This window comes from Dama dama, chromosome 33 (genome assembly GCF_033118175.1).
Source record: "Dama dama isolate Ldn47 chromosome 33, ASM3311817v1, whole genome shotgun sequence".
In the NCBI taxonomy this organism is placed as follows: domain Eukaryota; kingdom Metazoa; phylum Chordata; class Mammalia; order Artiodactyla; family Cervidae; genus Dama; species Dama dama.
In genome coordinates this window covers 66,356,246-66,500,424 of record NC_083713.1, presented here as the reverse complement: position 1 = coordinate 66,500,424, position 144,179 = coordinate 66,356,246, and the positions used below count along the sequence as shown (strand labels likewise).

The following is a 144,179-nucleotide window of genomic DNA, read 5'->3' as shown; positions in this document are numbered from 1 at the left end:
TACTTTTTTCATGTGGCTACTAGAAAATTTTAAGTCACATTTGTGGCTTGTGTTATACTTCTACTGGACAGAGCGGACAATTCGTCACATTATACTGCCATTATTTGTTTTATCTCTGTCTCACCCACCAGACTGGGAACTCAAGGAGAAGAGAAAAGAGAACCTTCCAGTGCCAGAGAGAGATTTATGATAAATACTCCAGAAATATTTGTTGAACGAAGCTGTGAAAAAAACTGCAGCTATTAAATGATTTTGAAATAGTTATAAATCTTTTGGAATTATATGCTATAAATTACTACTGAACTGACCACCAATCTGTTAGGTGTGGATTTTCAATACATATGGTTAGTTTCTATGTCCATATAAGTTCACAGGCACAGAGAAAATGAGTATTTCAAAACTATACCAAGCCTTATGCACATGAACTCAAACCTGCACACATTTATCTTTCAGGTGAGTTAGGCAGCCTACTACTTATAAAATGCTGCAAGTGACATAATTTGACTCTGCAGTCAACTCTTCTATCTATATTCCTACTATGCAATGGCTGATCCAAGGACCAGCAGCAGGAGCATCACCTGGGAGCTCCTGAGAAATGCAGCACTTCTATGCACCCTGATGTTCATTGCAGCACCATTTACAATAGTCAGAACACAGAAGCAACCTAGACACCCATCAACAGAGGAATGGGTAAAGATGTGTTACATATGTACAATGAAATGTTGTTGTTCAGTCAGAAAGTCATGTCCAACTCTTTGCAACCTCATGAACTGCCCCCAGGCTCCTCTGTCCATAGGGTTCAGGATTATTACTCAGGCATAAAAAGAAACAACATAATGCCATTTTCAGTGACATGGATGGACCTAGATGGACTTTGTCATACAAAGTGAAGTAATTCAGAAAGAGAAATACAAATATCGTATAACATTGCTTATATGTGGAATCTAGACAAACAGTACAGATGAACTTAACTGCAAAGCAGAAATAGAGTCATAGAGGTAGGAAACAAATTTATAGTCACCAAGTGGAGAAGAGGAGGTGGAATGAATCGGGAGGTCGGGATTGACATATATATACCACTATATATAAAACAGACAACTAATGAGAACCTACCGTATAGCACAGAGAGCTCTACTCAATGCTCTGTGTGACTTAAATAGGAAGGAGATCTTAAGAAGAGTAGATACATGTAAATGTATAACTGAACCACCCTGATGTACAGCAGAAGCTAATACAACATTGCAAAGCAACTATAACCCCAATAAGATTTTTTTTAAAAAAGAAAGAAATGTAGCACTTCTGGTTGCACCCCAAACTTACTGAACCAGAACAAGATTTCCAGTTAATAGTATGCACGTAAAATCTGAGAAGCCTAAGCTGTCTGTTTTTGTTTTTTAACTCTGGGAAGAAGGCCACCTGGGAACTTGGCTAGAATTCCTTTTCATTTTTCACACCTTGTTTGTTAAAAATAATTGAGCACTTACTTTGTGTAAGATGCTATCCTAGGCCCAGAGATCCAAGGGTGAACCAGGCACGTGGCTCATGGTTCTGTGGCTCATGTCTCCTGTTCCTGAGACCTCGCTCCTTGCATGGCAGCTGGATACACCAGGTACCAGAGCCCCAGCAAGCACTGCTGGGGGTGTGTTCTGGAGCGAGTGGGCAGGCACAGTACAAACGGCCCCATTTCTGCAGTGAACCTGCAGATAGCCACCTCATGGATCGTGCATCTCAGCATGTCCAGAGGAAAGGAAGCAGCCAACACTCTCCTTTTCAAGAAAGAAACTTTCCCTGAATCTGCCCATTTCCATAGAGACCCAAGAACCTGCAAAAGCTTCCATCAGCTTTTTGGTCCCCAGGCTCTCGTGCAAGCAAGCTTAATTCCCTTTTGTCTGAGTCTCTGGGATAGCATGAGTTTTCTTACTCTGGGGAAACGCAGGGTATTTTAGTCACAGGTGTATAGTCCCAGAGAGCAAAATCAACTCACACTGCATCTCAGCAGCAGTCCTCAGACACTCTGGTGGCCGATATGTGCTGAAACCTCAATGAACTCTCAGACATAATCAGGAAATCCAACTCCCAGATTTCTTTTCCTCTATTTCTACAATTACAATTGCATCCACTTTATCAGTCAAATTTCTTGAGCACCTTTGATGTTTATTGTAAAGAATGCAGAAATTGTCCTTCTTAATAAGAAAAATTGATGTCTAAACAAGTAACAGTTTAAAACTTAACACATGGCTTTCAATGAGTCACTGTTGCTGTTATTGTTCAGTAACTAAGCCATGTCCAACTCTTTGTGACCCCATGGACTGAGACTTCCCTGTCCTTCACTATCTCCTGGAATTTGCTCAAACTCATGTCCACTGAGTCGATGATGCCATCCAACCGTCTCATCCTCTGTTGCCCTGTTCTACTCCTGCCCTCAATCTTTTCCAGCATCAGGGACTTTTCCAATGAGTCAGTTCTTCACATCAGATGGCCAGAGTACTGGAACTTCAGCCTCAACATCAGTCCTTCCAATGAATATTCAGGGTTGATTTCCTTTAGGATGGACTGGTTTGATCTCCATGCTGTCCAAGGGACTTTCCAGTCTTCTCCAGCACCACACTTTGAAAGCTTCAATTCTCTGGCACTCAGTCTTCTTTATGGTCCAACACTCACATCCATACACGACTGCTGGAAAAACCACAGCTTTGACTATACAGACTTTTGTTGGCAAAGTGATGTCCCTGTTTTTCAATATGCTGTCTAAGTTGGTCACAGCTTTTCTTCCAAAGAGCAAGCATCTTTTAATTCCATGGCTGCAGTCATCATCTGCAGTGATATTGGAGCCCAAGAAAATAAAGTCAAGCAAAATTGATGTCTAAAGAAATAACAGCTTAAAACTTAGGCATAGCTCCCAGTGATTCATACATGGAAATTATTCGACAAATGCTTGGTCCACCAGGCTCTGTGTTCTGGACAGGCACCTGGCTCATCTCCCCTACCTCTTGCCTGCTCTCGGCACTTCAGCCAGACTGGAATGTTCTTCCCACCTTCCCCCTCCTCTGCCCCTCTTCTTACCTAGTGAACTCTGTTCATCCTTCAGTTCTCAGCTCAGGGATTGCTTTCTTGGGGAGCCTTCCAGGTGCCCAACTGCTTGTGTGACCTGGGTTTCTCCCCTGTGCTCTCTTTCTGACACTCTCTCCCCTCAGCCCTTAGCTGTGCGCCTCTTTCCTGACTGATTCAGACTTTATTCTATAGACTAGGGGAATAGGAAAGTTTTTGAGCAAAGGAGAGATAAGATTAAAGCCAGGGAAAGATAAATTCAGCAGCTGTGGGCAGAGTATATTAAACAAAGGAAGAGATTACAGGCACAGGAAGAGCCTGGAATGATTAGCTGTTAAATGCCACGCCTGGGGCTGTTTTTAAAGTATTATCTTGTTTGTTCTTCATCATATAGTTTCCCAGGTGGCTTCAGTGGTAGAGAATCCACCTGCCTATGCAGGAGACATAAGAGACCCGGGTTTGACCCCTGCCTCGCGAAGATCCCCTGGAGGAAGGCATGACAACCCACTCCAGTATTCTTGCCTAGAGAATCCCATGGACAGAAGAGCCTGGTGGGATTCAGTCCATGGGGTCACAAAGAGTCGGACACAACTGAGTGACTTAGCACATATATCTGTGAGGGAAGTTTTGCTTTCCCCATTTTTCAGTTAGAGACTGGGATGGAGAAGGGTTTATTAACTTGCTCAAGGCCCCACAGCTGAAATGCCCAGGCCTGCCTGGCTCCTATAAGCAACTTCTTTCACAGGAAGGGAAGAGAAAGGAAAGAACTGATCTGGCAAATATTGTAGAGGAAAAGCAACAGAATTTCCTGATGATTATGTGTGGGTATAGGCCTGGTGGTGGTTTAGTCACTAAATGGTGTCCAGTTCTTCGCGACCCCATGGACTGTCTGCCAGGCTCCTCTGTCTATGGGATTCTCCAGGCAAGAATACTGGAGTGGGTTGCCATTTCCTTCTCCAGAGGATCTTCCCAGCCCAGGGATCAAACTCATGTCTCCAGCACTGGCAGGAGGATTCTTTACCACTGTGCCATCTGGGAGCGGACTGGAGTGGGAGAAAGGAATTTATCCAAGGTGACTGATATTCTCACCGGGTCACCACCTCCTGGAAGCATATGAGACACATCTCTTCTGCATCCCCTCAACACTCTGGGTCTCCCTCCCTGCCCCTACCCCCACATCGGAGCACTCTTGCTAGAGTTGAGAGCTCCCAGTCTGTTTGCCTATCTTCCCCATCAAGACCATGTCAATGGGATTCACTGCTGAAGCCCTGCAGGAAAGCAAATGGCCTGAAAGTGCCCAGTGAAGACCTGCTACTTGAACACAAGGTGGCAAATGAACAGAGGACTGGACGATCAGGAGAGTGAGAGTGCCAAGGACACATTCACAGAGGGAAGTGCTTGGATCAAAGTGCCGAGGATCAGCCAGCCGGAGAGGGCAGGACAGCTCTCTGGAGTTCACCTGGAGTGATTGTCTGATATTGGGGTTAGCTTCATGAAAGTTAGTGAGAGAAGCCCCGCTGCATGATGGTCTCATTTCTATGTTAAAGTCCACGGGTAAACAGCAATCACCCACACTCAGCACATTAGTGCATTGCTCTGGTGTTCTTTGCAACCTAAGAGTTTCTGTAGCTAATGACCCTAATTGAAACTATTAGCATGTCAAAGGAAATTTTTTAGAAAAAAACAATAATTAGCTTTGAAAATTTTCATAATTTGTTAATGTTGTCAAGCTCAATAAACATGTTTTTTCCTGCTTACAAGTCTTCCAGGAAAATATCTGAAATCCTGACTAAGTGGAAATACAATGGGTGACCATTTTGAAATTTTCTTTTTTTTTTTTAGAAAGAGAGTCTACAAAGGTTTTAAGGGCATCCAACTCAAAAATTCATTATTAACTGTTTCCTCCCTCTTGGATAATTCTCAGCTTGCAAGAATATGCTAGAATCTCCATGTTTAATAACTTCCTCTTAATCTAGTCCTCCCTTCCAGAAATGGCACCAGCAAAACTTCTCAGAAAGAGTTTTTCATATACATTCTATCTCTGCTTTCTCATTGCCTACCTAGTCTCTATTTTGAATTAAATTTGTATTGTGTTATAAACATAAATTCATTGTGGGAAGTTATACAAATAAACTATGAGAAAATTAAAAGAATTCATGTGACGATGCACCTAGAGATTATCATACTAAGTCAGAAAGAGAAACAAAAATACCATATGATATCACTTATATGTGAAATCTAAAATTTACACAAATGAACCTATCTATGAAACAGAAACAGACTCACAGAAAGAAAGAACAGACTTGTGGTTTCTAGGTGGGGGAAGGGGTGAAGGAGGGTGTTTAGGACTAGCAGATGCAAACCATTATACCAAGAATGGATAAACAACAAGGTCCTACTGTAATGCACAGGGAACTATATTCAATTTCCCGTAATAGACCAACATGGAAAAGAATATGAAAAAGAATGTGTGTATATAAATATACTTAATCATTTTGCTATATACTAGAAATTAACACATTTCAACATATAATTAACATTATAAATCAACTATACTTCAACTTAAAAAAAAGGGGGGGATGGGAAAAACTATCCATGTGGGGAAAGCACACGGTAAACTGCATTGCCCAGCACCCCTTCCAGTTTGAGCATACACTCACATTCCATTACTGAGTGAGACACATCATTTCTACTCACTAATGTGAGTGGTAGTAATATGTTCTACTTACTGGCATGGGCCACAAAACCCCCCATGTACACTCCTCTAAGCTTTTTCCTCTCCCTATAAGAACTTATAACCAACTGGAATTTATTCCAGGGATGAAAGGTTGGTTTAACACTGGAAAATCAATTAATGTAATACACCTTATACAGGTAAAAACAAACATTACACAATCATCTCAAAAGACACAGAAAAACATTTGACGAACTCCAACACTTTTAGGGTAAAAACATACAACTAACTAAGAATGGAAGGGAATTTCCTCAACCTGATACAAGTATCTACGAAAATTCCAGGGTTAACTTCATGCTTCCTGGTGAAAGACTGGAAGCTTTACCCCTAAGATAAGAAACAAGACAAGGATGACCATTCTTGGCCACTTCTTCTTTTTTTTTTTTTTTAATTTTTTTATTAGTTGGAGGCTAATTACTTCACAACATTTCAGTGGGTTTTGTCATACATTGATATGAATCAGCCATGGATTTACACGTCTTCCCCATCCCAATCCCCGCTCCCACCTCCCTCTCCACCCGATTCCTCTCGAAACATCCCACCCTCGCCTTCTCCCACAGAGTTCAAAAGTCTGTTCTGTATTTCTGTGTCTCTTTTTCTGTTTTGCATATAGGGTTATCGTTACCATCTTTCTAAATTCCATATATATGTGTTAGTATGCTGTAATGTTCTTTGTCTTTCTGGCTTACTTCACTCTGTATAAGGGGCTCCAGTTTCATCCATCTCATTAGGACTGGTTCAAATGAATTCTTTTTAATGGCTGAGTAATATTCCATGGTGTATATGTACCACAGCTTCCTTATCCATTCATCTGCTGACGGGCATCTAGGTTGCTTCCATGTCCTGGCTATTATGAACAATGCTGCAATGAACATTGGGGTGCACGTGTCTCTTTCAGATCTGGTTTCCTCAGTGTGTATGCCCAGAAGTGGGATTGCTGGGTCATATGGCAGTTCTATTTCCAGTTTTTTAAGGAATCTCCACACTGTTTTCCATAGCGGCTGTACTAGTTTGCATTGCCACCAACAGTGTAAGAGGGTTCCCTTTTCTCCACACCCTCTCCAGCATTTATTGCTTGTAGACTTTTGGATAGCAGCCATCCTGACTGGCGTGTAATGGTACCTCATTGTGGTTTTGATTTGCATTTCTCTAATAATGAGTGATGTTGAGCATCTTTTCATGTGTTTGTTAGCCATCTGTATGTCTTCTTTGGAGAAATGTCTGTTTAGTTCTTTGGCCCATTTTTTGATTGGGTCATTTATTTTTCTGGAATTGAGCTTCAGGAGTTGCTTGTATATTTTTGAGATTAATCCTTTGTCTGTTTCTTCATTTGCTATTATTTTCTCCCAATCTGAGGGCTGTCTTTTCACCTTACTTATAGTTTCCTTTGTAGTGCAAAAGCTTTTAAGTTTCATTAGGTCCCATTTGTTTAGTTTTGCTTTTATTTCCAATATTCTGGGAGGTGGGTCATAGAGGATCTTGCTGTGATTTATGTCGGAGAGTGTTTTGCCTATGTTCTCCTCTAGGAGTTTTAAACTTCCAAACTCATTCTATGAGGCCACCATCACCCTAATTCCAAAACCAGACAAAGATGCCACAAAAAAAGAAAACTACAGGCCAATATCACTGATGAACATAGATGCAAAAATCCTTAACAAAATTCTAGCAAACAGAATCCAACAACATATTAAAAAAATCATACACCACGACCAAGTGGGCTTTATCCCAGGAATGCAAGGATTCTTCAATATCCGCAAATCAATCAATGTAATACACCACATTAACAAATTGAAAGATAAAAACCATATGATTATCTCAATAGATGCAGAGAAAGCCTTTGACAAAATTCAACACTCATTTATGATTAAAACTCTCCAAAAAGCAGGAATAGAAGGAACATACCTCAACATAATAAAAGCTATATATGACAAACCCACAGCAAGCATCACCCTCAATGGTGAAAAATTGAAAGCATTTCCCCTGAAATCAGGAACAAGACAAGGATGCCCACTCTCACCACTACTATTCAACATAGTGTTGGAAGTTTTGGCCACAGCAATCAGAGCAGAAAAAGAAGTAAAAGGAATCCAGATAGGAAAAGAAGAAGTGAAACTCTCACTGTTTGCAGATGACATGATCCTCTACATAGAAAACCCTAAAGACTCTACCAGAAAATTACTAGAGCTAATCAATGAATATAGTAAAGTTGCAGGATATAAAATTAACACACAGAAATCCCTTGCATTCCTATATACTAACAATGAAAAAACAGAAAGAGAAATTAAGGAAACAATACCATTCACCATTGCAACAAAAAGAATAAGATACTTAGGAGTATATCTACCTAAAGAAACAAAAGACCTATACATAGACAACTATAAAACACTGATGAAAGAAATCAAAGAGGACACAAACAGATGGAGAAACATACCGTGTTCATGGATTGGAAGAATCAATATTGTCAAAATGGCTATTCTACCCAAAGCAGTCTATAGATTCAATGCAATCCCTATCAAGCTACCAATGGTATTTTTCACAGAACTAGACCAAAGAATTTCACAATTTGTATGGAAATACAAAAAACCTCGAATAGCCAAAGTAATCTTGAGAAAGAAGAATGGAACTGGAGGAATCAACCTGCCTGACTTCAGACTCTACTACAAAGCCACAGTCATCAAGACAGTATGGTACTGGCACAAAGACAGAAATATAGATCAATGGAACAGAATAGAAAGCCCAGAGATAAATCCATGAACCTATGGACACCTTATCTTCGACAAAGGAGGCAAGGATATACAATGGAAAAAAGACAACCTCTTTAACAAGTGGTGCTGGGAAAACTGGTCAACCACTTGTAAAAGAATGAAACTAGAACACTTTCTAACACCATACATAAAAATAAACTCAAAATGGATTAAAGATCTAAATGTAATACCAGAAACTATAAAACTCTTGGCCACTTCTATTCAACCTTGTACTGAATGTTTTATCCAGGGCAATCAGTGATTCAAGATTCTATTTCAAAAAATACCACGGACTGGCTGACTTAAACAATAAATATTTATCTTGGGAAATCGAAGGTCAAGGTGCCAACAGACTCCATCTGGCGAGAACAGCTTCCTGGTACATAGACCACTCTTCTCATTGTGTTCTCACACAGAAAAAAAGCAAGGGAGCTCTCTACAGTCTCTTTTATAAGGGCACTAATTCCAGCCATGAAATTAAAAGATACTTGCTTCCTGGGAAAAAAAAAAAAAACTATGACAAACCTAGACAGTGTGTTAAAAAGCAGAAATATCACTTTGCTGACAAAGGTCTCCATAGTCAAAGCTGTGGTTTTTCCAGTAGTCACGTACAGATGTGAGAGTTGGACCATAAAGAAGGCTAAGCACCAAAGAATTGATGTTTTCACATTGTGGTTCTGGAGAAGACTCGTGAGAGTCCCTTGGACAGCAAGGAGATCAAACCAGTCAATCCTAAAGGAAATCAACCCTGAATATTCATTGGAAGTACTGATGCTAAAGCTAAAACTCCAGTACTTTGGCCAGCTGATGCAAAGAGCTGACTCATTGGAAAAGACCCTGCTGCCTGGAAAGACTGAGGGCAGGAGGAGAAGGGGGCAACAGAGGATGAGATGGTTTGATGGCATCATTGACTCAATGGACGTGAGTTTGAGCAAACTCCAGAAGATAGTGAAGGACAGGGAAGCCTGAGGTTGCAAAGAGTCGGACACTACTGAGAGACTGGACAACAATTCATTCATGAGGGCTCCGCCCCCATAACTTGATCACCTACCAAAGGCCCTACCTCCTGATATCATCACACTGGGGATTAGGATTTAAATGTACAAATTTTAGGGAGATACAAATATTCACAAATATTCAGTTTGTAAACAGCAATTAGTGCATAAAAGAAAGAAAAGGAAACCAGATTGTAAATAAGAAGTAAAACTGTCTCTAATCACAAATAACATGATTTTGTATATAGAAAATTCTAATGAAATCACCAGAAAACTACTGAGTGTGCTAAGTTGCTTCAGTTGTGTCCGACTCTGCAATGCTATGGACCATAGCCTGTCAGGCTCCTCTGTCCATGGGATTTTCCAGGCAAGCGTACTGGAGCAAGTTGCCATTACCTCCTCCAGGGGATCTTCCCAACCCAGGGACTGAACCAGCGTCTCTTAGGTCTTCTGCATTGGCAGGCAGGCTCTTTACCACTAGCACTACCTGGGAAGCCCCAAAAGACTACTAGAACTAATAAATAAATTGTTGGCAAAGTTACAGAATACAAGATAAATGACACAAAAATAAACTGCATTTCACACACTTGCAATAAACTATCCAAAAATAAATTATGAAAACAGTTCACAATAACATTAAAAAGAGTAAAACAGTCACCAAATTAATTAACAAAGACATACAAAATTTACATGCTGAAAACTACAAAACTTTATTGAAAGAACAGCTAAACAAATGGGTATGTATGCCATGTTTATGGACCAGAAGACTTAATACAAAACCCACTACAATATTGTAAAGTGTAAAATTAGCCTCCAATTAAAGTAAATAAATTTTTTAAAAGATGGTAATAATCCCCAAACTTATCTACTACAAATTCAAAACAAAATCTACTCAGAATGCTAGCTAACTTATTTGCAGAAATTAAAAGGCAATTTGAAACTCATATGGAATTGCAAGTGACCCAGAATAGCCGATACAAAGCAGAAAAAGGAAGACAAATGAGAGGACTCACACTTTTCAGTTTTGACAATTACTACAAAGCAATGTTAATCAAAAAGTGAAACTGATGTACTGCTGCTGCTGCTAAGTCACTTCAGTCGTGTCTGACTCTGTGCAACCCTGTAGACGGCAGCCCACCAGGCTCCGCCATTCCTGGGATTCTCCAGGCAAGAATAATGGAGTGGGTTGTCATTTCCTTCTCCAATGCATGAAAGTGAAAAGTGAAAGTGAAGTCACTCAGTCGTATCCGACTCTTCGAGACCCCATGGACTACAGCCTACCAGGCTCCTCCATCCATGGGATTTCCCAAGCAAGAGTACTGGAGTGGGTTGCCATCACCTTCTCCAACTGATGTACTAATTGGTATCTAAATCAATGCAATAGAAGTGAGAGGCCAGAAGTAAACCCAATTGGTTAACCAATTTTCCACAAGAGTGTCAACACCATCCAAGGGAGAAAGAATAGTCTTTTCAACAAATAGTATTGGGGACAACTGATTGGCCAAATGCGAAAGGATTAAACTAAAACTTGACCTCACACCATATTCTAAACTGAAAATAAAATAAATCAAAGACCAAAATGTAAAAACTAGAATTATACATTTTTTCAAAGAAAACATAGAACTAAATCTTCATGACTTGAGATTTGGCAAAGGATTCTTAGATACACCAAAAGGACAAGCAACAAGAGAAAAAACTTACAAATCAGACTTCATCAAAATTAAACAGCTCTCTGCTTCAAAGGACACTACCAAGAAAATAAAAACGACAACCCCCAGACTGGGAGAAAATACTTTCAAATCTTATATGTTAAAAAGGACTTGCATCTTGAATATATAGACAACTCTTACTCATAAAGAATTCAATAATTTAAAAAACTCACTTTACAAATAGGTAAAGGCTCTGAATAAGCATTTTTTCCTAGGAAGATACACAAATAACTAGTAAGAACTTGCAGAGATATTCAACACCATTTGTCATCAGGGAAATGTAAATTAAAACCACAGTAAGATACCTAGTCATTCCCACTAGGATGGCTATAATGAAAAAGTCATATAACAAGTGTTGATTTGAAAGTGGAGAAATTGGGATCTTCTTGAATATGAAGCTGGTGGGAATTTAAAATGATGCAGCCGCTTTGGTAAACAATCTGGAAATTCCTCCAACAATCCAATATAGTGACAGTATGACCCACCAATTCTACTTCTAGGTATATAACCAACAGAAATTAAAACATCCATCCACATAAAAATTTTTAATACATGAATGTCTATAGTGACATTATAATAAGCCAAGTTAGAAACAACCCAAACATCCATCAACTGATGAATCAATTAACAAAATGTGGTTTAGCCACACAATGGAATATTATTCAGCCATAAGAAGTAATAAAGTGCTGATGAATTCTACAACATGACAAACCGTGAAAATTCTATGCTAAGGGAAAGAAGTCAGTGACCAAAGACCACATATGCTATTATTTCATTCATATGAAATTTCCAGGATAGGGGAATCTACCATCAGAAAGCAAATCAATGGTTGTTTATGACTGGGAGGTTGGCGATTAGAGGGTTAGAAGGATAACAGTTAAAAGAGTATGAGGTTACCTTTTGAGGTAATGAAAATGCTCAAATTTTACTGTGGTGATGGTTGTACAAATCTATGGATACACTAAAAAGCACTGGATTGTACATTTTAAATAATGGTATAGTATATGAATTATATTTAGTGAAGCTGTTTAAAAATGTTTGAGCCATTGGCTATTGGGTTCGGCTTACCCTAACTAATACAACCAATAATCTCACAATCCATTTATATGCTTATTTTGACATATATCCTCTACACTTTGTTTTGCACGATATACTTAAAAAAAATTCTTTTTAATGTGCATTTTTCATTTAATTATATCTATGTCAATAAATATGCTTTTTCTCTTTTTATTTACTACTGAGCATTCCATTTCATTTTCTATTTTATTATAGTTTAAAATCTTGAGTTAACAGGCTTTCTTTTTCTGTCAGTTTTAATTTTTCCACAGCATATCAATTTTTTAACTTTTTCTTTTTTCATCTCTTTTTGTTGTTATGTTTTACATTCTGAAAGATTTCCTTAGCTTTAATACCAATGTCTCTAGCATATTCTAAATTTCCAACCTTCTATCTTTTTCTCTGAATGTTCCTTTTTATACTGCCTTATTCTTTTTCATGAACATAAAATCTTCTCCTATGCTTCTGAAGATATTAATTATAGGCTTTTAAAGTCTGTCTGGTCTCCACATTGTCTGCTTTCTCTGAGTTCTTTTCTTTTTTTCCCTCTGCTCATTTCACTCTCTGTGTTTCATCCTAGAGGTTTACTTTAAATACATGTTCTTTCACTGGCTTTCTGTTCTTGTTTAAACTGAAAGTGTTAGTCACTTGCAAATGAAGTCGCTCAGTTGTGTCCGACTCTTTGGGATCCCATGGACTGCAGCCTCCCAGGCTCCTCCATCCATGGGATTTTCCAGGCAAGAGTACTGGAGTGAGTTGCCATTTCCTTCTCCAGGGGAATCTTCCCAACTCAGGGATTGAACCTGGGTCTCCTGCATTGCAGGCAGATGCTTTACCTTCTAAACCACCAGGGAAGCCCCAATAGTCACTTAGTCACATCCAATTCTTTGCAACCCTTTGTACTGTAGCCCGCCAGGCTCCTCTGTCCATGGGATTTTTCAGGCAAGAATACTGGAGTGGGTTGCCATTTCTTCCTCCAGGGGATCTTCCCGACCCAGGGATTGAACCTGGGTCTCCTTCACTGCAGGTAGATTCTTTACCATCTGAGCTATGAAGGAAGCCCAGTTCTTGTTTAAAAGTGCAGCCCTAAAACATGATTGGAAACTGCAGGGGTGCAGTATGCTAACTGCTGAACACACTGTACGGTCAGGGAGAGGAGAGTGGGACTCCTCTATTGTGGTTTCTCGAATATTAGTGTCTGGAGTTCTCCTATCTCACCCTAGATGATGTCTCCAGGCAGAAGTCTGCATACATAAGAATGCAGGCCTGGAGGTATGACTGCCTGCATGCCGGTTGCTGGGAAAGGCAAGGGGCCAGGAGGGTCACCCCACTCGGCAAGCAGTTTCCCTTAATCCCTTGTTTATCCTCCTGCCTTACTTCTATCTTTCGCTGTGTGGCCATCTGCAAGCTCAGATCTTCTTCATTTCAGTCTCTTCCCAGGGAATCTTTCTCCCTCAACCACTCTGATCAGTTCTCCATCCTGATCTCTGAAATGAAGACTCTCCTGTCCAAGTCCTTGATAATCGCCATCTTGCAAAATCAAAAAGATGTTTTTTCCATTCTCATCTCACTCATCCTTTCAGAAGAATTCGGCACAGTTTAGTATTCCCTCTTTCTAAAAATTCCTTGTTTTCTATGACAAGAGAGCTCTCTGCCCCCTTGCCTTCTGCTGAATTCCCTTCTGTGATTCACTTCCCACAATGCCAAACAGACAGGCCACTCTCCTGCCTAAGCACAGTGAAGTATCTTATCCCAATTCAAAGCATCCAGTTTCCTTAACATGAACCCAAAGGCTCCATAGCAACTCTCCCTACCTGCCCCTCCAACTCATCTCTGACCACCCTCTGCCCACTCACTCTGCCCCAGCCAACCTGGCTTTCTTTCTATGTCTCAAACACACCCAACTTGCCCCCTGAGGAGTCTTTTTTTTTTTAATTAATTATTTATTTTAATTGGAGGCTAATTACTTTACAATATTGTAGTGGTTTTTGCCATACATCGACATGAATCAGCCACAGGCACACATGTGTTCCCCATCCAGAACCCCCCCCTCCCACCTCCATCCCCATCCCACCCGCCAAGGTCATCCCAGTGCACCAGCCCTGAGCACCCTGTCTCATGCATCAAACCTGGACCAGAGAGTGGCTTCACATATGATAATATACATGTTTCAACGCTACCCTCTCAAATCATCCCACCCTTGCCTTCTCCGACAGAGTCCAAAAGACTGTTCTTTACATCTGTGTCTCTTTTGCTGTCTTGAATATAGGGTCATTGTTACCATCTTTCTAAATTGAATATATATGCGTTAGTATACTGTATTGGTGTTTTTCTTTCTGACTTGCTTCACTCTGTATAATAGGCTCCAGTTTCACCCACCTCAGAACTGGTTCAAATGCCTTTTTTTAATGGCTGAGTATATATTCTATTGTGTATATGTACCACAGCTTTCTTATCCATTCGTCTGCTGCTGGGCATCTAGGTTGCTTCCATGTCCTGGCTATTATAAACAGTGCTGGGATGAACATTGGGGTACACGTGTCTTTTTAAATTCTGGTTTCCTCGGTGTGTATGCCCGGGAATTGCAGGGTCGTATGGCAGTTCTATTTCCAGTTTTTTAAGGAATCTCCACACTGTTCTCCATAGTGGCTGTACTAGTTTGCATTCCCACCAATAGCATAAGAGGGTTCCTTTGTCTCCTCACACTCTCCAGCATCTATTGCTTATAGACTTTTGGGTAGCAGCCATTCTGCCAGCGTGAGGTGGTACCTCATTGTGGTTTTGATTTGCATTTCTCTGATAATGAGTGATGTTGAGCATCTTTCCATGTGTTTGTTAGCCATCTGTATGTCTTCTTCGGAGAAATGTCTGTTTAATTCTTTTGCCCATTTTTTTATTGGGTCGTTTATTTTTCTGGAATTGAGCTGCAGGAGCTGCTTGTATATTTTTTAGATTAATTCTTCATCAGTTGCTTCATTTGCTATTATTTTCTCCCATTCTAAAGGCAGTCTTTTCACCTTGCATATAGTTTCCTTTGTTGTGCAAAAGCTTTCAAGTTTAATTAGGTCCCATTTGTTTATTTTTGCTTTTATTTCCATTACTCTGGGAGGTGGGTCATAGAGGATCCTGCTATAATTTATGTCAGAGAGTGTTTTGCCTATGTTTTCCTCTAGGAGTTTTATAGTTTCTGGTTTTATGTTTAAATCTTTACTCCATTTTGAGTTTCTTTTTTTATATGGTGTTAGAAAGTGTTCTAGTTTCATTCTTTTACAAGTGGTTGACCAGTTTTCCCAGAACCACTTGTTAAAGAGATTGTCTTTTCTCCACTGTACATTCTTGCCGCCTTTGCCAAAGAGAAGGTGTCCATAGGTACATGGATTTATCTCTGGGCTTTCTATTTTGTTCCATTGATCTATATTTCTGTCTTTGTGCCAGTACCACACTATCTTGATGACTGTACCTTTGTAGTATAGTCTGAAGTCAGGCAAGTTGATTCCTCCAGTTCCAGTCTTCTTTCTCAAGATTACTTTGGCTATTCGAGGTATTTTGTATTTCCATACAAATTGTGAAATTATTTATTCTAGTTCTCTGAAAAATATCGTTGGTAGCTTGATAGGCATTGCATTGAATCTATAGATTGCTTTGCATAGTGTACTCATTTTCATTATATTGACTCTTCCAATCACTGACCATGGTATATTTCTCCATCTATTTGTGTCCTCTTTGATTTCTTTCATCAGTGTTTTATAGGTTTCTATATATAAGTCTTTTGTTTCTTTAGGTAGATTTATTCCTAAGTATTTTATTCTTTTCATTGCAATGGTGAATGGAATTGCTTCCTTAATTTCCCTTTCTGTTTTCCCATTGTTAGTGTATGGGAATGTAAGGGATTTCTGTGTGTTAATTTTATATCCTGCAACTTTACTATATTTATTGATTAGCTCTAGTAATTTTCTGGTGAAATCTTTAGGGTTTTCTATGTAGAGGTTCATGTCATCTGCAAACAGTGAGAGCTTTACTTCTTCTTTTCCAATCTGGATTCCTTTTATTTCTTTTTCTTCTCTGATTGTTGTGGCTAAAACTTCCAAAACTATGTTGAATAGTAGTGGTGAGAGTGGGCACCCTTGTCTTGTTCCTGAGTTTAGGGGAAATGCTTTCAGTTTTTCACCACTGAGGATAATTTTTATTGTGGGTTTCTCATATATAGCTTTTATTATGTTGAGGTATGTTCCTTCTATTCCTGCTTTCTGGAGGGTTTTTTATCATAAATGGACGTTGAATTTTGTCAAAGGCTTTCTCTGCATCTATTGTGATAACCATATGATTTTTATCTTTCAATTTGTTGATGTGGTGTATCTCATTGACTGATTTGCAGATATTAAAGAATCCTTGCATCCCTGGGATAAAGCCCACTTGGTCATGATGTATGATCTTTTTAATATGTTGTTGGATTCTGTTTGCTAGGATTTTGTTAAGGACTTTTGCATCTATGTTCATCAGTGATATTGGCCTGTAATTTTCTTTCTTTTTTTTTTTTTTTTTTTTTTTTTTTGTGGCATCTTTGCCTGGTTTTCGTACTAGGGTGATGGTGGCCTCATAGAATGAGTTTGGAAGTTTACCTTCCTCTGCAATTTTCTGGAAGAGTTTGAGTAGGATAGGTGTTAGCTATTTTCTAAATTTTCGTTAGAATTCAGCTGTGAAGTCGTCTGGTCCTGGACTTTTATTCGCTGGAAGATTTCTGATTACAGTTTTGATTTCCGTGCTTCTGATGCATCTGCTAAGATTTTCTATTTCTTCCTGGTTCAGTTTTGGAAAGTTAGACTTTTCGAAGAATTTGTCCATTTCTTCCAAGTTGGCCATTTTATTGCCATATAGTTGTTGACAGTAGTCTCTTATGATCCTTTATAGTTCTCTGTTGTCTGTTGTGATTTTTCCATTTTCATTTCTAATTGTGTCAGTTTTATTCTTCTTTTTTTTCTTGATGAGTCTGGCTAATAGTTTGTCTATTTTATTTATCTTTTCAAAGAACTAGCTTTTAGCTTTATTGATTTTTGCTATGGCCTCCTTTGTTTCCTTTTCATTTATTTCTGCCCTAATTTTTATGATTTCTTTCCTTCTACTAACCCTGGGGTTCTTCATTTCTTCTTTTTCTAGTTGCTTTAGGTGTAGAGTTAGGTTATTTATTTGACTTTTCTCTGGTTTCTTGAGGTAAGCTTGTTAGCTATGAACCTTCCTCTTAGCACTGCTTTTACTGAATCCCATAGTGAACTGAACTGAACTGATAGGTTTTGGGTTGTTGTGTTTTCATTTTCATTTGTTTCTATGCATATTTTGATTTCTTCTGTGATTTGCTGGTTATTCAGAAGCGTGTTGTTTAGTCTCCATATGTTTGTATTTTTAATAGTTTTTTTCCTGTAGTTGACATCTAATCTTACTGCATTGTGATCAGAAAAGATTCTTGGAATGATTTCAAGTATTTTGAATTTACCAAGGCTAGATTTATGGCCCAGGATGTGATCTATCCTGGAGAAGCTTCCGTGTGCACTTGAGAAAAAGGTGAAATTCATTGTTTTTGGGTGAAATGTCCTATAGGTATCAATTAGGTCTAACTGGTCCATTGTATTATTTAAAGTTTGTGTTTCCTTGCTAATTTTCTGTTTAGTTGATCTATCCATAGGTTTGAGTGGGGTATTAAAGTCTCCCACTATTATTGTGTTACTATTAATTACCCCTTTCATACTTGTTAGCATTTGCTTTACATATTGTGGTGCTCCTATGTTGGGTACATATATATTTATAATTGTTATATCTTCTTCTTGGATTGACCCTTTGATCATCATGTAGTATCCTTCTTTGTCTCTTTTCACAGCCTTTATTTCAAGTCTACTTTATCTGATATGAGTATTGCTACTCCAGCTTTCTTTCAGTCTCCATTTGCACGAAATATCTTTTTCCAGCCCTTCACTTTCAGTCTGTATGTGTCCCTAGGTTTGAGGTGGGTCTCTTGTAGACAGCATATACAGGGGTCCTGTTTTTGTATCCATGTGGCCAGTCTTTGTCTTTTGGTTGGGGCATTCAACTCATTTACATTTAAGGTAATTATTGATAAGTATGATCCTGTTGCCATCTACTTTGTTGTTTTGGGTTCGAGTTTATACACCTTTTCTGTGTTTCCTGTCTAGAGAAGATTCTTTAGCATTTGTTGAAAAGCTGGTTTGGCGGTGCTGAATTCTCTCAGCTTTTAGTTGTCTGTAAAGCTTCTGATTTCTCCTTCATATCTGAGTGAGATCCTTGCTGGGTAGAGTAATCTGGATTGCAGGTTTTTCTCTTTCATCACTTTAAGTATGTCCTGCCATTCCCTTCTGGCCTCAAGAGTTTCAACTGAAAGATCAGCTGCTATCCTTATGGGAATCCCCTTGTGTGTTATTTATTGTTTTTCCCTTGCTGCTTTTAATATTTGTTCTTTGTTTTTGATTTTCATTAATTTGATTAAAATGTGTCTTGGGGTGTCTCACCTTGGGTTCATCCTGTTTGGGACTCTGTGGGTTTCTTGAACTTGGGTGCCTATTTCCTTCCCCATTTTAGGGAAGTTTTCAATTATTACCTCCTCAAGTATTTTCTCATGGCCCTTCTTTTCGTCTTCTTCTGGGACTCCTATGATTCGAATGTTGGGGCATTTTACATTGTCCCAGAGGTCCCTGAGGTTGTCCTCATTTCTTTTCTTTTTTCTTTTTTCCTCTCTGCTTCATTTATTTCCACCATTCTATCTTCCACCTCACTTAACTTCTGCCTCCATTATTCTACTGTTGGTTCCTTCCAGAGTGTTTTTTTATCTCATTTATTGCATTATTCATTATTGATTGACTCTTTTTTATCTCTTCTAGGTCCTTGTTAAACTTTTCTTGAATCTTCTCAGTCCTTGTCTCCAGACTATTTATCTGTAACTCCATTTTGTTTTCAACATTTTGGATCATTTTTACTATCATTATTCTGAGTTCTTTTTCAGGTAGACTCCCTATCTCCTCCTCTTTTGTGTGGTTTGGTGGGCACTTATCATGTTCCTTTACCTGCTGAATATTTCTCTGCCTTTTCATCTTGTTTAGATTGCTGTGTTTGGGGTGGCCTTTCTGTATGCTGGAAGTTTGTGGCTCCTTTTTATTGTGGAGGTTCCTCCCTGTGGTTGGGGTTGAACGAGTGGCTTGATCCCAGTTAGGGAAGCTTGTGTCGGTGTTCTCTTGGGTGGAACTGGATTTCTTCTTTCTGGAGTGCAATGAAGTGTCCAGTAGTGAGTTTTGAGATGTCTATGGGTTTGGTGTGACTTTGGGCAGCCTGTATATTAATGCTCAGTGCTATGTTCCTGTGTTGCTAGAGAATTAGCGTGGTATGTCTTGCTCTGGAACTTGTTGGTTCTTGGGTGGAGCTTGGTTTCAGTGTAGGTATGGAGGCTTTTGGACGAGCTCTTGTCAATTAATGTTCCCTGGAGTCAGGAGTTTTCTAGTGTTCTCAAGTTCTGGATTTAAGCCTCCTGCCTCTGGTTTTCAGTCTTATTCTTACAGCAGCCTCAAGACTTCTCCATCCATACTGCACTGGTAATAAAACATCTAGGTTAATGCAGAAAAGATTCTCCAAAGTGAGGGACACCCAGAGAGGTTAACAGCATTACGTGGAGAAGAGAAGAGGGAGGAGGGAGATAGAGGTGGCCAGCAGGAGAAGAGGGGGAATCAAAAAAGGAGAGTGCTATCTAGCCAGTAATCAATTCCCTATGTGTTCTTCACAGCCTGAAACACCCAGAGAGGTTCACAGAGTTACATAGAGAAGAGAAGAGGGAGGAAGGAGATAGAGGTGACCAGGAGGAGAAGAGGGGGAGTCAAAAGGAGAGAGACAGATCTAGCCAGTAATCAGTTCCCTAAGTGTTCTCCACAGCCCAGAATACCCAAAGAGATTCACAGTGTTGGGTAGAGAAGAGAAGGGGGAGGGAGGAGATATAGGAAACCTGGGGGAGAAAAAGGAGAGTCAAAAGGGGAAGAGGGCAATCAAGCCAGCAATCACAATCCTAAGTAAAAATGGGTACTGAAGATTGGATTCTTAAAGCTACAAAATTGATAACAAATACAAAAAAGCAAAGATTAAAAAGCTAGAGTAGAGGTTAGACTCTCAAAACTACAATATTAAAAAAAACAAATCACAAAAATTATAAAAAATATATATGAAATTTGCTTTAAAAATAGCATATTTGGGGGAAGGTAATAGTAGGTTATAAAAATGAAAATTAAAGGAGTAATAAAGGGTTTTAAATTTTTTTAATTAAAAAAATTTTTAATGATAACAGTAAAATATATCTAGCAATTTCTCTGGAGCTGTTGTGGGCAGTGTGGGGTCAGTTCAGTTTCAGATTGTTCCGTGTTACAGCTTATACTTCTTGAGGTCTATAGGTCCCTTCCAATGTAGTTGGTGCTAAATCCAGGTTTTCATCTGTTGTACTTGTCACTTCCCAAGTGGTTCCCTCTGTTTATTTTGGCTTCTTCTATTTGCAAGTCTCTTCTGTGCCTAATTTCCACCCTGAAACAAGGGGGCAGAGGTAGTCACTTATCTAGGCTCACTTGTTCAGCTGTGCTGTGGGGAGGAAGGAGCATTGCAAACAAATCTCACTGGTGTGTGGGGGGAGTGCTCGCAGTGTCTGGGCCACACTGGGTTTGCCCCCGCTCATGGCGTGTGTGCCTTCCAGGTCTACACTGCTCAGGTTCCAGGTTGTTCTGCAGGGGAACTGTCTAAAGCGAGCCGTGGGTTGCGTGCACTTTCCAGGTCTAAGCCACTCACGTTCAGGTTCTCGGGTACTCCCCAGAGGCGCAGAGTTGGTTGGGCCTGCGTTTTGTGCCCTTCTCAGGTCTGAGCAGCTCAGGCAACCAGGTGCTTGGTGAGCACGCTCTCCCCAGGTGGGGCGGTGTGTCTTATCACCTCCCCATTCCCAGCCGCTCGGTTCCCTGGGTGCACAGCGGGAGCGCTGTCTCAGGTGTGCTGTGTGTCTCCTCTGGGGAGCTGATCTCTGGCTGTGACCCTCCTGGCAGATGTCAACCGTCCAGGATCCCAGGAAAACTTGGTTAGCAGTTGAGAGCCTGCTCGCAGTTGGGTAGAGGATGCCATCTCTCGGGCCAAGTTTGCCCCTCGCTGACTCTGGCTGTTGCCCACCTGCCTCTCTTCCTCCGGTAGAGGATGGGCTGGTCCATAGCCGGCTAGCTCTCCTCTGGTATTCACTCAGTCCTTTGTTCTTTTTTTTTTTTTTTTAATTTTTTTATTAGTTGGAGGCTAATTACTTCACAACATTACAGTGGGTTTTGTCATACATTGATATGAATCAGCCATAGATTTACACGTATTCCCCATCCCGATCCCCCCTCCCACCTCCCTCTCCACCTGATTCCTCTGGGTCTTCCCAGTGCACCAGGCCCGAGCACTTGTCTCATGCATCCCACCTGGGCTGGTGATCTGTTTCACCATAGATAGTATACATGCTGTTCTTTCGAAACATCCCACCCTCACCTTCTCCCACAGAGTTCAAAAGTCTGTTCTGTATTTCTGTGTCTCTTTTTCTGTTTTGCATATAGGGTTATCGTTACCATTTTTCTAAATTCCATATATATGTGTTAGTATGCTATAATGTTCTTTATCTTTCTGGCTTACTTCACTCTGTATAAGGGGCTCCAGTTTCATCCATCTCATTAGGACTGATTCAAATGAATTCTTTTTAACGGCTGAGTAATATTCCATGGTGTATATGTACCACAGCTTCCTTATCCATTCATCTGCTGATGGGCATCTAGGTTGCTTCCATGTCCTGGCTATTATAAACAGTGCTGCGATGAACATTGGGGTGCACGTGTCTCTTTCAGATCTGGTTTCCTCAGTGTGTATGCCCAGAATTGGGATTGCTGGGTCATATGGCAGTTCTATTTCCAGTTTTTTAAGGAATCTCCACACTGTTTTCCATAGCGGCTGTACTAGTTTGCATTGCCACCAACAGTGTAAGAGGGTTCCCTTTTCTCCACACCCTCTCCAGCATTTATTGCTTGTAGACTTTTGGATAGCAGCCATCCTGACTGGCGTGTAATGGTACCTCATTGTGGTTTTGATTTGCATTTCTCTAATAATGAGTGATGTTGAGCATCTTTTCATGTGTTTGTTAGCCATCTGTATGTCTTCTTTGGAGAAATGTCTGTTTAGTTCTTTGGCCCATTTTTTGATTGGGTCATTTATTTTTCTGGAATTGAGCTTCAGGAGTTGCTTGTATATTTTTGAGATTAATCCTTTGTCTGTTTCTTCATTTGCTATTATTTTCTCCCAATCTGAGGGCTGTCTTTTCACCTTACTTATAGTTTCCTTTGTAGTGCAAAAGCTTTTAAGTTTCATTAGGTCCCATTTGTTTAGTTTTGCTTTTATTTCCAATATTCTGGGAGGTGGGTCATAGAGGATCTTGCTGTGATTTATGTCGGAGAGTGTTTTGCCTAAATATCACTGATGAACATAGATGCAAAAATCCTTAACAAAATTCTAGCAAACAGAATCCAACAACATATTAAAAAAATCATACACCACGACCAAGTGGGCTTTATCCCAGGAATGCAAGGATTCTTCAATATCCGCAAATCAATCAATGTAATACACCACATTAACAAATTGAAAGATAAAAACCATATGATTATCTCAATAGATGCAGAGAAAGCCTTTGACAAAATTCAACACTCATTTATGATTAAAACTCTCCAAAAAGCAGGAATAGAAGGAACATACCTCAACATAATAAAAGCTATATATGACAAACCCACAGCAAGCATCACCCTCAATGGTGAAAAATTGAAAGCATTTCCCCTGAAATCAGGAACAAGACAAGGATGCCCACTCTCACCACTACTATTCAACATAGTGTTGGAAGTTTTGGCCACAGCAATCAGAGAAGAAAAAGAAGTAAAAGGAATCCAGATAGGAAAAGAAGAAGTGAAACTCTCACTGTTTGCAGATGACATGATTCTCTACATAGAAAACCCTAAAGACTCTACCAGAAAATTACTAGAGCTAATCAATGAATATAGTAAAGTTGCAGGATATAAAATTAACACACAGAAATCCCTTGCATTCCTATATACTAACAATGAAAAAACAGAAAGAGAAATTAAGGAAACAATACCATTCACCATTGCAACAAAAAGAATAAGATACTTAGGAGTATATCTACCTAAAGAAACAAAAGACCTATACATAGACAACTATAAAACACTGATGAAAGAAATCAAAGAGGACACAAACAGATGGAGAAACATACCGTGTTCATGGATTGGAAGAATCAATATTGTCAAAATGGCTATTCTACCCAAAGCAGTCTATAGATTCAATGCAATCCCTATCAAGCTACCAATGGTATTTTTCACAGAACTAGACCAAATAATTTCACAATTTGTATGGAAATACAAAAAACCTCGAATAGCCAAAGTAATCTTGAGAAAGAAGAATGGAACTGGAGGAATCAACCTGCCTGACTTCAGACTCTACTACAAAGCCACAGTCATCAAGACAGTATGGTACTGGCACAAAGACAGAAATATAGATCAATGGAACAGAATAGAAAGCCCAGAGATAAATCCATGAACCTATGGACACCTTATCTTCGACAAAGGAGGCAAGGATATACAATGGAAAAAAGACAACCTCTTTAACAAGTGGTGCTGGGAAAACTGGTCAACCACTTGTAAAAGAATGAAACTAGAACACTTTCTAACACCATACACAAACATAAACTCAAAATGGATTAAAGATCTAAATGTAAGACCAGAAACTATAAAACTCCTAGAGCAGTCCTTTGTTCTGTGAGCAGGCTGGGCAGTGCCTTAGGTTAGAGATTTTTGCAGGAAAGTTCTCTCTCTCTCTCTTTCTTTCTCCTTCCTCTCTGGCTGTCCCACAGTTTAGGCTGCTATCTCACGTTAGCTCCCTCAGATTGCCCTCAGGGCATTCAGGCCCAGTCCTTACCCTAAGCAATGCAGACCACACCTCCCCGTTCAGCCCCCACTTGCTGGTGGTGGACGCAAGCGTCTGGGCTACTTCTCTGATGGGAGTTATGGGTAGGTGCATAATCTGTGGGTTTTATTTATTTATTTTTTCTTCTCAGTTATGTTGTCCTCTGAGATTCCAAAAATCCCCACAGACCCACCAGTGAGAGGGTTTCCTGGTGTTTGAAAACTTTTCCTCCTTCACTACTCCCTCCCCAGGATGAGTCTACATCCTTAACTCTTTTGTCTCTCTCTTTATCTTTTATATTTTGTCCTATCTCCTTTTGAAGACAATGGGCTGCCTTTCTGGGTGCCTGGCATCCTCTGCCAGCATTCAGAAGTTGTTTTGTGGAATTTGCTCAGTGTTCAAATGATCTTTTGATGAATTTGTGGGGGAGAAAGTGGTCTCCCCATCCTATTCCTCCACCATCTTAGAACTGCCCCCTCCCCCCCAGGGAGTCTTGCACTTCTGTTCTTTTCCGTTAAACACTCTTCTCCGTTAACACTCCAAAGTTAAAAATCTTTCCAAAGTTGGTTTCTTCTCCTTACCCAGTTTTCAACTCAAACATCACCTCTTCGGCCAACCCAATGGTGTGTCCCTACCACCATTACCTCTGCTACACTTACTGCACGAGTCAGTTCTATTGTCACCATGATATTTAAGCCTGTGTGATATTCAATGAGGACAGGGAGGGTGAGCAGGACAAATTAGGAGTGTGGGATTAACAGATACAAACTACTGTACATGAATAGGTAAACGACAAGGATTTACTGTATAGCATGAGGAATTAATTATACTCAATATCTTAAAATGGGCTTCGCAGGTGGTGCAGTGGTAAAGAATCTGCCTGCCAATACAGGAGACACAGGATACTTGGGTTAGATCCTTGGGTTGGGAAGATCCCCTAGAGGAGGAAATGGCAACCCACTCTTGCCTGGAAAGTCCCATGGACAGAGGAGGCTGGTGGGCTACAGTGCATGGGGGTCACAAAGAATCAGACACACTTGAGCATGCACACATGTAATATCTTATAAGAACATTTAATGGAATATAGCAAAAAAAAAAGTGAATCCTTATGCTATACACCTGAAACAAACAAAATATTTTAAACCAACACTACTTCAACAAAATAAAATTACGCGATATTACCTTGGTTACTGTTTATACCCTTTCTGTCTGAATCCCCTACAAGAATGAAAGCTTCACATGGACAGAAGTGTTATTTGTTTGGCCTGCAAGTACCATCAACGGGTGCCTGGTACCTGGTGGGTTCTTGGTAAGTGTCCACTTCGGGAACACATGAAGTGGTTACAGAGTCATGTGCTAAGCTCTCCATGGGAAGTCACTGCAGTACAGCACAAGAAGGGTCCATTTTCAGTTCAGACTGCCACCTCGATGGACGTCTTTCCAGTAGAACCAATTTAAACTGTATTGATACTATGCATAAAATAGATAACCTAATGAGAACCTACTGTATACCCTGGGGAACTCTATGCAGTGGCTCTGTGGTGACCTACTAGGGAAGGAAATCCAAAAAAAAGAGGGGATATGTGTACACATCTAGCTGATTCACTTTGTTGTACTGCAGAAAACTAACACGACATGGCAAAGCAATTTTACTCCAATAAAAACTGATGAAAACAAATAAAATGTTCCTTGACCACCACAGTCCCCAAAACCACGCACCACCTCACAGAGCATAGCACTTCTCCCCAGAAAGACAGAGGACACACCTCACAGAGCCATTGCTCATCAGTAGAAAAGCAGGCACCTAGCAAGCAATAAAAATCTTCCATTGAAATTAGTTAAGAAAAACTCAATTCCTTTAGACAGAACTTTGGACAAGTACACAAGTAAATATTAAGAATTTAGCACAAATCACTGCAGTATGTGGATAAGCAGAAAAACTATACAAAATAGCCTAAAAGGCTGCTTTCTTATTTCCACTGATTATGGGGTTCTAGCCACTTTCTTTATAGAGAAGCTCTATACAATCAGCAAAAACAAGACTGGGAGCTGACTGTAGCTCAGATCACGAACTCCTTATTGCCAAATGCAGACTTAAACTGAAGAAAGTAGGGAAAACCACTAGACCATTCAGGTATGACCTTAATCAAATCCCTGATGATTATACAATAGAAATGAGAAACAGATTCAAGGGATTAGATCTGATAAGAGTGCCTGATGAACTATGGACAGAGGTTCATGACATTGCACAGGATGCAGCGATCAGGACCATCCCCAAGAAAAAGAAATGCAAAAAGGCACAATGGTTCTCTGAGGAAACCTTACAAATAACTGTGAAAAGAAGAGAAGCGAAAGGCAAAGGATAAAAGGAAAGATATACCCATTTGAATGCAGAGTTCCAAAGAATAGCAAGGAGAGATAAGAAAGCCTTCCTCAGTGATCAATGCAAAGAAATAGAGGAAAGCAACAGAATGGGAAAGACTAGAGATCTCTTCAAGAAAATTAGAGATACCAAGGGAACATTTCATGCAAAGATGGGCACAATAAAGGACAGAAAATGTATGGACCTAACAAAAGCAGAAGATATTAAGAAGAGGTGGCAAGAATACACAGAAGAATTATACAAAAAAAGATCTTCCTGACCCAGATAATCAAGACAGTATGATCACTCACCTAGAGCCAGACATCCTGGAATGTGAAGTCAAGTAGGCCTTAGGAAGTGTGACTACGAACAAATCTAGTGGAGGTGATGGAATTCCAGTTGAGCTATTTCAAATCCTAAAAGATGATCCTGTGAAAGTGCTGCACTCAACATGCCAGCAAATCTGGAAAATTCAGCAGTGGCCACAGGAAAAGCTGGAAAAGGTCAGTTTTCAATCCAATCTCAAAGAAAAGTAATGCCAAAGAATGCTCAAACTACCACACAGTTGCACTTATCTCACACACTAGTAAAGAAATGCTAAAAATTCTTCAAGCCAGGCTTCAGCAATACGTGAACCGTGAACTTCCAGATGTTCAAGCTGGCTTTAGAAAAGACAGAGGAACCAGAGGTCAAATTGCCAACATCTGTTCGATCATCAAAAAAGCAAGAGAGTTCCAGAAAAACATCTACTTCTGATTTATTGACTACGCCAAAGCCTCTGACTGTGTGGATCACAGCAAACTGTGGAAAATTTTTCAAGAGATGGGAATACCAGACCAGCTGACCTGTCTCCTGAGACATCTGTATGCAGGTCAGGAAGCAACAGTTAGAACTGGACATGGAACAACAGACTGGTTCCGAATAGGGAAAAGAGTATGTCAAGGCTGTATATTGTCACCCTGCTTATTTAACTTATATGCAGAGTACATCATGAGAAACGCTGGGCTGGATGAAGCACAAACTGGAATCAATATTGCCCAAAGAAATATAAGTAACCTCAGATATGCAGATAACACCACCCTTATGGCAGAAAATGAAGAACTAAAGAGTCTCTTGATGAAAGTGAAAGAGGACAGTGAAAAAGTTGGCTTAAAACTCAACACTCAGAAAACTAAGATCATGGCATCCTGTCCCATCACTTCATGGCAAATAGTTGGGGAAACAGTGGAAACAGTGAGGGACTTTATTTTCTTGGGCTCCTAAATCACTGCCAATGGTTACTGAAGCCATGAAATTAAAAGATGCTTGGTCCTTGGAAGAAAAGTTATGACCAACCTAGACAGCATATTAAAAAGCAGAGACATTACTTTGCCAACAAAGGTCTGTCTAGTCAAAGCTATGGTTTTCCCAGTAGTCATGTATGGATGTGAGAGTTGGACTATAAAGAAAGCTGAGCACCAAAGAATTGATGCTTTTGAACTGTGGTGTTGAAGAAGACTCTTGAGAGTCCCTTGGACAGCAAGGAGATCCAACCAGCTCATCCTAAAGGAAATCAGTCCCAAATATTCATTGGAAGGACTGATGCTGAAGCTGACACTCCAATACTTTTCTGATGCGAAGAACTGACTCACTTGAAAAGACTCTGATGCTGGGAAAGATTGATGGTGGGAGGGGAAGGGGACGACAGAGGATGAGATGGTTGGATGGCATCACCAACTCAACGGATATGAGTTTGAGTAAACTCTGGGAGTTGGTGATGGACAGGGAGGCCTGGAGTGCTACATTCCATGGGGTTGCAAAGAGTCAGACATGACTAAGCGACTGAACTGAACTGAGCCACTTTCTCACTGTAAAAGAATCAAAAGTTGCCATCATAATTTGCTATAGAGCTGAATTTATATTTATACCAATATGCATGGCAAACTGCATGTAAGTCTCCCCCAAAATGGTGACAAATTAGTCACACTCAACCAATTCTGACTTAAAAGAATATTTCTCCATATTTCATACACAGAGCACACCAACATGGGGACACTCTTGTGCTCTCTTTAAACCATGACCACTTTTGACCCTACAATTCTACTTTAAGGAAGTTAACCAAAGGAACTAATTAAGAATGTAAATTAATTTGGGGCTATAAGGATAGTCATTACAATATCATTTATAATAGCAATCTAAATGTCCAACTGTATGAGATTGGTCACAACCATCTAAAAAATTATTCTGTGGAGAAATATTTGTTGGTATCAAATGAGTTCATTATGCTGAAAAAAGATTACAAAATAATATAATCCCATTGTATTTATATAATACATACATTAATATATATATACACATATCCATCTATATATGAATATGTATGCCAAACTGAAATTTTATAAGCAGTTTCTCTAGATGATAATAATATGGAAGATTTTTTTTAATGCATCTTGTTTTTCTTTATCCTAATCCAAATTTTCTGTTTTTCCTATAATGAACAGTTGCTACAGTTGCAATATGGGAAAAAAAGCCATAAAATTTTAATCAAAACTTTGTTGGTGATCATAATGGGTACAACCAAGAAGGAAATACACTTTACACTTTTCTTAATCAGTTTATCCTACTTGCAAGAGCCACATGTCATGCACACGTGGACGGCACAAGGCTTTAAGCCTAAAACAGACAGAGCCCAGCAGACATCTGTGATGTGGATCTCATTGACATAGCTGGAGAACTGTTTCTTCCTAAATCTGTCTAATCCCTGACCTCTATGAAGTTACCTTCAGGAAGGCTTCTCCCTTTAGCCTTTTCATCATGCTTTTATTCTTTTTCTCAGCCTCCTTGTTTTAGCTTGACCCATAACAAAGGGGGCTTCCCGCGTGGTGCTAGTGGTAAAGAACCCACCTGCCAACGCAGGAAACATAAGACACGTGGGTTCGATCCCTGGGCCAGGAAGAACCCCTGGAGATGGACACGGCAATCCACCCTGGTAGTTTTGCCTGGAGAATCCCATGGACAGAAGAGGCTGGCGGGCTACAGCTCATAGGGTCGCAAAAAGTCAGACATGACTTAAGTGACTTAGCACACATTAGCAAGTCATAACGAAATACCCTAGACTGAGGGGCTTAAACAGCAGAAGTTTATTTCTCATGGTTCGAGAGGCTGGACATCCAAGCAATGTGCGGGCTGACTCAGTTCCTGGTGAGACTGATCTTCCTGGCTTGAAAGGGCATCTTCTCTGTGTGCCTTCATTCTTTTCTGGGTGTATATACTTGGAGGGCAGAGATAGCTCTCTCTGTTTTTCTTCTTACAAGGCCACTTAATGCCATCATGACAACCCCACTCTCAAGGGCCCCATCTTTAAATACCAGCACAGTGGGAGATAGACTTTCAACATATGAATTTGGGGGCGAGGGTAGGGAGCACAAATACTCGGTCCATAACATTCCTCTTCTTCTGATTAAATACGAATATTTTCCGGGGCTCTGTCCTGATGCCTTGCACATTCTCCATCATTCACATATAGCAATGCTTTCCACCCCATCTTTTTCTAAAGTCTCAACGATGACTCAGGCTCCAACTCCAGACCCAAATCTTCCATGAGGCCCACACACAGCTCAAACTCAAATATCCTAAAATTGCTACCCATCTCTAGCCTCACTTTAGGATAAGGAAAAACAAAACATGTATGAAAAGGGGGAAACCACTCCATTCAGAATCTCAGGACCCAGAATTGAGACCCTAGTGTGACTGGCCTTGCATGAAGCTAGCAGTGGTTCTAGATGCCAATGTGTCCTGGGTCATGAAACCCACAGCCTTTGGCCTCTCTGACTTGGCAGACATCTCACCACACTGGCTGCCCAAACATCCAAAATACAGGACACATCTAGAAACAAGCGAGGCCATGGGAGACCTTCCTTCATCCTAAAATCACAAACGGCATATCATCTGCCTCCCTGAGGTTCTGTGAGCAGACTAAAGTAAAAGCAACCTTGGAACAAGTTAAAATTCTCCTTCTCACCATATCTGGCCTCATTCACATTAGCCCTGGAGATTTCTAGAACATATCTCAAATTCCCTTTGCAACTCCTCTTAGTAGCTTATGTTCTAGCCATTTCTCTCACAGATTAGGGCTCAGCTTCTAGTTATCTCTGTTGCTCAAATCTCTCCTGACTCCCACCCATCGTCCATGCAGCCGCAGAATGGTCTTTCCAACATGGAAATCCAGTGCATCTCACCCACTGGAAATCCTGGGATGACTTTTCCTTATCACCTGACATAGGGATCTTCTACAACCCGGCTCCTACCTGCCTGCCCACACCCAAATGCTTCATTCTCACTCACTCTTGCTGTACTTGCTGTTTTGAGCAAGCCGTGTTCTGTTGCCTCCACTCCCTTGCACGTGTGTTTGCTCACACTGTGCTTCCAAACCCCCAACTCCTCTCTTCCCTGAGAACTTCCCTGAGACCCCTCCCCTGCCCCACCCGTGGAGACTTCAGAGTTGCTTTCTCCTTGCTCCCGTTGTACCGCAGAGAGCCTGGGGGAGCCAGACCTCGCTGTGTCATATAGTAAATGTTGACCTCTCTCTCCACCATACAGTAAGCACCCAGAGAACAGTCATGACATCTTTTTGCCTTTCTTCTCACATGTGATTCTGTGTTTAGACATAATGTTCAATACATATGTTTGAGTGAGTTGGTGAATAAAATAATGAACAAACCAAAGAATGTCTGAGGGCAGGAGGAGAAGGGGGTAACAGAGGATGAAATGGTTGGATAGCCTCACCAACTCCTTGGACATGAGTCTGAGCAAACTCCAGGAGGCAGTGAAGGACAGGGAGTCCATGTGGTGGCAAAGAGCTGGACACAACTGAGTGACACAACAGCAACAAAGAATGACTAGATGGCACCAACGACAACCACCTCCAAGGTTAAAATATCCCTTCAGGACTTCCCTAGTAGGCCAGTGGTAAAACTTTGCCTTCCAGTGCAGGGGGTTTGGGTTCAATCCCTGGTCAGAAAGCTAAGATCCCACATGCTTCAAGGCCAAAAAAACAAAACAGAAAACAGAAGCAATATCGTAACAAATTCAATAAAGACTAAAAATTGTCCACATCAATAAACATTTTTTCAATTTAAAAAAATTAAAGTATCCTTCAAAAATGCTAAGGAATCCTTGTGGCCTTGGATACAGGACACTGGAATGGGGCAATTAAAAGACTAGAGAAGTTATTCATGTGACATGGATGTCAGGAGAGTAATCTGATGATGGAAAAACATAAGATGCTGATCTGAAGAGTTTTGCAAGCCTCTGTAATGTTGATTTGGTGATTTTGCTATAGTCATGAGAAGGAGACACTGTAGCTCAGACCCACTGTTTCTTAGCAAATACACTTCAATAGATAACCCAGGGAAAACAAATCCTACTGAAAGCAACATTCTGTTCATCAGAGGCTCTCAGATGTGACCTGCCTGGGCAGCTATTGGGCCTCTTCTGCCATTTTCTATTTCCTCTTTAATCAATCCCTGGATGCTAGTGTTTTCAATGTGCAGAGGTTTAAAAGGCGCTTTGATTAATGGACTTGATCAGTGTCCACTCTTGTTTAACTACTGTGTTCTCCTCCACGTTTCACATTTCACACCCACATAGCACCATTCCCCTTTTATTACAGGAACTAAAGAATGTGATGGCCTGCCAGACAGCACAGTAATTTATGAAAAATATATTTTTAAAAGGAGAGTGTATTAAAGCTTGAAAAGAACTCCGAGTCTGTTGCTATTTTAATTTTAAATAGGCTATGCAAATAATTAAATGTCAGCTCATATTGACACCATCAAATTTAGGAGTATAGATGGCACACAACCCCAGAGTCCTAGGGAATATTAAATCAGATTTACCAGGGCACTGAATCATGTCTTGGTTTTGACATGAAACAACAGTATTGACTGGGTTAAAAAAAAGAGCCAATTTCTGAAAACCTCTACCTGCTACAAATGCTTTCATATGTACCACAGTTTTTTTAAAAGGAGATAAAAAGAAAGAGAGATGAATTCCAAATATATTTAAGCTCTAAATCTCTCTTTGGTCTTTTATTTTTCTCAAACCTCTCCTTCCTCACACTAGCCAATTTCAGATATTGACTTGCAGGAGGGGATGGATGAGAACAGCCAATATTCAGTGTGAAAGTAATGGACACTGCTCACCCTGCTTTAGAACAGTTTAATTTGGATATTTACCTGCACTCTGCTCATGCTTTACACATCTGAGTCTCAATCAGTCACATCAATGGGCCCTGTGTACTGTGTACCATGTAGGGTGTCCCTGGTGAAGCTATTCTAGGTTCGCAAGAAGGTTGAAAGTCCCTCTAAAAAGGACACTGGAAAAACAGAAATGGTCAGTGAATAAATACTTATTGTGCAAAGAACTGTGTTATTTCAGAGATGTTCTATGATGAATATGACACTATTATACTCTTGAGAAAAGGAGATAACAGCAGAAAATGTGCCTTCTCCTTTTAAATTCTTATTAGTGATGAAAACAAATTCCTATTTCCAGAGTACCTAATAACTGGTCATCAGGAGATGGATTAGAATCAAACTGGCTGTCAGAAGGAAACCAGTTCCGCATCCAGAATTGTTTGGCCATTATTAACCAATCCTGTGATAACAAAAGCTTGGTACTGATATCATGACTGGTCCCTCCTCTACCTGTAACAGACCTCTCTAATCAACTATGGCATGTGGCCATCCCTTCCACGAGTATTCACTAAGCATTTCCTAATGTCAGCACTCTGACTGGCACGGCAGATATGCAGTGGACGAGGTAAACATGATCCCTGCCCTACAGGAGTTTTTTTCTTTTTTGGCTGCACTGCACGGCTTGTGGGATCTTAGTTCCCCAACCAGGGATCAAACCTGTGTCTCCTGCAGGGGAAGCGCAGAGTCCTAACCACTGGCAGTCCCTTGGAGCTTATATTCTAATGGGAGAAGAAGGCAACAGACAAAAAAGAGTATTTCAGATAATGCAAGGTGAGAGGAAGACAAGCAAGGAAAGCAGATGAGTGTGGGAGAAGATGGAGGAGGGGAGGCACTGGAGCTGGGGTGTTCAAGTCCTCTTGGTAGAGGTCACATCTCGGGAGAAACTTGACCAGTTTCTCCAGCCTGAGAGGTTCCTACTGCCTCCTCCTCAACGGGGCTCTCCTGGCAGCCATTACCAGCCAATTGACTGTGCTGTGGATGAACCCTGTACAAGGCATGCTGTGGAGTGTAGAAAAGTCCAACAGAAGAAGCATTCCGTGGAGCTGGGGGAACACATATAACAACATCCAACAGCATGAGGTTCCGAAATACACAGCAGAAGGGGGTTTTGGAAAACATGGATTCCAGATCCTTTTAACCTTTCAGAATCTCAGTCCCTTCACCAGAAGAATAAGAGGTTTGTACCAGACGGTCTAGAAAATTCTTTCTAGCTACTATGGTCACCTGTTGTTGTTGTGGCTGGTTGTGCAGTCGCTCAGTCATGTCCGGCTTTTCTGCGACCCCATAGACTACAGCCCACCAGGCTTCTCCGTCCATGGGATTTCCTGGGCAAGAATACTGCAGTGGGGTGCCATTTACTTCTCCAAGGGATTTTCCTGGCCCAGGGATCAAACTCATGTCTCCTACATTAGCGGTCAGATGCTTTACCATTGAGTCACCAGGGGCGCCTATGTTCAACAAATCTAACTAAAAAGCAACGCAGTATTTTAGACAATTGCAGAGAGAAGCTAGATTAAGGAGAGAAGTCTATCTATAAATGGGGTCATTTGAACAGTTAGAGGAAAACTGAAATGCAGGCACACTTCTTGGAGTCTTCTTGGTAATTTTAGAAAGAGCCACAATCAGCCCTGGGGTTTTGCAAACAGCTTCAACTGCCACAATGCAAAGCAGTGTTCTAGATGAAAATTAATTGGTGTGGTCTTCTCAGCCACACATATTCACGATCACCGTCAGCCCAGTCATCTGGTCATCTCAAACACAAGGCACTACACAAAGGCCAACCAACCAGCTGTGGAATGAAGAGGAAGCATTACCAGAGGTTCAGCCAAGGAAACCACCTTACACAGCTGCCTGTCAACCGGAGAGCCAGAACTCCCACAAGCGCCATACGAGAGACCTACAGGTTTGCATGGTAATGACCGAAGCCTCCCTGGCGGCTCAGATGGTAATCTGCTGGCAATGCAAGACACCCGGGTTCAATCCCTGGGTTGGGAAGACCCCCTGGAGAAGGTATGGCAACCCACTTCATGATGGGTCCGGACCAAGACTCACGTATATGTGTCCAAAATTCCTGTTCTTCCTTCACAATAGCATTAAAAATAGATCTCAGGTGCATGAAGACGCCCCCCTTTTTACAGGCAGCAGTTCAAGTTTGGGGTATTAGCCATAACACAAATACATGTGATATTGTGTTTTTAGATGAGAAAGGATTGAAATTCACTTTGTGGACACAAAGTGCTTCATAAACACTTAATCTCCAGAGAGCCTTCAACTTCAGAGTGTCTGACTCCATTCGGAATTCTCATCCAGGTCACACAGGGTCCCTCTCTGTCTGTACCTAGTTCATGTTCCACGCTGGCCTCCTCACTGTTCCCCAGGCTGCTGACCAATGCTGACATGGATCTGGACACCCTGGCAGACTGACACATCCTGAACAAGCCAGGAACGGTGTTTTGAGTAACTTATGATTCAGAAACAGCACCACCAACTTACTGTTTTTCTGCTTTTCCATGCTCTGGGGCAAAGATGAAACTGTGACCCATCCCAGATCACAGGGGTGGATGGTTTTGTGGGAGGATGCTCTCTCCCAAAAGCTCTTGTGACCATTCCAGCCCTTTGCCCACGAATTGTTCATCAGCCTAATTATAGCTCCCACATTCCCCCAGCCAGGAGCTAAACAGAATGACTAAGGGCTCATGTTCCTTGGGAACATACAAGAAATGTCAGTGGAGATCTCATCTTCTCTGTCACCCCTCATAAGGCAACGGTTCTGAAGACATTCATTCAACACATCTTTGGTCTACATTCGAGGGAGCCTTTGAGGCCAGGCTGGAGTGTTCCTATAGCCAGAGATTTGTGGTTAGTGATAAAGCACAGCAGTGATACTATTTCTTCCTGGTTCTCAATCTTCTTATTTGTAGAATGAAGGTTTGCATCTGTCTTTTAAGGCTTTCACATCATGGAAAATAATCGGTGGGTAAAGTGAAAGTGTTAGTCACTCAGCCATGTTTGACTCTTTGTAACCACATGGACTGTAGCCCATCAAGCTCCTCTGTCCATGGGATTCACCAGGCAAGAACAATGAGTGGGTAGCCGTTTCCTTCTCCAGGGTATCTTCCCGACTCAGGTCTCCTGCATTGCAGGTAGAGTCTTTACCATCTGAGCCACCAGGGAAGCCCAAAAGAGCTGGAATGCTTAGTCAAGGCACTGCTGGAAATGAACCTAGGGTCTCCCGTTTATCAGCAAGTAAACAGGAGATCTGAACTGTGGGTAAGTCTTGATTCAAATCCCATCTCTGGCACTTACTGCTTATGTGACCTGGTTTCAGTTGACTTCTCAGTGTAATAAAATGATATTTGCCTCACAAGGTAACAGTAAAAAGCAAATTAATTAAGCGTGTGAGTACAGTCAATAGAGTCACAAAGAGTCAAACACGACTGAAGCGACTTAGCGTGCATGCATGTGTACTTGTTAAACTGCAGTGAGGTGTTTTACATGATATGTACAGAGAGAGTCTTCTTCCATCACAGTCCAGCACATTTTCCTCCCCATGGAGATGCTTACTCAACACTGGATTGATTACTTATTGGATTTAAGCTGACAACAAAGTTGTACCTTCAGTATAGACCAAACTCTACTTAAAAGAAGAGTTTATCTGGACCATCTCTGTTGAAGATGGAGATCCCAGGCTAACCGTGCCTCCTCTCAGGTGAAATCTGGTTAGAGCATCCAGGCATACAATATGAAGGATTGGGAAAAGGGAAAAGAAAATCAGGTACCTAAGAATGAGTGTTAAGTGTCTATTATCTGCTTCATTACCTCAGTGCCTTTAAGACAATAGCCATATTATTATATCTTGCGACTCTGTGGGTTGAGAATTCAGGCCAAGTTTTAGCTAAGGGATGTTTCAGGTCCTCATGGCATCAACTGAGACCAGTCTGTGGTATTTAGACGGTGAGTAGGATGAACTGAAGTCTTCCCAGGTGGCACTAGTGGTAAAGAACCCTCCTGCCAATGCAGGAGACCTAAAAGACGCGGGTTCAATCCCTGGATTGGGAAGATCCCCTGGAGGAGGTCATGGCAACCCACTCCAGTATTCTTGCCTGGAAAACCCCATGAACAGAGAAGCCTGGCAGGCTATGGTCCATAGGGTCACAAAGAGTCTGATACAAGTGAGGTGACTTAGCATACACGCACACAGGCAGGATGAACTGGAGGGTCCAAGACAGCTTCACCCACACCTGGGGGGCCTTGGTGTGAATGGCTGAAAAGCTGAGCTCAGCTGGACTGTCAACTGGAGCAGCTCAAGGTGGTCTCAGGGTGCTCAGACTCCTAACAGTCAGCTGGGGCTTGGAGGTTGTGTCCCAGGAGACAGAGGCAGGACCTTCAAGGCTTCTTCTGACCAAGCCTCACAAGTTATGGAGTGTCACTTCAGCCACATTCTGTTGGACCACTAAGGCTGGCCCAGATTCAAGGGGATGAGTAGCAAAGAATTTACAGCCCTCTTTAATCTACTCAATACCTGAGCCTCAGTCCTATTTTGTAGAATGGACTGTGGGGCGGGTACCACCTCTTTCATCCTCTCATCCTTCCCAATGTCACTCCCAATCTCTTCCTCATGTAATTAGGAAGCCAAGACTGAGATATTACCAGGACAACAGAAAACCTCAACAGGTAAGTCCAAGTAGGGTTACCAGATAAGATACAGGGTATTCAGTTAAATTTGAACTTCAATTAATTATAATAATAATTTTTAGTATGCATTTCTGGAGATGTACTTACACTAAAAGAAAAAAAAAACCAGACTGATCATTTGAAATTCAAATTTAGCTGGTCGTCCTGTATTTTCATTGTTAATTTTAGCAACCCTACTCCCAAATGACCTGCACGGGCCATGTAGCATTAGGAAGAAAAAGCTTCCATTAATTTAAGCCACAGAGACTTAGGGATTGTTTGTTATAACCCAATTGCCTAAAATGACTTAATTTCTCATCTTTGATGAAAAATATTTTGATTAGTCTTAAGTGCAGCCCTAATATTTGAAAGTAGGCAGCTCTTCTACATAATAAAAGAGAAAATTAAAAGCTCTGAGATGTTATTTGAGAAGCAGAGATGGAGAGAAAACTGATAAAACACTGCCTCAGCCATCCAGGAATCACTTGTCTACTTGGGAAAGAAAATAAGAGAAAAAAAATGATGGTAGAGAGTAGTCCTGATTAGTCCAGGGGCAGAGAGGTCATTGTGGGTTTGGAGGAGGCACAGAAGACTTCAGGAGAAAGGTGGGCTTGTCTGACCTGGGGATGGCCTAATAAGTAGGACTTAGACCCTGAGGAACAGGACTTCCCTGGTGACCCAGTGGTTAAGAATCTGCACTTCCAATGCAGGGGGCATGAGTTCAATCCCTGGTCTGGGTTCTAAGATCCCACCTGCCACGAAGTGTGACCAAAAAAAAAGAAAAAGCAGACACGGAGGAGCTGGAAGCCGGAATGTTGTACGAGAAACACCACGTCTACACAAGTCAGCGCTGTCAGTTTCCAGATTCTTCAGCCCCTGCGGGCTTAGGCTTCTCGGTGGAGATGGAGATCAAGCTCCAGGTGGCCACTGGACCCTAGGTCACAGCGCTGCTTGGATGCTGACAGATCGACTGCATGCCACCACACAGGGGTTGGTGACTACCCTGGGCCTCTGGACTCAGAGTTGAAGTAAAACCACCTTGGTAGAGACTAGATGTTTCAACACACAAATCCAAACATTTTTGCTAACTTTTGTCTGAAACGTCAGTGTCGTCATATTAAGTTCCTTGGTATTAAGGGCCTGGCTCTCTTCATCTTCCTGTGACCCTGTCCTACCCAGCCCCACCCTTAGTGACTGGTTGGTGAAATAAACATAGGGTAATCAACAGGCTGAGAATGAAGTCGCTCAGTCGTGTCCGACTCTTTGCGACCCCGTGGACGGTAGCCTACCAGGCTCCTCCGTCCATGGGATTCTCCAGGCAAGAATACTGGAGTGGGTTATCATTTCCTTCTCCAGGGGATCTTCCCAACCCAGGGATCAAACCCGGGTCTCCCTCATTGGAGGCAGACGCTTTAACCTCTGAGCCACCAGGGAAGCCCAATCAACAGGAGGAGGCCCTAAATAGTAATATATTGGGACCTTTTTAGCTGCTACAGTTACTCCCTTGGACCACGAGGGGGCAGCATGGTGTCTTGAACTGTAAACCATGGTTGGGGTTCAGAACCAGGATGGATGTGATTCTCAAAAACCTGGATGCCAGACCCTGCCAACATTTTCCTGGGCCCACAGCAAAGGGAGACAAATAGAGGCAAAGTGGTCTTTTTTTTTTTTTTTTTCTGTAAAAGTATTCATTCAATTTGAAGGAATACACTTTGATCTGAGATTGTCTCTCCCAATACATATTTTATCATTAAAACCTCCTTTCTTTTATGAAATGATGGCAACAACATGTAGTAGAGGTTTTTTATTGTTAACATTCTTATTTAATCAAATAAATAATGGTAACCTTCTGGTATTCTCAAATGACTTTGGAAAAATACTTTTTAGGTTTATGAAATCAAAAGTCAGAGATCCATTTCTGTAGAACGTCAGAATGAGACAGGGCCCAGGACATAAAAAGGGGGTAGGGAGATAAACTTCATCTTTGGATCCCCAGCCTTCTTTCCCACCACTCACTGCTCTGTTCTTCCTGCCAACCCCATTCCTGGTCAACAGGCCAGCTGAGGGCTCTCTCCCAGCCCACCCTCCTCCTCCTAGTGGAAAACCATTCTCAGGAAAAAAGCTGCTATCAGCAGCTTAGACCTCAGTGAAAATTTAAATCACTCTTTCCCTCACCCAGAAAAGCCTGCCTTCCATGTTCAATCTCGGATCTTAGAACACAGATGTGTGTGGCCAGCTTAAGGGTTTCAGGCATCAGCAGATCTGGGAATGAAAGGCAAGGTGCTGAAATCAGGCCACCCAAGGGGCTCGATGATGCCCGTGTGCTTACTAGGGAGACAGAAGAGCCACCCCCAGAGCAAGAGGACCAGGTTCTCAGACAGAAGGCCCCAGTGATTATTCCTCCCTCAGCTCTGGAAAGTCACAGGTTAAACCCATAAGTACTATGATATTCTGGCCCTGATAACAGAGCTTTCCATCCAGAGGACCAGAGCAGCCAGAGCACGAAGTGCCTCCCCAAATCATAAAGGTCTGCTTCCGTCACACCTCAAGAGGTACTATCCACAGTGCATGTGGAATAGAGCACTACTTTCAGCACTGATCGCACCCACGAACCCACAGACCTTGGCTGGGACCTACCGCGGGTGCCACGGGGACTCAAAGGAATACCAAACGCCAAGAGGCTGCCTGCAAAAATACTCCAAGGCCATTGCCAGAGTTGAAAAAGAGCTGACAGCTGGTTTTGGAAAGACTTGGAAAGGCTTCATGAGCTGGGCCTGGAATAAAGGGTCAGGTTTTGACAAGAAACAAGAAAGGAAAGACCTGTTTCAGTCAAGATACAGCCTGACCCAAGGGCCCGAGCAGAAAGCCCGGGGCACAGGGCCCAGTTCAGTTTGGCCAAAATATCAGGCAAGTAGCAGGAAGCAGAGAAATGATAAGGAAAGGCAAGAGGCTTTGGCAGGCAGGCAGAGGTGGGCCTGAATGCCCTGGCCACAGCAGACCTCTCGGCAGCCTCGGGGGCCCCTGCTGCTTCTGTGCCTCTCGAAGTCACCTGAATCTCTGTGGCCCTCTGCTCTGGGACGAGGGGACAGCCCTCTCTGCTCTGAGACCCTCACACTCACCCTCAGACTCATCCACCCTGAGCTCCCACAAGCCCAGCCCTCCCCGGGGAACTTGGCTGAGGGTAGATGAGAGCAGGGGGCCTCCCTGGCTTCAGGCACACCAGCGCCCCCTCTCATCACCCCACACCCCTCCCCTCTCTCTTACCGACCTGGGACCACCATGTCTATTTACCACCTGCACTCCCAAGTCTATCAGGGAAGACCTAAACTTCTGAAACTCAAAAGCCACGAAAAGAGCCCTTTTCTCCAGCACTCTGCCTTTCCTGACATCCCCCCCCCAACCCCGCCCCGGCTACATGGATCAAGGGAGCCTGCTAAGAAAATACGAGCAATAAAGTGACTCATAATTTGAAAATACTGGGACTTCCCTGGTGGTCCAGTGGCTAAGACTCTGCACTCCCAATGCAGGGGGCCCGGGTTCCATCCCTGGTCAGGGACGAGGTGCCATGCACCACAATTGAGAGTTCAAACGCCACAGCTACAGATCCCGTATTCCCCACTAGAAGACCCCCAAGGCCGCAAGGAAGATCGAAGATCCTATGTGCTGCAACTAAGACTAGGTGCATCCAAACAAATAAGTAAATAAAAAATAAATATTACAAAGAAATGATATCCCACTGCCCCATTCCACCGCCCAGCTCACTGAACATGTGTGAAGGTCTGTTCACTGGGGTGAACATTTCAGTCAATCAGGATCACGGACCATATGATTTTGCTTTGCTCTCAGTGCTACAAGCAGGAAAGTATTAGGCACCAGGACAGAATCATCACCCTGCAGTAAACACCATGACCTTCCCCAGTCCAGGGATGCTAAACCACCCAGGGGTGGGGATTAAAAGTGCGGAAGGAACTGAGAAGTCTCTCTAACAAAGGCTCTTCTTAACACGGCGACCGGTTGTAATTTCAGAGAAACGCCAGCAAAAGGCGCTTGGCAACTCATGGGGTGACGCAGGGGCATCATGGGAGGCTCCGATCCTCTCGGGGGGCTCACCCCGCAGCCCTCAACTCACACGTGACCTTTGCTAGGACTCTGGTCCACGCTCCACAAGCAGCTGCCCCACCACAAAAAGAACACTAGACTTCTTTTCCATATTCTTGAAAATAAAACTATTATAGGCTCCCCTACCCCCCTTTGCCCCGGGATTCATTCTTTCTGACTTTTCGTGTTTCCACTGTAGCTGACAGGCGTCTGAAGTCTGTAGCGTGTTTGCAGGGCAGAAAAACCACGAGGAGTTCCTCAGCCTGAAACCTAATTTCTGGTAAGAAGGTACCATCTGGTGGATATTGGGGAAACTGCTCACGTCCAGTGCTTGCAAAGGAGCATCTGAGGGCAGCTCGCCCGACAGAATGCCAATGGAAACATCACTCCGAGACTTAACGACAGCTCATCACCCAAATACAGATCCATTCCCTTAAATATCTAACGCCGCATACAGCTATTCTCGGAGCCAATCAGAAGCACCAGAGTGTCTCCCGGCCTCCTCTGTCCAGTTTACAATGACAGCCGCCCCCTTACCTGGAGGTTGGCTCTCGGAGGTTTCCATTACCCACGGTCAACCATGAACAGGAAATATTAAATAGCAAATCCAGAAACAAACAATCCTCACGTTTTAAATCACGCACTGCTGAGCAGCGTGATGAAATCTAGCGAAGTTTTAAGTCCCGCCCAGAAGCGCATCAGCTCTAGGCCCAGCGCATCCACCCAGTGGTTACTGCGTAGTAGGCTGGGTATCAGATCAACAGCTGTGATATCCTGGGGCTTGAGTTCAGGTCGCTTTTATTAAGTAATGGCCCCAAAATGCAAGAGTGGTGAGGCTGGCGATTCAGGTGGATATACCAAAGACTGAAGTGCTGTCTTTAAGTGAAAAGGGGAAAGTTTTCGACTTAATGAGGAAAGTGGGAAAAATATGCGGAGGTTGCTGAGCGCTATGGAAAGAACAAATCTATCTGTGAAATTGTGAGAAAGGAAAAAGGAATCCATGCTCCTTTTGCTGTCACACCTCAAACTGCAGAAGTTAGAGCCACTAACTGCCTAGTTAAGATGGAAGAGGCATTCAATTTGTACAGTAAGATATTTTGGGAGATTACATTCACATAACTTTTATTGCAGTATATTATTATGTAATTGTATTTTATTAGTAGTTATTGTTGTTAGTCTCTCATTGTGTCTAATTTATAAATTAAACTTTATTACAGGTATGGGGCTTCCCTGGTGACTCAGATGGTAAAGAATCTGCCTGCAATACATGATACCTGAATTCCATCCCTGGGGTGGGAAAATCCCCTGAAGAAGCTATTGGCTACCCGCTCCGGTGTTCTTGCCTGGAGAATTCCATGGACAGAGGAGCCTGGGGCTACATTGCCTGGGGTCCCAAAGAGTCGGACACGACTGAGCGGTTAACACTCTAATGCATGTACAGGAAAAACATCTGCTGGATTTCAGAACTTACTGTCTACAGTTTTGGGCATCCAGTGGGGGTCTTGGAAGGTATCCCCTCATGGGTAAGCAGGGACAGCTATAAATCAAATAGCTGTTCATTGTCTATTCTGTTCCTCCTGACGTATAATTCTGCTTCTCTTTATCATGGGCATTCATCTCTGAGAGTTGTAAATATCTTGAGAAATCTAGTCATCCCTTGTTTAACCCTCCGAGGACAGATTCACATATTATATATAGTTAATCATTCTGCGGGGGGCAGGAGGGGTCCTCTCCCCAGCTGACCGCAGCCCCTTCCTCTGAGGCTCTGCGCCCCCAGTGAAGGTGCGGGGTTCTGGCACGCTTGTCCACCAGACCCCGGCCACAGTTGTTGAACCGGGATGGCCATGTCACTCAAGGAAGGCAGGCAGATTCTCTCCCTCCTGGCATTTGGGATTGGGAATCGGTATTCAGAAATCATGAACTGGTGCACCTAGATCTGTGGTGAGGTGGACTCGGGTGCTGAGGGGCAACTGCTGCCACGTCGTGAACAGGAAGGCGACCAAGACCGGCCAGCTGCAAGCAGACGCCAGCCCAGAGCAGAGTCTGCTGCGGAGACGTCCTGCCTGTGCTCTGTGGTTATTTGTGGTTCACACACACACACACACACACACACACACACACAGTCTGACCATCTATCAGTAGATCCTGAGCAGCTCTGAGTTCGCCTGGGGGAGTCTGAGACTGCACACAGATAAAAAATTACTTCTAATTGAAAAATCTGAGCGATTCTATACTCTATATAATATATAATATCCGTGATCAACAATGAGTTAAACCATACTGCCCAGGCCTGTCTGAAGGTTCTAGCAAGGGAGGTGCTACAACTCTGCCTGCCCGCAAAGCAGGTTTTCTCCAGTCATCTTCCACGATGTAAATGGTTTGGGGGAGAAAGTGCATGGTGATACAGGAAGGAGACACCTACCCCCCATCGCAGCAGTCAGGCCACAGTGGGTGGCAGACGAGGCAGTCAGAGGCTTCTCTGAGGGTCCCTGTGTTCCCCAGGAAGTGCCTCTGAAGTTTAGTGGGCAAGCTCTGGGAGGGGGGCAGAGGCAGGACTGGGTAGTTGGAGAGCTGAGCTTCTATACCGCCCAGGATCGGTCTCAGCTGCCAATCCAGTGGCTTATCCTCTTAGAAAACAAAACTCTGACCTGTAGAAGGAGGGAATGGAGAGAAGTGAAGGACCAAAAAGGGGAGAAGTAGTACAGTAAAGAGAAGGGGCAGAGAGCAAAAGTAGAAATGGAGTGAATATTGATGGCATCCCCCCTGTTTCTCACTTATAGATCCTGGTTTTGAGGGGATGGTTTAATTTACTTTACATAATACCTGTGACCATTTCTCATTGCATGAGGGTAAGAAAGAACAGAATGAGAAAGATGTGATCTCCTAGCGCAGGTATCCCCTGCCTCCAGGGTCTAATGCCTGATGATCTGAGGAGGAGTTGATGTAATAATAATAGAAATAAAGTGCACAATAAATGTAATGCACTTGAATCATCCTGAAAGCAAACCACCCCCCATCCCGAGTCCGTAGAAAAACTGTCTTCCACGAAACCAGTCCCGGGTGCCCAAAAGGTTGGAGTGTAGACTGCCTGTCAGGGTTGCCCACTTGGGGCCAAGATGTCCCGGTCTTTATACCTTTATATCTGTCAGTCACTGGGTGAGGGTCTCCAGGCAAAGGCAAGGCCTGGGACAAGGAAGCCCTCTACAGCTGCAGGCTGTCAGCTGCAGACCTCCCAACAAGGGGCTGGGGGAGGGATAACAAGTCCTTCCCTGAGGGCGTCCCCAATCACTGAAAACCAGCTGGCGGTGGTCTGGAACTGAGGTAGCCCCAGGCAGCTGGGCTCCAGGGTGTGTGCTCTTCATTTCCTAACATGAAATTTATTCCGTTGTTAAGGTCTGTGCCCACTAGGGCAGTGGTCTCTGACCTTTGGGCACCCGGGACTGGTTTCGTGGAAGACAGTTTTTCTATGGACTCAGGGTGGGGGGTGGTTTGCTTTCAGGATGATTCAAGTGCATTACATTTATTGTGCACTTTATTTCTATTATTATTACATCAACTCCTCCTCAGATCATCAGGCATTAGACCCTGGAGGCAGGGGACACCTGCGCTAGGAGACCACACCTTTCTCATTCTGTTCTTTCTTACCCTATAATGAGAAATGGCCACAGGCATTATGTAAAGTAAATTAAACCATCCCCTCAAAACCAGGATCTATAAGTGAGAAATAGGGGGCATGCCATCAATATTCACTCCATTTCTACCTTTGCTCTCTGCCCCTTCTCTTTACTGTACTACTTCTCCCCTTTTTGGTCCTTCACCTTCTCTCCATTCCCTCCTTCTACAGGTCAGAGTTTTGTTTTCTAAGAGGATAAGCCACTGGACTGGCTAATTCTTATTGTGAGTTGAGTGATGGCTAACTAATCATTCTTGTCCAGTGCAATCTTCTCTATTCCTGCTGTGGCCCAGATGTTCAACTGTATCTAGACAGTCTTTTACTCGGTCTCCCTTCTCCATTTCTCCCTTACTCCACCCAGACCATCGAAACCACACAAACCAATTCTCAATCTCTCTTCTGTCATGTCAGTCCCTTGCTCAATGACTGCTCGGTGCCTTCCATGCCCAGTTCAAGGAATGGGAGCGCTAGATGAGAAAGCCTGGACGAGGAGCCTTGGGCCGAGGGGCCCTGTGGCTCAGAAATGAAGAGTACCTGTTGTGCAGCCCAGCTGCCTGGGGCAGATCGCATTTCCACCACTTTCTGGTTCTATGACTTTGGGCAAGCTCCTTGTACTCCTCTGCCTCAGTTTCTCCATCTGTGAAATGGAGGTGAAAAACAACATAACCAGCTGTGACTGTTCAGTTAGGTAGTACACCCAGAGCGCCTAGGATAGTGGCTGGTACACAGTGAGTGCTCTGCAATCTTAGCTATTAGGGGCTCTGTTATTACCACTCTCATTCATGGCATTATTAGTACCATTACTTACGGTATGAGTACTACCGGTAGGAGTAGTAGTAATAATCACTGAGTACCAGATAACTGAGTGACTTTGACCTTGAACAAACCACTCCATGTGGCTGAGAAGAGGGTTTGGTTTCCCCACCTTTTTTTTTTTTTTTTTTAAGTTAATTTATTTGGTTGTGCTGGGTCTTAGTTGTAGCATGCAGGATCTAGTTTCTTCACCAGGGATCGAACCCAGAGCCCACTGAATTGGGAGGACTGTGTCTTAGCCACGGACCACCAGGGAAGCCCCTCCCAACCTTTAAATTGAGAAGATTGCCACGTGTCATCTCCAACCCTGGAATCTTGTTTCTCTCTTCCTCTTTGTGTATTCAGGACCTGCCCACCAACACACAGTACCACGTTGTTGTAGGGTGGCTGCGGTTTTCCGTTCACCCTTAGAGAAGCCTTCGTTCCTAGAGTTGTCCCTGCACTCCTCCAGGTGCTGTCAGTCTTTCTAGATAAAGGACAGGATTTGGTCTCTCTGATTTCTGTTTTTCCTCTAGTGCCTGGAGCAGCTCTTCCTACATAGGCATTCAGGAAGTGCTTATTGGCCAAATTGATGCTGCCGAGCACCAAATGTTTTTTGGCCACTTTCAGTTCTGTGTCCTCCCTGCCTCTCCCCCTCTGGAATCACTTCCCCAGCAGAGGGCCTGGAAATGCTCTTTTTTCAATTGCCAGTTTAATTTGCCACCATCTGTCAGAGGACAAGTTCTCAGAGGCCTGGAGCACATTTCCAGGCGCTCAGCAGGGGGCCCATCCGCCTCCAGGCAGAGAGACTTTACATATCAAAGAAAAAACCCAGAAAGGCAGCAGGAGAGAAGGGAGGCAGACACTGCTGAGGACACACTCTTACAGGCTCCAGTTTTTAGTTCTCCCCACTCTCTGGGCACTGATAGAATTTTAGGAGTTGACTTCTAAACCTTTACAGAAACTAGTGTCGTTGAGTACAGACATCTTCCAGAAAGATAGCCTCCTAGACGTACCCTTTATTCTTCTGTAGGTTAATGGCTACAGCATCCACAGGAGGCGAGGCACCGGTTAGCAGACAGTGAAAGTGTTAGTCACTCAGTCATGTCTGATTCTTTGCAACCCCGTGGACTGTATGTAGCCCACCAGGCTCCTCTGTCCATGGATTCTCCAGGCAAGAATACTAGAGTGGGGCCACTCCTTTCAGAAAGAAATGACAAAAAGCCCTAAGATCCACGGGTTATGGGTAAGAGAGATGGGAAATGCCAGTTTTTCCTAGAAGTATCAATGAGAAAATCTGTAATATCAAATAAGGAAGTCTCTACAATGTAAATGAGCAGAGCAGTCTTAGACCAGTATCCTCTGCCTAGAAAGTCAAAAATATACTTATGAATATTTTAATCTGTGTATATTTGAGCCTGTTAACTGCCCATGCTGAGAATACTTGCTAGGGTTTTTAAAAATATACATCCATTTTCAGACGTGGCCAGATTTCTGGCAACTGCAACCCTCCAGAACACAACCAGGATCCTGGGGTCAAGTAGAAACATCACAGCATCACTGCCTCCCTGTATCCCCTACTGGCATGCATTCAAGAAGTACAGAAGCACTCTGGCTAGAGCAAACTCTACACTTGTAGCATCACATTCATTGTGAAGCCCATTCGGTCTGCTAGGAGCCCCTTTTGTGCTGCAGATACAATTCTGATAATGATTACAAACCAGAAGGGCTCCTGAATTCAAAGTCTGGCATTTCCCAGGTTCATCTTGCCAATCTTTGCAGCCAATGTTAATCGCAATTGGTAGAGCCAGGTAATTCCATCCCTGGTTGATCTGATCAAAGAATGTGTGTCTAGTGTCTCTTGATAACACATCATAGTGTGGTTCCTAACTTAGGGCTTGCTGCCATCTGGCACCACATGATAGACAGGCTCAGTAGTTGCAGCTCCTGGGCTCCAGAGCACAGGCTCAATAGTTGTAGCACATGGGCTTTGGTGCTCCACAGCATGTGGGATCTTCCCAGACCAGGGATCAAACCCATGTCTTCTGCGTTGGCAGATAGATTCCTTACCATTGAGCCACCAGGGAAGCCCTGCCTTGTTCTTTAATTTGGCCATGTCTCACAGCTTGTGGGATCTTAGTTCCCCAACTAGGGATTGAACCCATCCCCTGGGCAGTGAGAGCACAAAGTCCTAACCACTGAACTGCCCAGGAATTTCAGTAGTTATATTCTCAACTACTTGTCAGCCTTATTTTTCAGGTAGCAAAAAATCCTTTAAACATTATCTTTTACACTTTCCTTTTTCAACTTTTTTTTTTTAATACTTATTGAACAGAATTGAATCTTTCTGTGGAAAAATTATCAAAGCCGAAGCAGCTTAGGATCATGACTAGGAATCTTCATTGTTTTTTCACATATGCAGTGCATGACACCAGTGAGTGTAACAGCAAACACTGGGACAGACTCCCTCCCGGTTCCTTCACCTGCCGGCAGTGGGAAAACAGAAAACCGCTCCAGATGTACATCACTGAAGTGATCAGGCTTCATCAGCAGCCCAGTAAGTCCAGAGGAAGGTGGGGACAGGAACACTAACTCAAAATGTAATATATTAACACTCATTAGGGACGAAATACTAGAACAGAGAGGTTTCAGAACCACGTGTCATGTAAGCATGAATTTTAGATCACAACCATGAGGAAAGAGCGAGGGGTCTGAATGTGGGCTTTTACCCAATCCTTTCTGGTTACCCAAAAGGTTTATTACTTCCTACTTCTGCTGGTTTTATGAATCCTTGAATACCCAAGTTTCAAGGAAAAGTGTTACTTTAAGTAGATCAAGGACATAGATCTCCCAGCAGCCACTGAGAGCAAGAGACTTCAGCTTCTCCACCAGCCTCTACAGAAAGGGCAAGGCCCGCCTGGAAGGCAAGTCAGTGAATTCAGACTGTTGTTGCGCTGCTGTTGTGTTGAGATCTATTAATGCCGTCAGTAGTTTTCCTGAGCTGTTTTTAATTAAAGGTTTATTTCAACCAAAGTGGTGAATGAATAAAAGTAAATACACGGAGGTTTGAAAAACAAATCAGGTTGGAGTGAGAAATTGTGCATTTACTTCTGCACATTTTCAGCTACAAATGACATTCTGTATTTCCTTAGAGGGCAATCTGACAGCTTATCACCTCTTTGAGTTCCTGTGTATCGATTTTATCTCTAGTGATACTACTAACAGGGGGCTTATTTGCACTTACCACACATTATGACAAATACATCTATCCACTGACATTTAGACAGATGGAGCTACAAAAAGCTTCAACTTCACAGCGCCTCACTATCTGGGTAATTTGTACTTTATACAAAGATAGAAATGTGAGGAAAGTCTTGGGGAAAGTCTCAAGGAAATAGCTAAGATGTGAAACTTCTTTGATTCAATGTGTAAAGTGTAATAAGACATTTAAAAAATAAACACTTTACACATTCAATCAAAGAAGTTTCACATCTTAGCTATTTCCTTGAGACTTTCCCCAAGTTTGAAATCTAAGGTATTGTGGCATCCTCTTCCTCACATTTCTATCTCAAAGGAAATGGGCAGCTAGGAATCGGGTTAGCCTTCTGTGTAAAACCTGCTCACATGAATAAGGTGATACTTTCAAACCTGCAACTTTTAGATTTTGCTCTTTTTATGAATGGGGACAGTAATCAGCCTTTTCTTCCTGTCTTATCCTACCCTAGACACACATTAATTACTTGAAAAGGCATAGCCTATTTTTATTGCCCAAATGATGTATATCACATCATCTCAGCTCCAATGTGTCATGATTAGATAATCACACCCATTATAGAGAATATAATGAGACCACATGGAGTGGAAATCTGTTCTTACCCCAATGTGATAGGGACAGAGTAAAGGGACAAAGTAGGTGAATAAATGGTTAAACCCACTAGAAGATTGTTAAGTAAAAAAATGCAGGAGGACTTCCCTGGTGGTATAGTGGGTAAGAATTCTCCTGCCAATGCAGGGGACATGGGTATGACCCCTGGTCCAGGAAGAATCTACATGCTTCAGAGCAACTAAGCCTGCACTCTGCAACTACTGAGTCCATGTGCTGCAACCCTGAAGCCCTCGCAGATAGAGCCTGGCTCCACAAGAGAAGCCACCACAATGAGAAGCTCGCGCAGCGCAACAGAGTAGCCCTCACTGGCCATTACTAAAGAAAGCCCACATGCAGCAATGAAGACCCAGCACAGTCTGCTATATATACAGGACTATATATATTATATATGGGAAACTCCGGTACATTACCGATCACTCAACAAAGTAGGTTTGCTTAACCACAAAACCAAGCAGGCTTGCTTAGCAGCAAAACCACGAAGCACGAAACATGCCCCAACAGTAACACAATGGTGGCATGAGCCCCACATCCTGCCCAGTGGGCTAAGTTAATGATCCCTAGGACATGCTGTCTGCACACATAAGAAGCAATAATTTGTGGTCTTAGCTTGACCATGTAGGGACAAGAAAACCTCCCGGCTCAACCTGCAGGAGGCACTGACGATGGAAGCATGACATCTACTCAAAAAAAGTTGTTTTTCTCCCCCTCCCCACTTTTCCTTTGGTTATAAAACTGTAGCCCAGTTAAGTTCTCGGAGCACCGCATCCTCTCTCACCCACCCACTTTTAAGCCTCACAAGTGCCCTATTCTAATAAATCATTTATCTATCACTTTGCCTCTTGCTGAATTCTTTCTGTGCTGAGATATAAAGGACTATGGTGCTGGAGCTCTTCAGAGCCCCTGAAACCACCACCAAACTGTTTCGTCACTCTTAAGGCTTTTTGTGTCTTAAGAACACTTTCCACTCACTGCATCATGAAATGTTAACACACTGGTAGAGCTTGTCTATAAATTGGTCTGGTAGGTGTAAACCAGCAAACAGTACAAAAGGCTGTAGTTCACAAGACATGCTGTCTGCATACCTATAAAGAAATAGCACTAGAATTTCTGAGTTTAATAATTCTAGGGTAAATGTACTAGAATGTGGTGAGCATAAGACTTCCTTCCTGATGTTCTGGGCTTTCCTGGTGGTTCAGATGGTAAAGAATCTACCTGCAATGTGGGAGACCTGGACTCAATCCCTGGATGGGGAAGACCCCCTGGAGGAGGGCATGGCAAACCACTCCAGCATTCTTGCCTGTAGAATACCCATGGACAAAGTTGTCTGGTGGGCTACAGTCCATGGGGTTGCAAAGTTGGACATGACTGAGCGACTAAGCACAGTGCTGACGTCCTACCATGTCCTGTTGACCAGCCACATCTAGGGCAACTGGCCCCGATCTCAGAACAGACAAATGTTCAGACGCAGAAGTGATGACAGATGTCAGCAAGGCCTCTCCCCATAAAAGACTGTTTTCAACTTGTGGAGCCCCTTCTTGACATCGGGAGTGACAAGAGACATGTATTACTGCAGCTGTGTTCCGGAGCCAGGGGTCTCCTGCCTGGTGCAATGTGCAAGTTCTTTCTCCAGAGTATCTCAAGGTCACTTTAAATCCTAATGTCTATGTACTGTCAAGACAATACACGGGCATTTATTCCACTTTGCAAAACATTTGCATTAAACCTCAGGTAGCTCTATCTCAATCTGAAGTGCCATCCCTCAAACTCACAATAAAGCACTCTTTTAAGAGTTAGCTTTAGGCTTGCACTACTGGAGTTCACCTTGCACATTTCATGAGGAAGGGCTGGGAAAAAACCTAACAGCATATAAGGAAATAAAAATGCTTGCTTCTTTGATAAAGTATAACTTCAGTTCATTTCTTTGCTACTAAGGCTAACATGGCCCAAGGCCACTTATTAATACTGAAGGAACTTTAATCATCTCTTTTTACTATTGGTGCTCATTTTGAGAATATAAAGGGCCCGAGGAGGTAAGCTGCTGGGGAATGGGAAATGATCTTGCCAAGAATGGAGGTGACACAGAGCACATAGCCCCTGGTCCCAAAACACCATAAATCCCTAGTTCTTGTAATTTTATGACTTCAGTCAGTTAAAAAAAAAAAAAAAAAGGTTGAGATTTTCTGTTGTAAAGGACTAACCAATGTCCAGAAAAGGGTATACATACCTTGAATATATTCTGGAATATAAAGCTGAAATCACAATCCTGAGGCCAAAGCACAGTACCTCAGATCAGGCTAAAATAGGAAGGGCAAACGGCCAAACTAATTCATGCTGTTGTCATCCAAAGTTCATTTTAATGGTAAAACATACCACCTCAAGGAGCTCTTGATCACATGTTGCTAAATGGAGGTAATTTTTCATGTTTTTTCTGGTAAGAAACCTTCATTTACTCTTTATATATTAACCTTAGAAAACTTACATTGGTGGGTGTCTCAAATCTGCATGTATTAAAGAAATTAACAAATCATGTCTTTGTAACATGATATGTAACCAATCTTAGATTTCTTTGACTTTGCAATTAACTTGGCATTTTTCCAATGATCTACATCACTAAAGAGAAATTGAACAAAGCCTTTAACCTTAAAGAAGAGTCTCAGGTAGCAAACACCACTTCTGTTTTGCTATTATAGCCCCTGCATCTTGAACATTATTTAGCATACAGAATGTTCCAAACTAGTACTGCAGAATAAATCACACTCTGAACAATTAAACAGCCTAAAGAATATTTCATTTTTAAAAGTCATGCTGAAAATGGCATCCTTTAAATGGGAAAGTGAATGTGTATTTTGTATAATCCAGGTCCAAACTGCTCAACAGCAGCAAATCTAATTGAAATATATTCATTTATTAATGGAGAAAAGAGAGACATCTAGTGGATGGATTGAAAGACTAAACTCAAAAGCTACCTCTGCTACTCCTTCCATCTGTTAAATGTCTTTTAAGTCATGTGTCTTCTTTGTAAAATAGGTAAAAACAAGTAGTACCTTCAATTTCAAGAATATAAAAATGCTAAAGATTAAATGTAGTCTCCTACATGGGGTTTAGGAAGTCTTATCTTTCTCCTTGGGGAAAAAGTACTTAAAACCATTTAATTCATTCTTCCAATGCCCTAAGGAATAATGTGCAGAGTTGTAACTTCCATTTTATAAATGTGAATAAGAAAATTAGGTAGGAAAATAGTACTGCTCAGATCAAATAACCATATATGTATTTTTTTAGACGTATCAGTGACGGATGAATTCAGACATACAACTCAAATGCAATCCAAATGTGGAATCATTAGCAAATCCTTGAAGTTATTAAAATATAAAATATACATACATATAAGGGTTGAACTACTTTTTCAATGAATCATCTTGCAAAGGATGAATTTTAAAGACAGCTATAAATGGATAGGTAAATTTTTAATTTGTGCCAAATTTGTGACCTATTTTTAAAATAGATATCCCCCTGCCTGCATCATAAGTATTCTTTTAAATTACTGGATCAAAACAGTGACAAGATCAGAAATATCATTTCCACAAGTCCTTTTTGAACCAGATCTTTTTTCAAGAAATATTTGAGCACTTCCCACATGCCATGGTAACTTCTTAACATTATCATAAACTTCACTTTTATTTGTAGCCTAAAAATGCTGTTTTTAAAACCAGTTCAGCTACTAATTAATAAAAATCCAGTTATGCCACTGACAAATTTAAATTTCAGTATTCAGTTCAGTTGCTCAGTCATGTCCGACTCTTTGCGACCCCATGAACTGCAGCATGCCAGGTCTCCCTGTCCATCACCAACTCCCAGAGTCCACCCAAACCCATGTCCATTGAGTCGGTGATGCCATCCAACCATCTCATGCTCTGTCGTCCCCTTCTCCTCCTGCCCTCAATCTTTCCCAGCTAATTTCAGTATTAGTGAGAGCTGAAATATGGTACATAAATTTAGCATTTGAGAGATACATGGCCAAAATGTATCTCAAAAGAGCTCAAATATGCCACCTCACCTATATTGGGACAGTTTAAGATTCCAAAGGTTATTCTGTATATGAAGTGCCCTTTACTTTCTTTTTAAAGACCACTGCCTCTTAACATTTAATCCAGTCTCAGATAGACATCCTGAGTTTTAGGCTCTTGCTATTCATTAAGCCCTTTGGCCTGGTAACTATGGGCATCATGCATGACTTGGTAGACATTAAGTCATTTAACACCTTCCTCTTGTAAACAGCATCTAGCACAAGAATGCTGGTATGAGTTCTCCCAAGAGAATGAGTCTAAGAGGCTAAGCAAGGTTGCCAAATAAATTTTGGGGAAAAAAAACCATACGCTATTCAATATAAACAAATATTACCAACAAGTCCTATCCTGCCACTACTGAAGTGGTCTCACACAGTCAGTGTGTTTCCTCATCTGTAAAATACAAGTTTAAGTAGACCAAACTCTGAAAATTCCCCAGTGATGCTGATGTCAATTTGGGTGTGATATCAACCTTAACTGCATCAACTTTTAAGTCAGTCAGTGTTTGAAGGAAACACCTTCTCATCTTATGCCCCACTCTTCAAACTTGTCTACAATCACACGCTCACTCTTTGCCCAACTACTAATCGTTTCACAGGCTGTTTCTTCTATAACTAAAACATCTTCCCCATCTACTCTCCAACTACCAAAATCTTATTCTTCTTTCAGGATCTCAGGAAAGACCAGTAGTATTTCAATACAAAGTGCCCTGTGAAGTCCTTCCATCATCTCATGAATGTATGTGACATCCCAGCTAAGCATCATGGCACCAAAAACAAGTCTCAGATGTTTTTAACTGCCCAGCCTTCTGAACAAAGGATTCTTAAGAATTTGTTTGGGAATGATACCATGTATGGCCAATAAGAGAAAGATTGTGTGGTTTCAATTCCAGTATTAACTTTCTAATAAAACCTCCAAGACATTAACAGCCTACCATACCACTGACTTATTAACTGAAAATGGAGACAATTTTGAAGTCATCACCTCTAAATAAACTGGTTTAAAATGAAATTTGAACAATCATAACTGATCAATAAAAACCAGAGCTAGAAATCAGTGGTATTTTTTACTGTTGATTTTGAATGCTACAAAACATTTCAGGGCATTTCAATTAGCCTTGTACAATGTGATGATTTTCAGAGACATGGTCATTTACATCAGAGATTTCAAAATGATCAAAGACCTAGTTAAGGAATTACTAAAGATCTACTTCAGAAAATTTGATCACTTAAATAATTCCCCACTGTTTTATGTAAAATGTCACTGTTTTATTTTTAAGGCAAAAACTATTGGCACTAAAAAACATTAATAATTCAGTCTTAAGTTTTCTGATACAGATATTTTTTAAGGAAAAAAGCTATATACTCAAGTAACTCAAGTTTTAATTTGAAAGTGAAAAATGGCTTTTCTTCATTCATCTACCAGATGCAGCCACCTAACCACCACAATGTGCCAGGCAATACTATAAGGCCCTAGAAAGAGCATATGGATAAGACAAACCCTACTGTGAGATTTTACTTTTGTCAGCTATTGTTGGGTAACATTTATCAGTATTTTAAGAATCTCAGGCACACATAAAATACTAATTTTAAACCATAAAGTGCTGAAAGTGTTAGTCACTCAGTCGTGTCCTACTCTTTGTGACCCCATGGACTGTAGCCCACCAGGCTCCTCTGTCCACGAATTCTGCAGGCAAGGATACTGCAGTGGGTAGCCAGTCATTCCCTTCTCCAGGGGATCTTCCCATTCCAGGGATCAAATTGGGTCTCCTGCATTGAAGGTAGATTCTTTACCTTCTGAGCCATCAAGGAAAGCTAATTTTAAACCACAGCCACACTTATATTGGGCTTCCCGGCTGGGGTTGTTGGTAAAGAACCTGCCTGCCAATGCAAGAGACTAAGGCACAGGTTTGATCCCTGGGCCAGGAAGATCCCCTGGAGAAAGAAAATGACAACCCACTCTAGTATTTTTGCCTGGAGAGTCCCATGGACAGAGAAGCCTGGTGGGTTACAATCCAGAGGATCACAAAGAGTCGGACAGGACTGAAGTGACTTAACACACTTATATTGTGTATTTTCCACTTCACCTGTTTTTTCCCTAAAACCCACTACCACCACCACCATCTTTATGAAAAGAAATTCTAAGTTAACATGATATTTCGCAAAACTCTGGGAAAAATATTCCTCACTGTTCTGAGAGCATCTTTACTAATACATTAGCCTCTGACCTCAGGGTAGATGTTCCATTCACCTTCATGCAGTGCCTGAATCACAGTATGTAGTCAAGAAATGCCTGTGAGATTACAGGCCCCAGATTTGATGCACTATATAGAGAGTATAAATGAGTTATAGTGTTTGAATAAAACTAAAACTATTTTGACTCAGCATCTTAGCTTAAAATGTAATATATAAAAATCACCAAAAGTGAAGAAACGCTGGAAAACAGTACAAGAATAATAATTTGCTAAATCAAAACTAAAGAACAATACTTTTCTTCTTCCTAATTTTTAATTTCCTTATTTTCTTCTTTCAGGTTTTTTCCCCCAATTGCCCCTTTTTCTAAATCATTCATTTCTATTTTTGTTTTTTTGTTTTTTTTGTTTTTACTGTGCCTGTGACACTGGAACAATGTTAATGCAATTCTAAATTCAAATAGGTGTTATTGCCTTTCAGCTCCAAGTTAAAAATGTATCAGTTAAACTGGGTTATGGCATAAAGAATACCAAAGACAACCAGATTTTAACTTGTTTTTGTTAAGGTTCTATCAAGACCAAGCAGATAATAAAGAAAACTCTGGAATGCTGGGGAAACATGTGGAAGAGAGATGAACATTTATATAGTATTGAGGTGTTATTAACAGTGAGTAGCAGAAGTCCTTTTCCATTAACATCTAAAAACTTTTCATACTCACAAGCAGATCTAAACATTGTTGCTTAAGGTTAGCCTAGATGTGATATGGAACTAATTATAAAGTTTTTATTTTCTGAATTTGCTGTGAAAGTTTCTTATAAACTCTCAATAACAACTCTGTCCCCAGCCAACTATATAGACTAAGTGCTATTACACAGAAACATATTCTAAAACACAGGATTCCAATATGAATGAGAGAATGCTCCACTCCTAGAGTCGGCACATATTTTGGTTTGTATGTTAGCTAATACATTTAGTCCCCGTTAACCGAGGCTGAGATTCTTGGTGCTAACAGTTAAGGAAGAGACTGCCAAGGGCGATCCAAGGTCCTCAAGCTTACTGATGATGAATTACAAAGTATCAGGGAGCACGGGGTCACAAGAGTCAGAAGTAGGATGGTAAGAAAACCAGAAATACACTGGACTTCACTAGTGACAGATAAGTCCAGTACTTATAACAGCACTCTTTACAATGACACAAATAAGCTTTTACATTACAAATAATTTCCTCAACATTGTTACAAGTACCCTAGTACCACCTACAGGGTTATCTGAAAGTTTTTATTTTTATAGATATATTCTCTAGGACTTCTCTAGAAATTAAGTAAACAATAGAGAACATAACAGCCTATTATCCACACAGTTCATTTTATTTCTGAAGGTATTTCTAGAAACTGCAAGAACAATTTATTTCCATTTGTTAAAGTGGCTTTGAAAACAAACCAAAAAATGTGTATTAAGGGACCTGAATAGATTAACTGCCTTATCTCTTATCAAAAAGGAAGATCAATCAGAACAGGATGATTACTTGCAGTATACACCATTTACTGATTTTAAGGGTAAGCTGTACTTACCAAAGAGTAAACATCATGTTAGAGAGAGCCATCATCTATTATATTTCTGTCCATTAGTATTTCCAATTGATTAAAAGTCCTGCCTATCAAAAAGGAGACCTTTAATAACATCTTTACTACCACAAACAAATTAATCAAAAAGACTAGGCTATAGTCTCACAACTCATAAAAACTGCATCGTTAATCCAGGTAACACTGTGCTGTGCTATGCTTAGTCGCTCAGTTGTGTCCAACTCTTTGCGACCCCATGGACCACAGCCTGCCAGTCTCCTCTGTCCATGGGGATTCTCCAGGCAAGAATACTGGAGTGGGTTGCCATGCCTTCTTCCAGGAGATCTTTGCAACTCAGAAATTGAACCCAGATCTCCTGCATTGCAGGGGGATTCTTTACCGCCTGAGCCACCAGGGAAGCCCAAGAATACTGGAGTGGGTAGTCTATCCCTTCTCCAGGGGATCTTCCCAACCCAGGAATTGAACCAGGGTCTCCCACATTGCAGGTAATTCTTCACCAGCTGAGCCACCAGGGAAGCCCCCAGATAACACTACTATCTTATATATTAATTGAATTAAGGTCCAGCAAGTTCAAACAATATGCCCCTGATTATATAAACATTTTTTTCATGTTTTAACAATAACAACAACAAAAAAAGTTGAAGGAGTTGTATTATCAATCTGCAATACTAGAATAAAAATTTCAACAATTGGCTTCAGGCTTCAATCTGGTGTTTTTCCAATGTAACATGCTTATGCAGTCTCTCATATCAGTGTTATAGATTTTAATCACCTTGGCCAACCTCTACACATATACAACCAAGGGTGCAATAAATTAATGATACACAATGACAGGAGAGATGTAAAGGACCTAAGAGCACTGTTTCTATCATATTACACACCAGGAAACATACAGGAAAGGCTAGAGACTTCTTGTTTCCCCAAGCAAGTTTAAGCTTAAAACAAAATTTCTGACCCTCGAGTTTATTTATTTACTATTCAGTCATCTCAGATGGAAAAGACAGTTATGACAATACTAATAATAATACTGTTTTGGGCCAGGGGGATAAAATCTTTAATGCTTATTAATTTAGTTCTGTATCAAAAGATCTTTGAAAAAGCAAAGTGCAGAACAATATTTATAGTAAGCTCCTATTTGTATAAAACAAGGGAGCTATATCATTCCTATATGCACAGAAAATTATAAGCACATAAAAGACATTCTAAGAGTGTAATGATGAGAAAAATGAGACAGGCTAGGATAGGAAAGAAATCTTTCACTATGTACTCTTTGGTACTACTTGAACAGTTTTTTTTACAATGTTCATGAAATACTTTTTCAAATAAAACAAGATCTTTGATCCTGACAGGATGACCACTTTACAACATACAGTATGTTCCTGACTCCCACACTCAAAGAATTAAGATTCACATAAATGACTAATATAATTTTAAACATCCATATTCACTCCAAATAAAAACTAAAGTTTACTCCTCAAATCTATATCAAAGACAAAAACACTTTAATTGTTTAATTTTTGGACAGAAGTATATATTAACATTAATCCTGTGTGTTATTTTCATGGATAATGAAGTTCAAGTGTTCACTGGTATTACTGCTTAAGTTCTAAAAGCCTATAAAAACATCTCTCATTTTAGTCTTCTATAAATAACTGGCAAAATTTCAAGCTCACAAGAAATTTTCTACCATATATATAGAGATTTCAATGAATTCTATTATTTCAACAGAAATAAAAAGCACATAAATATATAAACACAAAGTAGAACGACAACTGCTTCTTAAAAAAAAAAAAAACATTAGAAAAGGTAATTCAGTTTTAATTTATTTTCATCACTTGTTCTTCATGATCCAGATATTTTAAAATGTAATGAAAATTAACTTTCCATGATATGTCAGGGACTGGCACTAAAAAAATTTTTGGACTGCAAATGAGTTATACAAATGAAAATATCAAATGGAGATCCAGTTATCAAAATGAAAGCACTCAACATATTAAAAGTTCACAATTATTTGTTTAGAGCACATAAAAAAGTCAGCTTACTAACCAACTGTTGAGATTTTAAAGAACTATTGCAGAGGTTTGAAGAAAATAGATTTATTAGTTAACTTATAAAGATTAAAGAGCTGAAACAAGTATTAAAAAGAAATTTGTGCCTTTATTAGAATGGTGTTAGGCTTTAAATATACCAATTTGGGTAATCAAATTATTCATTTTTTAATAAGAAATGACACTAGAGAACTGCAATTCTGGTCCAACAGTCTTGTCTTTACTTTTCCTTTAAAGCGAGAAAACAGGATGCGAGCAATCAGAAAGCAGTAGCAGGCGTCAGTTAATCCAGGACACTAGCTTCTTAGCTCCAAAAGCGCTTGCAGAGAAAACCACTGGGGGCACAGGAGGGTGGGAGCACTTCACAATAACTGGGATCCCATGAGTGTGTGTGCGCCAAGTCTCACGGGCTACTTTTGTATTTATCCTTTACTTGGTCACTTTTTTTTACCCTCAAATACTAGTTTTTCTTTGACTTTTTTTCCTCAAAGTATAAAAAGTATGAAATATAAACAAGCTCTTGCATTGCACACACTTCAAAGTGTACAATTCAAGCATTATAGAGCTATCTACATACTGATAAATCCCATCAAATCTTGGATAATTCAATAATATACAAAATACCAGGGCACAGAAAGAACTAAAACCCACTTCTTTTTGATACACGTAAGATTCAAATATTCAATCTAAAGAAAAACACTTAATCATTTTGGCTCTCCTCTACATTCGCATGTTGATATACTTATTAAAATATTCCTGTATAATTAATGTTTGGTCTTATTATTTCAAGTCAGGTTTAAAACCAGCCATCCAGACAAAACAGGTAATCAGAAAGACTATTTCTTCCCCACCTCCCTAACCCCAAAAACTATGAAGCCAATTTTACGACATGACTCCAAACACTGGATTGTGACGACAAATGCTAGGTCCAATTTCTTCATAATCCTTTTTGGTGTGGCATACTTGGTAGAACTCAGGCTGAAAATAAAAACAGATTTTTGGAAAGGTCAAAACTGTACCACTTTTCAACATGCTTTAAGATAGATATGTTAAATCTAAAACGTTTATCAGTCCATTCATGGTAGTTGAACAAAGCTTTGAAATTCTAACAACTGTGACTCAAAATCAGCTCCAAGTCTATAACCAAAACTGAAAAGGAACATTTGACAAAAGTCTCTCTAATCCCCCTCCTCAACATCTGTTTCTCCTGGAATTTTTCAATTTTGAGGAATCTCAAATGCCCAAACTATTCTGTTGTGGCTTTCTCACACTGTACATTCAATCAAGAAAAGCAGCAGCATTCATGTAAGTTACAGGTGACATATTCCAGGTCATGTTCCAAAAACTTGCTTTCCTCACTGAAGGTCTGGTATAGACAGACTATTCCATAGTCTATTACCTCATTTCTCCAAGGGGAAAGTTACACACTCAACTAGGTGATAGAGATAGCACAACTGAAGACAATTCAAATTAAGGAAGAAAAGAACTTTTACCTCTTATTTTTAAATGCTTTTATTGAAATCCAAGGTTGTATAGTTTTCAATAATTCAAATAAAAGTTCTTACATTTTATTTTCTACTGTCTACTACAGGATAAAGCTAAAAAAGTGAAGTCGCTCAGTCATGTACAACTCTTTGCGACATCATGGATTGCAGCCTGCCAGGCTCCTCTGTCCCTGGATTTGCCGAGCAAGAATACTGAAGCGGGTTGCCATTTCCTTCTCCAGGCACTACAGGGTAGAGCACCACTATTTACTAGGCTAAGGATATTAAAATTAAAGTATCTTTTAAAGGGACTTTAAGATGTTTTGGTTTGGGAGAGGTATATTAATTCCCTTGACTCAGTTTAGAACATCGTACTTCCTATGTGGCAACTCTTAATATTTTAAAATATTTGCACAGGAAAAACAATGGCCTTCTGGTACCTGTATCACCACAGAGCTAAAGGTTCTCCCCACAGATAAGCTTTAAATCCTCACTCTAGGACTTCCCTGATGATCCAATGATGAAGAATATGCCTGCCCAAGTAGGGGACATGGGTTTTATCCCTGATCCGGAAAGATTCCACATGCCACAGGGCAACTAAGCCCATGCACCTGTACTCTAGGGCCCATGAGCTGCAACTACTGAAGTCCTTGCACCCTAGAGCCTGTGCTCTGCAACAAGAAGCTACCACAAGGAGAAACCTGCGCACTGCAATGAAGAACAGCCCCCAGCTGCTGAAACTAGAGAAAGCCCACGTGCAGCAATGAAGACTCAGCACAGCCAAAAAAATACATTAAATAAATTTTTAAAAGTAAGTGCTCACTCACAAAAGGTCCAGCAAGAACAAAAAACAAAACAAAAAAACCAGTAAGTCCAAATGAGTTCCACTTTTCAAAAATACTATATTTGTGTTCAATTTTAAAACCTCCCTGTGCAATATTATATAAAAATTTAAGAAATTTCTCTTGTTCCTCTAAATTGTTTAAGTTGATAAATTATTTTATCTTTAAAACAAAAAAGTCAAATTTTAAAGTAAGCTTCATCTCACTTACTGTGGAAGCCAGCATAGATCCTCCAAACCAAACTGCATATCGTTGCATGTGGTGTGTAATGACTTGTACATCAATAGGTTTTGGCTATAAAAGATACAGTAAGATCAGTTCAATGGTAAACTCATATAACAATCCCTATAGTATTTAACCTTAGTTGTACATACTCAAAAAAAGATGTGGAGGTGGGGATGTACACAGAGCAAAACAATGTAACAGAAACAAATTAAGCTAATTTTATAATTTTTAAAAATATAACCCACCTGAAGTATTGGAAAAGAACTAATCCAGGTAACCCATGAACACAGTATTAGGACTACACCCTCAGGCTTAAGCTAAAAACTAAGCAAACACTGAACTTTCATTAGTTGGTCTATTTCTCACAGTGGCATGGATCAATAATTCTGAAACTACTCTATATGTATTCCAGGATTGAGCAAACGAACATAAGGCTGGTTTCACAGAAGAGCATTACAAATATGGGAAGGTATAAGAATGAACCTTACAGTATTCTGGAACTTCTATTATCTGTATGAATCTGTAGTTTTTAGTTTCTACAGAGAACTACATTTACACACACCCACACACCCACACACACACCCACATCTGACAGCCAACAAGGCCTAGATGCATTGACCCCCTCAGTGACAATTGAATATATATCTAGTGTCCAAATCTTGGTTTCTTTTAATTGAAGTACAGTTGGTTTATAATATTGTGTTAGTTTTGGGGTGTACAGCAAAGTAATTCATATCTATATAGGTACATAGATTTCAGGTTATTTTCCATTAGTTACTGTAAGATACTGAATACAGTTCCCTGTGCTATACAGTAAAATCCTTGCTGCTTGTCTATTTTATGTATATAGCATTCTCCACTAAAAGGAACAAGGGTACCTTGAAATAAAATGGCTGATTTCAAGACTGGAGAAGAGCAAGTACAAGATGAACCTGCAATATCTTGCTATTTCAGAAAGTGAGGATGTACCTGCAGAATACTGTGGCCACAACAAAAGGAATAAAAGCCACCTCTGAAGGATTCTTACTAGTCAAATATGAGAAAGTTTAAGCATCAAACTTAATAACAGTATTAATGATACAGCCTACAGAATAACTGAGAAATCAGGAGTTCAGGGATATTAATGAATGAATAAGGGGGAAGGACATACTCTTTCTTACAGTAAAATGAGACTATGAAATACAGAATAAATAATGGAATTTGCAAAATACCATTTGGCAACTACCACAGCAATAACTAAGTATGATGTTAAAATCAGTGGCTGAGACTTTGATGAAAAACAAGGCAGTTATACCTAATCTGAAAGTATCATCCTATAAGATTCTTATTAAATATAAAGGAAAAAACAGTAACTTTATAATAGAGACACCTGACACACTTAACCAGGTGATCAAAGTTAACATATAAAAACAAATCATGCGTCTGGCAATACAATGCAGTAAAAAGAATACAACATCACCACTGAACTATTACTGTCAAAAATACATTATCTGAACCTAATCTTAAGAAAATATCAGACAAATCCAAACTGAGAAACAGTCTGCAAAATAAATTGCCTGTAGTCTTCAAAAATATTAAAGTTATAAAAGACAAAAAAAATGAGTACTTTTTCCAGATAAGAGGGAAATGAAACCAAATTCAAACATATGATCCTGGACTGAATCCTAGACCATAAAAAAAAATATATATATATATATATATATATATATATATATATATATATATATGTTTATATGTTTTGATTTTGATAATTGTAATGGCCTGTTTTTAGGAAATACACACTAAAATATTTAGGGGTAATAGGCTATATTTGCAAGTCACTCTCAAATAGTTCAGGAAGATACATGTGTCTATACATATATTTATAAAAATAGAAAAATAAAGCAAATATAAAATGCTAAAATTTGGAAGTCTAGGAGAAGAATATATAGGAATTCTACTAGAATTTGCCAACCACGTTAAAGTATGAAATTATTTTGGAATAAAAATTTTTTTAATTTATGTCACAAAAAGATATGGCTTTTTGTTACTAAAAAAAAACTATTTGACTGTCCTTTAAAATCGGATTGACAGGAAAAAAAGCCAGATTTAAATACAGATATATAAAGATGTTATAAAGATCCATAAAAATAACTACTGAGTAAAATAAAAGGGAAGGAGGTGGAGTACTCCAGTATGTAGGATTTTTCCTGTATTATTAGATATGTTAGCATAGTGCTGACAACACTGAGAGAAAAAAAAACAATCTCTCAGTTCTTAGAAATGTGTAAGAAACTTAAAATATTTTAAACATTTTTATTTAGCTGCAATGAGTCATTACAAACCAAACAACTACTTTTTACTGTACACTCCAAGGTATAGTTTAAAGATAATCAAAATTTAGGGGCTGAAAGTAGTCAGCTATCATGCAATTCTTCAAACAGCAGTAAACCACAGGGTGTTGTATTTACCACTTTCAAGTAATTCTGGGTAACTGGTAGTCTCGGATGAAGCCCTCATTCTTGGAAATTTTCCAAGTTGCATAAATGGGTTTTACTTAGTAATATATCCTCTGAATCAAAGTTTTGCTTCAATATCCCACATATAATGAAAATGAAACAAAATTTACTGGAAATATATAAATATTTACAAATATTTATATATATATTATATATATATAAAGCAGTCATCTGAGAATTTGAAGTTAATTTTGATTTTTTTTTTTTTGACAGCAAACCCAAAATTACAGGACAGAAATTGAAAGGTTATTTTGCTGTACCAACAATCTGATTTCAAGCTATGAGGCTGCTATTGGAGAGGACAGTCAGTGTGTGAAAACAGGTGAAATCACACAACAGTCTCTTTCAACTCTGCTTTGTTGTCCTGCTATAAAAGGTATTTAATATTTTGTAGACTCATAAAGAATATTATTCCTGGAATATGCAACAAACTACTATATGTAAATTATCTGTGAGATAAACATTAAAAAAAATCTCTCTCATAGCTATGAAAGTGAAAGTGCTAATCACTCAGTCATGGCTGACTCTGCGACCCCATGATAGTAGCCCACCAGGCTCCTCTGTCCATGGAATTCTCCAGGCAACAATACTGCATTGGGTTGTCATATTTTCCAGAAATATAGGTAATATCCTAGAGGGATGGAATGACCAAGAATATCATGGATATTAATCTATAAAATTAACCACTTTTCATTAGATACCTCAGGCTCCTCTTACCTTCCAAACAAAGCTGGCAGACATTCTACATTTCCAATATGATAATCAAGGCACCCTCAACCTTTCTACCAATAATTGAGAAAACTTACCTTCAATCTACCACCACTCAATTCCTCACTTAATTTCAGTCTGGCATCTACAGTTCTTTTCAAATCTCTTTGCAAGCGACGTCCAAAGTCCCTGAACATGGTTGAACCTCCGGAGAGGACAATATTCTGTATTAGTGGAGAAAAATAAATAAACAGAACTTTTACATAAAGAGAAGTTTAGACGTGTTTTTAAATCTACATTTACCAACAGAGAGAAAATAAAGACGTTTTTTAAAAGTGTCACTTACAATAACAACTCTGCTATAAACACTGACCTTGTAGAGAGGACGTCTGACATCAATAGGACAATTCTGAATTACTTCATCTACAACTTCTGAGATAGGCTGGGTAAAGTCTGGGTTAGCAAACTGAAAAGTTAAGTTGGACACATAATAGAGATTAGACCACTACTGATTTAAATATCACAATTAAAAATTAAGAAACTTTTCAGTTCAAAAATAAAAGGATGTCTAGAAATAATAAATTCTGGTCTCTGCCTCAAAGACACTGAAATCAGAGATTTCAAAAGAAATAAAATTAAAATAATGATTACATACATATACCATCTCATAACCATCAGATTAGCAAAAATGTAAAGCCAAACATATACTATGACCTGGCAAAAATCTATATAAATGGGAGCACTTTACAATGCGGATGAGAATATACATTGATGTAAAGATTACTCACTATAGCACTTTAGCATTCAAAAGAAAGTTCCTGAGATTAACTCTGATACTATTGACTGGTATTTTCTGCAGAATAATTCAAAACAAATCTATCTTTAAAAAAATAAAAAAAAAACAACTTACCTCTGGATGAAAAAAAATTTCAGGTCCCAAGAATCTCTCATATCCAACATCAATGGAAAACTCTTTCTTTGAGATAGCATTGATTCCAGTATACTGTTTAATCCACTTTGATCCATCTGTATCATACTTGTTAAATTCTTTTACTAAGTCTGGGCAGACATAACTATAGCGCTCCTAGAAAACGAAAAGTAATTTTTCTCCATTGTTTTAGGAAAAGCAAAACAGAATGGTATTTATTTTCAGTAAACTAAAATCAGATGAAAAATACCTTAAGAAAATAAAATTCAGAAATTAAGATGAAGAAAATTTTATGTTAGGATGTTATCATATGTATAGTACAAATAAACAGCTCATCTCCTGGGCTTCACATACAAATAGAATAAGACTTAACAAAGAGTCAATTTCTAATATTTCAGTGCTACTTCATGAAAGCACTCATTAATGTCATACAAAATTTTATACTGTTTCAATACTCAAAGGACTTTATATTTAAGAAAAGAGAAAACAAAATACACAAAGAATTGCAAAATAAATACCTGACATAACCACACAAATTTATAATAGAGTAAGAGGTACAAATTATTAGGTATAAAATAAACTTCAAGGATATATTGTACAACATAGGGAATACAGCCAGTATTTTAAATGAAGTATGATCTTTAAAAGCTATGCCTCACTATGCTGTACACCTGTAACATATATATTATACAGCAACTATGCTTCAGTAAATAAAATTTCTGAGGTGACTTTTGGCAACCATTAACAAATTCCTTTACTATGTAGGAAGTGGTAAATCCACTTTCATTCCTAACCTCTGATAAGCAAGGAAAACACTATAATCATGCAAAGACTGTCAAATCAATGGAACTATTTTTACCTGGGAAGTTTTGCTTTTATGTATTTAAAACATAAATGAAATTTTTTAGATATGTTGACAAATGATAAATGTTAAAAAGCAATGCTAAATATTTTGGTATTTTGCATAAGCCCTAGTGCAGCATACAAATTATTAAAATACCTTACACAGCCTTCACATTTTTCTTCTATCTGCCATATCATTTGAACCAACCACTGCAACTATTCTACAGCCCAATGAATCAACGACACCAAAAATTTTGTTGTAACAGATAACTGTTAGAATCAGAAATAAAGAAATCAGTGAAAATTGAGATGTGAGGACTCTGAAGTGAACTAATCACAGACATACCCCATTTTACTGTGCTTCGCCAATAATGTATTTTTTACAAACTGAAGATATTTGGCATCTGCATTATCAGATGACAGCATGCTTTAGCAATAAATATTTTTTAATTCAAGTATGGGGTTCCAAATTAAAGTACATACATTTTACAGACATAATGCTATTGCCACTTAATAGACTGTAGTGTAAATATAACCTTTAAATGCAGTGGGAAACCAAAAAATTTGTGCGATTTGCTTTTTTGTGATACTCGCTTTCCCACAATGGGCCAGAACAGAACCCACAGTACCTCCAAGGCATGCTACATTTATTTTACTAAAGACAGTAAGTATGTTGAAGTCAGTTTGTATCAATGTCCTTATATGTTAGTCTTCTCAAATGTGAAATGTGGTGAGAGCAAGCAACAAGTTGCTAAGACCCCAAAATCTCCTATAAGAAGTACAGAGAAAAAAATATAAATTAAGAATAGTGGTTTGTAACTGGTAACAAAACCTTTTGTTAAACTACTGTTCTTGACTTAAGAATTTTTCCAGTTAATATTATAAACATGACTTTCATTTCTAACTGAATTATGTTCTCAGCATAATTTTTTACCTTCACTGCCTTAGCAGTTTCCAAGGATTGTTCTGGAGGAATTCCTACTTCTCGGTCTCGCAACAACTGCTGAATAAAATACGTGATATCTCGTCCTGCGATTGGAATGTGCTTAATACAGCTGCCAATCACATACCCTTCAGCCTGGAGGGGAAAAGTGTCAAGTTATTTTCAATGTTTTCAAGAATCACCTAAACTAATCACTAAAGATCAATTTCTCAGATTACTGCATTTGTATCCTTAACTATTGCTTCATTCCAAGAAAATGCTTCTAGTCTTTATTCCTCAACTGTATTCATAGCTAACTTACCACAGAATTTACAATACTGTACAGACACCATGAATAAGAATGGCCAGCAAGTTAGATTTATTATCCCACTGGTAAGAGTTTATAACAAAGACTGAAATGATTCAACAACAAAGAAATAGTGAATTTCAGAAGCATTAAAGGTTTTAGATAACAGACTTCAGATAGGAATTTACTGTTTAAATTTTCTATAATTTCAGCAAGAAATTGCATTGTAGGAAATTTGATCATTAACACACATTTTCTATCATTTTTCTAATGAAGTAGGTACCAACTTAAGCCTGAGATAGTCCATGCACCATCATAATTCCAAATAATTTAATTTTGCAGAATGAATTCATAAATTTATACAACTCAGAAGTAGATAAAAATAATGTAACAAAATTAGATTTCATTAACAACACTGTTATTTTATGAAAAGGTAGAGTATTATTATTAGATTATGGTAAGTTAGAGATGTTTACTATAAACTATACAGCAAAACTCACCAAAATCAAATGACAATAACAAAGAAATACACAGCATAGCTAAGTCAGTAAAAAAGATAAAATGAAATTATAAAAAACATTCCCATTAATTCAAAAGAATGCAGGAAAAAATAGGAATACCCAATTCTTAATATGCTTCATAAAACTGTTCCAAGTTGGTAGCTTCTTTTTGCAAATTACCTACTCCAATATTAATTATAAGGATAAAGATATTATTGCTTAATTGTGTAGATATTAAGAAAAGACTGCAGTCAGGCAGAGCAAGTTCAAATCCTAGCCCCATGACCTACTTGGTGATGTTAAGGAACTCACTTGCATTTTATAAGTAAGTAAACTGAGGTCCTTAAAGGATAATATAATCTACAACATAGATCTTGAGGTTAAAATGAGAATTTTAAATGAACAATTTAAGAATCTTTATGTATCTCTAAGCAGCATACATGTATCCATTATTTAATCCTCAAAACAGTTCTATTAAACAGGTTGCTATTATTGTTCCCATTCTGGAAAAAAAAAAGGAAAAGAATATGTAGCACTAAGAAAAATATGCCAACTAAATTATAAAAAAAGCTATCAAATTATTAGATACACCCTAATTTCCAAGATATTAAAATATCCCCCAATGCAATACAATAAAATGTAGAATAGCCATACAATAAGATATCATTTGGCAATAATAATAAGTGAAGTACTAGACATGCTACATCATGGATAAACCTTGAAAACACTGGGCTATGTGAGAGAGGACAATCACAAGAGTGTAGAACTCCATTAATATGAAATATCGAGAACAAGCAAAACTATAGAGACAGAAAAAGTAGACTGGGCTAAAGGTAAGGGGGGAGAGTAAATGCTAAGATATATAAGGTTTCTTTTTAGAGTGATAAAAATGTTTTAAAATTGACTGGTAATGATGCACTTTATACAAAAAACACTGCATTGTACACTATAAATGAATGAATTGTGTGGCGTGTGAATTATATTTCAAAAAAGTTTCTTTTTTTTTTTTAAAAAGGGCAAGTATTGCTAAAACTATTATGATATCAGGAGGGTGAATTATTACATCTAATCTAATAATCACTCTGAGGATGTAATTGTCAACAGAGGTTGCCCAGTGCATTAAAATGAGGAATAAGAATAATGAAGAAATAAAAGTTCAAAACAATTTCATTCTTTACATGATAGTCAATGTAACATAAAACATTTTTAAAAGAGAAATATTTCTATATATACCAAGCCGATAGAGATCAGTATGAATTCAAGTAATAACTCTGAGTCTATTGGGCACAATGAAAATATTTAATTTGTTGTTAAAAATTAGAAGTAGAAAGGCTTTGGCAGAAAAATGCCTTCTCTCACAAATAATCCAATCTGATGCAGTTTTCTTAATGTGCTTGATTACGTCCATGCAAAGCACAACCACAACTTGAGCTTTTTAATTCAAAAATGTAATTCCCCAAAGTCATTGATGGTCATGTGCTTTCAACTAACTGCCACTTTAGTAGAACGCTAACACAAGTATGAAATCTGTTAATTAAGAAGAATAAGAAAAACTATTCACTGGCTGTGGAGTAGGAAATGGCAACCCACTCCAGTATTCTTGCCTGGAGAATCCCATGGGCAGAGAAGTCTGGCGGGCTACAGTCCGTGGGGTCGCAGAGTCAGACATGACTGAGTGACTTAGCACATTCACTGGCTAACATACATCCAAATTGGAAAACTGAATTCCATGTTTAAGAAAAGAAAGGCACATTTCCGTTCCAGATACTAGAATTCATCATTTCCTAACTACAAATTGGAAACAACTTCTAATAATTTTCTAATTATTTTTAACTATAGTACAAACCTATAGCAAAAAAGAAAAAAAAAAAAAAAAAAACAGAATTTGTTCACAAAATTCAAATAATGTGAGCAAAACACAACTATAGCTGAGCAATGACCAAGTTATAGTAAATAAATATAATATTTCAAGTTTTTTTTTAAGGTGGCATTAATCCATATAATTTAACCTTGCTAGATGTTAACTGCTATCTTGTTGAGTAATTGTAAAATATCCTTACCACAGGGATGACATGAGTGACACCATCTCCACTGTCTATTACCGTACCGGTCAACGTCCGTTCTCCTACTTGTCTGGAGGTCCAAGATGCAGCTAAGGCAAGAACGGCCTTGGACAAAAAGAAACATGGCAGGCACGAAAATGAAATAAACAGTTAATAGAAAAATTTTTTTATTGTAGAACTTTATTCAATTGTAAACGTAGTATCTTTGGAAAGAAAATACACAGAATTAACTTACATTATACAATAAAATTGTTTATATCCTACATATTATTAAGACAACTTAAAGGCTCACATTAGTTTTTAGGGGCATATTTATAAATTTTCCATATTTTAGTGAGGGCCATTTTCCTCCTATAGCCAAAAAAATAGTGGAAGACTAACATGAGATACTACAGTACTAACATATAGGAGACTAACATGAGATAATACAGTACAGGACTTAGACTTTGTGTATATATATGGCCTAGCCTATAACAAACACAAAGGTGCAAGTAAGGTAGAGACACCAACCATGAGTTATTTAATACATAGATGGCTATATACAAGTGTCACTCTTAAAAGATTAGCTCCAAATTTTCTAAATGCAACATGCATTCAGGAATATGTAACAAGCTATATGAGCAGAGAAAAGACCACTGCACACTTCCAAATACTATGATTTAATTAGGAAAACAAAGTTGATGAAATAATGTTTTTCTATAAAAAATCTTGGCATAAGCAATAAAGTATAAGTTTTTCCATTTACAAATTAAGAAATTAATGTAACTAGTTGAATTAAAAAAACTAAATTTCATACAAATCCAAGCCTCAAACAAGATAATTAATTAAAAACAGTATTAAGCTGGCTTTATTTTATCTACTTGCAATATAATCGCTGAAAGGAATCTAGAAAGGTAACTAGACCATCCTCTTACTTTAACACTGGATCACACCATAATCATTATGGGCTAACAGAACTACACAATAATTTATATACTTGTTAAGCATTTGTGATATGCCAGGGATCACATTTGCTACAGGGTTAAGAAACAAGTAAGAAGTAAGCTCTGTTCCTAAGAGGGGAGAGAAAGTATTCCACTGTTCCATACAGATTTAATTTCATACAAATTAAATTCGACAAAACATTATAGGGATTTATGATATACAGTATACAGAGGGGCACGATGGCAACAATGGTCAAACATATGTACTGGTAACTAATTCAAAACAGATTACAAAGAAGGACACAAGGAATGTTATAAGGGTAAATAAATGTGTATACAAAGCTTTTGACATGAACTCTGAATAAATATGAGTTCCCTTATTTCTGTTCTACGAAAGGCCTTATTAATTTATCCAAAAACCATCAATTTACTTCTACATTTCTCTTTTACTCACTAAACAGTTCCATTGCTCTAATGATTTCTAAATTATCAATTTAATAGAAAACTATGATATGTTTTGAAATTAAGAAAAATACACAAATATTTTAAGGTTGAATTAAATCAGCTTAAAATTTAAGAGCCATGCTTATTTTGACATCTAAACTTGCTTACCTGTACAGCAATGTACAAGCCAGGAACATTGAAGGACTCAAACATTATTTCAGCAGTGTATTCCCTGTTTTCTGGAGTATTCAGTGGAGGTTCAGTCTATGAAATTGAATAACATTTAAATAGACATTATCAGATTACTGTGATAACTTTATAGACAATTTGTAAGTGAGAAATAATGTATTTTTCAAACACTATATTTATATAAAAGTCATTAAACTCAGAGGTACAAAGACACATAGGCTAATGAAAAACTAGAGAATTCAAATAGATCTATACATACATGTAACTGCTAGAGTATAAAATGGAGATATTTACACAGTTCTCTTCAGTTTAAGTTATGTGACTGCATACACCACATCACTTAGAGACCTATGGGGTAAGTCTGGGTCAGAACATATACCAGTGAGGCAAGAAAGGACCTACGGAACAGCACCCAAAATCCTGAACTTCATGATTCACCTTTGCCTCAGGAATACCTAAATCGTTTTATATCACCAAGCTTGAAACCACATAAGACATTCTCATGAGTCGATTTGACTATTCAATTATTTTTGTTATCTCAAATACTTAAACTTGAAAGGCAAAACTTAAACTTAAGAAATACAGAATTATCTTTTTGACCTGGAGTTAAGGAAAAATTCCTTAAATTTAATGAGCCCAACTTGCAAAAGGAAAGACAGATAAAACTTAAATTCACTGTAAATAAAATCATGTTCTAGATTTTAAAAGACACCATAGAAATTTTTTTCAATTAACTGGGATTAGATCTTTTCCATTCATAAAACCTTTAACTTCTAAACTACTTGATATATTTAAACTTATTTAGGAAGGCTCTGGACTATGTTCAAGAATTTGGAGATAATTTACTAATAGTTATCTGTAAAATTAAGCAAACTAAAAAAACCAAGGCAGTTAAATTATTCACTCCAAGAAAAACAGAATTCTATACAAAATAAAATTTAATCAGAAGATCTCACAAGGAAAATATACAAATAGCTAATAAGCACATGAAAAAGTACTCAATGTTACCAGTCACCAGAAAAATGCAAATGAAAACCCAAATGAGAAAGCTCACACCCACCAGAATGGCTAAAATTAAAAAGACTGACACATATGAAATGTTAGATAGAACGCAGAGTAACCAGATCAATAACACATTGTTGGTGGGTGTGCAAAAAGGTACAGTCGTTTGGGAAAAGTTCTGAAACCTTCCTATAAAATCAATCATACAGCTATCCTATGACACAACAATTCCTTATCTAGGTGTTTACACAAGAGAAATAAAAACATGTTCACAAAAGACTTCTATAAGAACATTCACAATATCCAAAATATTCCTAACTATCACAAACTTGGAACAGCCCAGGTGATTTTCAACAGGGAAATGGGCAGTAAGTACAAAACAGAGTATGACCCAGCAAATCCAACAACACGCATGAGCTTCAAGATCACGGTGAGTGAAGTCTTACCAAAGAACACATCTTATACAATTCCATTTATATGAAACTCAAAAATAAGGAAAACGTCTATGTGTGGGGAAAAAAATGGAACAAGGGTTGCCTCCAAGAGACGGGGGTAGGGATTAAGTGGAAAAGGGCACGAGATAATTTGCAGCTTAACAGTAATTAATGTTCTGTATTCTGATAAGGGTTTGGGCTACACAGACATATGCATCTGTCAAAACCAGAGAAGCGCAACGATTCAGACATCATGCATCCTGCAGGCCAAATCCAGGCTACCCTTCTTTTTGTAAATAAGTTGACTGGAACACAGCCACAGCCACTCCTTTAAGTACTGCGTATGGTGGCTTTCCTACTACAATAGCAGAGCTAAGCAGATGCAACAGACACCACATGGTTCACAAAGCCAAAAATCTTTCCTGTCTACCTTTAGACAAAGTTTGCCAATGACAGGTCAAACCAATAAAATGGTAGGGTTAAGATGTGTGATTTTACAGAATGTAAGTTTTATATAAAAGAAAAAAATGTAAACAGTAATAAACTCTAGTTGATGACGTGTAAGTCGCTCAGTCGTGTCCGACTCTTTGAAACCCCATGGACTGTACAGTCCATGGAATTCTCCAGGCCAGAATACTGGAGTGGTTAGCCTTTCCCTTCTCCAGGGGATCTTCCCAACCCAGAGATTGAACCCAGGTCTTTCACATTGCAGGCGGATTCTTTACCAGCTGAGCCATACGGGAAGCCCCTAGTTGATGATAATGTATGCTAAAGTAGTTAGGGGCGAAATGACTCAATCTGCAACTCTTTGCAGTGATTTAAAAAGTAAGATGGAGTAATAGAAAGATAACCAAATAAACAGATGTTCTAAGACAATTACAGTAAAATTGATTGCTGAGTCTAGACTGCAGGTGCTCAATGCAAGGTTCTTTGAACTTTATGTATATGTATATTCACATATTTATGTGTGTGTATATATATATATATATATATATACACACACACACACACACACACAGTCACCATAATAAAAAATATTAATTTTACCCAAAATTATGATATAACTATATCACAGAAAGAGGAAGAAGATAAGGATGTTGTGTTAAGGAGGGGCGACAAAAGGAAAAGAACAAAATACTCATCTTTCCTAGTAGGAAATTATAGTATCTAATATTTAAAATAACAAACAAAAAGTAGAAGAAATACATGAGAAAACTATCAGGAAAAACTCTTTAAAATTTTAAAGCGTGTGCCTCTGGGGGATCAAGGGTTTAAGAGTAGGGAGAGGTGAGGAAGGAAAGTGCTGTTTTATAAAGTTAAATCCATAGCACTTAAATTTTTAAAGTTATAAACATGCATTGCTTTGGTGAAAAAAGTTTAAAAATTAAATTACATATTTTATTAGCAAGAATCACAAATGAAATCATACCCGCTGTTTAATAAAAAAAAAGTGCCATGTTTCCAACTTTTTCCCCTCAAATTTACGTTAAAGATACTAAAAATGATTCAGATTTATCACAATGTTTTTAGATACATGACAAATAAATTAGAGCCTATTGAGTACAGATGTAATGAAAACATTCTCATTAAGCTTCTTCAAAAATTTCCTCACTGAAATTACAAATTGTGCTTACCAAAAGAAAATAATGATCTTCAGGTTCTGCCCTTAAATATTTAAAGATCACTTGCTCCATAAACCTTTCCATCAAATCCCAATCTTCAACTATACCATGGCGGATTGGCCACTATTAAAACAAAAAAACAAAACAGGAATTAAATCTTTATTAATATCAAAATTTTGATATTTATTATATAAAACAATATCTAATTATTATTTTATATTAATAATAGTAATACCAAAAATATTAGATGAGGGAAGCATTTCTTAGGTGTAATGACACACAGATCATTAGAAGATGCATACTTAACTAGAGATAAAGGAAATGATTTCTACATATTTTCAGATGTTTCTATTAAAAAAAATGCAAATATGTCAAAATATTAAAAACTATTCAATCTAGATGAAAGATTGCACCAGTCTTTCTGGATTTTTGAAAATTATATAATAGAAACATACCCCATTAAAATTCAGCTTGTGAAAATTACAGGTTATGACAACCTGCTTACTCTTTATTAGCTCTCACAAATATTTGTTGTGTGTCTAATATATAAAAAACAGCTGGTAAGTAAATAGCAAGAATAATCGTATATCAAGCAAGCAAAATTTTGTAAGACAAGTCATACATATCTGTATAGACTCAGTTTCAAAACTGAACCTGGCAGAACTACAGAAAATTCAAAAAGACATCGCAAGTACTTTCAATTTTCCAGGGAAATTTGGTGATACGCAGAATCAGTTTGACACTACATTATCTACTAGTTTAAAACAGTACAGTTTCAACATCAGTCAGTAACATCACTTCTTTGAAAAACTGGATTACCAGCAGTTGCTATGATAAAAATTAAATCTCTCCCCCCAAAAATCCATAAAATAAGAAATATAAAAAAGCAAATTAAGAAATGAGGATGGTGATACAAAATCTAATTCTAGGTGTGAGAAACTGACCTACCTGATAGGCACATGCATCCTAATAGTAACTAACTAATAATTAAACAAAAATATTTTCCTTTCAAAGAAGTGTCATTTTTTTTTCCAAGTAGCTACGTTGCTACTCAACAGACTGTTACAAATCCTTCTAAGTGACAAAAAACTGTCAAAACTTTTACTGAAACACTAAAGGCACTAAGAAAGTTTGTGAACCTCTGCAATAAAACAGTTTCACAACAGATAAATCTAAAGCAAAAATTAGTATTCTGAATATATGAAGAATTCCTTAAACAAGCCAAGTAAAAGCTTAGGCAAAACTCTTCCAAAATTTTATAAAAGAAAACATTTTTTAAAATACAGTTCCATGCATAGTATAAATATACACTCAGTACCTAAGGCTGAATTTATTAATGAAGAAAATATCCTATTGTCATTTAGTCATCATTAAACCTCTTATCCATTTTTAATAACCACATTTCACCAAAGCCTTCTAATAGATACTTCTTAAAGCATTACACTTAAAAAAAAACTTCTACTCCTCACTGTCTCATTGGAAAAGACCCTGATACTGGGAAAGATTGGAAGTGGGAGGAGAAGGGGATGACAGAGGATGAGATGGTTGCATGGCATCACCAAATCAATGGTCGTGAGTTTGAGTAAACTCTGGGAGCTGGTGATGGACAGGGAGCCCTCGCGTGCAGCAGTCCATGGAGTTGCAGAGCCGGACACGACTGAGCAACTGAACTGAACTCCTCACTTTGCTTTAGGAAAGGAAAGAGATGTACTTATTACATCATTCATTTTATAACATTACTGGAAGTTTACATATTTTAATGCTCTAGATGATATATATTCATTTATTCATCATCTATTATTGTGCACCTACTATGAATCACTGGCACAAATGCTAAGGACATGAACATCCTGTCATAAGAATCTATCTAATGAAAGAAATATAACAGACACAAACAATACACTATTAGCTTTTAAAGAAATAAAGTACCTAGGACAAGATGAACAACTTGCCTTCAGAGAGAAAATATGAAGGCTCCTACTTCTCTATGACTGAGGAGGTCGTATCTAAGCTGGGTCTTAAAGGAGCAACCTTGTTAATTTTGTTTTCAGAGTGGGAGGTAGAACAAAATGTAAATAGAGAATAGCAAAAAATATGTACAAACACTGCATAATATACAAACACAACAGTTATCAATGAAAAATACCTGTGCCTTTAGGGAAAGGGGTGTAGATAAGTAGACTGCTTCTAGATGAAGGGGACCAGGTTCTCAAAAACTATTACTTGCTTTGTATTGGTGTTTTACTCTATAAGAAATAGAACATCAGTAGAAATTTTCTATCAGGGTAAACAAAAATAGCTTTGATTTTTAAGAAGATAATTATAGTAGCACTGGGAAAGCTGAACTGAATCTTAAAAGAACAAAAGAGAATAAGAGCCCCAGTTGTGCTGTAAATGATGTTAGGCCAGACTGAAGGTTTCTGTCACTGTGAGAAAAAACTCACAAAGATATCAATAGGTTTCTAACTATGAAATCAGGATGAAAAGGATCTATAATTAACCAAGATACCAAAAATGTATTTTGCCTTATCTTGGAATAAGCAAGGGTGGAGTATATACAAAAAATCTTGTTTTGAATATATTAAATTCAAAAGCCAGAGATTAGGTAGGTGACAGTAGGCAGCTGGAAATCAGGTCAAGGAATTGGGTAGAGATCTAGGCCGTGCCTGCAAATGAAGGTGTGGATGAGATCATCTACAAAAGGTCTTAAATAAGAGAGAATCAAGGGCAGTACCTGGAAAATACTGATATTTGAGTAGTAGGCAAAGGAAGAAGAACCAGTGACAGTACAGGGGAAAAAATGAACAGTAACAAATAACAAAAATAGCCTATGTTAGGAAGAGAGCCAGCAGAGTAATCTTATGAAAGATGTACAGAACAGACTTTTAGACTCTGTGGGAGAAGGCGAAGGTGGGATGTTCAGAGAGAACAGCATTGAAACAAGTATACTATCAAGGGTGAAACAGATCACCAGTCCAGGTTGGATGCATGAAAAAAGTGCTCAGGGCTGGTGCACTGGGAAGACCCAGAGGGATGGGATGGAGAGGGAGGCGGGAGGAGGGATCGGGATGGGGAATACATGTAAATCCATGGCTGATTCATGTCAATGTATGGCAAAAACCACTACAATACTGTAAAGTAATTAGCCTCCAACTAATAAAAATAAATGGGGAAAAAAAAAAGAAAGACAAATCAAGAAAGACCAAGACAATTATATCCAAGATATAACTGGATTTAACAAAGAGCTTATCAAAATAAGTTTGCTTTTAAAACGACAGAGAGGAAAATAAAACAACAGCTAAGATGCTGAGGAAAGAAGGCAGGAATGTAAGAAGTTTTGTCATTTGGGTGTGCCTGTTGCATCTGGTAGACCTGAAAGTGTATTAAGAGAACAGAATCAATGCAGAGGAACTCTGGCCTCTCAGTTCACTGACTTCACCACCTCTGAAGGTGTCTTTTCCATTTTGGCCAATCTAGATCTTAGTATCATTATCATCTCTAAATTTCTGAAATGCAAATACACCCCCTCTCTGATCACAACTTCTTATCCTTCTAGCATACTCCAGCACCTTACTACATCTCTCTCTAGTATACTTTTTCTCTAGCCAAAACCCATCCCCCTTCACAACACACAGTTTAGATTTTGAGCCCCTTTACTCTGCTCATATTTCCTTTTGTCATTCCATCTACCAAAACACAACTTGGCATGATCCTACCCTAAACTTAACCTATATCCAGAATGCTGATCATACAAATCACACAGAACTGGCTGATAAAACTAAGAATTCATAGCTACTATTCCCAAATGGACATAAATATACTTGGCAAGCTGATGTTTCCCCACTCTTCATTTTTACTCTCATTATTGATGATTTTAAATATTCTCCCCATCACTCAGACTTCACTTTCCCCCCCTATTTCCTGAGCAGTAGAGAAAATGTCACCATGTGTTTCACAAGGAAAGCAGGAGCTAACAGTCAGGAAGCCAAACTGACTTTCCTCACCAAATCTGTAAAACTGATTCCACACTTACTTCTTTTTCTTTTTCAATTTTTTATAATTTAAGAGATCCTCCATGTATGAAGTAGATCATCTGTGCTCTGGATTCCATCCCTCTAGCTTTGTCATCGACCTGTATTACAGTCTGTCTTTCCTGTAACTTTGATGTCTTTTTCTAATGATTCTCTCACATTAGCATTTAAGCATTTAAACGTCTCTTCCATCTTATGCCCACAACTTATCTATTTCTCCTTCCCAATCAAAGCCAAACCTCACAGGATTAATCCTTTAATTTTTCCTGGCCTACTTTGCTGACCATTCACAATCCAACCTATACTTTCAATCCAGGCTCATTACTCTTCTAAAACTATTCTTATTAAGGTTACAAATAATATCCTTGCAGCTAAAGACAGCAAGTAATGTATGGGCTCTGGATCACTTGATAGCAGCATTCCACACTGTTATCGCTCCTTCCTGTCTACCCAGTCTAACTATGCCTTTTCAGAATCCTTTGTAGGCTTTCCTCCTCCATCCAAATCTCAATGGTGCATTGACCAAGCTCTGTGCTAGGCCTACCCCTAGAGAATCTTATCCCTTCCAAAAGTCCCTAATATCTTCCAAATATTTATCTCCAGTTCTGTCTTGTTTATAAGCTCCAAGAACAAAATATCTGTATAACCAAATATCTGTATAAATACAAACCATTTCAAATTACTTCTTCAAAGCCTTTCTTTCCACCCCATTACAACAGTCTTGAAGTCAGGAAAGTCATTTTTCTTATTTAATCTCAGCACTTTAAATAAAGTTGTTTATACATGGTAGTTTTTTTTTTTTTCCTCTTCTCTCTTTTTTTTTTTTTCATTTATTTTTATTAGTTGGAGGCTAATTACTCTACAATATTGTAGTGGTTTTTGTCATACATTGACATGAATCAGCCATGGATTTACATGTATTCCCCATCCCGATCCCCCCTCCCGCCTCCCTCTCCACCCGATTCCTCTGGGTCTTCCCAGTGCACCAGGTCCGAGCACTTGTCTCATGATAGATTTTTTGTTAATGAATAAATTATGAGAAGGGAAGAACAGACGTATAAAGGAAGAAATGTGCAAATCAGGCAAAGTGAATTTGAATAGTGTCTACCTTTTAGTGCAGGTGGGGATAGTGACTCTGAGAGTAGACACAAGGAAGGTATCTGGGTTACTAGATTTGTTCTCTATCCTGAACTTTTATGATTACAGTCACAAAATTTTTTTTAACTATAACTTAGCCTTACCTATTTTACAGTATGCAATTTATATCTCAATAAATAAGGAGCAGGAGGAAGATGGGTAGGGAACAAACAAGAAAGAGAAAAAGATAAAAGAGTGCACTTTCAGATGACACAGGCTTCAACAGGAGAAAAATAGTGGAGGTTTGAATAGAGATGGGAAGTATTTCTAGGTGTGATAATGTGGAGGCAAGGGAAAGACAATCACACTGATGATTCTGAGACTGAAAAAGTAAATACCAGTTACTTGAAGGAGCTAAAATATTCCTCTTGTTGGGGGGGGGGATAATACAGTTAAAGCAAGGTTGGAACAAGTCACAAGCGAAGAAGAAAATTCTACTGTGAAGAGGCCGAGAGTATTAATCCTGTAATTGAGTGGCAAAATTACTAAACAAACTAATTTTTTGAAATAAAATGTTATTTATAATTACACAAATCATAAAAATATACCTTTGTTGCATATGTAGGTTTTTCTATTGCTTCATCACCAATGAAGAAGTCTAGGTCATCAACACCTTTCATCACCCTCCTTTGAGCTTGATCGCCCACTTTTGCTGACTCCTTAATAGCAATACCTTTAAAATAGAAGTTATTTATACATGTCAAAAACTTTTTTTCAAGTGAGACAAATTTTTCACTTGTATTTTTTCATAATAAAGTATTATTACATAGAATATGATCTAGTATATTTAACTGCTAAATTAAAGCAAAAAGTTCATTAATTAAAAAATGACAAAATTCCTTTAATATAATGAAATCTCAACTTCTACCCAGAAACAAGGCCTCAAATATAAAAAGCCCCCAAAAGAGAAATACTGCTGTGGGAATGTTTCAGTTATGTTTTTAAAAACTATGTAAGCTCTATTTTCATCTGAGTAACACTGTAATTCCACCAAGTCAACACAGGTTTGCTGGACAATCAGAAACAAAAAATTGAAAACCAGTAATAAAAGTAGGAAAATTGCATGGGGAAATACTTTTTTTAAACTTTTTTCATATTTCTATCCTGTTTGCACTATGAACTAGCTTAGTTTTAACACTGGCATAAGGACCTGTTAAACTTTAATCCACATATAAAAAGGGAAATTTCAAATCATTCAGGTAAAATCCCCAGCAATCTCCTTATATAATTTCAAAAACCAGCACACAGTTCTAGACCTAAAACTTATTAATTTCTCAACTAAGTTGTAAATGTCTAAATCCTTCAAATTAAACAGCTCTTCATTCAAAATATCTGCATGGAGACTTTCCTGGTGGTCCTGTGGTTAAGACTCAGCTCTTCTACTGCATGGGTGCACCCTCTGGTCAGATACTACATGAGGAGTGGCCAAAAATTAAAAAAAAAAAAACAAAAAACAAAAACATGCATGCACATAAGCTGATGGGCCATTCAAACAGTTAACAATTTATATCCTTAATAAGGTATGTAGAAAATACTGAAGGAAATTCTAAATCTAATCTACTTCTAAATGCTGCTTCTCTAGCAAAATGCACATAGATATCCAGATGCGTCACTACAAACTTCCTAAAAGACAAAGATTATGAAAATAACTTTGAACCATATCCACAGGTTTTCCAGATCAAATATCCGTGTTCACCAGTGGCAATGATTATATCTGCTCATTATAAAACTACACCTGCAGCATTAAAACTAGTTGGGTGAAAAAAAACTCCACAATCAAAAATCTTTTCTTTCATACACAAATGGATTTTTAACATGGTACAACCTCTCGTAAGACAATGAAAACTAAAATTGCAAATTTTGGCAGAGAGATGAAATAGAGAAAGGATACAACGGTGATGAGAACCAAAGGTTTAAAATATCAAAATTATACGGGCTTTCAACTAAGACTTAATATAGCACTTAAGAATATAAGCAAAAATAAATTTTGCAAGAATCAGAGTTAACACATCAGGAATCTCCTGAAATAAATGTTTTAATCATAACACAATGCCTTATAAAAGATTACAAAATAAGAAATTGCAAAATCAGCATCTTATGGGTTGAGTTGTGTGCCCCCAAAAAGATATGTTTAGGTCCTAATACTTACTACCTCAGAATGTGACCTTATTTGGAAATAGGGTCTTTCAAGTTAAAATGAGGTTATTAGGATGGGCTACAATTCAATGACTGGAGTTCTTATAAAAATACAAAATTTGGGCATATCCATGTACAGAAGGAAAACAATGTGAAGACACATAGGATTAGCTATGTGACTGGAGTGATGCACATACAAGCCAAGGAATGCCAAGGACTGTCAGGAGACAGCAGAAGCTTTAAGAGCCAAGGAGACTTCTCCCCTAGAGTTGTTAGCAAGATCATGGCCCCACTGACACCTTGATTTCGGACTTCTTGCTGCCAGTACTACAAGCTTCTGTTGTTTTAAGCCACCTGGTTTTTGGTACTTTGCCTTAGCAGCCTTGGGAAACTAATATAAGCATACACATGGTATAAAACTAAACTCAAACATAACTAACGTGAAGTACTAGTTTGCAAAAGTACTCTATTTTAGTCAGCAACAGAGCCAATATTTGTCATCAAAATCTTAAACAAACTATCAATATATTGATATGTAAAGTTGGGACGAAAATGAAAAAAAGCAAATCTGTCCTTCCATGTAGATAACAAATATGCTTGAATCAAGGGTAAGAACAACAGTACTACAAATTAACACCACTATATTCCTATGGATAAGTTATTTCATCAGTGTCACCTAAAAGCCATTCCATGTATTGAAGCATTAGATTTAGGTAACAGCCTAAATTCAGATAATCAATCCTTAGAGAAATATATCAAAAGTTTATCAGAAGTGCAAAAGTCAAACAGGTCTGTTTCTAGAGAATGAAAGAAATATATAATAGCTCCCCCTTTAGAGATAATTTTGACACATCTTCACACATTTAACTTTGTTCTTGCCATACATAAACAACAAAACTACTCGTTCATGTCCGATGGGTGCCCAGTCGAGTCCAGAGATCTGTAGTTCAGGCAAGTCTAGTGATTTCTACCTTGTTCTCAAAATTACAGACTCTGAATCCTAAGCTGCTTTCACTATTCTCTGCATGTTTATCTTTCTATTTCCTTCTCATTTTCATAAATCAGTAGGAATACACAAAAATATTCAGTCACACAAATACTTCCAAAATTAAACCACCTACGAGTTAGCACCACCAAGGAATGGCTCAAAAAGTTTGTTGTCTGATATGCTAAAGCCTTAACCTGGTGGTAGGTCAGGTAGGTGAGAAATGTTACTATATAATGTGCAGAAGGTGAACTGTCTAAAAGTCAGATGTCCAAAATATGTCCATCAAGGACCAGATACATAGACCAGGCTAACAAATAAGAGCACAAACAAACCAAGTCAGAGAGTATTTTTTAAAAACATCTGAAAGATAAATTATTGAAACTGGACAGTCAGTTAAAGTGAAGTTAACAAACATAAAACAGAACAAAAATAACCTAAGTAAGGTTATAAAGTATTGGAGAACAGCTGAAGTCTGCATCTCTAAAGATGAGACGCCATCCTTATTTTGAAGCATGGGCTTTTGTTAAGGATGTCAACAAGCACAAGCCCTGCAAAAATCATGAGCACAAATCAAAGGATGGTCTTTGTACGTAACAGTAACACACACATTATTAGTAACAATATCTTCAAAGCGGATTCCCAGCTCATTCATTTTTGTCTTTAAAAAGGTATTTCATAGATTTAGTAAACGAAGAGCTAAAAAGAGATCTGAAATAAACGTTCAGAGGTACAGAAATGAGGCTACACTTAGAACTTGGCAAATCATGTTTCTAAAGGACTAAATCTTACAGTGTTGCAATGATTATGTTTTTCTTTTTTACTTTATCAAGAAAAAGATATTAAGTCAGCTTATTTGTGACTTAAAAGAAATACTTACAGGAAGGGATGATAAACTGTGGTTCCGTATTTCCAGCATATCCTAGTTTTGTATACCTGAAAAACAAAAAGAATTTTATAAGTATTTCACTAATATCTTGGCAATTATGAATTAATTCTTAGATTTCTATTTGTTATAAAGTAAGAGTCCATTCTGGGTAAATACTATACAAAATCCCATAGCTTCAATTCATTTAAACATTTCTACTTTCGAAATTGTTAAGTACCCATAGCTTTTATTTATTATTTGTATTTCAACTGTTTTACAAAACTGCTGTCTCTTGTATCACCAAATGGGTGATTAAGCCTCTGATAAAATAATATATAGTTCCATATGAGATCAATGATTTTAACAGTGTAACTCTAGATACGGGAAGAAGCAACAAGAGGGACTATTTTCCTGGATCAAGAGGCCAGTAATACAGGTGGTTCAGAGAATTTCGGATACTGTTCTATGACCTAGTCCAGCAGAGCACACGGAGTGGCCTATAAGCAACATCCCTGCCAGACCTGGGAATGAGCAGTCTCAGCACAACAGGACCAAACGGCACCCTCAAACCATGGTCAGATTTATGACCCGAAGGGACCCTGCCAACTGGAAACTGGCAACTGCCATCTACCTCTACAAAGATTAAATCATGGCCACTGCAGCTGCTGACCTTCAACACCACTGAAAGGAGATTAGGGTAGAGATCAGCAATCAGGCACTCTGTGCTCTGGAAAAACTGGCAGAACAGGCCTTCAGAGAGTTGGATATCGTCAGGAAAAGATTTTATGAGTCCCAATTCCTGCATCTTCTCATACACAGAGAAACATTAACATTGTTAAAGATGATATCTGCTGTGGCTAATAAGAAAAATATTAAGTCAAAATAGAGTAACTATGGTTCAGACATCCAAGGAAATAACGACGTGACACAATGGGTATAATTTCAGACTAGTCTTTGCATTGCTAACAAGCTGAATTTTCTGAGATGCGTCAGGCTTGGATGCCACTGGACATTATCAAAACAGTATCTGCTGGCAGCTAGTAACTACAATCTTACTTTTTATAAAGCTAGGCAACTGGCTACCTGGCTACAAGTCATTAAAACTGAGAAGGAGTCTATGGGGCTTTAGGGTCTTTCTGTGTCCCCTGTTTCTTCCCAGGTGGCTCAGTGGTAAAGAATTTGCCTTCCAATGCAGGAGTGGATCAGGAAGATCCCCTGGAGGAGGAAATGGCAACCCACTCCAGTATTCTTGCCTGGAAAATGCCATGGACAGAGGAGTCTAGAGGGCTAGAGTCTACGGGGTCACAAAGAGTTGGACACAACTGAGAAACTGAGTACACATAGCTTTTCATGAGAAACTGCACTTCTAGAAACTGATCCTATTTGGGATATTCACAATGTACAAAATAACATACAATAAGGCGTTTCATGACCATCTTGCTTGTAATAGCAAAAGTGAAAATAAAGAGCCATCAAATGAGAAACTAATTAAATGTGTTATGTTTAAAAGACAGAATATTAGTTAGCTATTTAAAAAGTGATTGAAAAAGCTCTTTATGTATAGATATGGAACAATCTCCAAAATGCTTTTGTTAACTGAACAAAATCAAGGTACCGAACAATGTGACATATGTAAAAAAGTAAAGGGTACAGGTAAAACATATTTGGCTGTATAAGCACAGAATATCTCTGGAAGAGTATAAAGAAATTCATAATTTTGGTTGTCTCTAGAGAACAGAACTAAGTAACAGGCAAGGGTAAAAAAGATTTTTTTATCACATATTATTTCATACCATTTGAATTCATTACTATTCAAAAAAAAGTATAAATTTTATAGTGTTTGTCATAATAGAGTCAACCTACAGTCTTACAATGGCTTCCCTGGTGGCTCAGCAGTAAAGAATCCGCCTGCCAATGCAGGAGACACGGGTTCAATCCCTGGGTCGGCAAGATCCGCTGTAGAAGGAAATGGCAACCCACTCCAGTATTCTTGCCTGGGAAATCCCATGCACAGAGAAGCCTGGCCAGCTACAGTCCATACGGTCACCAAAAGAGTTGGACGCGATAGAGAGACTAAACAACGTCTTACATTAACAAAATAACAACAAGGATGGCTAGAAAAGCGGAGCTTCCACAAGCAGCATGTTGGGGGCTACTTAGGAGACAGCTGGACACTTTTTGGCTATAAGGAAAAACCTGTTATCTATAAGCAGGCTTTAAAAAGAAAGTATTTACATTATGATATTTTGAGAAACACACTCCACAGATAGAGTTTGACTCCATATTCAAACACACTGCTAAACAGTAGGCAGGTAAATTACTGTGATATTATTGGATTCTAATAGTTTCAGCAGAAATATTTTTTAGTATAATGGAAAGATCTCTCTTTGGGGTACATTTTAGCCCCAAAATTAAGTTCAAGATCTGAGAGTGCTAACAGACTAAAACATTAAAAATAAGGGGAAAACATAAACTGTTCAAAATGAGATACTGCTCCACTGACCAAGTGTACAAAAATTCTATACTGTACACGCTATAAAAATAAATAAAACTTCTTTGCTAGACATACAAAAGACCCCCTTTAATATTTGGCTTCTGACAACATCTTCCAGCAGCCCTGACAGAACACCACACTACCAAACCATAAAAATACAAACAATTTCCAAAAAGACCAACTCATGCCGTGCCACAGAGCCACTATTAACACTGTTCCAGGTTAAATGCCAATGCTTTTCCATGAAAATTTTCACAACCTCCCACATAGTTGATTACCTCTGCCATTCTGAGTACAAGTATCATTTACTAATAATTCCTAAGTCTTGATTCCTTCATTTGTAAAATAAACAGCAGTAACTCAAGAGTGACTGTTCAGGGTATTTAACAGGAGAACAAGGTAAACCATTGAGCACAGCACCTGGCATAAAGGACACACTTAAACCATGTCAACTCCAATTACTCTTTTCATGCATTCTCTCCAAATTTTCCATTCCCCAATAATCAGATAAAGGCCATGCAGATATTTGAACTTTTAAATACTTATCAGTTCAGTTCAGTCGCTCAGTCATGTCCGACTCTTTGCAACCCCATGAACCGCAGCACGCCAGGCCTCCCTGTCCATCACCAACTCCCAGAGTCCACCCAAATCCATGTCTATTGAGTCGGTGATGCCATTCAACCATCTCATCTTCTATCGTCCCCTTCTCCTCCTGCAGTCAATCCTTCCCAGCATCAGGGTCTTTTCCAATGAGTCAGCTCTTCCAATCAGGTGGCCAAAGTATTGGAGTTTCAGCTTCAACATCAGTCCTTCCAATGAACACCCAGGACTGATCTCCTTTAGATGGACTGGTTGGATCTCCTCGCAGTTCAAGGGACTCTCAAGAGTCTTCTCCAATATCATAGTTCAAAAGCATCAATTCTTCGGCTTATCACTATGGTACAAATTATCCCCGTATCCATAAATGAAAGTCAGTCTGTAGATTTTTCAGATTAGTTCTTATATCTGTTTTTTCAACCCTTTCACTGCCCTTTTTTTGTTTTTAAAGGTAAGAAGTGGATTTATTTAGAGAGAACATACTCCACAGACAGATTGTGAGACATCTCATAAGGCAAGACTGGCCCTGGGAAAAACATACTCCACAGACAAGAGTGTGGGTTGTAGTAAAGGGCTAGTGCCCCCATTTTTTATACTTCCAAATCAGTCTCTTCTTAATGTAAAACCTTCAACTGTGATAGAATAGAACTCCTGCAATAGATGGAGGTCCTTTTCCTATTTGGAACCAGTCTGTTGTTCCAGGTCCAGTTCTAACTGTTGCTTCCTGACCTGCATACAGGTTTCTCAAGAGACAGGTCAGAGGGTCTGGTATTCCCATCTCTTTAAGAATTTTCCACAGTTTATTGTGATCCACACAGTCAAAGGCTTTGGCATAGTCAATGAAGCAGAAATAAGATATTTTTCTGGAACTCTCTTGTTTTTTTGATGATCCAGCGGATGTTGGCAATTTGATCTCTGGTTCCTCTGCCTTTTCTAAAACCAGCTTGAACATCTGGAAGTTCACGGTTCACGTATCACTGAAGCCTGGCTTGGAGAATTTTGAGCAATACTTTACTAGCGTGTGAGATGAGTGCAATTGTGTGGTAGTTCAAGCATCCTTTGGCATTGCCTTTCTTTGGGATTGGAATGAAAACTGACCTTTTCCAGTCCTGTGGCCACTGCTGAGTTTTTCAAATTTGCTGGCACATTGAGTGCAGCACTTTCACAGCATCACCTTTTAGGATTTGAAATAGCTCAACTGGAATTTCATCAACACCATTAGCTTTGTTCATAGTGATGCTTTCGAAGGCCCACTTGACCTCACACTCCAAGATGTCTGGCTCTAGGTGAGTGATCACACTATTGTGATTATCTGAGTCATGAAGATCTTTTCTGTACAGTTCTTCTGTGTATTTTTGCCACATCTTCTTAATATCTTCTGCTTCTGTTAGGTCCATACCATTTCTGTCCATTATCGAGCCCATCTTTGCATAAGTGTTCCCTTGGTATCTCTAATTTTCTTGAAGAGATCTCTACTCTTTCCCATTCTGTTGTTTTCCTCTATTTCTTTGCACTGATCGCTGAGGAAGGCTTTTTTATCTCTCCTTGCTATTCTTTGGAACTCTGCATTCAGATGGGAATATCTTTCCTTTTCTCCTTTGCTTCTCGCTTCTCTTGGAGATCAGTCCTGGGTGTTCATTGGAAGGACTGATGTTGAAGCTGAAACTCCACTACTCTGGCCACCTCGTGTGAAGAGTTGTCTCACTGGAAAAGACCCTAATGCTGGGAAGGATTTGGGGCAGGAGAATGGGACTACAGAGGATGAGATGGCTGGGTGGCATCACCGACTCGATGGACATGGATTTGGGTGGACTCCGGGAGTTGCTGATGGACAGGGAGTCCTACCATGCTGTGATTCATGGGGCTGCAAAGAGTCGGACACGACTGAGCGACTGAACTGAATAGATGGAGGTCAGCATGACTGAACCACCTGCTCACACCCTCTCTAGTTTGGGTACAAAAGAATTAGAATTATTCAAACGCACAAAACCACCATCAACTAATATGAACAGTCTGTTCTCACTGAACTCACTGAAGCTAATGGTACCCTACTTGAAGTAAGAGGGTATGTGTGTGCTCAGTCGCTCAGTCATTTTGTGACCCCACAGATGGTAGCCTGGCAGGCTCCTCTGTCCATGGAATTTTGCAGGCAAGAATATTGGAGTGGGTTGACATTTCCTACTCCAGGGGATATTCCCGACCCAGGGAATCGAACCCACCTCTCTTACACCTCCTGCATTGACAGGCGGATTCTTTACCACTGCACCACCTGGGAAGCAGTACTGGATAAAGTAGAGGCTACCATGACACTGAAAGGAAGAGGGCCAGCAGTATACCTTGTCCCACCCCATCCACAGTGAACAGATAACTACTTTAACCTTATCAAAACAAAGACTTGGTTAAAACAAGTCAGTCTAAAGCTGCCTGAGGCTATAACACCCTAAAAGACACTACTGTCTTACCAACACAGTGGAAAAATGAATACTAATTATTCTTTCATCCAGTCCCTTCCATTTTATTCCCAAAGCTGTCCAAGCAATTATACACAACAGTACCCTAACAGAACAGAATGACTTCCTTCCAGTTCTATGACCCTGACAAAGGAGGATAATCTCCCTAAAAAGGCACTGCCTAACAAAAATCTTCAAATGAGGCTCTAAGGCCCACAAGATTAAAAACTTGTTTCTGTGTCTATAAAATGATTTGCTTTAAATTGTTCATAAGGTACCCTGTAGATAAAAAATTATGACTCTGATTCCTTCAGCTAAGCATTAAGATTCTCCAAAATAATCCTCAATTCAACTTTAAAAGTGTCTCCCATCACTTGCTTCCATGAACCCAACTCAAAGCCCACTGTACCCATTATCTTCCCCTACGTGACTTGCACATTCACCCTCACATATTATCTGTGCTCCACTGCACCCTCTCAAAAACCTCAGATCACAGCTTAGGAGTCTTCCATGAAGCCTTTCCTGATCATTTTAACTAAGAGTCATCCTTTCCTTCAATAAACTCCTTCTCTCAACCACTTGATGAACATATATACAAGCCTATGCTATTTTTATGTGTGTAAATACCATTCCCCAAGAGTAACACTAAGAAACTTGAAGTAGAAACCACATTACCATAAGAAACTTTCATTTAACAAGTTCACCAGGTAAATCAATACTCCATTCTTGGTCAAAGTAAAATTCCCTAGGTTGAGCAATATCTACTCTCAAAACAAACACTGAAATAAGGATATAATAAACTTAATACAAAAGTCAAAACATAATCAAAACAAGTATGTTCTTCCCCAAAACATGAAGGTAACTACAGACAAGATATCAACTATATGGATACACCATAACATTTAATCATTTCTATTAAATTTAAAACAATCTAGCAAAATAATTTTTTATCTGGGGGAATGGGGGGAACAGCAGCCAAAACATTTACTAATGTTCTACTTGGAGTAGGAAATGGCAACCCACTCCAGTATTCTTACCTGAAAAATTCCATGGACAGAGGAGCCTGGGGGGCTTGGGGACTACAGTCCATGGGGTGGCAAATGGCAGGACATGACCAAGCAACTGAACACACACACACAATGTTCTACTGCCCTGGATTTAAATAATACCCCCAAAGAACAAAATCATCTAGTCTAGATACACTATATATAGACCACTATATAATAATATTTGATGATCATCATAGAGGACAATATTTTCACCCATTTTTAAGAAATTTAAGGGGAAGTGTCCTAGTTTACGTAATTTTACAAGTTGTTTAGCATCTAAAAAGCTTTCCAACCCTTTACATATCAATGCATACAAGATACGGTAATATTTGTAAAGCACATATAAATAAACTGGAGTGGCTTTGAGAATATAGCTATTAAGAGGTTTGCTTTAAAACGTCACTTAAATTTTCTTTATATAAATATAAGAAAAAAATTAGGAAAGAGTCTAAATACTAAATTTGTTTAGAGCTTTCAAATTTAAACTAGCTTTTCATTAACCTAACTTAATATTAAATATTATCAGGTTCTGCTTTATTGACTATGCCAAAGCCTTTGACTGTGTGGATCAATAAACTGGAAAATTCTGAAAGAGATGGGAATACCAGACCACCTGACCTGCCTCTTGAGAAACCTGTATGCAGGTCAGGAAGAAACAGAAGTGGCATGGAACAACAGACTAGTTCCAAATAGGAAAAGGAGTACGTCAAGGCTGTTTATTGTCACCCTGCTTATTTAATTTATATGCAGAGTACATCATGAGAAACGCTAGGCTGGAAGAAGCACAAGCTGGACTCAAGACTGCTGGGAGAAACATCAATAACCTCAGATATGCAGATGACACCTCCCTTATGGCAGAAAGTGAAGAGGAATTAAAGAGCCTCTTGATGAAAGTGAAAGAGGAGAGTGAAAAAGTTGCCTTAAAGCTCAACATTCAGAAAACTAAGATGATGGCATCCGGTCCCATCACTTCATGGCAAATAGATGGAGAAACAATGGCTGACTTTATTTTTCTGGGCTCCAAAATCACTGCAGATGGTGAATGCAGTCATGAAATTAAAAGATGCTTACTCCTTGGAAGGAAAGTTATGACCAACATAGAGAGCATATTAAAAAGCAGAGACATTACTTTGCCAACAAAGGTCTGTCTAGTCAACGTTACGGTTTTTCCAGTGGTCATGTATGGATGTGAGAGTTGGACTATAAAGAAAGCTGAGCGCAGAAGAATTGATGCTTTTGAACCGTGGTGTTGGAGAAGACTTTTGAGTCCCTTGGACTGCAAGGAGATCCAATCAGTCCATCCTAAAGGAGATCAGTCCTGGGTGTTCACTGGAAGGACTGATGTTGAAGCTGAAACTCCAGTATTTTGCCCACCTGATTCTAAGAGCTGACTCATTTGAAAAGACTCTGATGCTAGGAAAGATTGAGGGCAGGAGGAGAAGAGGACGACAGAGAATGAGATGATTGGATGGCATCGCCAACTCAATGGACATGGGCTTGGGTGGACTCTGGGAGTTGGTGATGGACCAGGAGGCCTGGCGTGCTGTGGTTCATGGGGTCGCAGAGTCGGACACGATTGAGCAACTGAACTGAACTGATACTTGAAATGACTGATTTAAGGTATTTTTATAATGAGCTGTCAAAATTCTCCATAGTCACCACAGAGAAGAAACACTGTATAAGTAGATGGCAAGAGTTTCTCTCTCATTTTTTTCCTTAAAGAAACTCATTTCTCACAGTTAATTGGCCTTTGATAACTTAAACACTTTATAAATTAAGGACATGATCAGTTTATTTAAATTAAAAAGTTCTTGGTTTTTTCATTAATACATGCAGAGTTCAATTTTTATAGTAAATATTTCAAATCAAACTTTTTCACATTAAGAATTTCTCTGGACCCAAAACAAAATAAAAAATTAAAAGTTTGAAAAAAAATAATTTCTCTAAGCATACACATGTTCCTCTCTTAGTTATAATACTGTTCCTTAGACTTAAAAACTAATACTGACCAAATATCACAGCGAACCATTTCTAACCTTACATTTACAAGGTAAATTTTTGCTTTGAATTCATAGATTCTGTCAGGACACTTTATTTTTCCACAGCCCTTGCACATTTCTACTAATTTTTTGGGGTGTTCAAAAAGTCACTTATATAATTAAGCATGTTAGGAAAATAATAGTTAACTAAATTATAGAATTAAATTATACTAAATTTCAAACATTCACACACATACACACATCAAAATCTTTCTAAACTTCCCTTGTAACAGGGAACAACAAATCTGACTCCATATTAGAGCTGTTCCTTTTATATACTTTATTTAACCTTTGTGCTCTGTTGCCTATGCTTAGTCATGCTAGCTCCGCACTTTTGTAAAACGAAAATGTTGCCTATAATCTGAAATATACAGGATAACCGATTCTCAAGGCTTCTTTGACCTTTTAGAGTATAATACCTCCTTATTCATACAGAGATAAAAAGTTGCAGAAATCTTTGTCTTATTAGAGGCTTACAGAAATAACCTCACGTATGTGAACAGAGGCCAACACACCACTCCATCACTTTGCCTTTAAAAGTGCTTTCCTTAAACCTTTCAAGGAGTTCAGGGTTTGGGGGGCACAAGGTGCCAGTCTCCTTGCATGGTCCTGCAATAAACCTTTCTCTGCTCCAAACTCGATGTTTCGGTTCATTTGGCTTCACTGCTCGGTAACACCTTCAGAAAAAAATCTTCCTTCAGACAGACATGAGATTAAACAGCTTGGATTTTTCTTAAATTTGCCATCTGGATAACATTATTTGGTACAGGACTCAGACATAGGCCAAACTTGCACAATAGCAAGTTATTTACTCAAATCCATCTACAGATCCATGTGATTGCTATCAAAATTCCAACAATTTTGGGGGGAGAAATAGAAAATCTATTCTAAAATTCACATGGAATCTCAAGGGACTATGAATTGCTAAAACAATCCTGAAAAAGAACAAAGTTGGAGGGCTCACACTTCCTGATTTCACACTTACAGGTTACAGTAACCAAAGCTGTGCGGCCCGACAGACGTGAAGACCCGCTGGAACGGAATAAACCCTGACGACACGGGGGAGAAAGGAGAAGGAGGTAAAGGGAGGAAAGGTGAAAGACACTAACCACCTGAGAAATACAAATGGCTACAAACAAAAAGACGCTCAACTCCATGGGGCTTAAAAAAAGAAAAGCAAATTAAAAGTACACTGAGATAAATTTCATACATTTCTAGTTGAAATGACAGAAACTCAAAATCATTTGTAAATAGCTACTTTAGAAAACAGTTAAACATTCATTTACCATATGATCCAGCAATTCTACTTCTAGGTATATACCCAAGAAAAATAAAAACATACGTCCACACAAAGATATGTGGCACATTTGTTCACAAGAGCATTATTATTAACAGCCCAAAACTGGAGTAAAGCATATATTCATCAACAAGAGAACAAATAAAAAAAGGTTGGTTAGTTCATACACACCAAAATTATTCTATTAATAAGAAGAACCAGAAAAATGTAACCCATTTTCCAAGGAAAAGACACTCAACACGAGATGAAATAATCCAATGTCAGAATTATCAGATAAAGCCATGAAAGCAGCTGTGACTATCACAATGAAGTAGCAATGACTGATAATAAATAGCAAAGAAACTCTAAAACTGCAAAAAAGAGCAAATGGAAATTAAAGAACTGAAAAATGCAATGCCAGGTACAAAAAGTTCTCTGAATAAGCAAAGCAAAGTAGAGGCAACAGAGGACATAATCACTGAACTTGAAGGCAGATGAGTAAAAATTATCCAATCTGAAAAGAGAGAGGAAAAACATTAAAAAGATAGACACAAAGAGAAAAGAATAGACCTCCAACACTTAGGGAACAAAGAATGAAAGGTGACACAATGAAGTTCTTGAAGGGTGGGAAGAAGGAGGATGGGTAAGAGACAGGGAGGGGAGAAACACACACACAAAAAAACCACAGAGAAACCTTAGGGATGTCATAATCAAACTACTAAAAATCAAAGATAAAGAAAAATCTTAAAAGCAGCCAGAGAAAAACACTCCATTAACAGGAACAAAAAATTCAAATTACCAGCACCTTCTTATGAGAAACTATCGAAGTCAAAAACAGTAAAGTAATATTCCTTAAGTCTGAAAGAGGTACAAAAACAGTCAACCCAGAAATCTTTAAGAGCAAAAATATCCTTTAACAATGAAAGTGAAATAAAGACATTTTTCTAGTAAAAGAAAACCTATTGCCCTCAAACCTGAGCTAAAGAAAGTTCTTCAGACTGAGGGGAAATGACAACAGAGGGGAACCTGTAGTATTAATGAAAAACATCAGAAATGGTAAACAGGTAAATGGGACTTTTTTCTGCTTAATTTTTTGACATACTTTTGAGTATTTAAAGCAAAAATTAAATTGTCTTGTGGGGTTATATATGTAGATGTAACATCTATGATAACTATACCATAAAAGGACAGTAGGGTAGAGGGAATGGCAAGAGAGTTAGTATTGACAGATCTACAGAGATGCACGGGTTCTACTCTGCATAAAGTTTTACATTATTCACTCTAAGTAAAAAATAAAATGGCATACCCAAATCCAACTATACTAATTGCTAAATTAAATGTAATAGACTATATTCTCCAATTAAAGGGGATAGACAATCAGAACAGATGAAAGAAAAAGGAACAGAAGAAAGGAAGAAAGAGGGAGGGAGGGAGCCCCAACTATATATTGTCTGCATGGTACACACTTTAAATGTAAAGATGGAGAATGAAAAAAGATGGATGAAAGGCAAATAGTAAGCATAAGTCTGAAGTGGCTATATTAACATCAAATGAAACTTTTAAGAAAAACAGTAATACCAGAAATAAAGAGAAATTTTTGATAATATAGGGATAAATTCATCAAGAAGACATAACAGTCTTAAATGCATGTGCCTATTAACAGTTAAATGTCAAGCATGGATTAACAGCGGCTTCCATTGTGGCTCTCAGCTGGTAAAGAATCCGCCTGCAACGGGGAAGAACTGAGATTGAGCCCTGAGTTGGGACGATCCCCTGGAGAAGGGAAAGACTACCCACTCCAGTATTCTGGCCTGGAGAATTCCATGGACTGTATAGTCCATGCGGTTGCAAAGAGCTGGAAACAGCTGAGTGACTTGCACACACACATGAATTAACAGTACAAAAAACCAAGGCTCTGCTTTTTAGAACACCTCAATGAATTTCACTGGTTTGAAGACTACTCCCCAACATGCTATGTATGATCTGATGACTATTTACCTTCTCAGACTCATCTCGATACCCACAGTTCACTTTCTTAATCCTCAACTCCTGCAATACACTCTGTTATGTCTGAAGCAGAAAGAAAAACTATTAGAAAGTCTTGAAAACTGTATTTGGGAACAGAAACATAAACCCTAGCACTTATAAATGCTCCATCCTCTTTTCATTGTTGTTTTTGTTTTATCCTAATCATTTCTTTCTTCAGAGGTCCTTTTCAAATCTTCCATTTTCATCAGTCCTTTTGGACACATTTGATTTTCACAGGATTATTCCCAGGCAAAATTAGTAGAGTCCTAAAGCCTTTCAACTTGCTATTTCTTAATAAATGGTGTGTGTGTATGTATGTGCCTGTGCATGTACGTGTGTGTATTTTAGTATTAATTACATTACACTGTTACTTTAAAATGTCTCAAAAATACTTTCAAACCTAGTTCTAAACAGGGAAAAATACATGTTGTGAATACCCTGATATTTTCATGTCAAGTATTTTTTGCCAAATGTAAACAAAAATTTACATATACATGTAGAGTAGAAATAAAACTACACATCAAGAATAATTCTATTATACAGTGCTAGAATATATATAGACGTTTTCTTCTGAAAGTCTACAGAAGAAATAGTAAAGTCTGATTACCTACAGATAGCAGGATGTCAGAATTCTGTTTTTCAAATTAACACTTGTTTTAAATAGTCTAACCATGCACATAAATTATTTTTAGAAGAACTTCTGAATAGGTTACACTAGCACATGATAAAAATTGTAATAAATAAAACAAGAAGTACTAAAGTTAGTATCTCTACCACACAAAAAGCTTCCCTACAAGGCCTATCTACTAACCAGTCCGTTGCTACCCTAAGAATCAATCATTTATGTATTCCAGAGATAATTCACACACAGACAGGAATATATATTACTTTAATTTAAAACATGTCACTGGGTTACCTGGGTAGTGAAATCATGACTCTTATTCTTTAAGCTTTCCTATACTTAGAAAAAGAAAGTGTCATTTCTAAATGATTTTTAAAGAGACCATAAAATGAAAAAGACAAAGCTATATTAAATTTATGAAAGTGATAAGGGCAATATAATATTCTGAAAAATTAAACCAAATTTTTCCCTTTGTGGCCCCAGGAAGCAAGTTAATACACAGAAAATCTCCCTGGACTGCAGTGGCAATGAGAAAAAATCTATAATGCTGGTTTTGAGCAGCAAGGTTAGAAATTGCTTTGAGAAAGGAATACAATAAGAGAGAGAGTTCAAAAGCACTTTTGAAATTATATCAAAGTGACTAGAAGAGCAGTAATGGAAATGTAATCAAGTCAGGAGGGAGGGAAGACCTGGACTGACAGAAATGAACAGCAAAAAAAAAAAATATTTTATATAAAAAATGGCTAATTTATTGTAGTCCTAAACGCTTCTGGGCAGGGGAAAAGTTGGCTTGAGGAGAGTCATTTATAATGTTCTCTTAGTCTTAAAAATCAAAGAGATGAAACAAATACAAAATTTTACCAGGTAATGATTCTGATAAATAGGGATATATTTATATTACTCACTATATTTTTTTTAAAGGAATAAATTTATTTATGAAAGAATATTTTTAAACAGTAAAATCAGTGATGCTTGTAATATAAAAGCAGCAGCACCCCAACGTGTTGGGTATTACTTTTAATTCTACAAATTCTTGTTTCCTTATTTAAAGCATTAGTTGACAAAGTACCATTTTTACTTAATACAATAGTTTTTTTTTGTTTTGAAAAACATATCACAGCAAAAACTACTTAAAGATCTCAATTAGTTGCTGACATTAAACCATTAAATGAGAATATTAAAGAGAATCTTTGGAAAAAACCACATTTCAAAAATGAAATGCATAGAAAGCTAGGACAAAAATTATTCCAGAAAAGAATAAACTGAATTTATTGTACTAAGTGTGGTGTATTTGACTCTATAGACTACATAAGGGAGAAACAACAGTAGTTTTAACTTTAAATGTTTCAACAGTTCTAAACCATACAGCAAAACAAATAAGACCCTAGACCCTAGAACTTTAGCATGCAAAGAAACTTAATAACTTAGTACAATCCGTTTTCCAAAATTTCTTGGTAGTGAGAACCATTAATTTAAAGTTGAAAGAATTTTACCTCTGTATGAATGATCAGCTTCCACCCTTAACATGTTATAACAAAGTAAAGCACACACATAGAGATTTTTGCAAAATAAATAATTTTCCAATTTTAAATGAATAAAGAGGTATACAAATGAATCCCAATGTCAAAGTTCATAATATCTCAATTCTCAGCTTAGCTATAGTTTTCTTCATACTTGTAGTGTTAAGGAACTTTCAGAACAAGAAGGTAATACCTAGTTCACAGGGAATGTTAGCTATAAAGATAACTAGTAATAATTTAAAGAGCATTTCCAATCTCCTCCAATGCTGTTCTCACTACATGAAAGTCACTATTTAACCTGACACAAAAAACACGTACAAGACCATTGATTGGAAGAATCTGGACTCCTGAATATCAACAGAAATATTCTTTCAATTCTTCTAGGTCTAAAACTTAATACCTTTAAACTAGTAGGGAGGTAAGAACAAGGGCCATAGAATCAAAAAGTCATGAGTGAAATGTCCACCATTTACTGTCTTATGATTATAAACTTTACTCCTAAGACTGTATTCCTAATATACATTATTAAGTCCTCTGAGTCTAATACAAAAATCATTTTTATAGTTCTATATTCTAAGGCTAGTTTTACTCTTAGGTTCAACCGTTTCATTTCTGTGTTTTATGCCATCATTAGTGAGGAAGGACTTTTTAAATGCATCAATTATTTACCTTCAAATTGCAGCTTAACAAATATGCTCATCTTCATTTTAAAGTTACATGTAATTAGACATCATTTCCTTAATTGAGCTGTCCTGTATTAACCAACAATTGTCACTTTTATTATGTTAAATACGATATATGTCCTTATATTATTCATGAGGCTAAATAAATAATTCCATGCTATGTAAATTTACATGTGTTTCTGGTTAGTAAAAATCAATGAACTGGTATCACAAAGACCTCCCTATATATTTCATATTTGTTCAAAATTAGCAGTTCTGGGACATTCCTGGCAGTCCAGTGGTTAAGAATCCAGCTTTCAATGCAGAGTACATGGGGTTAGATCCCTGATCAGGGAATTAAGACCCCAGATGCAGAGGGCAACTCTGCCTGTACACTGCAACTAAAGGAACCCTCTTGGGCCGTAAGTAGGGAAAGCCTGTGCCCTGCAAGGAAGACCCAGCACAGTCCTATCTCCCTCACCAAAAAAATGCAGTTCTAAAGTAGAAATTCAGGACGTCCCTGCTTGTACAGTGGATAGGGGACACCACTTAGATCCCTGGTCCAGAAGGATTCCACACGCCGCAGGCAACTTAAGCCCGTGCACCACACTACTGCGTCCACGTTCTGGAGCAGAGCAGCCCCAACTGTTGAAGCCCACGTGCCGAGAGCCTGTGCTCTGCAACGAGAGAAGCCACCGCAGTGAGAAGCCCGGGCTGATGGAGTAGCCCCCACTCGCCGAAACTAGGAAAGTCCCCAAGTAGCAACGATGACACAGCAAAACCACAAATAAATACATAGTATCCTTTAAAATTTTTTAATAAAGAAATAAAAGTAGAAATTTATTTTTCTAAATATGTAGCTTAAGAACACTTTAAAAAAAACTGGGTTAACAATTTAACTATCCCTGTTGAATACATCCCAAGTTAGGGTAGTAGAGCAGTGGGCCCTGGAGTCAGACTGCCACAGGGCTCAAACTCTAGACTACTACTTAACTGAGCAAGTTACTTAAGCTCACCATACCTCACATTCCTCATCTTTAAAAAGATAATTATAAATAGTACCCATTTAGCAAGGTTTCTGAAACTGTTATAAAAAATTATCTCAGAAATAATACCCTTACAAGGGCCTTGAAAGACATTTCTCAACTCTGGGCCTCTGTTTAATTTGTAAATAATGAGTGGATTAACTTATTTTTAAAAGTCTTGAAAAAGCTGAAAAGCTCCAAAATTCTGTGTAATTAGGCACTTTTCTTAATTTACTAAAGTGTAAGCAAAGCGTTACAAATACACATTAAATACTATTTTTATAGCCTCAAAATAACCTAATTTTTAAAATGCTTATAGCAGAAGAAAAAGTGCACTGTATTTAATTATAATGAACTCTAAAACTTTAAGTAAGCAAACATTTGTGTTTTATCATAGACCGATATTAAAAACATAGTTTATATTTTTATGCAGCTTCCAAACCAACTCTAAACTGTAAGGTATTTTGCATACTAGTTCCCCTTATGAAGACGTACCCTCCTTCTAGCAACCTTTCATTCATACTAATTACTATAACTGAAAAAGTGTTAAAGACATCCTTCTCAAAAGTATCGTGTTTTCACAAATGACAAGAAGCCTTCAAGGAGAATGTTTCAAGATAAAACGCTCAGCATTAGAACAATTGAAGAAAATATTCTTTGTGGTATGGCTTATAGGTAGGAAGGAGAGAAGGAGTAGGAGTGAAAAAGAATATATGTGATCATATATATCCAAGGCTGTTCCCTTTCCGGGTTGCAAGCAGTATATAAGAATGACTTGTGTTTAAATGAACAGTTTGGAAAGCTTTTGAAAGAAAATTATTAAAATTCCATAAAATTTTGTTCTTTGAAAAAAATTAAGATACTATTTGTCTTTATTCACTGGTATTAAATTAGTTATGTAGGCACCTTTTATATATTTTATGATATAAAGGCACACATAAAGATATAAAGCACTTTCTTGGTGGTGCTAGTGGCAAAGAATCTGTCTGCCAATGCAGGAGTCACAACAGATGCGGGTTCAATCCCTATGTTGGGAAGATCCCTTGGAGCAGGAAATGGCAACTTGCTCCAGTACTCTTGCCTGGAAAATTCTGTGGACAGAGGAGCCTGGCGGGCTACAGCCTATGGGGCTGCAGAGTCAGACACAACTGAGTGACCAAGCACAAAGACATACAACAAGCAACACACAAAATAGTATTAATCGGTACCACACTTAAGAACCAAATTTAAAACATTAATCCAATGACATCACCCTATCTTGCACCATTCCTTAATAATTCATGAATTATTAAGTTCTTGGTAAGCTAGAAAGCATGTTAATGTAATGCTATTACTTAACTGCTTTGCTCCTACCTCTATGTTAGTGGCTATCACAGACCACAGTATCATAAAAGAGGCTACAAGTTCCAAAAGAACTGCAGGTGAGCATTCCAATGCTTTTATTACAAGGGAATTTTGTTTCAGAAAATATATTGCCTAAAGAAACATTTTAACCATCCCAGACTAGAGCACTCTGGACTAGGAGAAACACTGTGGAGGAAAATTTAGCCCACCTTGAGCTAAACTCTTCCAAGCACTTTGCCTCTTAAGAAGTGGGATGAGATCACTTACCATGTCAAACCACAGAGCTCTCTTATTCTTCTTTTTGTGATGTTCAAGAAGCCAGACCACATATCCAAGATTTTTTTTAAAAAAGAAGATAAATATTCAACCTTTCTATTCTCTCTTTGAATTTTCATCTTATTAGCTTCAATTTAAAAATTATAATGGTTACTGCCAAATCCCCACCTTCATTCCTGAAGTTCCTATATCTCTAAATTCTCTTAGAACATTTCCAATTATGGCTCACAAATCCAAATTTCAACCTTACTCAGCTTCTTAAAACCAACTCCTTCATGTCCCACTCAAAACTCATAATCTGAAATCTTCATTGATTCCTGTTGACAATACATTAGAAACAACTGCCAAGCCCTAACTATACCTCCATCTTTCAAATCAACAAAAATATTGTGACTGAGCAAAAAAATATGGTAGACAAAGCCTGCAGGAAATAAGAAGCATAAGACAATGTGCTCCTTTCCTTAAGAAACTTTCAATCCAATAAAAAAAAGAAAACTGTAATGATTACAATGTACTGAACTCTTACTACGTGCCAAGCACTGGGTTGAACCATCTTCATGCATTATCTCAAAAAAACAAAAACCCATAAGATACTACGATCTCCAAGTGACAAAAACAGTATCTGTAGAATCTGAAGTGTACAAGGTCACACAGCTAGAAAATGGTAGAGTTTGAACTCAAAAATAGCTCTGAGTACAAAGCCCTTGCTAACCATAAATAAAACTGCCAAAAGAAAGTACAAACAAAAGCAACAACTTTTACCAAATTGATCTCTTCTCCATTCCTACTCCCAACACCCTATTCCAGAATACCTGCAAAGCAGGTATTGAGAGGGGTGCTTAAAAATCACACAGGGAGCCTATTTAAATAAATGCTCCTAGGCCCAACCTGTAAGATTCTGAACCACTGGGCAAAAGGCGTTTCTGATGCACTTTTTAAAAACCATACCCTTAATTATTGCTCATTCACTCATTTAAATTAATTCATTCATTCATTCAACAACGATTCAGATTTCTACTATGCAGCAAGTCCAGTAAGTTCACCCCAGATATCTCCTCTACACCTGATCCAACTAAATTCCATTCCAGAAATACTCTAAAAACTCTATTTTCAACATTCACTCATCTGTGTACTAGATTACTATACCCTATCAAGTAAAATTATTTTGATCAAAGCTTTCCTGCTATATAATGAACACCTGGTACACAAGAAGAGCTCAATAAATGTTAGTACCTTTTCGCTTACATAATCTAGATCTGCACTGTTATTACAGACTTCAACTCATAAGGTAGGGGAAGTGATGCAACATATGCTAAGAGGACTAAACACAAACAGCTCTCCCCCCTCTGTACTATATATGATTTTCCTTCCCCTGCCTCAATCGAAATCCTTAAAGGAGAATTTTATATCGTATCTTCACTACAAGTTCCTCGACTCATCCTGACCACAATAATCTTTCTTTCCTTACTAACCTATAAGACAGGAATTACTACTGCCAGAAAAGGAAATATCTTAACATTTGATTGAGTGCAGTCTTATACATCCTCTAAATTCCTTTTTAAAAAAATATTTATTTACTTATGGCTGTGAGATCTTTAACTGTGGCACAAGGGCACGGTAGTTGGCTTAAGGCATGTGGGATCTTAGTTCCCCAACTAGGGTTAGAAACCCAAATGCTCTGCACTGGAAGGCAGATTCTTAACCACTGGACCACCAGCAAAGCTCCTAGAATTTCTTTTTAATGATTTTTCACTCTTGTCTCATTAAGACTCTGGAGAGCTGATTTACTACACATTTTCATTATAATTCCAAGAGCTTCTAACCTGCCAAGTATTGCCAAGTATTTAAGTGTTAGTCGCTCAGTCATGTGGGATCTTTGCGACCCTATGGACTGTAGACCGCCAAGCTCCTGCCATGCTCCTCGTCCATAGGACCCTCCCGGGAAGAATACTGAACCCGAGACTCCGGCACTGCAAGCAGATTCTTTACCACTGAGTCACCAGGAAAGCCCCCTGCTAATATAGTTAGCCTTGATATGACAACACCACTTTTTCCACCTATGCAAGTAATCCTTAAGTTACACTGCTTTCTGCCTTTTTAACAACATATATTTCCCTTTTAAAAAATATCTAAATGATTCAAAATTGTCAAAAGCTCATCCTCTATGTAAGGAGACTTACATAGTACAATGTCTCTACTACAAGTATTTGCTACAATACCTTGGGTCAAGTAGTTTAACTTCTCTAAACCTACATTTTCCAGTCTAAAAATGGAGGCAATACTTCTCAAGCCAATATGAAAAGTAAATGAGATAACACAGAACATTTAGCACAGCACTTGATACATAATTCTTGGTAAATGTTAGCTGTTAGTATTTCCTGATAAACAAAACCTGGAGAGTAAATTTTTTCTGGAGATTAAATTTAATCATTTCTAAAACAAAGTGTCAAAAAAAAAAAAAAAAAAAGTCAGGGAATTCACATATCCAGAAAAAAAATCTAAAGTAAGTCAGATTTGCACAGAAAGGTTTCTCTAATTAGTAAGGCTAGGGTTTTTTAAATAAGATTACTTTAAGCAAAAATAGAGTTAACTTTACTAATGCAAATAATCAATGTGCATAGTTCCTAAGAGGAGTTCCCACAGTATTAACAGAAAGAACATGGGGCTTAAATACAAATAAATAAAATAAACTTAAATACAAACAGCAACTCTCACACTTAACTACATAATATCAAAAAAGTAAATTCTCTATCCTATTTTCTCACTTGTAAGATGAGGTAAAAATAGCTGTCACAAGATTAAATAAGTAAAAAGCCTGACCAACAGATCCTCCACTAAGGGATCTTTCCCTTCTGTGCTTAAAAGTAAAATTTCCAAACTCTTTTACAATAAGGCTGAAAAGTTCATTGGATACAACATGTACCCAATCCAAAGTCAATATTCCAACACAAAATTGGCAGGCAGAAGAAGACTGGAAGGAATGGAAAGGATTTTAGACAAGACCAAGTAAGAATATGATTTTTCAACAGGAGCATGTCTGTTATATTTACTGCAAACAGCATGCAAAACAAGAGGGATGAAGTGGTAAGAATTTTAATGAATGTTTTGGTAACAACTAGATACTGTGACTGTTTCTGCCCTTCAAGACAACTGGAAAAAGAGTGTTGTTGTTACATACTACATACAGAATTTATGTAAGAAACATGGACTTCCCAATTATATTTTCTCCCACCCACCCAGCTCTTCCTCACTGCTCTCAAACATGAGCACCCTATCTGTACTAATAGCTAGAACGTGACTACAAGATGAATATAAGCTCCTCATCCACCAACTCCAACAAAATACTTATGCTTTCATTTCAAGATTGCCAAGAAGTTTAACTCAACTAGGAAAACTGCTTAATTGACTCTAGATCTGAATATATCCAAGAGCTGGATATATGTACAATAAGACTATAACAACTCTGCTAATGGAAATAATTTACCAATACAGTATTTATTAGGAAAAAAGAAAAAGGAAAAACATTAAAGGGGAAAGAAATTTCACAATGCACAGCTCTGCAAACAAGCTATAACAAAATAGAAGCATGTAAGGAGTTCTTTTATATGGCTTCAATGTTGAAGAATTCTGGGGGAGAATATGCAAAAGATAACTTAGGATAATCTTAACTTTACAAATATTACAATAGTTTTTAAATGCTTTAAAAAAAAGGTTTTCCTCACCACTGGTAGCCCATTTGAGTCTGCACCTTAGTTCTTAAGCAACCCGCTCTATCAATAATAATTTGTCCCCAAATTTTATTTTACAGATTATTTTACAGATCTATTCCAATACAGATTCCACCCAAAAGTATGCAGACATGGTATCTATATGAAAGAATTACATTTTTTCTAAATTGTTTTTAAAAGGAGTTACTTTCTTTTACGATATGTGCTTGGGTGATTCTTTATCTTATGCTGAAATAAAGGATCACTGAAGGGTCTCTAAATTTGGGGATTAAATGTCATTGTTTCCTAACTTTCACAGCTTTTCTTACCTAAGCCCACCAAATTTCACAGACAGCGATTCTTTTCATCACCTTTTGCTTATCTTATATAATGAAATGAAATGCTTATCTTATATAATGAGCAACTGAATTCATTACAATTTTTCACTTATGTAAATGAGTAATTGTGGTTGATGAATGCATTCTCTAAAATACAAAAGAACACACACATTGTAGGTGCATAATTTGCATCTGGAAAACTACAGTACTCTGGAACATAAAACTATTAAGGGCTTATTTATAGATGTTTATCAAAGGTCCAATTTCAATGAGCTATCTTCTAAATGCTATTAAAGTTGAAGGTGTACTTTCCAGGATTTGTATTAATAGGCAACAAGAAAGACCAAAATGCCTTCTGAAAACCACAATAAGTGTATATCTGGAACTTCCCTGCTGGTTAACAGTCTGAGTTTCCAATGCAGGGGGCAAGAGTTCAATCCTTGCTCAGGGAACACTAAGACTTCACATTCCGCATGGGCAATCAAATAAAAAATAAACAAATAAATAAATGGATCTCTAAAGGTGGAATTTCAGACAGTGACAGATGGCAAAAAAAAAGTAAGAAGAACTCTTATTAATCTGATCCATTTAAATCATGACTGTCCAGCAACCTCTCCCTATGAGACAAAACTAATGTAGTAATATAATCAATAACTGATCATTAAAGCAAAAACATTCTAAGTATAAGGGGCTTCCCAGGTGGCTCAGTGGTAAAGAATCTGTCTGCCAATTCAGGAGACACAGGTTTGATCCCTAGGTGGGGAAAATCCCCTGGAGTAGGAAACGGCAATTCACTCCAGTATTCTTGCCTGGAAAATTCCATGGACAGAGGATCCTGGCAGGCTACAGTCCATGGGGTCGCAAAGAGTCCCACACAACTCAACAACTAAGCATGGTAGCATTCTAAGTATAGATTGAACCCCTCTCCCCCACACCTCCTGATCACTCAGTCTGTGTTTTAAATGCAAGGCTGCCCTATCAGAAAGAGGTCACTTAAGGATAGTTAACCTCAATGAAATACCCAGCATACTAAATCAAACATAATCAAAATTGTATTTCAAAAGGGAAAAAATTAAATAAGAAAAAGTTAACACCTTACTTAAGATATTACCATACTATTTATTAGGGCAACAATTATCTACACTAATTTTATTGACAAGGCAATAATTACTAAAGCATAGAATATTAACTATGTAGCAATATTTTTCACTGTAACAAAACATACTTGAAAATTCTTTCTCAGTCAAGCTGCCAAATCTAATTTTAAAACTGACCCTAACATAAAACTACTCACCAACTGGACTAAGAAAGAAGGCGAAAAAAAAACATACTGGTTCAAGGAAATAAAACTGGATCAAGAAAAATAACTTTAATCAGCCATCTATCAAAAAGCTACATAGAAGTTTCATGGCTAAACGACACTGGTTTTTTATTATATTAATAAATCGGTTGTTTCCTTCTGCACGGCTGGGACTTTACAAACTGCCACACTTTCATAAAGGTATGATCCTGAGGATTATAGAGAAATTTCACACAGAGCAAACTGAGTAAGGAGTATACCATCCTTCAAGTAACAATAGTTTGCTAAGAATAAAAAGGGAAGGGAAAGGCTGACAATCCAGTTCTCATAACCCCCCACCAAAATTTGGGGAATTGGAAAAGTAATCAGCACGGCATTCACAAGCACCAAAGAAAACACTTCCAATATTGAAACATAAAGCAGTCACTCTGCATTAAAACATAGGCAATATTTTCTACGTTAGAATAAAGTGTGCTATAACTCTCTAAAACTCCTGTTAATACAAAAGGAACGACCACTTCCACACCATTCTATACTTTAGTAAACTACACTGCAGATCTATAATAAACAACTCCTTGAAAAGCAAGTACCTCCCTTTACAACTCTATTACCTTCCTTCTCTCCTTAAGACATGGTCACAGAATGACCGTATACAACTTAATTTTTCTGGGTGCTTCCCTTCCTCCCTCTCCGTACAACGCAAATATATTTTTTTAAGTTCACAGAAATTCATACCTAGCACCAGTAACTCAGCCTATTTGAAAACTGCTTGATTTTGAAAGTTCTAATAAGATGTGTTCAGGTTGGAAACGAAAAACTACCTTATAAGGGTATAAAAGACTGAAAGCAGGAAGCGGCTTTGACAAAACTAAGGAAGTTGCAGGGCGCTTGCTCACTGGGGGACTTTTTTGAGGCAAGAGAAGTAACACATGACATCTTTCTCTCAAATTAAAATGTGACTTGGTTGGCCGGTAGGAACGTAGTGGGAGATGGAAAAGACCGGGAGTCGAAAAGGAAGAGGAGGTGGGTGGTCCAATGAAAGCCCCGATCTAGGTTCCCATTTTCAGGGTCCGATTCTTCCTTTTCCCCACCCACACCCCGATACAATGTTGTCACAGCAATCTTGCAAAACCTACAAGGAGCGCTTCTCTTTTCTCGCTCCTTTGCTCTGCCGGTCCCCGCGCTCCATTCCCCTCGGTCTCCAAACCCACGGGCAGGAAGGGGCACCGGGGCAAAGGAGGGTCGGCTGCGCGGGGCTCGACGACCACCCCCACGCGACCGCGGGCCCCGGGGAGGCGACCGTCCCCGCAGCCCCTCGGGCGGCGCAGCCCACCGCGGTGGGGGAAGGGCGGGGGGAGGTCGCGCGGAGGAAGCCGCTCCCGGGGGGGGGGTTCTGGGCCCCGCGCCCCCGCCCGGCTCCCACAGGGTGAAGCGCGGGGGATGAGGGAGGCCCTGACTGCGGGCCCCACCCCTCGCCACCCGGCGCGGCCCGGGCTGACACAGCCGGCGGCGGCACCTTGCCGCTCCATTCATCTCCCGGCCCCGCCATTTTCCTGCCTCCGCCTCAGTTTCCCCACCCCCGCCCATCAGCCCCCTTACCCCGTGCCACAGTCCACCACACAGGCCGGCAGCCGTCCCGCCATCTTCCTCCTCGCCTGCTGCTGCTGCTGCCGCCGTCTGCTCCGTGCCGGTTGGGGCCAGGGATGGGCGGCGGGAGGTAGAAGCTATCTGACCATCCACGGCCGGGCCACCCTCTCCGTCTGGGGGGGAGCCGGGAAGCCGAAGCAGTAGCGAGAGAGCAGCAGGCTCGGTCAGCGGCTACCACTTCCGCAACCCGGGCAGGCAGGCAGTCCCCGCCCTGCCCCGCCGCGGCCTCCTCCCCCTCTCTCTCCCCTCCTCCTCACTCCTGCCCCCACCCTACAACTTCTTCCCCTCACACCGCCTTTCCCCGGGAAGCCAAGATGGCCGCCGGTGCCGACGCCCCGGCCGGGCCAGGCCTAGGCCTCGAGCGCTCCCCCTTCCGGCCTCCGAGCGGGTGGGGCGAGAGAGCATGCGCAGTGAGGTGCGCCGCCGGCTGCCGCTCCCATTCCGAAGGTGAGGTAGTCCACTTCGGGTGTTCTCCAGGTAGGGGCGGGGAGGTCTGCCCGAGCCTCCAATTCTCCTTCTGAAGCTGGAAGGGGTTTTTAGTTGCAGTTACTTCTGTGCTAGGTTAAGGAAGCGTTGGAACCGCATTCCACAGCCCCAACTATCGTCCGGTGCTCCGGGGAAAACGGCCTCATTGAAAACCTTGCCAGCGGCGCCCATCCGTTTTTATAACTTGAGCGGCTCCTTTTCTGGTTGGAAAAGAGCGATATCAGACGGAGGGTGAGCAGTTGGAGGAGAGAGGAACAAAGGCTTGCGCCGTGGCTCTTGTGCCTTGGTACTGTTTTTAGGGGTTTTTTTTTTTCTTCAGTTACACTTGTGCATTGTTACAACGTGGCACGTTACAAGTGTTACCACAAGGGTTAGATTGTAGGCCAACCGGAGGGCGGGCCTGTGCCCACGAGGAAGGCACACCTCACAGGAATGTACAGGTAAATACCTTACACAAATAAGCCTTTGGTGGCTATGAATGAGGCCAAAAAAGTACTCTCCGGAGTAGTTTAAGATGCTCGTTGCAGGATGAAACCAAGGATTACGGACCAGAATTTTTAATTAAAAAAGAAAATTCAAAACTAGAAAGCCTAGAACAATGGCATTTAAACTTCTCAAAGTGTGCGTCAGAATTCCGTGGAAGGCTTGTTAAAGCACAGAATGCTGGACCGTACCCCCTGAGTTCTCTGATTAGGTCTGGAGTGAGGCCTGCTAATTTGCATTTCTACCCAGTTCCTAGTCTGGGACCTCCCCTCACCTGGGAGACCTATAATGTTAATAGCTTTTTTCTCTTCTGGTTTATCTTCCGATAAACCAGGTGGATTCACTTATAGGTGACCGAAATAAAAATATTTTTCCTAAGAAAGGATGTCTGATTACTCTAGAAGATCACATAGAGTGGTGTTAGACCAACCTGGGCAATGGAATTTAAAGTTTTCATTCATTTGGCAAATAAGAATTGCTCACCCATTCTATTAAGGCAGGGAAAATATTGACCGTTAATATTCAGTAGGCACAAAATGGATAAGTTCTCGGTGCTGCAGAGTTTACAGTTTAGTGGAGAAACATACAAATTGTATTAAGAGCAATAGAAAGTATAAAGCAGAGGGCTCTGAGAAATGGGGAGGAGGGGTGAGTGAATGGGAGGAAAGCAAAAGGTAGCAGAGGCTTCTCTGACGAAAGTGAAAGTCACTCAGTTGTGTCCGACTCTTTGTGACCCCATGGACTATACAGTTCATGGAATTCTCTAGGCCAGGATACTGGAGGGGGTAGCCTTTCCCTTCTCCAGGGTATTTTCCCAACCCAGGGAAATGAACCCTGGGAGTGAACCCAGGTCTCCCGCATTGCAGGCGGATTCTTTTACCAGCTGAGCCAGGAGGAAAGCCCAAGAATACTGGAGTGGGTAGCCTATCCTTTCTCCAGGGATCTTCATGACCCAGGAATGGAACTGGGGTCTCCTACATTACAGGCAGATTCTTTACCAAGTGAGCTATCAGGGAAGCATTTAAAAACCGAGGGCTGGAAGATGGTAGGAGATAGGGGCGAGAGTGAGGAAGAAGGGGAGCCCTCCAGGAAGTGAGAACAGCAAGAGTCAAGGCCTTGAGGTGAGAATGAGCTTTTTTTCTTCCACAAAGTTAAAGAAGGCCCAAGTGTTCAAAATGAAGTGAGCCAGGGAAGAAGACAGATGGGAGGTAAAGCCTGAGATAGGAATTAAAGGATGTGAGGATTTGTAGACTTCTTAAAGCATCTTAAACTTTAGCCTAAAAGCAACTTGGAATCCCTCAGAGACTTGAGAAATGTTTTGCCTGCTTTGTGAAGAATGGATTCTACAAAGTTAAGAGTGAAGTGAATGCTTATGTAGCATATATGATGTTGGCATTAAGAGATAGAAAATGTGAGGAGTAGCATCCAGATGGGATTGGATGTGTACAAAGGAGACTTACTAAGGGGCGTCATCATCGTTACCATCCACTGGTGCCCAGCACATCCACAGCTACTCATATGAAATAAACAAACGAATAAATAATCCTCAGGGGCAGCTTTCCTCAGAGATTATATTCCAAGAAGTCAAACAGAAGTGGTTCTTTGTTCAGGTGCCTTATGTTTTTTCAGTATGCATAGAAGATGGTATATGAGGATTCTTTGCTGCCTTTCCCACCATCAAGTATTTAACGTTTGGGGGGAGAGCAGATGCCTGAAGATTGGCCCTGGCAGAAGACGAAGATGTGGTTTGGTTGGGGTAGAGCAAATGATTGTTTCCAGGATGACAAGTAGTATGTCTGGACTAAAGGGATCTTAGCAAAGGGGTCTCAAGAACAGAGGTTTGGAACCTGAACTCAAGGAAGTTCTGCTCAGGAAGCCCGCAGAGATAGATCCTCAAAATGGCTGACCAAGATGCTGGCGTGGGTTGTCAGCAAGTAATTACCTCAGTGCTCAGAAACTAGAATGCTCCCATGGTCCAGGCAGGCAGCCTTATAAGTGAAGAGGGCTATGAGGAGGGTGCGGCAACATGGAGCGCCCACAGAAGACAGTAGAAAATTGTTGCTATGTAAGAATGTAGGCCTTGTGTTGCCAAAACCTCCCTTTTTTTCAAGAAAAGTTGGAAATACCTGTATTTTTATCTGTTGGTAACTAATTTTTTGAAGACCATATCTGACCCACGGGCTACCCATTTTCAATGTTTATTCAAGCGATTTTAAAGTTTACTGGTGTATTACATTCAAATATGAACTTCATGTTCATGGTAGTTACTGTATCTCATTCCATAGACGTGAGGAAACCTGCTGCAGTCTCTTTCACAGTCAAAACCTGTCCCTCGTCTGTAAATGGAGTGACTTGTTAGAAGTGTTTCAGTTCCCAGCACTTGTGAAAAGTGTCATTTGTGGAGGTTCCTCATAACTCGCCTACCCAAAAGCTTTGCCTGCTTAAGACCCTTTCCACTTCCTCCTTGCTGCCTGCCACATTGGTCAGCGTCTGTACCGCTGTGGTGGCTCAGCCTTCTTTGCTATGCAGAACCTTCTGGGGCATATCCGGCCAAAGCATTTCTGACCACCCTGTTTGCATATGCACCCCTCTTCCTGCTTACTCTTCTCCAAATACTGAGAAGCAGAGGATGTCAGAGCTAGAAGGCCTCTTGGGGATGATCCTTGATCGATATGAAAAGGAAAGTAGTGGTGGATGGGTGGCGTTTGTTTGACTGCCCTAAATTCATTGCTGCCTGTTAGTACCCTGGTTTTCCTTTTAGTTCAGGTCAACCAGGTACTTTGTTCTTGTCAGTTTCCAAACCCAGTTCCTAGCCTTTTAAATATTTGTCCATCTTACAGTATCCTGCCAATAAATCCCCTTTTGCCTAAGATAGCAGCAGTCAGTTTCCATTACTTGGATAAATTTAAGAGCCCTAAGTGATGCAGAAGCCCAGAGAGTTTAAATGATTTTCCCAATATCTTAGGGAAACTAGGGAACAGAGTTCAGACCAAGAACCCAGTTCTCACTCCTTTTCAGGACTCTCCAGTTATAATACCACAAGCATTGTTTAATTTTGACTGCTTATACGGGTTACAGGTTGCCATATTTCCTAGGTCATTTCTGTTCTTTAATATAAATTTAGGAAATGTCTCTGAATCTTAAAATGTCCCAAGAAATTCATGGCACTCCATTTCCATTATTTTAAAGTGGGAAACAATAATTTTTTTTTTTTTAATTAACTTGGGTACTTGTTGCACAGGTGACTATTTGCAAATTGTCAGACCAATCAAATCTATAGAGAGCATTGATTAAGGCAGATAGGTAAATGGTCAAGATGCCCATGCAGCATAGTGGTCATAGGGGATGATGGCTATGAACTGTGGCTTCTCCTTTCTCAAGTTGTGTGACCTTAGATAGCTTAGTGTGTAGAGAGAGCACTGACCTTGGAATCAAGAGACTTGAATGTCAGCTTCTTAAGTTAATCTGTTTCTTCATCTTTAAAAATGATAGGAATATCTAACTCACAGAGTTGTTGTAAAGCATAAATTTTTAAAAAGCATGTTGCAAATTATAAAACAACTATATGAAAAGATCAAAAGGAATATGGTTGAATTATAAAGTAATGACTCTTTTACTTATTACTTCATTTCAGTTCAGTTCAGTCGCTCACTCATGTCTGACTCTTTGTGACCCCATGAACCGCAGCATGCCAGGCCTCCCTGTCCATCACCAACTCCCAGAGTCCACCCAAACCCATGTCCATTGAGTCAGTGATGCCATCCAACCATCTCATCCTCTGTCATCCCCTTCTCCTTCTGCCCTCAATCATACCCAGCATCAGAATCTTTTCTAATGAGTAAGCTCTTCTCAGCAGGTGGCCAAAGTATTGGAGTTTCAGCTTCATCATCAGTCCTTCCAATGAACACCCAAGACTGATCTCCTTTAGGATGAACTGTTTGGATCTCCTTGCAATCCAAGGGACTCTCAAGAATCTTCTCCAACACCACAGTTCAAAAGCATCAATTCTTCGGCGCTCAGCTTTCTTTATAGTCCAACTCTCACATCCATACATGACCACTGCAAAAACCATAACCTTGACTAGATGGACCTTTGTTGACAAAGCGATGTCTCACCTTTTTAATATGCTGTCTAGGTTGGTCATAACTTTCCTTCCAAGGAGTAAGTGTCTTAATTTCATGGCTACAATCACCATCTGAGGTGATTTTGGAGCCCAGAAAAATAAAGTCAGCTACTGTTTCCACTGTGTCCCCATCTATTTGCCATGACTTGATGGGACTGGATGCCATGATCTTAGTTTTCTGTATGTTAAGCTTTAAGCCAACTTTTTCATTTGTCCGCTTTCACTTTCATCAAGAGGCTCTTTAGTTCCTCTTCACTTTCTACCATAAGGGTGGTGTCATCTGCATATCTGAGGTTATTGATATTTCTCCCAGCAATATTGATTCCAGCTTGTGCTTCTTCCAGCCCAGTGTTTCTCATGAGGTACTCTGCATATAAGTTAAATAAGCAGTGTGATAATTATACAGCCTTGACGCACTCCTTTTCCTATTTGGAACCAGTCTGTTGTTCCATGTCCAGTTCTAACTGTTGCTTCCTGACCTGCATACAGGTTTCTCAAGAGGCAGGTCAGGTGGTCTGGTATGGTGATTTCTTTCAGAATTTTCCACAGTTTATTTTCATCCATACAGTCAAATGCTTTGGCATAGTCAATAAAGCAGAAATAGATGTTTTTCTGGAACTCTCTTGGTTTTTCAATGATCCATCATATGTTGGCAATTTGATCTCTGGTTCCTCAGCCTTTTCTAAAACCAGCTTGAACATCTGGAAGTTCACGGTTCATGTATTGCTGAAGCCTGGCTTGGAGAATTTAAAGCATTACTTTACTAGCGTGTGAGATGACTGCAATTGTGAGGTAGTTTGAACATTCTTTGACATTGCCTCTCTTTGGAATTGGAATGAAAACTGACCTTCTCCAGTCCTGTGGCCACTGCTGAGTTTTCCAAAGTTGCTAGCATATTGAGTGCAGCACTTTCACAGCATCATCTTTCAGGATTTGAAATAGTTAAACCGGAATTCCATCACATCCACTAGCGTTGATCATAGTGATGCTTCCTAAGGCCCACTTGACTTCATATTATAGGATGTCTGGCTCTAGGTGAGTGAGCACACCATCGTGATTATTTGGGTCGTGAAGATCTTTTTTGTACAGTTCTTCTGTGTTTTTTTGCCACCTCTTCTTAATATCTTCTGCTTCTGTTAGGTCCATACCATTTCTGTCCATTATCGAGCCCATCTTTGCATGAAATGTTCCCTTGGTATGTCTAATTTTCTTGAAGAGATATCTAGTCTTTCCCATTCTGTTGTTTCCTCTATTTCTTTGCACTGATCACTGAGAAAGGCTTTCTTATCTCTCCTTCCTGTTCTTTGGAACTCTGTGTTCAAATGGGTATATCCTTCCTTTTCTTCTTTGCTTTTCACATCCCTTCTTTTCACAGCTATTTGTAAGACCTCCTCAGACAGCCATTTTGCTTTTTGCATTTTTTTTTCTTGGGGATGGTCTTGCTTCCAGTCTCAAGTACAATGTCACGAACCTCTGTCCATAGTTCATCAGGCACTCTGTCTATCAGATCTAGTCCCTTAAATCTATTTCTCACTTCCACCATATAGTCATCAGGGATTTGATTTAGGTCACATCTGAATGGTCTAGTGGTTTTCTCTACTTTCTTCAATGTACAGACCTAAAGTTTTAAAGTTTGTCCCCCTTTTCACAGAAGTCATCTTGGGGCCTGTCTGCTTACTCTTTTAAAGCTACCATCATCCAAAATATTTTTAGGTTTCCTTCAGCCTTGCCTTCAGAGCCTGTTGCACATTCCTTTAAATATCTTCCTTGGTGGCAAATCTTGGCCCTTGAGTGTTTGCATATCTTGCCCAGAGGCACGGGTCAACAGTGCCCTGCCATGGGGACAGGAGCTCTGGCTCCGGCAGACCTGGATCATGCAGCGTGTGGCATAAGCCCTCTTGGAGGAGGTTGCCATTAGCCCCACCATAGAGTCGCCGAGCAGACAACCCACAAACCGCAGGGCAATTATACCAAAGAAATTCTCACACTGTTAAGAAAGTTCTAGGGCCCAAAACAAATTTATAACCTGGGATCAGGCAAAGGGAAGGAGAAGACAAAGGGAATTTGACTTTGGAGGGCAGTGGGATTTGAGTACAGAACTTCCCACAGGACTGGGGAAACAGACTCTTGGAGGGCACGAACAAAACCTAGTGTGCACCAGGAGAAAGGAGCAGTGTGCCCACAAGAGACCGAGCTAGGCTTGCCTGTGAGTGTCCAGGAGTCTTAACGGCAGCGTGGATTGACAGTTTGGCCTCAGGTCAAACAAAAGAGAGGGAACACAGCCCCACCAATCAACAGAAAACTAGATTAAAGATGTACTGAGCATGCCCCTGCCCAGTAAACAAGACCCAGTTTCCCCCACAGTCAGTCTCTCCCATTGGGAAGCATCAATAAGCATCTTATTCATCAGAGGGCAGACAGAATGAAAATCACAATCAGAAAACTAGCCAAACTGCTCACATGGACCACAGCCTTGTCTAACACAATGAAACTATGAGCCATGCTCTGTAGGGCCACCCAAAACAGACAGCTCATGGTGGAGAGTTCTGACAAAAACATAGTCTACTGGAGAAGGAAATGACAAACCACTTAAGTATTCTTGCTTTGAGAACCCCATGAACAGTATAAAAAGGCAAAAGCATATGACACTGAAAGATGAACTCCCCAGGTCGACAGGTGCCCAGTATGCTACTGGAGGTCAGTGGAGAAATAATTCCAGAAAGAATGAAGAGATGGAGCTGAAGCAAAAACAGCACCCATTTGTGGGTGTGACTGGTGATAAAAGCAAAGTCCAACACTGTAAAGAGCAATATTGCGTAGGAATCTGGAATGTTAGATCCATGAATCAAGGCAAATTGGAAGTAGTCAAACAGGAGATGGCAAGAGTGAACATCGACATTTTAGGAATCAGCAAGCTAAAATGGACTGGAATGGGCGAATTTAATTCAGATGACCATTATTCTACTACTGTGGGCAAGAATCCCTTAGAAGAAATGGAGTAACCCTCATAGTCAACAAAAGAGTCCAAAAGGCAGCACTCGGATGCAATCTCAAAAATGACAGAATGATCTCTGTTCATTTCTAAGGCCAACCATTCAATATCACAGTAATCCAAGTCTATGCCCCAACCAGTAATGCTGAAGAAGCTGAAGTTGAGCAGTTCTTTGAAGACCTACAAGACCTTCTAGAACTAACACCAAAAGAAGATGGGCTTTTCAACATAGGGACTGGAATGCAAAAGTAGGAAGCCAAGAGATACCTGGAGTAACAGGCAGGTTTGGCCTTAGAGTACAAAATGAAGCAGGGCAAAGGCTAACAGTTTTGCCGAGAGACTGCACTGGTCATAGCAAACACCGTCTTCCAACAACACAATGGATGACTCTACACATGGACATCACCAGATGGTCAACACCGAAATCAGATTGATTATATTCTTTGCAGCCTTAGATAGAGAGGCACTATACAGTCAGTGAAAGCAAGACCAAGAGCTGAATGTGGCTCAGATTATGAACACCTTATTGCAAAATTCAGACGTAGATTGAAGAAAGTGGGGAGAACCACTAGACGGTTCAGGTATGACCTAAATCAAATCCCTTAAAATTATACAGTGGAAATGACAAATAGGTTCAAGGGGTTAGATTTGATAGAGTGCCTGAAGAACTATGGACAGAGGTTCGTGACATTCTACAGGAGGTGGTGATCAAAACCATCTTCAAGAAAAAGAAATGCAAAAAGGCAAAATGGTTGTCTTGAGGGGACTTACAAATAGCTGAGAAAAGAAGAGAAGCAAAAGGCAAAGAAGAAAAGGAAAGATATACCCTTCTGAATGCAGAGTTCCCAAGAATAGTAAGGGGAAGTAAAAAAGCCTTCCTCAGTGATCAGTGCAATGAAACAGAGGAAAACAATAGAATGGGAAAGACTAGAGATCTCTTCAAGGAAATTAGAGATACCAAGGGAACATTTCATACAAAGATGGGCACAATAAAGGACAGAAACTGTATGGACCTAACAGAAGCAGAAGATATTAAGGAGAGGTTGCAAGAATACATAGAAGAGCTATCCAAAAAAGATCTTCATGATCCAGATAACCACGATGGTATGATCACTCACCTAGAGCCAGGCATCCTGGAATGTGAAGTCAGATAGGCCTTAGGAAGCATCACTACAAACAAAGCTAGTGGAGGTGATGGAATTTCAGTTGAGCTATTTCAAGTCCTAAAAGATGATGCTATGGAAGTGCTACACTCAATATGCCATCAAATCTGGAAAACTCAGCAGTGGCCACAGGACTAGAAAAGGTCAGTTTTCATTCCAATTCCAAAGAAAGGCAATGCCAAAAATGTTTAAACTACTGCACAATTGCACTTATCTCACACACTAGCAAAGTAATGCTCAAAATCCTCCAAGCTATGCTTCAAAAGTACATGAACTGAGAACTTCCAGATGTTCAAGCTGGATTTAGAAAAGGCAGAGGAGTCAGAGATCAAAATGCAAACATCCTTTGAATCATAGAAAAAGCAAGAGAGTTCCAGAAAAAACATCTGCTTTATTGTCTATGCCAAAGCCTTTGACTCTGTGATACACAACAAACTGTGACAAATTCTTCAAGAGATGGGAATACCAGACCAACTTACCTACTTCCTGAGAAATCTGTATGCAGGTCAAGAAGCAACAGTTAGAACCAGACATGGAACAATGGACTGGTTCTGAATTGGGAAATGAGTATGTCAAGACTGTGTATTGTCACCCGCTTATTTAACTTACACGCAGAGTATAACATGTGAAATGCCAGGCTGGTGAAGCACAAGCTGGAATCAAGATTTCCGGAAGAAATATCAATAACCTCAGATATGCAAATGACACCACTCTTATGGCAGAAAGCGAAGAAGAACTAAAGAGCCGCTTGATGAAAGTGAAAGAAGAGAGTGAAAAAGTTGGCTTAAAGCTAAACATTCAGAAAACTAAGATCATGGCATCCAGTCCCATCACGTCATGGCAAATAGATGGGGAAACAATGGAAATAGTAACAGACTATTTTCTTTGTCTCCAAAACCACTGCAGGTGGTGACTGCAGCCATTAAATTAAAAGATGCTTGCTCCTTGGAGGAAAAGCTATGACCAACCTAGACAGCATATTAAAAAACAGAGGCATTGCTTTGCTTACAAGGGCTCATCTAGTCAAAGCTGTGGTTTTTCCATTAGTCATGTATGGATTTGTTGGCTGGGCCCTAAAGAAAGCTGAACACGAAAGAATTGATGCTTTTGACCTCTGGTGTTGGAGAAGACTCTTGAGAGTCCCTTGGACTGCAAGGAGATCAAACCAATCAATTGTAAAGGAAATCTGTCCTGAATATTCATTGGAAGGACTGATGCTGAAGCTGAAGCTCCAATACATTGGCCACCTGATGCAAAAAACTGACTCATTGGAAAAGACCCTGATGCTGGGCAAGATTGAGGGCAGGAGGAGAAGGGGATGACATAGTATGAGATGGTTGGATGGCATCACCAACTCAATGGATGTGAATTTGAGCAGGCTTCAGAAGTTGTTGATGGACTGGGAAGCCTGTCATGCTGCAGTCCATGGGGTCGCAAAGAGTTGGACATGACTGAGCAACTGAACTGTACTAACTTGAGATGACTTAAAAACTGCTTCTGACCATGTTTCTAGAAAGTAGTTCTAGAACAATTTGTTGAAGAGTCACATCCCTGAGATAAAAACATTATATGCTCATGGGGACTTTCGTGATGATCCAGTGGTTAGTTAGGACTCAGCACTCCCACTGCAGGGGTCATGAGTTCATTCCCTGGTCAGGGAATTAAGATCCTGCTTGCCACTTTGCATGGCCAAAATCCAAAACAACAACCAGAACAAAAAAAGAAAAAAAAATGCAAAACAACACAAAACAAAAACTACACTCATTCTATATTTAATTTCAATTGAACAACTATTTCATTTAGTAATGTTATTTGTAGTGTTTGAAATGGGGTGAGATTCTGTAGAATATCACCCTAGTTCCCACCACCACCTGCAAATGATGAATAGTTTATTTAAAATAGAACTCTCCATTTGAAAGAGAATCACTGTTAGACTCTCCCTACACACATACCATATTACATATAAAAACAAAGTCCATATGGACTATAAATCCTCAATGTAGGATAAAATCTTTACTCCTATTTGGCTTGCTAAGCCCACCATGTTCTGATTCCTGCCTCCCTCTCAAATTTTTCTCCTCTCCTTGAGCCATTGGCTACATCAGCCTTCCACCTCTTCACACATCCCAAGGCCATTCCCACCTTCATCTTCTCTCTTAATCAGTAGTTATTCCTGATCAGTTTATATCTTATCTCCTCAGAGAAGCTTTTCTTGGTCACTCAGTTTGAAATAGCCCACCTCACCCTACCACATCACCATGTTTTAATTCTATGGTGAGATGCTTCATGTTTTATATCAGTTCATTGCATTATTGTCCATCTTTACCAACTAGGAAAACATCCCCACTAGAATTTGAAGAGGACCTAGCATATAATAAGTGGTCAACAAATAGTTGACTGGATGAGTTGGATAATAAAGATAAAAATATAAGTATATTAGAAAATCAGAAGAAAATTTAGGGAAATAATCTGAAAGTGGAAGAGATGTTTTCTTAAGTAAAAGTAGAAATCCATCACCATTCATGGAAAGGTTTGGTTACATAATTTTTCCAGTGGCTAAAGATTTTTTTAGAAATTATGGGATTAGAAAAATATTTATATCATGTGTGACAAAGTCAAATGGTAAGAACAAGGCAAATAATCCAACAGAAACATTGGCAAAGTGTTTTAACACAAATTCCCTGCAGAAGAAATTTAAGTGGACAGTTAACATAGACAAAGAGGCTTTTCATTGCTGACAGTAAGGGAACCACAAATCAAACAATGACAGATACCATTTTTCAGCCATGATTCACAACATTTAAAAAGAGGAAAAAAAAAAAAAAATCCAGTGCTGAGAATGTATAGGAAAATGGACATGTATTGAACAGTGTATGTCAGTTGCTCTAAAATTGTGTCAGTTCTTGAAAATGAATCGCCATAGCCTCCTGCAAAATGAACCACCAGTATCTGTTAAAACTTAAACTTCAGGGGAGCTCAGCCCAGTGCTCTGTGACAGCCTAGAGGAGTGGGATGGAGTAGGGGGTGGGAGGGACGTTCAAGTGGAAGGGGATATGAATGTGTATATATATATGTGTGTGTATGTATGTATATATACTTATGGCTGATTCATATTTTTGTATGGCAGAAACCAACACAACATTGTAAAGCAATTATCCTCCAATTAAAAATAAGCTGAAAAAAAAAAAACCAACTTAAACTCTGCTTAAGTTAGTCTTAGGAGTCCCATTTGGTGAATCCTAAAAAAATAAAAGCTCTGATGATGGAGGGAGAGAAGGTTATGATCATGAAGTATTATTTAAAACTTTAAAGAGCTAGAAATATAGCCTTCATTTGAAGTACCTCTGTGACCAGGTTAAAGCTGAAATTTCTCTTAACTTAAAAGAAGAGGCACCTGGATCTTGAGGGACCCTGGCAGTCTCGGCCGTATGTCTGTACTAACCTGCAGGGATATGGAGCAGAGGTTGATATTTTTGTTTTCTCCTTGATAGCAGTACCCGGATCTTATTCTGGTGCCTATGTTCCCAGTCAAGGACATTTCTCCACCTCCTATGTAGCTGGGTGTGGCTATGTGGTCAAGTTATGGCTCATGAGATCTAAGTGAAAGTATTTGAGCGGGACTTCTGGAAAATGCCTTTAAGGAAGACTGACTCAGGAGAAGCACCATTCTGGTTTTGCCCTCCAGTTTTCTACTGCCTGTAACACAGATCAAATGACTGGAGTTCTTAGCTAGTAGGGATGATAAACTAAGTTTGAGACTAGAAGCCAGGTCCCAAGGAAGGTGGAAAGGAAAAATAGGAGGCGCTCAGGTCACTTATGACTCTGAAGTGCCATCTAAGCTGTGGCCCACACACTTCCAGACTTATTTTACATGTGAAAAAGAGAAACCAGTAGGATTTAAGCCGCTATCATTTGGCATTTTCAGTTATAGGCAACTGAATTTTATTCTAATCAATAATACCATGACATAATGTTAAATGCAAAAAGCAAGTTGGTAAGTAATACCAGGAGGATATAAATTCAAATGCTTATAGGTGATAGGCCAGTAATGTAAAAAGGTGGATTATTAGAGGCGTGAATAATAGGGACTGGAAAGGACCATGTTAAATTAGAAAGCCTGTGCAGCATCAATAATATCATCACCACATAGGAATGGGTGTCCAGATTGTTCATGTTAAATTTCCCTAATGTTTTGCCAACAAAACATTCTCCCTGACTGTGGGCTGCTAGTTTGTGGCCATTGATTTGTAGTGGGATCCAATATTTGGAAAACTGGGTGGGGAAAAGGGAGGATTAAGGGAGGGAGAAAGGAAGGAAGGATGAGCCCTGTGTATGTATATGTTTATATGTGGTATAAACAGAAACTATATAGAAAGTTGCACGTGAAGCAATGGAGACCTAACAGATGAGATTGAATGAAGATTAAATTTTTAATTGTAACTTTTGGTATAACTGTCTATTTTCTGTCTGATTACACTGAATATACAATAATTTTTGTAATTTAAGAAAAATCTAATAAGGCAGGAGGAAAATTGCTGAGTTACCCAACTTGGAAATCCAATGCAAATATCACAACGTAGTCATAGAAAACTTTTAGGATAATTCAGCCTGAGCAAGTTCAATGTGTCTTAGGAGCAGATCATTGCATATTAACACCTAAAACTAAAAATACAAATTTGAGAGAGAAAACACAAACACATTGTAGGTTGCAGTGATTTTTGTTAGGTGTGGATGAATAGGAAGTCATGTAAACACATGCACATGAGAAAAAAATGTTTCAGGAAATGGAACCTTGATTATTTTTTAAGTGAAAAATAAAAAGAAGTGCATTCTGAGTTCTTTGAAGTTGCAATGTAACCCACTGTGTAATTACATTTAGTTTAACGTATTATGTTGGTTTCTATTAAGACTGCTTCTGGTTTTAGAGCAGACCAGGTTTTTAAATAGTCATTGCTTTTTTCCTACGTTTGTCTCAGGCATTGCCATCTCTTCAAAACACATATTTGAAAAATGTTTAGGCTTCTCTCAATCCAAAACTGGGCATTTGGTTCCAGTTTGATGAGAAGAAACTGAATTATGAATGCATTTTTTCCCTGACACATCTGTTTTCATCCTTTGGTAAATCTGACAACCTGTGACAGTGCTCACATTTCTGGAACTCATCTCCCAATTACAGAAGAAGCTAATAATGATACTGTGATAAATAATGAATTATTTGACTGTTTGGGGTTTATCCAAAATGAAGTTTATCGGACTTTCTTCTTTCTCTACCCTCCGCCTACTGTAGCCCCTGACACTTACTGTATGCCACGGCAGCATTTGTGGTTGGAGAATTATGATCCTCAATAGCAGTCAGTTGCTCTAACATTGTGTCAGTGTTTTTTCCATAGAATAATAATTTTACAGAAGGGACTTTGTATAACTCCCCAGTTTAGCAAATGAGGAAGCTGAAGTACAGAGAATTAAATGATTTATTTAAGATCTGACAACAAACTGGTAGATTACTTCTACTTAAGTATATCTCTAGAGATTCACAGAAGAGAAGAGCTTTATTGAAAATCCACACAATTCTTGTATAATAAGTTCAGTGATGCTATCAAATCAGATACAGTGTCTTATGATCAAGACACATATGATAGTAAATGAGAGAATGCAAACTCAAGCCAGTTTAAGAATAAAAAGGATTTTTTTTTTTCTTTAGAGTTAGTAGAGCTCAACTAAGTATAAATCTCAAGCAGTAAATGGTTTAGTCACAGCTGGATGCAAAGGTTCAAAAGCATCATCAGAAATTGCCTCTCTTTCCCTTTTGGCTTTGCTTGTTATCACGTTGGCTTCATTCTTAGGCAGCTTTACTCACACAGTGGCAAAAATGGCTTGTGTTCTAACAGTGTATCAGTCCCAGTGCAGGGAGTGCATCTTTTCCAATAGTCTTCGAGAAGGAACTAGGACTAACTAACTCTCCTTGGCTGCCTTGGACCGGGCGTCTTCCCTAAGCTCTTCACTGTGACTCCAGCTGGCCAAGCCTGGGTCACACGTCCCCCGTCCCCAAACAATTCCACCAAAAAGAACCACGTGTACAGAAAGTAGAGGAGGAGTAGTCACAAAGGGAAAAATACACATTTATTACCCAGAGAATGAGTGTAAGGCAAGAAAAAACAAATGAAGTCCATTAAAAATTGCATTTGCATTGAATTATAAACTGATAAAACTAAGTGTCAGTGTCTTCCTTAGTGGTTGGGGGTTCATGGTATGTTCATTGAAGCAAAAATACTACCAACTAAAAGCCGAAAAAATATAAATACACCGAAAAATATTTTTGACTTTGCCAAAAAAAGGAAGAGATGAGTTGCATGTTTGTGTTTATATTGGTTTAGTCACTCAGTCATGTCCGACTCTTTGTGATCCCATGGATTGTAGCCCACCAGGCTCCTCTGTCCATGGGATTCTCCAGGCAAGAATGCTGGGGTGGGTTGCCCTTTTTCTTCTCCAGTATTTATATTGCCAGCCTATAAATGAACACAAAGGCAAATGAAAAATAAAAAACACTGGACATCTGCCAAACATTACATTCATCTAAATGTTTAATGATTCCCTCAATCCTGCACATGGAGAGCAATCATTATATTTTTTGTAGTAGCATTTATTGATTTCCATTTTATCTCAAATGCTGATGAGCTTCTGCTAGCTTTGCTTAATAGTATTCTATTGAAAGATACATAATTATTCAGTTCATAAAGAGAAATGATCTATACATAGCCAATTTCTACCATAGTATAACCAGAATTCTGCTCACTCATTAGTCTATTCATTTATTTGTTATGTCCCTGTTATGAATCAGGAACAAGGCTGGACTCTTAAGATTAAAGAGATGAGTAATTTGCAGTCCCACCCCTGAAGGAGTCAAAGTGCAGTAAGAGAAACAGACAAGTGAAAATTAAAGTACGCTATGAGAGGAGATTTGCACAGGGCTTTTAAAAACAAAGGCAGATCCTTAGCTCACTCAGCTGAGTGATCAAGAAAAGCTTTAAAGAAGGCTTAGGGGATGCTTTCCAGGATGAACAAGAGTGCAAGGTAATTTTGGAGAGAATAGATGTACAGTGACACAGAGGCTTTAGAAGAACCCTGGGAGTTTCAGAAATGGGTTACAACCGTGACCATGACATGGGGTGTGTATGGGGGAAGAGTCCATGTGAATCACTGTGTGCTAAGTTTGGACTTCATCTTGCAGTTCCCAAACCCTGGCCCCTCGACTGGAACCAAGCTGACAGTAAACAGCATCTGAAGAGCTTGTTAAAAATACAGATTGCCGAGGCCCCACTTTGGAAATTTTACTTCAAGAGGAATCTGTTGTAAAAAGAAGTTCCCTAACATGATAATGGGGTACATCCAAGTCTGAGAGCCACTGTGTATGGACAGTGAGGATCTATCAGAGGGTACCAGGAAGGAGAATAATGTGTTTTGCAAAGAGAGCACTTTGCCAGTGGAAAGTTGCAAAAGAGCAGATCAAAACAGGAGATGGAAAGACCCAATAGGAGACCACTGTGATAGAACAAATTAAGAAATGGCAGGTACCTGCGCTGTAGCAGAAGCAGATGTTCAGAGATGTTTCTGAGAAATGTAGTCATCAACACTAGATGATCTGTTTGATGTGGGAAGCAGAGTGTGTCTGTCTGTGGGAGGCAGGGGGTGGAATTAAGTCTATAAAGGGTACCCATGAGTTGTGGGAGTGAGAGGTGAGCAGGAGGCATGTCTGTGTGTGTAGCAGTGTGATGTTAGCTCAGGATGGAAACCAGGCTGGAACTTGCCATGGGCAGGAGACCAAAGCTTGGGGCTGGGCTGTCCAAGGTCCAGAGCCTCCAATTTGCAAACCTTGAAGTTGAACACTTGTGGATAACTCCTCGCCTAGGGACACCTCTCTTCTCTGTGCTACCTGTGGGCCCTGCCAATGGTCACCTCTCATAGCTTCTGTAGTAGCTTCTTAGACTTTCCCTCTAGCTTATTTACTTCCTGAAGCTAGGAATTATGTATGTGTACATGTTCTCAGAGCCCAGCCTTGTGCCTGCACATATTTGATGCCTCTATTTCTGAGTGAATGAATTGTATTAATATCTATAATTATAGCTACAGCAGCCTCATTATATCTGTATAGATTTTTGTCCTCCCTTGTGTGTGTGTGTGTGTGTGTGTGTGTGTGTGTGTGTGTGATTATATAAACTAGTATTTCTGAAATTCTGAAATTCACATGCTTCCTTTATTATTTTCCAAAATGTACATTTTAATGATAAAGGAGAGTATGCAAGATACATTGCTTTCTTCCAAACTTTAATTATTGTAAATGCCTGTATAATTAGTGGATCAGGCATCTCCTATAAATATTAATTTAGATTCCACCAAAAAAGAGCTTGGTTCACACACACACAAAAAAAATAGTTTAAAAACACTCAATCTAATTAAAGACAAGGAACAATTTTCATTTCATTTTATCTAAATATTGTGAATCCAGAGAGATTATTTTTAAGGAGAGTAGTATGATCATGTATCTTTTTCTCATATGATGCTATATAGAATAAATAAGAAAAGCATTACTCAAGCTCATGAAAAAGAAATAATACAAGGACAGAAAATGTAAGACGAATTTGATGGTTACATTACTCTACATGTAAACTTTCATTCTATCCACTGATTGGATGATTCCTTTTTTGTTTATTCCCCATTATCTTTGCCTTCCTTGCTGCACATAAGTGTCTTGTGAGTACCTAACAGGAACATCCAACTTGTAGAGTTTGCAATCAACAGAAAACTCAAATAGTTACAACTTTTCTTTATAATCTACTCTCATGAGAAAGCAATGACAAGTAACCAAACTAATACAGTGATTTCAAAGTGCAATATCCAAGCAAATACAGGAATGTCTACCTTTCAAACCAATTATTTGGAATGGATCCCTGCTGTAATACAGGTAATGAATTGTACCTCTCTGTCAGCCTATTTGACCCCTTGTTACCACCCTGTGTGCGCTGATGTTCTATCCGCGTGATGTGGCCTAATTATCATGAAAACCTATGACTTCTTGTTTTCTCTGATCTCTAGGAGACTGTTTTGTACGTCTCTACTTATAATTTATGACTCTTTATTGACTCAACTCCTATTTATGACTCTGTATTCCTTTTTTTTTTTTTTTTCCAGTTTGGTTGTGGTATGTGGGATCTAGTTCCCTGACCAGATATCAAACCCAGGCCTCCTGCATTTGGGAGCCTGGAGTCTTAGCCACTGGACCACAACGGAAGTCCCATAACCCTGTAATCTGTTTGCAGTATCTGTCATACCTCACTGGCTTTGCCCAGTTTCTGGTTTTGGCTTCTCTGACCTGTTTTGACCATTTGCTACCCCAAAGCACAATGTAACATACTGTATTAAGGGCTTAATGTGCTGGCCATTTGCTTGCATGTGTGTGGTAAGGTACTTCAGTCGTGACCGACTCTTTGCGACCCTATGGATTATAGCCCATTAGGCTCCTCTGTCAATGGGATTCTCCAAGCAAGAACACTGGAGTGGGTTGCCTTGCCATGCTCCGGCAGATTTTCCTGACCCAGGGATCAAACCCACATATCTTACGTCTCCTGCATTGGCAGGTGGGTTTTTTTTGTTTGTTTGTTTGTTTGTTTTTTACCACTAGTGCCACCAGGAAAGCCTAGTCATTGGCCTACTTGCTGTCAAATTCATTCATTCTTTGTCATTCTCTTATTCTGTCTGTATTGAAAGAAGCTGATTCCTGCCAGCTTCATTTCTTAGACTCACTTGCCCATGCCAAAAAAGAATTAGGATAATGAAAGATAAAAAGATAAAATAGGAACACGGGCAGAAGAAGAGAAGCCAAGGTATTTGCCTCTTTCTCTGAATCAGGAAGCTTCTCCCATAGTGACTGCTTCTCCTCTGTGATTCCCGTTCTAGGACTGTCTGGAGTAAAGGACTCCAGGGATCTGTTAACCCAGTCCCTCTGTTGGTCTCTCCAAACTCTAGAGGTGGAGGGTAGAGGCTTTCTGCTATTGCTTCTCACTGGGCTTCCCCTCTTTCCCCAGTTAGGCTTTCTGGCCCATCCAGCACCTTTGTAACCAGTTCCTTATTAAATTCCCTCAACCGAACCATCTCACTTGGTTTCTGACTGGTCCCCAGAGACAACACTTGACAGATTGTTAGACAAAGAACCGAGTGATCATCATCATCTCAGAACTCATGTAGGTATTTCAAGGTTCACATCCCAAAATATCTAACAGAGGTATAGAATAGCTAATGAACATGCTGTTGGAAATATATAATGCAATGGAAACATAGTCATTTAATTTTTTTAAAGGCCTTTCATTTATTTCTTATATTTATTCATTAGTAATCTCCCATCAATAACGAAACCATGGGGAATGAAGCAGAGTGAACAAAGAACCATGCCCATGCTGAGTCCAAAATAATCCCAAGCATATTTGCCTGCACAAAAGAAAGAAAGCTGTAATCAGCACCCAGTGTAGGTAACAAAATACATTTAACATTGTTAAATAACAATGGGGACTTCTGCTCTCCCCTGAAGAAACTCTCTCCCTGCATTAATTTTTTCATGACACAAAAGCAGCCACACTAATGGCAAGGAAGTCCAGGAAAGTTGTCAGTGACCCAAATGGCCTAGGAGTGATCCATCCTTTGAGATCGGTTTCAAAATCAGGCTTTTGTACTCTGGGAAAAGTTGACACTATGGTTTCATAACCTTGGGTAGGATTCAGTTCATTATGTCTAACTTTTAAGTAAATTATTTTCTGGTTTTGTTGAAATGTAGCAGAATGAGAAGCTATAAGGGGGATTAGTTTTATTCTTCAACCAGTGATGGGCTGAATGTTAGATTCCTGTCACCAGTGTAACAGAGGACCCACAAACTAGGGGGCTCAAACAACAGAAATGTGTTGCCTCACAGTTCTGGCAACTAAAGAATGAGATCAAGGTGTTGGCAGGGCTGCTTCCTTCTGAGGACTATAAGAGAAGGATCCATTCCAGGCCTCTCTCCTAGCTTCTGGTGACTTGCTGACAGTCTTTGGTATTCCTTGGCAGGCAGAAATATCATCCTGATGTTTGCTTTTGTTTTTACAGTCAAATCTCTACCATTTGGTGGGCATTTAAGGTCACACATAATTGAAGAAAGGCTTCTCTGGTAGTTCAGATGGTAAAGAATCTGCCTACAAGGTGGGAGACCTGGTTTCAATTCCAGGGTTGGGAAGATACCCTGGAGAAGGAAATGGCAACCCACTCCAGTATTCTTTCCTGGAGAATTCCATGGACAGAGGAACCTGGCAGGCTACAGTCCATGTCGTCACAAACAGTTGGACGTGACTGAGCGACTAGTCAAGGCTATGGTTTTTCCAGTGATCATGTATGGATGTGAGAGTTGGACTATAAAGAAAGCTGAGTGCAGAAGAATTGATGCTTTTGAACTGTGGTGTTGGAGAAGACTCTTGAGAGTCCCTTGGACTGCAAGGAGGTCCAACCAGTCCATCCTAAATGAAATCAGTCCTGGGTGTTCATTGGAAGGACTGATGTTGAAGCTGAAACTCCAGTACTTTGGCCACTTGATGTGAAGAGCTGACTCATTGGAAAAGACTCTGATGCTGGGAAAGATTGAGGGCAGGAGGAGAAGCAGACAACAGAGGATAAGGTGGTTGGATGGCATCACCGACTCAATGGACATGGGTTTGGGTGGACTCCAGGAGTTGGTGATGGGCAGGGAGCCCTGGCGTGCTGCAGTTCATAGGGTCACAAAGAGTCCGACACGACTGAGCGACTGAACTGAACTGAACTGAACTGAGCGACTAACACACACACACATGTAAAGAAAGTGAAGCATTTGTTTTACAAGAACTTTTATGGCCTGAAATGTATACCTGGAACTCAGTGGAAACAGGAGATCTGGGTTCAGATTGGGAGTCACTCTTGCAAGCTGTGTGTGCCACTGGACAGTCAGTGTTTGTGAGCCTTGGGTTCCTCATCATTAAAATGGGTATGTTAACATTAGGTTGAATATATGAAACTGAAATTTTTGTAGGTCAAAAATCTGTGAATATTTGCAATTTCATTTGATTCAACTTAATACCTATTTCATAGATATAAGGAAAAAATTAGAATAATGTTCTAGCACTGTCCCTCATATTCAGTAAGTGCCTAATAAGCACTTGATTTATTAAAAGATATATAAATAAAACCTGAGGCCTAATTGTCATAGTATAATCTGAGCTTATAATATCTACCCTTTATTATCTGCCACACATCTGCCATGTGTGCATGCTCAATTGCTTCTGTTATGTCTGACTCTTTGCAACCCTATAGACTCTAGCTCGCCAGGCTTATCTGTCCATAGGGATTCTCCAGGCAAGAATGCTGGAGTGGGTTGCCACAGCCTTCTCCAGGGGATCTTCCTGACCCAGGGGTCAAACCCACATCTCTTATGTCTCCTGCACTGGCAGGTGGGTTCTTTACCACTAGCGCCACCTGGGAAGTCCACCCCTTGCCATACAGAACATGACATGCCTATTAATTTCTCATTTCTCTCTCCCTCCCTACTTCCTCCCTTCTTTACTCCTTCTTTCTTCTTATTCTTAAATCTCAGTTCTTCTTTATTTTAGTGTTTACTTTTTTTTCAAATAGCTAGCATGTTTTCATGGTTCAAGAACCAAAAGGCATAAAAAAGAAGCTCCTATAACATCACTTGTCTTCCATCTATCCAGAGTACTATTTCTTATATGTTTTCCAGGTGTTAAACACATTTAAATGTGTGTTGTTGTTCTGTGTGAGTTCTAAAAATAGCTTTAAAATATCTATGTATATGAATATATATACACATATATTTATATACATATATATATGTATATATGTACTCTAAGACTATCACTTTATGAATAAGAAGCTGATGCCCACAGAAATCCAGCCCCTTTGACCAAGGTCACTCTCAGAATCAGTAGCAAAGTTTGGGCATTAGTTATACTTATCCAGCATTCTGAGGCCTCACATTGCAAATATTAGCTTTAAAATAAATAATCTATTTTGTTAAGCAAGTAAGACTCTGTTTGTTTATTTGGTTTATGGGTAATAGAAGCCAAATCAAAGTACCTCATTTATTCAGGGATTTGTATTTATGACTAAAAATATATCTACAACACCAAAATGATTATCCATGGCATTTCACTGTCATTCCCAGAGATGAGCAGAGGGGCAAAAATATTTGAGTTGCTGATTATACACATTCCCAGGTGAGGTCAAACAGGTGACACTTGGCATTGTTTTAGGTCTCATACTATAAACCAGTGTCCTTTTTGTGGTCTATTTAATGCTATTTTTCAAATTTCTGTGCTTTTTGTGGTGACTTTGCTATTTAAAATGGTCCCCAAGCATAGCATGAAAGTGTTGTCTCCCACTCCTAAGCATAAGGGGACTGTGATGTGTTTTATGGAGAAAATACAGTGTTAGATAGACTTCTTTCAGACAAAAATTATAGTATTGTTGGCTGTGAGTTCATTGTTAATTAATCATCATTAAACACTGAATAATATGCCTTTACATAGAAACACACATGAAACAAGATTATGAGTTCAGTTGACAAAAATATTGTGACCAGAGGCCCACATGAACCTAATCGGCATTTCCCCTAGGAGCAGCGGTTCAGTATTCACTAATTTCATGTTCACAGCAACTTTATAGAATGTAACTACCATGCATAGTGAGTACTGACTATATTTTAGAGCATAACACATGAAGTTCAGTTTTCCTATCTTTTTAGTTCTCAGTGTAAGTTTGATATAACTGTTTCTTAAATATGATAGCTGTGCTATCATAGTCCACATTCTTGAGTTTAAAAAAATATTGTGATGCCTGCAAAAGTGGCTCCTAATAATAATTTTAGAAGGGATAGATTTAAAGCCATTGTTCGTTTGAGTGGTTCACATATCTTTCTAATTTGATAAGCTTTGTATCGCTTATGAAACAGCAGTAGCTACCAAGTTTGCATTTCCTTTGTTGTTGTTGTTTAGTTGCTAAGTCATGTCTGACTCTGCAACCTCATGGACTATAGCCCGCCAGGTTTCTCTGTCCATGGGATTTCTCAGGCATGAATCCTGGAATGAGTTGCCATTGCCTTGTCCAGGGGATATTCCCAACCCAAGGATTGAACCCGCCTCTCCTGCATTGCAGGAGGATTCTTTTTTTTTTTTGCAGGAGGATTCTTTAACACTGAGCCACCTGGAAAACCCACAGTTCCTTTAGGAGTATCTATATTTATTATTAATGTTAAAGAAGAAATTTACAGTAATCTTCAGTAGGGACTGTGAGTACATATCTTTGTATTAACAACATGGAATGTAATTCTATTTTGCATTAATAGAAAATGTTTTTATGTTAATTATAAGAAAAGCCAAGTATTGCTTAGCAAGTTTTACATATTATCCCAAATATTGCAACAATTTATGTTATAGTATATAACACATATGTTATATGTTGTGTTATAGAGGAATGAATATAATTCTTTGCAATTTGTTAAAACCTAGATGTTACCAGGACAGACAAGATATTAAACTTTATTGATTTCTTATGTTGCTTTATATCATTTTGAACCAGTGTACTTTATAGACAAAGACATTTTGGCAACCTATACCTCAGTGTGAATGAGTTTACCAGATGTTTTCCTGACCACAGTTTCTGCCAGAAGACTTTGGTGGTAAAAAAGGGTTTGGTGGGAGTGGAAAGAATAGTTCAGTAAGAGATCGTGAGCTAATATGTATAAATGCTGTGTTGTGGGTTGAATTGTGTCTTTCTCAAAAAGGTATGTTAGTGTCTTAACCACCAGGACATCAAAACGTGACTATGTTTGGAGATAAGGTCTTTAACAGAGATAATTAAGTTTAAATGAGACCATCAGGATGGGCACTAATTCAATATGACTGGTGTTCTTTTTAAAGGGGGAAATTTGGATATAGAGACAGGCATACACAAAGGGAGAAAGAAGATTTTCTCTTCTCACCACTTCTGTAGAATGTTACCTAGGAGGCATCTCTGACCCAGCTGGCCCAGCTCTCTCCAGTCATTCCTTGCCAGCCGGCATGGAATGGGGAACTCTGGGATCTTACTGCTTTTTTTTTTTTTAATTTTATTTATTTTTTAATTGAAGGATAATTGCTTTACAGAATTTTGCTGTTTTCTATCAAACCTCAAGATGAATCAGCCATAGGTCCTCAGCTTGTGGGGCTTACATCCCCTCTGCTCTCCAACAGGATGTACACCTCGCAGACCACTTTCTCTGAACCCTTAAGTCTACTCACCACTGACTTCCTCACTGGCTTTCCTGGATCCAGACCTTTCCTAGTCCCAGGAAACAGAAAAGTCTGATTCTTACATACTGTACACAGTCCTTTCAAGGCATGGGCTTTGATATTTTAAAAGCTTAATCTTTCACATTTCTGACAAAATGACAAAATTTTCTAAAATGCCACTGGAGAATGGAATGGCAAACCACTTTAGTATTCTTGCCTTGAGAACCCAATGAACAGTATGAAAAGGCAAAAAGGTAGGACACTGAAAGATGAACTCCCCAGGTCAGTAGGTGCCCATTATGCTACTGGAGATCAGTGGAAAAATAACTCCAGACTGAAGAGATGGAGCCAAAGCAAAAACAACACCAAGTTGTGGATGTGACTGGTGATAGAAGCAAAGTCCGATGCTGTAAAGAGCAATATTGCATAGGAACGTGGAATGTTAGGTCCATGAATCTAGGCAAATTGGAAATGGTCAAACAGGAGGTGACCAGAGTGAGCGTTGACATTTTAGGAATCAGCGAACTAAAATGGAATGGAATGGGTGAATTTAACTCAGATGACCATTATATCTACTACTGTGGGCAACAATCCCTTAGAAGAAATGGATTACCCATCATAGTCAACAAGAGTCCAAAATGTAGTACTTGGATGCAATCTCAAAATCAAAAGAATGATCTCTGTTCATTTCCAAGGCAAACCATTCATTCTCACAGTAATCCAAGTCTATGCCCCAACCAGTAATGCTGAAGAAGCTTAAGTTGAACAGTTCTACAAGACCTTCTATACCTAACAAGACCTTCTAGAACTAACACCCAAAAAAGATGTCCTTTTCATTATAGGGGACTGGAATGCAAAAGTAGGAAGTCAAGAAACACCTGGAGTAACAGGCAAATTTAGCCTTGGAGTACAGAATGAAACAGAGCAAAGGCTAACAGAGTTTTGCCAAGAGAACGCACTGGTCATAGCAAACACCCTCTTCCAAGAAGGCAAGAGACAATTCTACACATGGATATCACCAGATGGTCAACACTGAAATCAGATTGATTATATTCTTTGCAGTCAAAGATGCAGAAGTTCTATACAGTCAGCAAAAACAAGACTGGGAGCTGACTGTGGCTCAGATCATGAACTCCTTATTGCCAAATTCAGGTATAAATTTGAAGACAGTTGGTAAAACCACTAGACCATTCAGGTATGACCTAAATCAAATCCCTTATGACTATACAGTGGAAGTGAGAAATAGATTCAAGGGGTTAGATCTGACAGACAGAGTGCCTGATGAACTATGGATGGAGGTTCGTGACATTGTACAAGAGACAGGGGTCAAGACCGTCCCCAAGAAAAAGAAATGCAAAAAAGCAAAATGGCTGTCTGAGGAGGCCTTACAAATAGCTGTGAAAAGAAGAGAAGCCAAAAGCAAAGGAGAAAAGGCAAGATATACCCATTTGAATACAGAGTTCCAAAGAATAGCAAAGAGAGATAAGAAAACCTTCCTCAGTGATCAGTGCAAAGAAACAGAGGAAAACAATAGAATGGGAAAGACTAGAGATCTCTTCAAGAAGGTTAGAGATACCAAGGGAAAATTTCATGCAGAGATGAGCACAATAAAGGACAGAAAAGAAATGGTATGGACCTAACAGAAGCAGAAGATATTAAGAAGAGGTGGCAAGAATATATAGAAGAACTATACAAAAAAGATCTTCACTTTCCAGATAATCATGATCATATGATCACTCACATAGAGCAAGACATTCTGGAATGCAAAGTCAATGGGCCTTAGGAAGAATCACTACAACCAAAGCTAGTGGAGGTGATGGAATTCCAGTTGAGCTATTTCAAATCCTAAAAGATGATTCTGTGAAAGTGCTGCACTTAATATGCCAGCAAATTTGGAAAACTCAGCAGTGCCCACAGGACTGGAAAAGGTCTGTTTTCAGTCCAATCCCAAAGAAATGTTTAAACTACAAAGAATGTTTAAACTACCGCACAATTGCACTCATCTCAAACGCTAGCAAAGTAATGCTCAAAATTCGCCAAGCTAGGCTTCAACAGTACATTAACCATGAACTTCCAGATGTTCAAGCTGGATTTAGAAAAGGCAGAGAAACCAGAGATCAAATTGCCAACATACGATGGATTATCGAAAAAGCAAGAGAGTTCCAGAAAAACATCTATTTCTCCTTTATTGACTATACCAAAGCCTTTGACTATGTGGATCACAAGAAACTATGGAAAAGTCTTCAAGAGATGGGAATACCAGGCCACCTGACCTACCTCCTGAGAAATTTGTATGCAGGTCAAGAAGCAACAGTTAGAACTGGACATGGAACAACAGACTTGTTCCAAATAGGGAAAGGAATACGTCAAGGCTGTATGTTGTCACCATGATTATGAAACTTATAACTTATGCAGAGTACATCATGTGAAATGGCAGGCTGGATGAAGCACAAGCTGGAATCAAGATTGCCAGGAGAAATATCAGTAACCTCAGATATGCAGATGACACCACCCTTATGGCAGAAAGTGAAGAAGAGCTAAAGACTCTCTTGATGAAGGTGAAAGAGGAGAGTGAAAAATTTGGCTTAAAGCTCGACATTCAGAAAACTAAGATCATAGCATGTGGTCCCATTACTTCACGGCAAATAGATGGGGAAACTGGAAACAGTGACAGACTTTATTTTGGGGGCTCCAAAATCACTGCAGTTGGTGACTGCAGCCGTGAAATTAAAAGACGCTTACTCCTTGGAAGGAAAGTTATGACCAACCTAGACAGCATATTAAAAAGTAGAGACATTACTTTGCCAAGAAAGGCCCATTTAGTCAAGTCTATGGTTTTTCCTGTAGTCATGGATGGATGTGAGAGTTGGACTATAAAGAAAGCTGAGTGCCAAAGAATTGATGCTTTTGAACTGTGGTGTTGGAGAAGACTCTTGAGAGTCCCTTGGACTGCAAAGAGATCCATCCTAAAGGAGATCAGTCCTGAATATTCATTGGAAGGACTGATGCTGGAGCTGAGACCCAAATACTTTGGCCACCTATTGCAAAAAACTAACTCATTTGAAAAGACCCTGATGCTGGGAAAGACTGAAGGTGGGAGGAGAAGGGGACAACATAGTATGAGATGGTTGGGTGGCATCACCGACTCAATGGACATAAGTTTGAGTAAACTCCGGGAGTTGGTGTTGGACAGGGAGGCGTGGCATGCTGCAGTCCATGGGGTCGCAAGGAATCAGACATGACTGAGTGACAGAACTGAATCTTTCACCTTCAATGACTGTTCTCTTCAACTCTTTCCTATTTATAATTTTGAAGTCTTTTTTGAAATGCAAAAACATCAGGAAGCAACTTTGTGTTTCCTTTTAGTCTTTTCTTAAAGCCTAAAGGCAAAATAATTAGTAGCCTGAGGGTGAGGGTGCTGGGAGGGGTAGAGATAACAGGAAAGAATATGTGGGAATGAGGGGAATGTCAGTTAATGTTCAAAATACTGTCCTGCCACTTATATCTGTTGTTTTTTCTCACCACAGCTTCTCATGTAGTGCTCAAACTTGAGAATATTTAGCAACTATCTAGCACCATGCGGCTTGCAGGATCTTAGTTCCCGGACCAGGGATCAAACCCATAAACCCTGCAGTAGAAACCTGGAGTCCTAACAGGGAAGTCCCTAAACCTCATTGTCTTTGAAGAAGGCTACTTTGGACCAATGGAAACAGTTGACCTTTTATCTTACTTTACACTTGTGGGCACATCCAGATTGAAATAAGAACTTGCAATCATAGGAAATAGAAGTAAATGTTTGAGGTAAATAAGACTGAAATTTATTTTCAGCCAGGAATTGAATAGCAACATGGCACTGGCTAAACAGCAAAGCCTCTTGCCATTTAGCAGCTCCTTGGCCCTTTGACTTTACCAGTGAAACAGTCCTTTTAGACACAGAAGAGGTGCTGGGCCCTTATTGAGGCAAGACTAACATAGGACAGAAATTGTTCAAAAGGACGTGACAGATCAGAGAGGAGAGTCAGGCAGACTGTTCTGCTGTGCTGTATCTAAATTGCAAAGGAGAAGAGAGACTTGGGAAACAATGTAATTAGAGGCATTTTAAGCTCCCTCGTGGGAGGAACAGCAAAATATTCTAAATTTGAAATTGTAGTGGGAACTTGAAGCTCCAAGGTGGTGGGGACAAAGATAGGGAACAAGAAGAAGGGAAGAAGGCACAATGTGCGCTCCGACTCAGAGGGAAAGTATTTGATCAGACACCTCAGAGAATCAAAAGACACAGTTCTAGGAGAAAGCAATAGTAAAATCACATTTCTCCCAAGTACAATGAGAGATGTAAGGCTAGAGAAGAAAGAACCAGAGGTTGACGGGGTGGGAGTAAGTACAGGGTTGACAGTGCAGAAAGAACTCTGATGAAAGCAGATTGAATATGTACAGGGCATAAAATAAAAATTGATTTTTTAAAGTAAAAATATTTCACTGTACAAAGTCTCTAGGCATGCCATTAATGTTTAATTTAGATTATCACACTCACTATGTATTTTTTCTAAAAATACTTTTAAAAGTGCTAACCAGCCTTTTTGGCCATGGTTCAGAATACAGTTGTGAAGCCTCACATAGACTCAGAGGGTTTCTCCTCCTGAAGGCTAATTTTGTTCTCTACCTGATCCTGCCAAACTGAGAAAATAAGTTGTTTCTTCAGCAAAGAGCAACTCTCAAAACTGCTGTCGTTCTAAGAGGAAAGGCAAAAATACCAATGTTTCATGTTTCTCCTAGGAAAGCTTTCTTATTCAAATAACCCCTCACAGTTATATAGCACTTTATGCCTTTAAAACACTTTCAGGTGCATTATTACTTCATTTGAATTTTAGTGAGTTGTATCATAAAGGGCACTTTCTGTTTCATGTATTTTTACATACTGCTTTTCTACCATCAAAATCAATAAAACATTAGATATGGTTAATTAGATTCTTATGTCCTAAAAACTTTCAGCCTTTCGCTATTTCCACTTAGGTTTTTGTTTTGTTTTTAGTTTAGTTTTTTTTTTTTTTTTTTACCTTCCATCTAATTAGAGAGCATTTTATGCTACTGGTCTATTTTCTTGACTGCCTAAATTTCTCATCTTGCACTTAACAAAATAACACAAGGCCTCTAAGATGTAGAAAAAATCCACATTGGGATGGACCTCTGGGTCTCTATGTTGTAACTAACTGCCCAGGTCATTCACTAATAGTGTGAGTGTTCTGTGGCCTATTGATGCTGTTGAAGCGCATCAGAGGTTATCAACTATCAACCAAATTTTTAAGCTAGACTAGACCAGGCTTTGAACCCTAGATTTACCACTTAATAGCTGTGTGGCATCCTCCATGAAGTGGTGATATCGACCTCATGTCATTTGTAAAGTTTCTAAGTACATACAGTAGGCACTGAATGAATGTCCATCCCTTTCCTTACCTCAGAGAAGGAAGACTGTTGAAAAGTGGAGTCACTCACAGTTTATGTGGCAAGAACTGGGTTTGATTTTCTTGACAAAAGTAGAGATGGGAAGGCTGCCTGCAAACCCCAGGGTAATTGTGTGCACTGCTGAACTCTGACCAGTCCACCAAGCCTGCTGACACCCCAGTGATTCCATCATCCCTATCAGGCAGATCATGAGGTACCTACATACTATAATCTCAAAATGGCCCAAATATATGCCATATTCCCAAAGAAGACCAGCCCCATAATCACGCAAATAGCAAATTCAGGTAGCACCAGCCAACCAACGTCACTCAAGATATTTTGCTTTCCTAACATGGGATGAAAACAGTTGGAGTGTCTTTGCTTTAAAAAATGCTTTCTCCTTCCCTAAACCTCATCCTTGAGGGGCCCCTAGACCTCTTTCTCTGTCTGAGTCAAGTTCCCTGGTTTTCTGATCAGCAGTCAGTCTTAGGTCTCCAGTAGTCTTTCTTTTTTTTTCCCTTTAACACCATGTAAGAAAAACTAGTATCTTAGCCTCTGGGGAAAAACTCTTCGTCTTTATTCGCCTACAGAAGAAGGAAAATAACTTAGCTTGATAGATGTTGATTCTTTGCCTAAAGGAGAGAACCAAGTTGGGAGAACTGGACTGGAAGGTCAGAAGATTTTGCTTCCACAAGACAAAAATCTCTCTGTGAGAGACGATGGCTCAGTTTCAATTTCAGCAAGCATGAATAGACTATATACATTGTCCACTCACTGAATTGGATGTCAGAGATATTAAAGTGAGTAGAACATGGTCCTTATCCTATCCTTCAAGCCTGTTTGGGAGAACAAAAGAAACCTATGATTCAACCTATCATGATGGTGACTGAGGCTAAAAAAGGCTCAAAGTGAAAAGTGCTATGGGTCATACATAGAGGGGAAGTCATCAGGTGTAACGGGAAGAAAGGGAGCTAAGAGAAGGCTTCACAACAGGGGTAATACTGATGCTAATTAGAATCTCTATGTTGGGTCTAACTGGCAGTTATTTTCTGAACATGAGATATATTATGGAGTTTATTGACATTTCTGTTTTGTCCTAATTATTTTATTTTTTCTTTTCAATTCATAAAGTTCTGTTTTACAAATATATGTGTGTGTGTGCATATATACATACACATGTGCATGTCCATGTATATAAATGTATATACGTGAATATATTACAAATACTGTGCTCTATTTTGAGTCTTGTTCCTCCTTCTTTCACATATGTTCAAGCGTTAAAATATGGTTGAAGCTATGCTTTTTCTACCTAGTAGATATAAATAATGACTTCTAAATAAGCTGAAACTGGGATCAGTATGTATTTTATATATGTAGACACATACTCTGTTTGACTTGAATCCCCTAAATACCTTCCTTTCTTACTTTTCAAGACTGCCATCCTTATTTGGGGCTTCCCTGGTGGCTCAGACAGTAACGAATCTGCCTTTATTGTAGGACACCCAGCTTTGATCCCTGGGTCAAGAAGATGCCCTTGAGAAGGGAATGGCTACCTACTCCAGTATTCTTGCCTGGAGACTTCCATAGACAGAGGAGCTTGGTGGGCTACAGTCCATGTACTTGCAAAAGAGCCAGACATGACTGAACAACTAACACCTGCTTTTTCATTCTTATTTTCTGCTCTGTACTTCCTTCGCCACGCTTGTCATAGAGTTTGCCAGCAGCCTACATCCTGTAATCAGCAACATTGCCCCAGGATCCCTTACAAGAAATATCTGGGGAGGCCCATACTGTATGGTCTGGGTACACAGCCCCTGTTGTTACTTTCAAAGCTCCATTCAATTCTGCAACTTCCAAGTAGGCTTAGACTTTGGAGCATGTTGTCATTTTTACTGTGAGGAAATGCTCTATGCCCTGCACTGCTCTCTTGATCGCCTTTAAGAGTATTTTCTGTTAGTAAAGTATGTAAAATAGAATGTTCAGTTTCAACTCATCTAAGACCGTCTGTCCTTGAGCTGTCTCTGAATGACACAGATCCAAGGAGAAGGGATTGGTCCTGCCCGTGTTTTAATGGAAGGAGAGCTTGAAGTAGTGGAACCTAGCAAAGATTCCTTAACTGAACCCCAAAATCTGCTTTCTGTGTGGTTCCTATAGGCACTCTCCCTTGCCACTGCTACTTCATCATCCCATATCCATTTTGAGGGAGTGGCGCATCCTTAGCCGAAGCTTACCTCACATCGCTCTATGATGTAGGCCACAAAAGCACTTTGCAAACTGTAATGCATTATACAAACACAGAGTCTTATTGTAGTTATCTTAGAAATCAGTTCAGTTCAGTCCAGTCGCTCAGTCATGTCTGACTCTTTGTGACCCCGTGAATCGCAGCACACCAGGCCTCCCTGTCCATCACTCCCAGAGTTTACTCAAACTCATGTCCATCTAGTCGGTGATGCCATCCAGCCATCTCATCCTCTGTCATCCCCTTCTCCTCCTGCCCCCAATCCCTCCCAGCATCAGGGTCTTTTCCAATGAGTCAACTCCTCGCATGAGGTGGCCAAAGTATTGGAGTTTCAGCTTCAGCATCAGTCCTTCCAATGAACACCCAGGACTGATCTCCTTTAGGATGGACTGGTTGGATCTCCTTGCAGTCCAAGGGACTCTCAAGAGTCTTCTCCAACACCATAGTTCAAAAGCATCAATTTTTCGGCACAGCTTTCTTCACAGTCCAACTCTCACATCCATACATGACCTCTGGAAAAACTATAGCCTTGACCAGATGGACCTTTGTTGGCAAAGTAATGTCTCTGCTTTTTAATATGCTATCTAGGTTGATCATAACTTTCCTTCCAAGGAGTAAGTGTCTTTTGATTTCATGGCTGCAATCACCATCTGCAGTGATTTTGGAGCCCCCAAAAATAAAGTCTGACACTGTTTCCACTGTTTCCCCATCTATTTCCCATGAAGTGATGGGACCAGATGCCATGATCTGAGTTTTCTGAATGATGAGCTTTAAGCCAACTTTTTCACTCTCCTCTTTCACTTTCATCTCCACTTTCTGCCATAAGGGTGGTGTCATCTGCATATCTGAGGTTATTGATATTTCTCCCAGCGATCTTGATTCCAGCTTGTGCTTCATCCAGTCCAGCATTTCTCATGATTTACTCTGCATATAAATTAAATAAAAAGGATAAAATATACAGCTTTGACATACTCTTTTCCCTATTTGGAACCAGTCTGTCATTCCATGTCCAGTTCTAACTGTTGTTCCTTGACCTGCTACAGATTTCTCAGAAGACAGGTCAGGTGGTCTGGTATTCCCATCCCTTTCAGAATTTTCCACAGTTTGTTATGATCCACACAGTCAAAGGCTTTGGCATAGTCAATAAAGCAGAAGTAGATGCTTTTCTGGAACTCTCTTGATTTCTCTATGATCCAACAGATGTTTGCAATTTGATCTCTGCTTCCTCTGCTCTTTTAAATCCAACTTGAACATCTGGAAGTTCTCAGTTCATGTACTGTTGGGCCTTATTTGGAGAATTTTGAGCATTACTTTGCCTGCGTGTGAGATGAGTGGAATTGGGCGATAGTTTGAACATTCTTTGGCTCTGCCTTTCTTTAGGATTGAAATGAAAACTGACCTTTTCCAGTCCTGTGGCCACTGCTGAGTTTTCCAAATTTGCTGGCATATTTAGTGCAGCACTTTTGCAGTATCATCTTTTAGGATTTGAAATAACTCAGGTGGAATTCCATCACCTCTACTAGCTTTATTCATAGCGATGCTTCCTAAGGCCCATTGACTTCACACTCCAGCATGTCTGGCTCTAGTTGAGTGATCACACCGTCGTGGTTATCTGGGTCATGAAGATCTTTTTTGTATAGTTCTTCTGGGTATTCTTGCCACCTTTTCTTAATATCTTCTGCTTCTGTTAGGTCCATGCCATTTCTGTCCTTTATTGTGCCTATCTTTACATGAAATGTTTCCTTGGTATCTCTAATTTTCTTGAAGAGATCTCTAGTCTTTCCCATTCTATTGTTTCCCTCTATTTCTTTGCATTGATCACTAAGGAAGGCTTTCTTATCTCTCCTCGCTATTCTTTGGAACTCTGCATTCAAATGGGTTTATCTTTCCTTTTCTCCTTTGCCTTTCACTTCACTTGTTTTCTCAGCCATTTGTAAGGCCTCCTCAATCATTTTGCCTTTTTGCATTTCTTTTTCTTGATCACTGCCTCCTGTACAATGTCACAAACCTCCATCCACAGTTCTTCAGGCACTTTGTCTATCAAATCTAATCCCTTGAATCTATTTCTCACTTCCACTGTATAATCATAAGGGATTTGATTTAGGTCATATCTGAATAGTCTAGTGGTTTTCCCTACTTGTTTCAATTTATGTCTGAATTTTGCAATAAGGAGTTCATGATCTGAGCCACATTCAGCTCCTGGTCTTGTTTTTGCTGACTGTATAGAGCTTCTCCATCTTCAGATGCAAAGAATATACTCAATCTGATATCGGTAGTAGTACTGACCATCTGGTGATGTCCATGTTTAGAGTTGTCTCTTGTGTTGTCAGAGGATGTTTGCTATGATCAGTGCATTCTCTTGGCAAAACTCTGTTAGCCTTTGCCCTGTTTCATTTAGTACTCTAAGGCTAAACTTGCCTGTTAATCCAGGTATCTCTTGACTTCCTACTTTTGCATTCCAGTCCCCTATGATGAAAAAGACATCTTTTTTAGGTGTTAGTTCTAGAAGGTCTTGTAGGCCATCATAGAATCATTCAGCTTCAGCATCTTTGGCATTAGTG

General features: G+C 39.3%; 1 protein-coding gene across 1 annotated transcript; it reads right to left on the bottom strand.

The window, feature by feature from the left end:
• Positions 1 to 59,650: 59,650 nt before the first annotated feature.
• On the bottom strand, positions 59,651 to 109,538 carry ACTR3 (actin related protein 3). Its single transcript, XM_061135172.1, has 12 exons — positions 109,314 to 109,538; positions 85,000 to 85,055; positions 81,547 to 81,671; positions 75,843 to 75,953; positions 72,752 to 72,847; positions 71,214 to 71,321; positions 68,359 to 68,502; positions 66,564 to 66,737; positions 66,027 to 66,119; positions 65,752 to 65,877; positions 62,433 to 62,516; positions 59,651 to 60,874 (listed from the first exon to the last, which is right to left on the bottom strand). The coding sequence occupies exons 1-12, from the start codon at positions 109,355 to 109,357 to the stop codon at positions 60,779 to 60,781; spliced, it is 1,257 nt and encodes a 418-aa protein (XP_060991155.1). The 5' UTR covers positions 109,358 to 109,538; the 3' UTR covers positions 59,651 to 60,778.
• Between the last annotated feature and the right edge of the window lie 34,641 nt (positions 109,539 to 144,179).

Bases quoted from the DNA above. Each gene is read 5' to 3' on its own strand.
- ACTR3 (XM_061135172.1), bottom strand. From the start codon at position 109,357: ATGGCGGGACGGCTGCCGGCCTGTGTGGTGGACTGTGGCACGGG. The intron at 75,954-81,546 runs GTATATTTTTAT...TTGTTTTAATAG, and splicing joins AACCTACATATGCAACAAAG to TGGCCAATCCGCCATGGTAT. The intron at 62,517-65,751 runs GTAAGTTTTCTC...TATCTTTTATAG, and splicing joins TGAGTGGTGGTAGATTGAAG to CCAAAACCTATTGATGTACA.